We start from the raw sequence: 111,062 nt of genomic DNA, 5'->3' as shown, positions 1-111,062 counted from the left end.
CCTCCTTTCAGTTTCAGGAGGCAAGGGTAATGCCAAGTTGCTTGGTAAGGGTAATGGTAGTAGACTTACGAATTGGGTTAATTGTTGGTTTGTTCAGAAAATTGTCTAATTTGATAAACCGGGGCCAATAAGTTCATGTAAGGTTTGTCTGAGCTCAATTCACAACTAAAGTATATTATAAGTTTGAATAAGATTAGATAAGTTGATATCGTGACATGACCAGATCCTTTTCTTTTGAAACAAAGTATTGATCACCAAAAGTCTCAAAAAGTTTGTGGTATGCTGACTAAGAAAATACAGTAGTTTGAAATGGTCTGGTGAAGCATCAGTTGTTTTGAAGATGAGGTCAAGTATTGACATCATGTTGTTGCTGAAGTAAGCGAACACTTTGATTGTCAATGACTTCAAAAAGATGAGTGTAGTATAGGGATAGATAGAGATGAAAGCAAAAGGACTGAAACTATAGAAAAGGAAGAAAAAGGACATGTTCCATAAGAGATGAGATTCCCTGATGAAGATGACATATTGTGGAAGTAGAAAGTTGTTTTGGAGTTAAAGGTAGGGAAATTGAGATGGAATACAACTCACTCTTGAATATTATCCGCCCGTGTAGTAGGAGAGAGAAAAAAGAAAAAGGAATTCCCTCTTTTCGATATTATCTGACCACTTAACTAATTTTTTTTCTATTCTAATCATCGGTGGATTTTAATATGAATGAATGCATTTTAATAACTGATTTCATATCAATGCATTATTATCTGTTCATTCTCTTGAATATCAATGCAATAACTAAGAACTCTTTAACGTGTGTGCATAATTTGGGAAAGACGCACACATGGAGATGAAAAGGGTTTAAAAATCTCTTTAAGTAGTGTTCTTTTCCTTAACACAGCAAGGCTGCAAGTGACCTAAATACTTTCTAAAAGATCACACTACAACACACTTTGGTACTGTATGCTCTAAAGTTACACCCTTTACAAACAGCAGAGTCTAAGGGTTATCCCACAGTTTTGTTACTGGCTTCTTTGTTGTCACATGTATGCATGTCCTTGTTTCTAGTACTCCTTGAGCCTGTATATATGTCCTACAATAACTGTGTTATGCCGTGTTTCCGACGCGATAGAACAGTGTATGTGGTCTCTGAAGTCTGAAGTACCTGTGTGAATGGATTAGTGTTGAATTTGATGTCGGTTGCTGGTGTCACCGGTGTGCTTACAGTGTTGAAGATATCTTATCTAAGTGTAGGAAACACCAGATCACATGAAAATGGTACCAGGACTCTGGGACTTAATGTGGGGAGACTAAATTAGTACTCTTTCAATCAATGTTCACACTTCCAGATAGTAGTGGACTTAGTTTGTTAAGCCGTTTGGAGTTTTGGACAAGCTCTCTGAAGTTCGTATGTCAACTAGGTCCACTATTAGTCTATCTGTCTATATCAGACAGTGGATTTTTACCCTTTTTTTTTCTTTTTTTTTTTCTTTTTTTTTTTTTTCCCTACAAATAACTTTCTTATGTTTATTTTTAATTTTATGGGGTGTTAAGAATACCTTGTCTTATCCCTTTAATTTATTGTCAAAGATATGTGTATTAGCCCTATTTGAGTCACGGGTACGGATTAACAACCTTTGGGTTTAATGGGGGTGGTTTACTTGATTAAGTACAATGAGTTGAGTTGGTCTTGAGTTTTATTTAGGTCTACTTTTACTTATCAACTCATGGACAAATTCAACACAAGTTACTACTTCTACTCTGACGGCGTGATTTTGAGAATGTTCTGTAGAATTTTGTATTAGTTAAGTTAGTTAGTCCATACCTTTAGTTATGAGGGATAAATGAAATATGATAACTATCCCAATACACAAGGAGTAGTGAATTAGTAATACATGAATACATCTTTGAGCCACTTTGATGCTCAACTTATCTAGTTAAAAACTCAAATTTAGTCAAGTTTTGACCGGATTTAATTCAATAAACTGAAGATACTCTCATAAGTCATGACTCTCATCTATTAGACTACCCTCAACCTTTGGTAACTAAGGAGTAGTATTAGTACTACAGTATTGTAAATCAAACCAATTATTATAGAGTTTATGGTATTGTATTTAGCTTATGATTGTGAATAGTTGATTCAGCTTTTCTGCACGCAAAAATCGAAAAGACCCGTGAACATAATTGAATGAATGGCTATGATTTGATTGATATGAACTTATAATGAAGATTGATGGACCATGTCACCTGAATTTTTTTACCAGTAATCATGGAAGGGGTCAAGGGGGTCATCTAAGAGCAAAGGCTTTGTTGTTTGTTGTTGGATTTTACACAGAATTTGAGAAAATAGAGTCACATTAATTTTTAAGGGTAACTACATTTTTAAGGATTCAAGACTCCCAAAGTCCCAAGCTAAGGTTTCTTTAGCATCTTTTCAACAACCTTTGACATTTTTATTTTTAGGGTTTTCATATTTATTTTAGGAGTAGTTCTTACTTCATCTCCCGGTCAACTTATTAGCTATTCACCACCCACCATGTCCCGGACCACTAAGAATGACACATGCTTGGTTGAAATGTCGTTTAAGTTAGAGGATTGAACTAATTCTATTTCACTCTTTTTAACATTCTACAAAAGTTGGTCAATCCTTTATATTCTTAGAATTTATGATTTTGATAGCATAGAAAAGTTTCATTTTGATTCGTTTGGACATTGGAGGAGTTTTGTTTATATCTCTAACCATTAAATTTGTTGTTTTACTAAAAACCAAAAAAAAAAAAAAAAAAATTTGTTGTTTTAATATGCATCCTAGTATGAACATTAATAGGATTCAGTACTTCTATTGATTTACAATTTTTACATTACTAGTTTAGATTACATAGCTACACTATTATACCATGCTATTATAGTATTATGTACACATTTCTTATTTGTATGATCTCGGTTTATGTAACTTTAATTTTATCTCTTATACGGAGTATATAAGTATGAGTACTTTAATCTGATATTTATTGGAAAATTAGTGCTAGTTAAAATCTTTTTTTACTTAAAAGTGAGGTAGGTGGCTTATACATAACTGAATTTCTACAAATGACTTCTAAGGATAAAAGTATGTAGTAAATCTGTCTATAGGAGGGACCTTATAAATAAACTATTATTACTCTTTTCATATTGAACATTGACTTTCACCAAAAAAAAAAAGAAGTGAAAGCAACTAGTGTTTTAAGTTTTGGTTAATTCAAGTGTATATGGAGGAGGAAGAGGTTCGAACCCGCGTCTGCGGTGTGGAAGGCAGTAGTAAACAACTTAAAATTCAACCCAGGTTTTCTGGAAAATTATTTGCTTTTATTTTTTATTTTTTGATTGGTTGGTTACTAATTTGTTTGATAAAAAAGGGGTCAAAATCTTAAAAAAGAACAATTTTTTTCATAGTAGTTGTTTCCCAAGACAATGAAATATATCCTTCCTTGACTGCTTAAAAGAAGCAAAATTTTCCTTGTCACCTTTTTTCTTCTTGCTATTAGAAAATTCTCTGATCTTCCTGATTTTTGGGTAGAAAGCCTAGACTAGAAAGCCACCAATTTGATTTCCTCCTTGACTTCTATAAAATTTATTGACCATTACCTTTATTTGAATGCTGATGTTAGCAACTAGCAATTTCTACTAGTTAGTCAAAGAAAACCCTAGATGTATTTATCATAGAAAGAATTTTAATGTATAATTTTCGACTTCTTTAATTATGAGAGGTAGAAATTATCTCTTGTTATGCACACTACGCAAACGAGAAAAACATGTTTGTTATGTACTCTCCCGTCCTTGAATAATAAACCACATTAATTTGTAGGTCTCACTAACTATTACTCCATATTCTTCACTATCTAGCTTGTTACATTTTCCACTAATTTATATAATTAAAATTCATTTTGTGTTAGTTAGATGCAACATTGAAGGTGATATAGGAAAGGTTTAAAGTTTAACTTACTAAATTAAGAAAGTGACCTATATTATTTTAAGAAAATCAAAATTAAATTGTAAATGTAGCATATTATTAAATTCATAAATGTAGGTAGAATTATTATATAAATACGACAAAGGCGGCTATTCAGTGTTTACTAATCGTAAGGTTCGTGTTTACTTTTAACAAAAGTCTATTTTACTAAGTAGCATTGGAATTCTAGTTAATTTTAGTAATAATATTCAATATTTTTAAAAATCATATATGACCTTTAATTATTATGTGCTTGTGGTAGTACTTGTAGTAAGTAATCTAATAAACATGTGAACCTTTTGGCATTATTATGGATTACTCCTTGTTTATTGGTCCAGTGGTCCTAATACCTATCACATACATTATCAAACCAATAATTATTGTCTTATTAAGTGTCTTTTATCCACATCTTCCTAACTGAAAGAGGAATCACTAGTTTCGTCATGCCTTAGTTTTTTTTTCTAGATCTACAAAACTTTACAATTACATTTTTTACATAAATATATTTATGGACCATGAGCTGTGTTACTTGTGCCATGCCATATCATTATCATATATTCATATTATATGGTATGATTATTATATTTATGCACTCATGCATCATCACCATATTTTAGCTTAGATTATGACCTGCCACTAGCTTTACCATGCATGTATAATGCTACTTTACCTGAGATTTGATATGAGTGTATTATTTGCATGCAGTAGTTTGTACTTGCTAATCTTTCTCGTTATACTCCTTCTGTTTCTGAAAACTCGTAACAGTTTGATTTAGATACATACATATATATGACAACTAAACAAATGTTAACATTAGATTGTTCTTAGATGTATATGCATGTAATAGTGAACCTGGTCTTTATAACAGCCAATAAATTGTATCAATTTTAAAAACAATCTTAAATAATCAACCACAATAATCCTTAATACATTATTATGTTCTTCAATAATTTATAAAGGGAATTCGAGGTTAGGAATATTCCCTTTTGACCCATGTCTTTCTTCATCAATATTTGCAGGAAAGCATATGGATGGAATGCTGTTAATTATTGTTTCTAAAAATAGGGTGAGAATACTTATACATGTTTTAGCTTGTTATTTTTTTATTTTTATTATTTTTTTTTTTGAAAGAAGTTTGTTATTTTTACATATTGGAAAAATGAATAAATAAATAAAAAATAAAAATGGCATTGGCATCACATATACACTTGTTAGTTGTTACTACTCCGGACTTACTAGTCGTAGCATATGTCCTAACCCGACACGTGAAAGACCTTTCTAAGGGCACCTTGCACATGATACAAAATCACGTGTTTGTATAATTTCGAATTTGTATATTATTTTTAAGCTTTATCGACATATTAACTTAATAATGGTCCTATTATAGTGATGGCCTGATGGAAGAAGTTTAATTACAAGATACACAACATTTCGACGGTTCATGTGAAACTAGCTATTTTAATAACAATTGTTCAAAAATATTACAACATTTTGATGATATAGCATACTATTTAACTTAAATAAAACTACTACAACGTACAATTGCATGATCCTCACCTCTAATTACTCCCTTGAAAAGCTTAAATTCAAAAAAAATTAAAATAAAAAAGAGCTAAACTTTTACTCGTACTAACTTTGCATGTTGTGAGGGGTAAACAAGTAATTTCATAACGAGTGACAAAAAAATATTTCATGATGAGGCCATTGCCTAGCTAGCTAGCTAAATTTACCCCCACCTTGATCCCGGCGCAGCGGCAGCAGCAGCGGTTGTAGGAGGCTCAGCCGCCGTAACGAAACCGAACCCGTCAACTTGCTGCTGATGATGATGATGTTGTTGATGAATATCAAGAGGCTGCTGCTGATGATGCTTTAACAATACAGATGATGATGAGTTGTCACGATCATACGGAGCTGTCATCCCGTACTGTAACCCACCCGTGAACTTTAGCATATTCCCGACCACCTCGTCGCCATCGAATCCTCCTCCTCCACCGGCATTTGTGTTGTAATCCCCCGCGGTTAGTCCTAGGAAGTCCCTAGTCATGCCATCATTGTTCTTTCGCCACGTGTTAAGCATGGCGGTGAAATGATCAGCATTGTTAGGGTGATGATCGGAAGGGGTGGTTGTGGTTGCTGCATTAGTCGAATTCGTGTTTGTCGATGAGGATGAGTGTGGTGGCAATGCAGATGACATGTCATCAGTGGTAGGGGGTCCCATGTGGCGGGACATTGCTCCTAGCTCATCAAAACCGTTCATCATTGCTGACATGGTGTTGTTTCCGACTGCCCCTACCGTGGTGGCCTTCTGTAGGAGGGCCGTGGCGGAGAGGAAGTGAGCCGATGACATGGCGGATGTGTCCGAGGTTGTGAAGGGGAGGGAGGTTAGTAGACTCTTGGATTGGTTGGTGAAGATTGAGGGTGGTTGGAAGAAAGGTGGTGGTGTTGAGAAGTGGGGGTTTTCGGTTTTGATGTGGATGAGAGGGTTAGGGTTTTGAGGGGTCGGGTCCCACGGGGATGAGGAGAGGGACATAGACGACGAGGTGGTGAAAGGGAAGAGAGACGAATTAGGGTTTTGGGTGGAGAAAGGCGGTGGTTGTGGTGGTGGGAGGATGGGGTTGGAAAAAGGGTTTGTTGAGAGTCTTGCACTTTCTTCAGCTAGTGCATCACAAAATGCTCTATGTGTGATGAAGCTATCTTTCCTGCATTACATAAATGTTGCATACAAATGCCTAATGGTTAGAATGTTAGATAAAGACGAGACATCTAAAATTCTACTCCGATTTTTTAGAAAAACACTATATGAGAATAAAACGTGAAAGGAATGAAAGCTTCAGTGTAACAACATGCATGTGATCCCCTTGTTTGAAAATTGAAATTATTGACATAATGATAGCGCAATTTGAACTAATAGTCTGATACTCTAAAAACAATGTGAATGTAACAATGCAAATATTTGGAGCTTATCATTAAAAACGTGATCATAGAACTCATTTCATTTCTTGAAAAATCTAACTATTCTTATAATGAAGGTTGTTTGTGCACAAAATATTTTATGCCAGTGGAGTTTAACGGTAGAGTATAGCAGCTTGATGTATGTTCAAAAAAGGATAATAACAATTGAAAAAGATGAAAGAACAATTAGAAGTCCTTAATTAATAATTTAATACGTAGTAATAATAGAGATAAAACTCAACACACTCAGCAAAAAAAAAAAAAAAAAAAAAAAAAAAAAAGGAAATTAAATAGAAGCTGATATAATACTCTCATAGTTTTACAGCCATCTCTTCCTTTAATCCTTTCCCTCCATTTTAGTGAAGGTTATTGTATGTAAAGTCTTGATAGATTCAATGCTCCCGCCTTATTGGTACCAAACCATACAATATTTTCTCCTTCTTGACTACTATCTATCTTACATGAAATACTAAATATAGTAATATTTGAATTCATTCTTTCAACTTAGGCTCTGTTAGTTTTGACGGAAATCATTTTATTAGAAATTCATATTTCTGTAAGTTACTTTCCATATTAGACCTTTTCTTTGCAAGAAGTTAGAAAGAAAAAAAAATGGAACTGAAAGAGAGATGAGAAGAGGAAGGTAAGGACTAAGGAATAGTTTAAGGGGAAAATGTGGTTTCTCTACCTTATTACCAAGAACATTGTAGATACTAGTAAAACAAAAAAGGAATTAAGAATCTATAACATTTTTAATCTTCTAGGATCCCATATTCCCATTGACCTATTTTTGAACATAGTTTGACTACAAATTGTATGATTTGTACCAAGAACATGTGCTTATATTTCTATTAGTGCTTGAATATACATGTGATTCTTGTACCAAATAATAGTCAAAAAAAAAAAAGTTAACACATTGAAATTAGAGCCTAAACAAAGTGTACTCTTAATCCAAACATAGAGCAACGACCTAGCATGCAAAATTCAGCATATAGGGGGTCCAAAAAATAAAGCAAAAAGGCAGACCAAATCAGATATTTTTGCAGGTTATATCAGTTTTTCCTCTATTATGAAGAAATTCTGAGTTTACTCAGAAGTGTTCTGCTACTATTACAACTGATAAAGAAAATCTTGAAAAAGATTATTACTTTGAAATTAAAAAATGTTGTAATTTATCACTCGTTTAGCATTACTTTTTCCTCATATACACGAGCATAGCAGTGACCTATCATTGTTATTTTTGGGACTAACATCCTGCATTACAAAAAGAAAAACCAAAAGCCTGCCTTTTTTCTATTCAAAGATCTTCTTTAGAAAGATAAATAATCAATTACAACTCCTAAAAGTCTTATATACTTAGATAAAATCTTATTGAGCCACCTAGGGACGACAATTTATACGCATTTTAAACCCGTCTCTAAACATGATTTAAGATGGGTATTGACTAATTGGAAACGGATAATATGTTTGATACTTATCCGGCTCGCTCAAGATAACTTGCATTACTTTGCTCATTAAATATGTTTTATCTAAATTTGATAGACTGTAAAGATTGCAAACTGTGAAAATTGATTTGCATATTTTGGAAAATTGAAGGGATGTTATATAATGTTGATGCATTAATCAGTAGTGAGAAATTGAGGACAAAAATAGACAGCAATTGAATCACTGGACAGAACATTAAATAAAACAAAAGACAGCCTGTTTTTGATTGTTCTTTGTTTGTATAATATACAGTGTTTGTGTGTGTGCTACATAGAACTTGGAAAAAGGTACAGATTTCAACAGATAAATTCTCTTACCAATTGCATTTTATTTATTATTATTCTCATCATATATTATTTCATGCAAAACTTACCATTCTTATGTAACAATATTTTCACCAGAAAACAAAAGGCATATATCAGAATCCAAGAAAAAAAACCAGTACTATACTACATACCTTTGTTAATCAATATTATGCTCATTTAATTCAAAAACATAATCAAACAAAAAAAAATCAATCCCACATAAAATCAATCAAAAAAATGCAAATTATATCGGAAAATATAATAAATTCTTGTAAAAGACGATCTAACAGGTTTCATCCCGCAAATAAGAATAATAATTTTACCTGGAGAAAAGGGTGCCACAATCACATCTATACTCTCTAGTGCCACATGTTTTAGAGTGAGCTTTCCAATCAGATTGAACAGCATAAATTTTGGAGCATTTTTCACACTTATATTTCTTTTCACCATGTTTTCTGCAAAAATGTTTCTTAATTCCAGTAAGATCTCCAAGTGCCCTTGAAGGGTGATGATGAACACAACTAGGTTCTGGACAAACATAAGCTTTCTTTCTTATAACTTCTGTTTTACTCCTTTGTTTAAGCTTCCATGGTAAATTATGCCCTCTTCTATGAAGCTGAAGATTCTGATCTCTTTGAAACCCTTTGTTGCAGATCTCACATATAAACCTATTTGTTGCTAGTAGTGTTTTTGGTGACAGTGCAATCACCTCAGCATCTGGGTCTGCATAAATCAAATCCACAACCATTAGGGCATACTTTTTGCAAATTCGGCCGGGTTTTCAACTACATACATACCCGACCTACATATGTTACTCGGACTCTTCATTTCAACAACACAACACCCAAATAATCTATAACCACATATGTTACTTAAACTCTTTATATCATCAACAATATCAAAGTAATAATCTAGCTATGGATCAATATAATAAGGGTTGTTTTGACTAATTACATAGATACCGACCTATATATGTTACTCGGACTCTTCATTTTGACAGTATCGAGATACAATTGATGGATGAATATAATAAAGATTGAAACTTTTTGAAAAATTACCTGGATTTCCGGGAAGACTTCTCTTTTTCTTGACCTTTTTAAGAGGAGGAGGTTGTTGCTGTTGCTGTTGTTGGTGGGAAGTGATGATATTAGTAGTGTTTTGTAGTAACAAAGGGTTAAAGCTAGAAAGACTATTAGCTTCTTCAGACAAAGTTGAATTGGACATAGCTCCTTGGAACATTGTCTTTCTTCTACAAACCTCCAAGCAAAATAAAACAAAAAAATGTGAAATTTTTTTAATTTTACAAAGTTTTGTTTGTTTGATTATCAAATCTTAAATAAGTTAAACACCACCCACTATGCTAACTAAAAAAATTGTAAAAATCCCATCTTTTTTGGGTATGTACCCTTTGGAAGAAGGGATAGTTTTAGAGAGAGAAGTAGAAAGAACAACCCCAATTGTAGAGAGAGAAAGATAGTAGCAAAGCAAAGGAGGGATTTTTTTTTCAATAAAAACAGGGCCACAGGTGGCAGTGACATATATATAGAAAGCAAAAAAATAAAATTAGAGGAAAATTCAAAGAGAATCAGACAAAATTCACTAACTTTTTTAAAACAAAAAATAATTAAATTAATTTTTGAAAAAATAAATAAATAAAAATTAAAACTAAGAATTTCCCGTGAAGAGGTGATGATGATGATGATGATGATGATGAAAGTTACAATCTTTAACAGTTTAACACCCCATGGATTACTTGTCTGAGCTTACTCTGCTGCAAAATTTGCAGAATTCAGAATATTTTCTTATTTTTTTATATTTTATTTTCTTAAAATGGGTTTTTAATCTTGTAAAATAATGTGTAAAAATAGGGAAAATAAATTTTAAAAAAAGGGGAAGAAAATTGTAGAAAAAGATTCAATTAATTTTAAGAAATTTCTTTTAGAATAAGTTAAAAACTCTGAAAGAGATGTGTGGATGAGGCCAAAGCAGGAAAAGACCAGGAAAAATCCTATCCCTACCCTCTATTTTCAAAAATAAAATGTTAAATAAAAATAATTAAAATAGTGACATTATTAATTATTTAACAATATTTTCTTGTAATTTTGTGTTTTCTGAGTTTGATGTTGGCATTTTCCTGTCTTTTCCAAATCCTGTTACATAATACTACCCAAACCCTAGAGATGACCTTTGATATGAACGGAATGTTATGTTATGCATTTTGTTTTATAATTTTATGTAATTACTCGTATTTATTCACTTATTCCGTCCCTATAAAAATTCTTTCAGTTTTGACTTTACTGTGACACAATCACTGTCTATTCAGATGAAATTTATAAAGACGAAAAAAATCCTATTTTACGGTAATCTTTATTTTAAAAAAACTTAGCTTTTAGCTTAGGAAAATGAGACCCTTATAATTGGTAAAGGTTTTAAAAATTGAAAATTTGGAGAACATAAAAAGAACTTTGTGAGACCAGAGAGTTACTTTATTTAGTCACTGTCATGGGAAAAATAATACTCAATTATTGACTCTTTTTAGTTCGAAGTCTTACTGCCTTCTCCTTTATAACAGTCAAAAGTCAATTAATTACATCTTGATTTTTTAATCTTTGGCAATGATATTTGCATGTTAATGCAAGAATGATGCATTAAAGATACTGCACGAATGGGGCTGAAAACTTCAATCACACTCCTAATAAATCTTTTTGTGTAAAAACATGCTGGAAACTTGTACGGAGTAGTAGAAGAAATTGACATAATGTAAAACCATCTCATAGAAATATTGCTCGTATCTAACTAAGGTTAATTCACTTCGTTAAAATTATTTAACTAAACATTAAAACGTTACTCATGTTAGGGTCTGTTCACATTTACTGAACTGAGCTGAACTGAACTGAAATGAAATGAACTGAGCTGAACTGATTTGAACTGAACTGAACTGAACTTATTGAAGCTGAACTAAACTGAACTGAATAGAGCTTAAATGAATATTTCATGAGAGAAGGAAATTAGGAGCTGAAATGAACTGATTGGAGCTGAATTGAACTGAACTGATTAAAACTGAATTGAACGTATGAACTGATTGGAGTTGAACTGAACTAAACTGAAATTAAGCTGAAGTGAACAAGCCCTTAACCTCGATCCCCCAACTCCCTTAGCTAATGGGATCGAAATAAGCAAAATTATAATCTTAGTTGTACGATACATTTGTCAGCTAATTATACAGCAGATGACATGATTCATTATTAATCACTTATAACTTATAACTTTCTTCAAAAACATAAAGTTTTTTTTTTTTTATTTTTTTTTTAAAATATACTCCGTACTATTTATTGCGTGGTTTGATTATGATAGTGTTTGTTATAGTATGAAATCTGATGCATACTACGCACCAAAGTCCAACTTTGCGAATCCACTAATATCTTAGGCTTCAATTTATACTTATATAAGGAGCTTTTTAGTCTATTCAGATTCACTATTGAGAATATTGTTGCTTTTTCATTTTCGTACGTAGAGTATATCATTATCATTGTGTTGCATATATATGAATTTCACCCCTACAAGATTCTCAATTCAATTTGAATTTGAACAGTTTTCATTTATTTTTTGAAAAATTTTAAAATACCAAAATTCTATTATATTAGTAACTAACAATAATCTTCTAAATGTTGTGCTTACCAACTAGCTAATAGTTGGTTAAAACTTGTTGGGTGACACTAAGAATTAAATCTCGTTTACATTCTACATCATTTGTTCTTTATTACTTTCTTTACATCAGAAACAAAATTCTAAAATGGAGTAACGAAATTGTGTGAGTAAGAGTAATTTAATAGCTAGTCAACCATATTCTATCATCCCCCACTAGCGTGGAAGGAAAGTGCCTAAAGTTGATAAAAACCCCCACCAAGATCCATGGTGGGATTTTGAAAAGCTTTGATCTTCTTCTTTACCCATACTTCCCCACATTATGTGGAGCTAAAAATGTTGCTAACCTTTTTAAGGAATCAGTATATAATACTGTATTACAATTGAAAATCGATCTAGCTACTCGTTATATATCGGGGCCATTTCACCTTACAAATACTTTAACATTTAGCAAAATTAAGTGCATACACGTTTTAATAAGGGCTAATAAATCCTTGTATAAAGGAAGTTTGAGTTTGTGTTAGTACATAATTATCTAATTGTACAAAGTTTATTTGTTCATACTAATAAGGGCAACTTAATAGTGAGGGATAGCTCAAATGGTTAGAGTTTAGCTCCCGATTTAAAGAGATCATGGGATCGATTCTCATCATCCGTCCTTATACCTCTCTAAACACCAAAAATCATATAAGAGCGATTTGGGAAGATTTGCCTTGCCCCGCAAGGTAGCAGTGCCAAGCCAGCTAGCTATAGTTTTTCTTAAAACATGCATCATAGTATTCAAATGCAAAAAAGTTGTGTGGAGGACTTTGAACAGCGATCTATGAGCTAGCTGGCTGAAAGGCTCTTTACAAAAATGCAATATACTTCGATACTTCCCCCGTTCACTTATAGTTGCGTCATTTCTTGTTTTATAATTGTCATCAATACAATTGTTTAACCATGAACATCTCCATTTGTACATGAGTTATACATACTCTGAGTTGAAATTAAACTGACAATATATCATGTCAACATGTTTTTCTTTTATATTCCCTCCGTTTTTAAAAAAAAAAATGCTACATTTTAAATTTTGCACTATTAATTTGAACTTTAAAAGAGAAATAGTGCAACTAATAGTAAACCGAAGTTACTTCACATTAGTTATTGCTCAATTAGTATAAACACACTTTCATTTTCTTCAAGATATTATAAAAGTTGACAGATAATAATATTGAATTTTGAAAGATGAAATTTCCGGAATCATGTCATACGCGTATCAAGTTATCATAACTGGGTTACAATGTACAAATGAAAACACGTTCAAACAAAATTAAACTAAATAATTTATGCTGCGCTAAAGGGTAACAATATATTGACAACATTATTCGGCCCTACAATATTATTTTTTGGCAGCAAAAATCAAGCATGAACAGATGAATATTACAAATTTCATTCAATTTTATTCTCTACTCAAAGCTGTTTTATTGCTTAATTGATCAATTTTACTTTATTTCGACATTTATATCTCTAGGACAAATTAATGGAATTTCATCCAATTTGGTTCATAGATTAGTGGTAATTGTTAAGGCCGTAAGGGTAAATAATCTGATTTATATTGTATTTAAACACAATACAAAAAGGGTTGTCACAACTTAAAATAATACTTCGTATGTGATTTGAAGTATTACTTTTAGTGAAACGAACTTTGCTCTTTTGATTATTACTCCTCTATCTCACATTACTTCGAACACTTGGCACATACCAAATTACCAAGTATAAAGCTTATTATGTGCAATCAATCTGACTTAAATGGTAATAATAAGCAAAAATAACACTAATGATAGGATTATAGGGCAAAAGCGACTTATTATTCAATCTACGAAGTTACAAATGAATATAGAAGAACACTTCAACTTTGTCACTTCACACCCAAAAGAACCTAGATAAATTAATAAACCTCTATAAATATATAAATTAATCATAGAAAAGAAAAAAGTACCTACCATATATTCTAATTTAATAAGAATGTTACAAAATTAATATAATTGCATGCCGACTACCACTTAGTACTTACTTGGTACAACAATTCAAAAGAACATGATTGATATATATTATCTTTTTTAATTAATTAAGAGAGACAAATTATTAGGCTACAATCCGTTATGCTTTTAAAATAGAATACTCCCACATTCTTATATAACCGATCACATATCTTTTTGAGATTTCTTTAAATAATTGGTCACTTTCAAAATCATTATAAATTTTATATAACGTACTCTTAATGATATGTAGTTATGTCTCATTAACTAACAATAACGAAGATTATCAATAACATATGGCATGATAGGGCGTGTCCTAAATTTTGTTTACTAACTACAAGTACGTACTACAAGTCTACAACACATTGATTTTAGAGAATGTGTAACTTATTAATTGATCTCTTAGAACATGTCATAGAACGATAGAGCCAAAAGAAAATGGAGGTAACAAACAAGATAAGAACTGAATCTTACAGGAGGATGTTTCTTGTCTAAAATAATAGTATACATTATTATTTTTACTATCTTTCCTAAATTGTCATATTGTTGATTTGTTGACAAGTAGTAGGACATGAAATATTATAAATTTGAAGACTATAACTAGGGAGAATAGGAAATAACATAACGTTACCTTATTTTCCTAGGGTGAACTAACAATAATGCCTACCAAAATTCCAACAGTGAGATCGAAGTGTGAAACTTCTAGGAAATTTTGAAAAGTAGTAATTTTTGCATTTTCATTTCCTTTTGAAGTTTCCTTCTTATCGACATGACTTGCAAATAATTGGTGGGAGAACATGTTATTGTGGGGTTGGGGAGAGTGTAGCCTTCAATTTAAGTGAAATATTTGAATATGTACAAATTATCATGATTTATTTTGATATTGTTGAGGGTTTTGAAGCAATATATGCACAATAAAATAACTAATTGACTAGGTGATGACGTGGATGAGGATATGTTTTTAAAGTAAAAAACTTTTATGTCGACTAATTTAGCTAGCTATAACGCGTTATCATGAACTGATAGGATTGAATTGAAATCAATTTTAGTTATGTTGATCGGCATCTTATATTGAAAAATATTCAACCTATGATAAAATTTGCGCTTTGACATGCATAATTAATTTAAGGTTTTAATCTTTTAGCTACAATTTGGTCAAGTAAAATGGGAAAAAAAAAAAGAAAAAAAAAATGAAAGTGCAATGTTGTGCTAAATTTAAACAATTCCAGCACGTCGACGATGCTTCTTTTTTTTTCCCTTTTGTCGACTGAGGTCAATATTATACGAAGTAACAAATATGTATAAAAGTCGAAGTATGAATATATTTTGATGTATGACTTTTTGCAATTGTTGAAGGTCTTTCCTTAATACTCCAAGTCTCCAACACCACTCCTCTCTTTTTCATCACCCACCTTCCCCGATCACTATCCTACCTATCACACTTTACGAATTGAAATAAATCAAATAAATATTTTTTCCCGTAAAAAGAATTGGTGCCACAATTGTATTGATCACCCATTTATTAACACACGCTACGTAAGTGATACAGAATAATAAATGAGGATGGAAGTGATAGAGAAATGGTAGCAAGACAATATCTTGTAAAGGACGATGAGGGTGATTGATTGGAAGCAAAATAGACTTGAATAACTAACATACACACACATTGACACCTATAAGGTATTTTCGTGATATTTTTTCTTCTCAAAATACAAAACGCAATTACCACCTTAATGTGAGTAATGTCTATGATATACTAAGAGCCTGTTCTCATTGACTGAATTCAGCTGAACCGAACTGAGCTGAGCTGAATACTTTATAAGAGAAGGAAATTAGGAGCTGAACTGAACTGAACTAAGCTGAGCTGAACTGAATTTCAACGTAGGAGAACAGGCCCTAAGGTTCGGTTAACTCTACTTAAAACTACATTAGACAAGATAAAGAGGGATTAGATAAGATTTGAACTTGTGATGACCTACTTGTCACGCATTCACCCCAGCTCATGATAATTGATATACAACGTTAGATAATCAATTCAACAAGTTTAAGCTCATGGATGAAGTAAAGTTTCTTTCATGCATGATTGATTTTAATTTATACTCTATCAAAAATAAATCCATATTCTGTTTGAATTATGACACGTACATGAGGTGAGCAAGCTCGATATATAGATGTTGTTGAATTTGACAAAGTGAGGGGGGGATGATGATGGCTCCTATATAAAAAATTCTTGGGGTTGCATCATTAATATTCCTTAGCTTACATTAGATGCATCAATGTAATCGTGAAAAATGCAGAAACTATAGGAAGCAAAGGAAGGATTACATCGCCAGCAACATTATATTGAGGGGCCACCACCAATTACACACACCAGCTAATTAGCTTCTTCAGGTTCACGGGTTTCTCTATTTCTAGATTCTCTCATGCAGTCATCTTCTGTCCCTCTCTAAATTAAAACATTTTTTTTTTATTGGTTAGTTTTATTTTCACCCCCATTGGTTAGTTTTATCTTCACCCCTTTACATTTTTGTCTTTCAGATGTGAAAAAAAAGATATTGTGTAGTTGTGTGATGTATGTTGAAAAAAAAAAAGAAGGTATATTGCAATAATTGTATGTATGAGAGTGAGGGATAGCTCAAGTGGTTAGAGCTTCCTCCCGATTTCAAGAGATTTTAGGATCGATTCTCATCACCTGCCCTTGTAGCTCTCTAAACATCAAATAATTGTATGTATGATACCGGAATCAAGAAATAAATTGTAGTGCATTGATAACATTTTGGAACGAACCATGCATGCAGAGTTGCAAACTAATGTTAATAAAATTAAGAATGAATTTTCTTTGGTTGCCATTCGATGTATATTAACAAGTCTACATGTTGACCCTTGCAAGAGTTGTAGTTAATTACTAATAGTATTACATGTACCTCTAATCAAATAGGTTTTCATAACATCATTAGTTAAACATAAGATAATTATTGATTATAGTTTTATTGTTCATTTTTTCGGAACAAGCACTAGTTACAACTAAAAAAGGCAGAGAATATACACTAAGAAACTAACCCGGTTACCCGGTAAATAGTTGAACACAGTACAACATTTAACTACGCCTTGCAGAATATGCTTCTTCAATGTTACAATTTTACTACATACCTAGGCTAAAATGTAGCGAGAATAATTGATAACTTAACAAACTATATTGACCTTATAAAGCCTAAAAACGAGTCCTTTTTACATCATGATAAAGAAAAGAACACACTACCTATAGTAAAATGATATACGAAGTAAGTACAATGTCTGTTATATGATGAACTAAAATGATCATACCATTAACCGTATGTGGTCGAGTGAATCGAGTGGATCAGTGATCGATATGCTTATTATTAGCTAGACGATGAGGCTTAAGCACCTGAACTGTACTCAATAATCATCTCTAGAGCATGATGATAAGTAGCAAACTCAATGTCAATTTGAAAGTTCGACACCGCTGCAAATTAGCTCTAGAGTGTCTTCAAGGCATTTCATCACACACTAAATCTACATTATGAGAAATATTCAGCAACTGCAAGGCTTGCAACCAACATCACAATGCAAGAAATCATTGGAACAAGATCTTTATTGTGTATCAGTGTATTTATGTAGACAATGTGCTCATAACATATAACATGTTCATGAGTTAGTCTTAAAAAAATATTTCCTAACTTCTTGTATACTTTTCCTTTTAAGATGTTCAAATTATGTAACGTGTTACGTGTACATGAGTTATAATTCCCATGTAAAACTGCAGTTGAAAAAGAATGAGCAAGCAAAGCACATGCAATAGACAAAGGTATCAATCAAAATTATGGATTAACTTGACATATGGTCATAATATTATCGAAAGAGAGTCAAAAACATAGGCCACAATGTCTCCTCTAATTATTTGAACGAGTTAGTAACGGGATGACAATTTAATCCGAATATGAAACCAAAATGATCATATCCGAATCCGGAATTAATAAAGGACAAGTAGTAAATCTGTAAATGTGAACGTGTCCAGCATTTTCTAAGTTGCTAGGCCGGACCCAATTCAGTTTACAGATCATGGGCTTAATGGGTGACCCAAAAGAGATTATCTTTTTTGGATTTGGTCCAAGTACAAGGCCCAATTATATTTGTTGGTTTTACCAGCCTGTTTGGACCAGTTTTTTTTTTTTTTTTTTTTTTTTTTCACCTGCTAAAATTTTGATTTTATCCTTTTTTTTTTTCAAATGGTTGTGAATTTGCGATGTACCTCTGTGAAGTTAAAATTTGGTTACTCTTCCTTGACTTTGCTAGGTTATGTAGTAAGGACTACGGTGTAACATTTCTTTTTAATTGACTGTAGAATTATACTCCATACTTTAACTAAATTTGGCATAACAATATAAATTGGCTGGATGATAATTTCTAATGAATTTAAATCAATATTCTAGTGATGAATTGCTCACTATGACAATGACAAGTGAAATTACAATAAAAAGAGACCATATAATTAACTTGCGTTTCTAGTTAACAACTCGATTTATTTCATAAGAGTGTTGTACACAACCAAATCAGTAATCAGCCATCTTCCAAAGAATTTGACAAAGATCTTGAAAGGAGTTGAAACCGAATTGATTAATGATTACAAATAGCTAGTAAACTCTCCATCTCTAGTAAGTCAAACGAAATCTTATTTTTAGTACGTATACTTAATACAGTGTGTAGCAGTGTACTTTTTTTTTTTTTTAAAGGATGTAGCAGTGTACTTAAACAATACAACTATTAGTTCAGAAATTTTAAATTCATTGAACAGTAAGAAATAGTCTTTACTAATTACCATTGACTAAATTGAATTCTAAAATTTAGGAAGATTTGGTCTTCCTTGATAATAACACACCTGTTATTATGTAGTACTTGCAGTGTTAGCAGCTAATGTAATCCACTATTTTGATTATTGGATTTAGTCTCTACTCAGGAGAGCAACAAGGAATCCTGTCTCCTCCAGCCCCCACAAATTGTATAAAAAGTTGGGGTAAATTTGCTTGCTTTGTTATCCCTAATTTTCTCACATTTTTGGTGCATTTGTAAGCAAAATGTATCGAATATAGCATGTTTAGTCACCCCAAATCATATAAAAGTCAACTTTACAGATAATTGGCTTTAATGTAATTTGGGAATACCGAACAAGTTATATACCATACACTCATTTACTTTCTAGTTTCACCACTATAGCATTGACATTTGATACATCTTCTAATCTTGGCTACTAGAGTTATCTTTTTCTCTCAATGTGGTAATGTAGAGTTTGTGCACAAGTAAAACTCAACAGCTAATTATCATCTTACATCCTCCTCCCCCTCTCCAAAATTCTCCCCACCACAATTCCCCTCTCCCTTGCAAACCACCCTCTCACAGACTCACATCCAAGCCCCCTTACCTCCCCCCCCCCCCCCCCCCCACCCCAAGGCCCCAACCCCCTAGCCAAGTTCTTGATGTAGTGAGCACTTGGCATCCTCACTGCAACCATCTCTCGACAACTTTTCTTAAAAAGTAAATACAAGGGGATCGACAAAAGTTCTTTCTCCAACAAACCCATGGGGAAACAAATAGACCCATGGCCACAACATAGGTCTTATTCATATAACAATATGCCCCATAAGCTAGGGTGCTAGACGAACAAGTCCATGCCCAAAGGGTAACACGTGGATTTTGTTCGTCCCCTCATGGGCTTATGAAAAACTTCCATCAAACTGTTTTCGTATATTTTCTTTTTAAGAAAAAAAACACGTCAAAAACAGCAGCAGCAGTGGGGATGTGGTGTAGGGGGCAGGGGTGGGAGGAGAGAAAGTGTTAGGGGGTCTAATCACTAATGGGGTGATAGGGACATTGTGGAAAAAGAAATGACTGGTGTGTGATATTTGCAATTTACAAGGCAGTGAATAAACCAGGATTCCCCAGCTGAACCCTGACCAAAAGCCACAAAACTTTAAAAATTTTCAACCAGAAATTAAACTACCATGTTCTCAATCTTGTTGATTTGTTGGCACAGCAAGCTCTTTTCGATTTGAACTTCATCCAATCAATCTACATGTTAATAAAGCAAAACCGAATTATTGGAAAATCTTATGTAACCAACTGTTGAGACAGAAAATATTACTGAAAGAAATTAATTTAAAGTAGCAACCTTTGCACAATTTTGGTGCAAATAACTTCACTTCTACATTCTGAAATATTCCTGCATTCCTACAATATGTAAACACAAATGAGAAGGAACATTCGACAAGTCAAGAGACTTGAACCGAAAAACAAAGAGAGGAATCATTAGAAAAAGACTTGAAATTTAAGCAGTTTAAATCTTCCTCTAAATAGTTATTGTTGGCTGCAGATTGGTTCTTCCCCCTCTCCTGTAAATGAAACAAACACATTAAGCTACACAAAAACATGGCAAATTTTTAATTAAGCGAGCATCAACTGATTAGGATCCTACCATAGAAATGAACCATCTACTTGGGGCTTGAACCTAAGTACCCCAATCTATCAGCTAGCACATTCACATCCTCCTGCTCTTCGCCTCCTTGATCACTAGAGGCGGCAGCCTTAAACCTTTCATTTAGTAACTCCTCCCAAAATTCCTCATCGAGTTCTTTATCATCGCCTTCAAATTGCTCCAAACCACCACGCTGTTCCTCCCCCAACTCGGTCCCTCCCCTACTATACCCTTGCATCTCAAGGGCTAATGCCTCGAGCTCAGAAACCGGACCAAGAGGGTCATATTGATCATAACCATGAGAACCCCCAAAGTCTAATGGCTCAGCCTTAACATGTCCCATTCCTAAAGGTACACTACTACCACTTGTTACACTTGCATACCTACTTGACTCCCCAGTGTCTAAATGACCCTTTTGCCCTTGATCAATAGGCCTCCTCCTTTTCTTGCTTAATGCTTCCTCAAGTTCTTTCCTTTTCTCCTTTTGTTGGACTAACTGTTGGAGAAATGCAGGATTTTGCATTGCCCTTGCTAAAAAGTTCATCATTTGTTGTTGCTTCATCTCGGTTGCTTGTAATCTTTGTTCCATTGCTTGTAAGAATGATCTTGTGTTCTGTTGTTGTTGTCTTAGCTTCACTAATTCCATCATTAACACTTGTTTATCGCGTCGCAATCGATCCACTTCACCATCAACCCCAAATCTTCCTAGCTCTACACAAGGGTCTATCACTCCCTGTTGAGAAAACATAGGATTAGATGAGTGTTTCCTTCTCCTTATGTTCTTCAGTTGATGCTTTTGCCCCTTTAAAAACCCTTCATTTGCAAATTCCCATCTATCAGGATCAATCTTCCTAAAACCCTGCAAAGTTTTCAAACAATAATTTTGTAAGTACCAAGTTAAGCAAACCACTAGAAATAAATACCGGTTTATAGTGACATTCCCAAGTAATTTGAGACGGATGGATTATTAACCAAAATGCCCATAATACAAACATCAGTTTCCATCAAGAGAAGTCGGCAGCAGTAACACAAATCAAAATTATTAAATTACATCAAGCAAAGTTGCAAAATATTTTATTAAAATCTAAGGACCCACATCTAGAATTTTTGCTATTTCAAATTCAGTCATGAGATTAAATAAGATAATAGGACAAACTCAAAAAGAATCATTGGGTAGATTTCACATGATCAAGAAAGGAAAGTTGTATTAAAATATTCAACCACATTATTAAAGTTAATTGACAAGTTGCCGACTCATTTCACTAAAATCCCATTAACATTTTAATTAAAACTTTTTTTATTGCTAACAAATCCAATTCTAATTCCAGCACATCAAAATCTAACACATGGATATCACAACAAATCAAGAAAGAGAAAGACAATGAGCCAGGTGGCTTCTGTCAAGAGGTGAATTTTAATCAACTTTTGTATTTTATAATACTCCCTATTAATTAACTTCTGCTCCTTGCTAATTGTGTCATTGACTCCATAAAATTAGATATTTAATAAGATTATAATATTTTCTTTGAAAATGAACGGTCATGATATATGCAATCCTTAACGTGTTAAGTCGCAAACTAAATGGTAAAAGGAATGAGATAAGAGTACTTACATAAGTATTAAGCTGCCTGACAAAACTAGAGAAATTATTATGCTTGAAATTTCTAGGAAGTAAACCAGAAGCAAATGCATGAGGATCCCAAACCACAAAGCTTTGACCTCCTCTGTTCCAAGACACTATACTATCAGTACTTGGATCATCAACTAATTCATAAGTTTTCGTTAAAAATGGAGGTGGGCCCACTTCATGTAATCCTTCTCTAGGCTGAGGTGCCGGAAAATTTCTTGAAATCTCGCCGGAAAAGGTCAAAGTCGTCGAGCTCGATTCTGGGAACTCTTTTTTAACTGGATATAAAGGATTCATAATTGAAATTTTATAATTCAAAGGTTGAATTTTTCTGGGTATGCTTTACTTTTTATGATTAGTGAAAGAAAAAAGCAAAAAAAAAAAAAAAATCAAAGATTGAGTCACAATGTGACTTAAATTGAAGTGAAATTATTGAAATTGAAGCAAACCCAGATGAAATTCAAATCTTCAATTTGAAAGAGAATTTAGCAAAAACCAAAATGAAATTTGATCAAATTTGTACAGAAAATATCAAAATCAATAACTTAAAAGGCAGGGGAAGAAGAGAGATTACAAATTAGAGAAAACCAAAAGGAAGCTTTGGTTGGTATATATATAGAAGGAGAAATTGAGGGAAAGAAGAAGAAATTTAAAGAAAAAAGTTGTATAATTTTTGGAAGACAGTAAGACATGCTCTGTTTTAGCTCTGCTTGGAAAGAAGAAGGTAGGTTTTGGCAGTTATTGTTGATTTGTTGGGGGAGATTATTATGTGATTAATAAGGTTTGAGGGGCTATAAAAAGTGTGACATTTGGACCCTTAAATAGAAACTTATATAACCTATGATAATAATTAAAATATAATTTTGAGGAGAAAGTTCTAGAGTTTAGAAGGGATGGAGGAAGGAACCATCTAAAATAGCAAAGGCTTAATATTTTATTTGTGGATTTGGGTAGGCGTCCTTTTTTAATTTGTTGATTTTTTTTTATTTTTTGGTTTATATATTGGGATGAGGAGCCTTGGAAAGTTCTGGAATTTATTCAGGAAGGGGAGCAAAAATAAAAAATAAAAAATAAAAAATAAATACTTGTTTTGCTGAGTCATGCTGACCATGCTAATGTGGAGTGGGTTTGATTATCCAACAGAAAAAAATAAAAAAATTAAAATACGAGGAATAAAGAATTGTTATTTTGAGCAATTTGATTGGTGTAGATAGGAGAAAATGCCCCACCTGTTATTGGGGGTCATATAAAATAAGGTACTCACTACTGAATAGTGAATACTGATCACAAGGTTCTAGGTTTTTTTAGAGTAATTATTTTTTATTTATTTTTTTGAGTTTTATTTGGGTTACCCCCAAAAAAGGGAACTTTGAAAAGGAAAAAAAATAATTAAAAAAAGGGTGGGAAGCAAAAAAATAAAAGGTAATCCATGTTAATGAGAGACAGATATTAATGAAAGCTGATTTGCAGACTTGACATTTTTGAAGAATGGGAAGTTATGGGCAATTTCAGGATTGAATTGATTGTTTCTAGTCCATGTTTATTTTTTATAAATAAAAAGAGCAAAAAAAATAAAAAAACAAAACAAAAAAAAATTTCTCCTCTTTGCCAAACCATAAAAAAAAAAAAAAAAAAAAACATTTCTTAATAGTTTCATCATTTTGATTAGACCCTATCAATTAGACCATTGTTATCTTTAATTACTATTTTATAAAATTCATAAAAAAAAATTAAAAAAAAACATTGTATTTTGAAAATATATGCTTTGAGGTTTAATACAACAATAATTAATATTCCTTATAAAATACATTTTCAAATAATAGTAAACAAATGTGTACTTTAATCTAGAAATAGAGTAAAATGTAAAAAAAAAAAAAATGATGCAACTATTTAGAAACGGACAATAATAAATAAATAATGTACCCTCTATCTTGTTTTTTTTAATTTACATTTCACCAAAAAAACCCTTACAAAAATTGGTCAATTTAGAAAATAACACGATTTTAAAAAAATAACCTCGTCCGTTTTATATTGACTTTTCACTTTGACCACCTTTGTTAAAAATAAGGAAATATAAAATTGTGATTTAAGTTTAAACATTGTAAATTTGAAATGGCTACAAATATTTTATGGCCATTAAAATTGTCCTTACATACTAGTCTTTGCTAAAAGAATAAAAAATTATGAGCAATTTCAAGATTGTATTGATGTATTGATTGTTTCACCTTCTTATTTGTAATTACTAGCACCAAGCCACCAACCAGCATATAAATACTATAATCAACATTGTAAATAGGCAAGGACAATAGCTACAACTAATGGCACACAAAAGTAAGTACAGAAGTACTCTATAGACAACTCCCATAAACAATAGTAACATACTCATGTATACTACGAGTATTAATCAATCAATCAAAGACTTAATTCTATAAATGGGGACGACTACATGAACCAAAAGTGATTATTTTGTATAGTCATCGATAAAAATCTTCCTCCTCCTTCCCGTACGATCAAATGTCTCATTCTCGCGTATACTAGAATGTCACATATCTATAAAACCATTACTATACGAGCAATCTATCCAAATCATGTCATACCATTAATTATGGGGTTAAGCTTAAGCATCATAAAGTCATGTTTAGTTCATCTTAATTTTACTTATTTTAAGTAAAAATAATCATAATTTCTTAGAAAACCAAAAAATTGAGCAAAAGAAAAATACCCTTTGAAGATTGTACTCAAAATGAGGCCTTTGAGTTTAATCAGCTTCTCTCTCCTACGCCCCAATTCGCTCTTCATACTCCGCCCTTTCGCCGTCGATATCCACCATCGTTAATCATTGAATCCCAAATTTAAATTTCAGGGAGAAGACGAAGAATTTGAGGGAAATGTATTGGAAATTGATGAGCCATTTTGTTGAATTTCAGCCTTTGAAGAATAAAAAATCGAATTTTTTTTGTTGAGAAGAGAAATTAGGGTTTTGAGGGAACTGTTTTTGGACATTTCTGGAGCAGATACTGTAATTGATTAAATCCTATTTTGCTCTCCATTGAAGAACATTCTGGGGTTAGCAAGGGTTTTGGCTTGACATGTTCACACGAAATTCCCAAAAATAAAATATTTCTCCAATATTTATTTATTTTCCTTTTTTTTTTTGGGTGAAATTATTTTCTTTGTTCTTAAATTACAATTTAACGGTACGGAGTAATTTTTTTTGGTTGCTCACTTGCTTTAACTACTTCAATTATCCATCACTCTTATTTAATAGTGAAAATGCATGAAACATATTACGAGTCTATTCTTTTCGGCTTCAGTTAGGTCAGTTCAGTAAATCTAAATAGGCTCTACATCACATTTACTCTCAAAATAGTTACTTAGAAATACTATTGATAACAAAAATTTGAGAAGTAAAGGTTTCAATGTTTGCGGTGAATATTTTATTTTTACAACAAAAAAAATAAATAATAAATAAATAAATAAATTTGGCTTTGTGTTGTGTTTACACTTTATAATCTAAGGAATGGTTTTGGGAATACTTTATTATAGTGCGGAGTAGTATAAATTTGAACCGTTATTTCGAAAAACTTTCACATAAATTGGTCAAACAGAGTGAGTGAAAATAGAACATGTGATTAGCATAAATTACCCATATTGACTTCATGTCAAGAAGGTCCTCCCTTTTACTCTAGTACTCCCTAGTCCCTATGTCAATGTGAACTCACACCTAAAGTGTTTCTTAACAAATCTCAAATTCGTCGCATTAAGGTGAGGATAATGTATTATTTGTGTACTACGGTGTACTATAATGTACTTTTAGTGGACTTAGGTGTTTCACACTATTTTTAATCATATGTGAGATCAATGGATCATACAATATTCTATTTTTAAAATCTGTCTTGGTTGATTCTATACATGAGCTAAATCAAACACTTGCTTCAATAGCGCAAGAGATGAATTAACATCGTTAGGTCCTATACCTTACACAATCATTTCGGTGCTCCAAGTATAAACACCTATATATACTATATAAATGATAACCTCATGTCTGTGCGTCAGTTGTACCTCAAAAACTCGAAGAAAAAAAAAAAAAAAAAAAAAAAACTCTAATTGCATATCCATTGGTCTCATTTTATCTCAAAACTTTTATATTGACTTAAATGTCACAAGGGGAAATATGCTATCATCAAATCATATTTATACAGTGATCTTTGTTTGATATAATGACCTCAAGATTTTTAATATGCGTGTAATTTTAACCTGGTCATGTAAAACATACTGCACATACTGTTAGTTGATGCTGTGACATATTCTGAACTACATTAAATTCTTTATGTCATACAGCGACACGCCACATTATTAGTTGATGTTGTGACATTTAAGTACGGAATACGAAATAATGTACGGAATACTACGTATGATTTATATAAATGCTTTTAATTTTTATTTTAACACAATTTTATTCATTGTAATATGAGAAAAATAGGAATGCATGTGATGAGGAGAGACAGAGAGAAATAACAACCTAAAAAGGAAAGAAAACATTAATTACAAATAACACATAATATCCATTTTAAGCAAAAGTTGTTAAAAATGTGAAATGGAAGTAGTAAAAAACATACGCTAAAAACGAAAGTGTGTTAAATTAATGTATTAACATGAAAAACGAAAGTCTCTAACTAAGGGCCTGTTCTCATACGTTGAAATTTAGTTTAGTTTAGTTCAGTTCAGTTCAGCTCCTAATTTCTTTTTCTTATAAAATATTCATTTCAATTCAATTCTGTTCCGTTCAGTTCAGCAGAGTTGAGTCAATGAGAACATGCCTAAATAACGAAAGTTGTAATAACTATAAATACCCTAAAATTTGATTTTATTTGTCGTAATTTTCCTGTGTGCTCAAACTCACAGAATTCACATTTCATATCTTCTACCTCTTCTTCCCCAATTTCGATACAGAATCGAAATTCTAAAACCCTGCAATCAAAGAATTCAATTATGGTGGAAAACCCCTAGAATTTCGCGCCAAAATTACATAAAAAAATGCATAATTTTTGCAAAAATGGATAAAACCCTAGAAATCCATGTATTGGGGTTAAGCTTATTCTTGCTAGTAATCACTTGTTTATCAGCTGAATCATCGACATGTTTGACAGTATACAAGGAAGGAGGAGCTCCGGCAGTATTCAAATCCCCAAAATGCCCTAGCTGGAAGCTCTCCCATCACCAATTTCCGCCAGGAAGCTCCAAATGCCATGTCGCCGCTTTTCAAGGTCGCCGGAGTTCGATGGAGGATCGTATTTTATGTGCCCTCGATGTTCGAATTCCGTTTCCGGGTTCGTAATCTGAAATTAATTTTTATTCTGTAGTGATTTCCTTTGATTAAGCTGGGTATTGATTCTTACGTTTGTTATGTGATTATTGCTTGTGTTTTGTGTGTTGGATCTAATATTGGCTTATTTGAAATGGGGTTAACAGAAAATTGGAATTGAATAGTTGTATGATAGTGAACATTTGATGTGAAGGAATGGTTTTTTGTCAACAGTGATGCTACCCAACTCCCAGGATAAGAATTGTTTAATCACTTTAATGTATATAACAAGACATTTAAAGAATACTTGATTGTCGAATAAAGACTAGCCTTACGCCGCTTAGTATAAGGGTGCTCATCAGTATCATCCAGAGGGAACAAAAAGCCTAACTTTTTATATGAATATTGCTAATATTTGCCTTTAAATTTGATTATTTTCTTTCAAGATTGCCAATTGAAGTACTAGTAGTAAAAGTACATATATAGTTGGGTCATTGGGTGTCATGAGGTTCCTTTGCCAATGTGGACTTGCTTTGTGGTTGGCTGGTTGTATACATGAGCGTGTATTGGAGATTTCTTCTGCGAACGTGTACTGTTTTGCTTCATGTCAGCAGGAGAATAATTAGTAATGGCAGCATTATTCTAATTGGTTAGAATGTAAATTTATCAGCTGGGCTTAAGCCTGTCCTTAATTTCTAGAAGTTTGAACAAGATTTAATTAAAACATGTGGACTATGCATCATGAGTCTATCTGTTCATAGACTGTGGGATGAAAACTTAGGCATTCTGGGTTAGCAGGTCACATTTGTCTCACAATTGATGCTAGTTAATTGTATTATGAGTGGCCAAGTGGGTGGATTGATTGGTTTATAGGTTGAGTGCTCTATTATTGACTACACCTTGCATGAGTGACAAAACTTTTCCCCCTGTATGATTTGAGGGTTGGCTTACCACAATGTTCTGATAAAAAAAAAAAAAAAAATCAATTCAGGGTGGGTAGGGGGCTGTTAAATGTTCATTACAGCCTGTACAATCTCGTGCATGCTGCTGTATTGGTTTTGGTTCCTTTACTGATTTACGAGCTATGTTGTAGGATATTTTTTGAATCTGTTATGTTGGGGTGTCAGTTCGTTTTGGTTTTAGTGGCTTAAGCTTTTGTCCTCTTCAACTTTATCATTTAGAAGAGATCATTTTCAACCAGTAAATCAATTCTAGGGGCTTGTGTTGGTGACTGATGTAGAGATGAGATGGTCAAATGGAATGAATGATAGGTTGGACCTGGGAGGGCGGAAGGACTTAAAAATGTGACATTGACACAACCACAGGATATGGGGATGATTTCCTTTCTCATTTTTCTATGCATAGCCTCCCTCCACTCTCACTCTCTCTTTACAATATACAAAGATAAGGATGCCTTGGTATTATTATGTAATCAAATTAACTGGGTGTGAAAGAGAAATCAGAGATAGAAGACTGAAAAAGGAAGAATTTATTGGATGGAATCTTAACAACCATTTCTTTACATTATATCAACATAAAAAGAGGAAGGGTGCACTTTTGTAATTTGGTGTGTTCATTCATATGGAGTGTTATCAATTAATATCTGTCTGAAAACTGGTAGTATGTACTTTGAGCATTGGGAATTTTTCCAACTGTTAAATTTAGTAATTAGTGTACAATCTGTACATGATTCGTCCTAGTGTAAGTAATTTTCATCGTGTTTTGTTCTATTTAGACTTGTTTCAGCCTATCTTTTACCCCTTGTCAAAAAAAAAAAAAAAAAATTCCTCCTAAGTTTTTTTTATCCCTCTGCATAGATGACTGGAGAATTCTAGTTAGTTCAGGTTTTTATTTTATTTTTTAATTTTTTTTTTCTTTTTTATGATTTATAATGAGTACCTTTGGATTCCTAATTTACATTAATTTTAGAGCAGGTCCAAATGGATTTACAGAGGTGGATGTGAGCATTGTGGCAGTTTTTGATGGACATAATGGCTCTGAAGCTAGTGATATGGCTTCAAAACTTTTGTTGGAGTATCTTATTCTGCACACTTATTTTCTTCTTGATGCAACATTTCCTTCCTTTTTAAAGAAATCCATGGGAAGATTGTCAAACAAGGAAGTTGTGACATTTTCTTCTCAATTCTTTAAGGATAGAGAATGGATTTTGCATTTTAATGATCAGCAAAGGTATTAAGTTGACTTGTTCAAAATGTTCTTTATTTCGTTATTTATTGTTTTTATAGGTCCCTCACCCCTACATCTTTTACCTCAGTAGTATGTTCCGGGATCTTTTTGTTCAATATGAATGGCCCATTGCCACATCTGACTAATTTGAGGATAACATGTATGAGCACCACCAAAATTCATGTACCTAATAATCCAATATAGACAATATCGTGCTTTGATGTTAGCTAGGAAGATACTGCATGCTATAGATTTTTAGGCATTGTTCTTCCTTCGAGGTTCCTTGCACTTGGGTCAAGTTTTGAGAGATTTTATTTTATTTTTTTTTAATTCTCCCTTATGCTAGACCAGGTTTTTCACTATTTGAAGTGTGACTTAAAAGATAAAGGATATTATGATTCTTGATCTTTCAATTTGGGTACCACATAATTTTAGATGATTGTCTTCTATTAACAACCGACTATAGTTATGTTCTCAACAAAAAAAGGTTATCTCAGGATTCAGCAAGTCTATTTCTGCAAGTTGAACTTTCATGGAAACGGTTTTTGTAGATAGATTGTTGCCTTGTTGGTTCGCAAACAATTGTAAGAAGACTATATTATTCCTACCAATGTATGAAAATGTTTGATTTAATAATAAATGATTACTCCATGGATTTCGGAAGTTGTACTTGCCAAATTTCTTGTTTAGCAACTTCCCATGTCACATGGAAAAGTAGCTCTTGGGAAATTTGGAGTTCTATGCACATTAGCAAAAAAATGAGTGCAATATTATTTACTCAAACAACATTCCTCAAAATGAACAATTATAGTCCTTTTATTTAATTTTTACTTATTTATTTAAAAAATTGTCAGTTTTGTAACATTTTTTAAGATCAAACTGAAAATGTAATAACCTTGGATGAATCATTAAGATGTTCAAAGACTATTCTTTCATAAAAAAAAAATTCATTAAAAAGTTGAAAGAGTATTCTTTTTCTAGTTAGTGATTGAAATATACTCCACATAAACTAAAATCTGAAATTCATAGTTGATAAAGAATAGAGAGGGTATCATCTTTTTCTCATTTAATGTGTTGGTAATCTTTTGACATTGTGATAGATGCAAATTGTGTTGCCTAGCTTTAATAAAGATGCATAGTAGCAAAAATCTATGCCTGTCCAAAGAACATAGTTGTAGCTAGTAGGTTTAAATCTTGGTCGTGTAGGTATCATTGGTTAAAATTTTAAAAAGGTAGAAAAAGAGGTGTTTGTGAGATTGTTAATGTTTGTATTGCTATCTGATTTTAGGCATATGTCTCAAGAAATTTTTGGAGAATCATTTCATTTGGAAATATTGAAGGAAGCATTGCTGAGAACTATCTCGGACATTGATACCACTTTTTCCAAGGCAAGTTTCAAAATGTTTTGGTGTTGAATTGCCTTCCTAGTGTTAGATTACGTTTATGGTTGACAATCATTGAATTGAGCCGTGAAGGAAGCCATCAGATTACATCTTGATTCGGGTTCTACAGCCACAGTTGTTTTGATCGTAGATGGTCAGATATTGGTTGCAAATTTAGGAGACTCGAAGGCTTTTTTGTGCTCTGAGCATTATCAGCCCCCTGCTGATGCTAAAGGTAACAGTATCTTTCCTGAGAGCACCCTTTTTCTTTGGAAATGTTCACAAAAAGAATTTACTATCTCGTTTAACCCATTGGTCTATTGTTGTATATAACGTGCAAGGGGTAGTCTCCTTGCAGGCTATTATGTTTTGCATTGACCATGTGCTAAAGTTCTAGTTTGCTGGAAACATTGCAGCCACTGCTTTAAGGATATATAGGCAGAAACAACGTGACGGTGCTGTACTGCGATTTAAGGATTGTGAAATTTGTAAAATGGTGGCTTCCAAGGGACTGAAACTTCTGGTTGTGAAAGAATTGACTAGTGATCATCGGCCAGACAGGGATGATGAGAAGTCCCGAGTTGAAAATGCTGGTGGTTATGTTATTGAGTGGAGTGGAGTTCCTCGAATTAATGGGCGTCTTGCTGTGTCGAGGGCTATTGGTGATGTGCCTTTCAAAAGGTAAAAAAAAAAAAAAAAAAAAAAACTGTGCTCTGTAGCACAATTTTGTCTCATTGATGTATTCCGTGTGTGTGTGTGGGGGGTGGATGGGTGGGTGGGGTGTGTTCACACTACTTCACTGTGACATTCAGAAGTGTGATAATTTTCGGTTCAGTGCGTGTTTATTTTAAATGTTCAATAATTAAAAAGGTTATTTGGTCTGTGCGAGCGTGCATTGTTTTATTTTAAAGTAATTTTCTATAAATTTGTTGAGAGGATCGTGTATTTTATTTCATTGGTTGCAGGTATGGTGTTATAGCTGCTCCAGAGATTACAGATTGGCAAGTCCTGAATGACAATGACAGCTATCTCATAGCTGCATCTGATGGTGTTTTTGAGGGGTTGGACTCAAAGGATGTTTGTGATCTTTTGTGGGAAGTGCAAAATGATGACCTATTAGGATCACAGGTTTCTCCGGCTTGTTCAGATTCTTTAGCTGACTGCATAATAAGCACTGCTTTTGAGCGAGGAAGTGCAGATAATATGGCTACTGCTGTTGTTCCATTAAGATTGATGAGTTTATCTAAAACCTCTCTAAATAGTAAGTATGCTATTTATTAAGGAATTTGAATTAAATCTTGAAAATGGTAGTGGTAGTGTGATAGAAAGATAATCCATGGAGATGCAAATTTATAATCTGCATAACTTTTTATCTCCTTTGATCCTGCAATGAGTGCAATCTATCTCTATCTCTGTTTGAATTTGTCCGGGATTTGATGTAAAGCATAACTAGATAATTAACATGATTAAATGTTAATTGTTAGTTCATTTAGAAGGTATGGCCAAGGTATTGATTTATTGAGTTCGCTTCTCTATATCAAAATCATTAAAGGTCCTCTTGTAGATTTTTTAAGCCTTGTAATTGGAAATAAGTGGGTTGAAATGTTTGGGCTTACATTTCTTGGTTCTGGAACTTTCATTATAGTTAAATTTGTATCATTTTTTTATTTTTTATTTTTAACTTTTAAAATATAGGTTTTGCATGGTTACATTTAGGAAAAATTGCGGAAAATAATACAACCTTTGACCGGTTTTTTTATAATAATACAACCTTTGGATTATTTTAGAATAATATAACCTTTAAGGGGTGTCAATTTTAAATAAGACATAACCTGTTGGTAACTTGTTTTTGTAGGTTGCCGTGACACGTGTCATTGTTTTATTGGTTTTGAAAATTTAATTAATTAATTAATAATCTATTATTATAATTAACAAAATTATATTTTTAAAAAAAAAAAACCACCCACCCCCTCCCCCACTTTGCAGCCACCTCCTCCATAGTCCCACACCCAGCCCTCCCAACGCCGGTAGGTCGGCGCCCAGCTTCCCCACCGCCGCCGGCCGACCTACCTTCTCCCTTTCCCTTTAACCCCATCACGCCACCCTGCCAGACCACTTCATTACTGCAGCCACCGCAACAACCAACTCCCCTGCTCTTCCCCTGCCATCACTGCCGAGCCACACACATCAAACCATATAAATCACCGCCCACATCAAACACTACTCGAAATCGAACATCCACACACATCAAACGCTCCAATTCGAACAACCAAACACATCAAACGCTCCAAATCGAACAGCAGCCGCGAGACGCTCCAATTCGATTGATTCAATTCGAGCCGTGATTTCTTGATGTTGGTGTTGATTGAACGACGATGATGCGGTGGGGGCGAGTTGGGCGCCGGCCGTACTGTTGCCGAGGAGGGTTACGTGTGGGGAAGGGGGAGAGGAGGTGGCTGCGTGGTGGGGAAGTGGTGGTTGCGTGGGTTTTTTTTAATAAAAAAAAATTTGTTAAAAATTTAAATCTGATAACATTAAAAGAAACAATTTTTATCATAAATTAAAATTCTGAAATTCATTATATTCATTTTAAAAGAAAAATAATATTTAGACCAATTACATTACGACACGTGTCTTGGGTAACCGGTTTTAAAGGTTACAAGTTTTTTGTCTTGTTTAAAATTGACACCCTTTAAAGGTTATATTATTCTAAAATAATCTAAAGGTTGTATTATTATAAAAAAACCGGTCAAAGGTTGTATTATTTTCCGCAATTTTTCCTTACATTTATTGTCCATTGTGCTGCACTTTCTTTGGCCAACATTTTTATCGATCCATTTGTAGCATCGATTGTCTTTACCATGCCGTCTGTGAAAGTATCATGATTGTTCTTCTTTGCTTTTGTCAATGTTTCAGCTGCAGAAATTCCCATCAGTCTTGTTCAATTGAAACATGCTTACCCTGTTGTGGCAAAGTTTGACAGGCTATTGGTAAGTAATAAAAACCATTTGTCTTTGAACTAAGTAGTAGCGGGTTCATGAGTGCATTTTCTAAGGGAATATGTTTGGCATTTAGTTAATTATCCTAAAAGGAATGTATAAATTTTCTTCGAGTTATGGGGGCTTATGCTGACTTTGTATATTACTTTGCTGTTGTGAGTTTTGCTTTTTTCATTTTTCCTTTCTCATTCTGGTCATAATTTCCCTTCTCAACTAGAGCTGTCAATTCAGGTATTCAAGTCGGGTTTGGGTCGGGTCAAATTAGGTCTCGGGTTGAATCTGGATCAGGTTATGTGAGGTCAATCTAGCTTCAGTTAGGTTCATGTTTAGGTCGGGTCAATTTCAGTTCAAGTTACAATGGGTCGTTCACCTTTTTGGATATAGGTTGGGTTCAATTCGAGTTAAAATCAAATTGGGTTCATTTTCAGGTTCCGGTTGCGTTGAGTCGGGTTTGGATGGGTTAACAAGATGGTAAATTCGGGTTCGGGTTAGTGTTGAGTCGGGTTTTGGTTCAAGTTCAATTCTAATAAATATCGATGTGGCCAAGTTGAACTATATAATTACGCATTCCATAATTTGATCAAGCATCATCAAGATTTTATTAAACCTATATATGAGTAATAGAGAACAAAAGGTATATATGAACAAAAAATTTTATGAAATCGGATTGTGGGTTTATAGAATTATACCAGTATATAAACTAAATAAAAGGTATATTTAAATTTATTAAACCTTCCATGACTCGGGTTTATGATTTAATTGGGTCGGGTACTAGTTCGGGTTCGGATTGTTTACGGGTCAGATTAAATCGGTTGACGGTTACTATCAGGTCGGGTGCAGGTTCGGGTTCATGTCATAAAATATAGGATCAAATCGGTTTTCGGATAAGATCAAGTCGGGTTCAGGTCACTAGTTTAACCCCATTGTTCGAGTATAGGCTGGATTTAGATCATTGTCGGTTAAATCGGGTTTTCGGGTCGAGTCACTTTTTAACAGCTCTAATAATCCACAGTTTTTGAGGAAATTTTGAGGTTTCAGGGCCAGTGGCAAAAAGTAAAAGTGTTGAGAGCTTAGGGGATATATCTCGGGATAATATAATGTCGTTTAAACCATATATGATCATTGTATGTTGTCATAAACGTATGTGGTAGGCTTGAGTTTACGAAATCATTCCAAGTTGTGAACGGGTAAAATGACCATTTAAGGGATTATTGGATGGTTCCACCGACCCAATTGGACTCCGGAGGGTATTAGGGACCATGGTAAACATCTTGACAATTTTTATTTTCAGTCGGAAAAAGGTCAAAAAATTACAAAATTAAAGGCTATAATCCACGCTTTTTGAGGAAATTTTAAGGTTTTGGGGCCAGTGGCGGAAAGTGTTCAGACCCTAGGGGATATATTTCGGTGTCATACAACGCCGTTTGAAACTATATATAATCATTATATGTTATCATAAACGTACGTGGTAGGCTTGAGTTTACGAAATCAATGCAAGTTATGAACGGGGAAAATGACCGTTTAAGGGCATATTGGATGGTTTCACCGGCCCAATTGGACTCCCGGATGGTATTAGGGACCGCGGTAAACATCTAGGCAATTTTTATTTTTGGGCGAAAAAAAGTTAAAAAATTACAAAATTGAAGACTATGAATCAACGCTTTTTGAGGAAATTTTTAGGTTACAGGGACCGATGGAGAAAAGTGTTGAGACCCTTGGGGATATATCTCGCGGTCATATATTTCCGTTTGAAACCATATATGTTGTCCTAAACGTACGTCATAGACTTAAGTTTATGAAATCACTACAAGTTGTGAACGGGTAAAATGACTGTTTAAGGGCATATTGGATGGTTCCATCGACCCAATTGGACTCTCTGAGGGTATTAAGGACCATGGTTAATATCTCGGCAATTTTTATTTTCGGACGAAAAAAGGTCAAAAAATTACAAAATTAAAGGCTATAATCCATGTTTTTTGAGGAAATTTTGAGGTTTCGTGGCCCAGTGACGCCTTGAGACCCTAAGGGTTACACCTCAAGGTCATATAATGCCATTTGTAACCATATATGATCATTATATGTTGTCATAAACGTCCGTGGTAGGCTTGAGTTCACGAGATTATTACAAGTTGTGAACTGGTAAATTAATCTTGTAAGGGCATATTGGGTGGTTGCACCGACCAAATTAGACTCCCGGAGGGTATTAGGGACCATAGTAATCATTTCGACAAGTTTTATAGTCTGGCGAAAAAGGGTCAAAAAAATTTTAAAATTGAAGGTTAATCCACGCTTTTTGAGAAAATTTGAGGTTTCGGGGTTTGGTGGCGTAAAATGTTGAAACTCTAATGGATACATCTTAGAGTCATATAATGTCGTTTTAAACCATATATAATCATTATATGTTGTCATAAACGTCCGTGGTAGGCTTGAGTTTACGAAATCCCTGCAAGTTAGGAACGCGTAAAATGACCGTTTAAGGGCATATTGGATGGTTCCACCGACCCAATTAGACTTCACACGGTATCATAGTCCAGGGTAAACATCTCAACAATTTTATTTTCGGGTGAAAAAAGGTCAAAAAAATTACAATATTGAAGGTATAATCCACGCTTTTTTGGGAAAAATTGAGGTTTTGGGCCTTGTGGCGAAAAGTGTTGAGACCCTAGGGAATATATCTCGGTATCTTATAATGACGTTTGAAACCATATATCATCATTATATGTTGTCATAAACGTACGTGGTACACTAGAGTTTACGATATCACTTCAAGTTGTGAACGTGTAAAGTGACCGTTTAAGGGCATATTGAACGGTTCCACCAACCCTATTTGACTCCCGGAGGATATTAGGGAACATAGTAAACATCTCGGCAATTTTTATTTCCAGGCGATAAAAGGTCAATAAATTATAAAATTGAAGTCTATAATCCACGCTTTTTGACGATATTTTGAGGTTTCAGGCCAGTGGCGAAAAACCTTAAGACCCTAAGGGATACATCTCGGGGTCATATAATGCCATTTGAAACTGACGACCCGATTCCGATTTCATATGCTGAGGTTATGCTTTTGCATTTTTAGGGTTAAAGGTTGTTGACGGCTCAAAGCTCGTGTTGAAGCTTAAAAAATGGTGGAGAATAAAGGTTGAAGACAAACATAGGAGAGAGGAGAGAAAAATCAGAACATTGTATACTATTTTTTTTATTAATAAATTAAGTGAAAAGTAGGAGAGACAAGTCAGTTTTCTGAATGGCTTTTTAAATATAACAATTGGACCCCACACTCTATTAGTTTCCTCTTTAATTTTATGACACCCACCCTTTTACAGTTTTACACTTTTACTTTCCCTTGGTTGTTAAAAAAATCAGATACGATTGACCCAAGGGCAAGGCAGTATTTTTATTTTTTCAAAATACAGAGTATATACTTCTTCGTACTTCATTATATATATATATATATATATATATATATATATATATATATATATATATATATATATATATATATATATATATATATGTATATGTATTCGTACCCATCGTACCGGAATCACCAAAGGGCAGCGTTCCGCGTATTCGTTTCCGTACCACGTTTCGAATCGTACCACGTACCTTGTAGCATTGATCAATGCTTTTTGAGGAAATTTTAAGGTTTTGGGGCCTGGTGACGAAAAGATTTGAGACCATAGGGGATATATTTTAGGGTCTTATAATGCCGTTTGAAACCATATATGATCATTATATGTTGTCATAAACGTCCGTGGTAGGTTTGAATTTACGAAATCACTACAAGTTGTGAACGGGTATTATGACTGTTTAAGGGCATATTGAATGGTTCCACCGACCCAATATGACTCCCGGAGGGTATTATAGACCATGGTAAACATCTCGGCAATTTTTATTTCTGACGAAAAAAGTTCAAAAAATTAAAAAATTGAAGGCTATAAACCATGCTTTTTGAGGAAATTTTGAGGTTTTGGGGCTCGGTTGCGATCATCCTTGAGACCCTAATGGATATATCTTGGTGTCATATAATGCCGTTTGAAACCATATATAATCATTATATGTTGTCATAAATGTCCGTGGTAGGCTTGAGTTTGCGAAATCACTACAAGTTGTGAACGGGTAAAATGACTGTTTAAGGACATATTGGATGGTTCCACCAACCCAATTGGACTATCGGAAGGTATTATGGACCATGGTAAACATCTCGTAAATTTTTATTTTCGGGTGAAAAAAGGTAAAAAAATTGCAAATTTGAAGGCTATAATCCACGCTTTTTGAGGAAATTTTTGAGGTTTCAGAGCATGGTGGCAAAAAGCCTTGAGATACTAAGGTATACATCTCGAGGTTATATAATGTCATTTGAAACTATATATAATCATTATATGTTGTTATAAACGTCCTTGGTAGGCTTGAGTTTATGATATCAATGCAAGTTGTGAACGGGTAAAATGACCGTTTAAGGGAATATTGGATGGTTCAACCGACCCAATTGGTTTCCCGGAGGGTATTAGGGACCATGGTAAACATCTTGGTAATTTTTATATTAGGGCAAAAAAGGTCAAAAAATTACAAAATTGAAGGCTATAATCAACCTTTTTTGAGGAAATTTTGAGGTTTTGGGCCTTAATGGCGAAAAGATTTGAGATCCTAGGGGATATATCACGGGGTCTTATAATGCCGTTTGAAACCATATATGATCATTATATGTTGTTATAAACGTCCGTGGTAGGCTTGAGTTTATAAAATCAATGCAAGTTGTGAACGGATAAAGTGACCATTTAAGGGAATATTGCATGGTTCAACTGACCTAATTGGACTCCCGGAGGGTATTAAGGACCATGGTAAACATTTTGGTAATTTTTATTTCTTGGTAAAAAAGGTCAAAAAATTACAAAGTTGAAGGCTATAATCCACGTTTTATTGAGGAAATCTGAGGTTTTGGGCCTGTTGGCGAAAAGATTTGAGATCCTCGGGAATATATTACAGGTTCTTATAATGCCGTTTGAATCCATATACGATCATTATATGTTGTCATAAACGTCCGTGGTAGGCTTGAATTTACGAAATCACTGCAAGTTGTGAACGGGTAAAATGACTATTTAAGGGTATATTGGGTGGTTCCACCGACCCTATTGGACACCCGGAGGATATAAGGTACCATGGTAAACATCTCCAAAATTTTTATTTTCGGGCGAAAAAAAAGTCGATAAATTACAAAATTGAAGGCTATAATCCACGTTTTTTGACGAAATTTTGAGGTTTTGGGCCCGATTGCGAAAAGTGTTGAAACCTTAGGGGATACATCTCGGGGTTATATTTTGCTGTTTGAAATCATATATGATCATTATATGATGTCATAAAGATACGTGGTAGGATTGAATTTATGAAATCACTACAAGTTGTGATCGAGTAAAATGACCGCTTAAGGGTATATTGGATGATTCCACCGATTCAATTGGATTCCCGGAGGATATTATGGACCATTGTAAACATCTGGGCAATTTTTATTCCGGTCGAATAAAGGTAAAAAAATTACAAAATTGAAGGCTATATCCACGGTTTTTGAGGAAATTTTGAGGTTTCAGGGGCCGGTGGCGAAAAGTTTTGAGACCTTAAGAGTCATATAATGTTGTTTGAAACCACAAATGATCATTACATGTTGTCATAAACGTCCGTGGTAGGATTGAGTTTACGAAATCACTGCAAGTTGTGAACGGGTATAATGATCGTTTAAGGGTATATTGGGTGGTTCCACCGTCCCAATTGAACTCCCAGAGGGTATTAGGACCATGGTAAACATCTCGACAATTTTTATTTTCGGGCGAAAAAATGTTAAAAAATTACAAAATTGATGGTTATAATCTACGTTTTTTTGAGGATATTTTGAGGTTTAGGGACCCGGTTGCGAAAAGCCTTGAGACTCTAAGGGATACATCTCGGGGTCATATAATGCTGTTTGAAATCATATATGATCATTATATGTTGTCATAAACGTCCGTGGTAGGCTTGAGTTTACAAAATCGGTGCAAGTTGCGAACGGGTAAAATGATCGTTTAAGGGCATATTGGATGGTTTCACCGACCCAATTGGACTTCTGGAGGGTATTAGAGACTATGGTAAACATCTCGGCAATTTTTATTTTCGGGCGAAAATAGGTCAAAAAGTTGCAAGATTGAATGCTATAATCCACGCTTTTTTAAGTAAATTTTGAGGTTTTTGGGCCCGGTGGCGAAAAGTGGCAAAATTGAAGGCTATAATCCACCCCATTGTTTCTGTCGGGTCCTTGGGTTCAATTCGAGCCAAATTCAGATCGGATTGAATTTCAAGTTCGAGTTGTGTGTGAGTCAGGTTTGAGTGGGTCAATAGATGGTACATTCGGGTCGAGTTAGTGTTGAGTTGGGTTTTGGTTCAAGTTCAATTCCAATAATTTTCTCAAGTTGATGTGCTCAAGTTGAACCTATATAATTACGCCTTCCATAATTTGATTAGTATTATCAAGATTTTATTAAACCTATATATGAGCAATAGAGAACAAAAGGTATACAAGCCGAACCGTATTGTGGGTTTATTGATTTGTACCAGTATATAAGTTGAACAAAAGGCATATAAATTTTATTAAACCTACCATGACTCGGGTACAGGTTCTAATTGGGTCGGGTACTAGTTCGGGTTCAGAATGTTGTTGGGTCGGATTAAATCGGTTGACGGTTACTCTCAGGTCGGGTGCAGGTTCGGGTTCGGATCAAATCGGTTGTCGGTTAACATCAGGTCAGGTTACAGGTCACTAGTTTCACCCTATTGTCCGTGCACAGGTTGGGTTCAGATCATTGCCGATTCGGGTCGGGTTCTCGGGTCGGGTCAGTTTTTTATAGCTCTATTCTTAACTCTTGCAAACTAGTCTTGAACTGATGTCCCTGTCGGGTCCTTTTGAAAAAACTTGAATTATTACAATTGACTATGCTCATAAATTTCTTTAATTGCTGCACTTAAGTTGCTTTGTTTTCTTTTGTCTGTTGTGCATTAGTGCCATGGTTATACTTATAACCTCTTGTTCACTGCAAACTGGAAATTTCATTGCCATTAGCTACCTTTCAGCTTATTGTGTACAAAGTACATATGAGTATGTTTAGAATGTGTGTAAATTGATGTGTGTTGTATTTTCTTTCTATTTTACTGTATTTGTACATAACATGATTTGTTAATAGGTGAATTCCAGAAATCTTCCCCAGTGACATGCTTTGACTATTTTACAGAACAATAATAGAGTTAGTAATCCTTTGATCATCTTACCATTTATATCTCAGGATGTAGGGATGGCAGCAAAGATTTCTCATTTTCTTTTTGATGTCTGGTCCTGAGATATAAATGGTAAGATGAACCTACCTCTTTTTTCTATTGTGACTTTGACTAGGAGAAACCTTAATGCCGTAGCCTGTATGCATAAATGTTCTAGGTACTAAGTAATCCTTTTAATTCTACCATCCCCCAGAAAGATAAAAGCAGTATTTGGCTATGTGCTTTATTAAGTATTTGTTTTTATTTTTAATTTAATTAATTAATTAATTTATTTATTTTTTTCTGAAGCCCGTTCTTTTATGTCATCAAATTAATAGAGGCCATTAAAATTATAGCTTTAAGTAATGCTGGGTTCCCATGTGACCATGTCTACGGGCCAAAATTTTCTTGAAAAGTTTTGATAGTCATTTTTGCTTCAGGTGGAAAGCAAGCAAGGTAATTTTGGCTGTTACTATTTGTATGAGAACCTTAAGGAATATGAGGAGGATACTTTTAGTCATCCAGAGGACGAAATATCTGAAGATCTTTATGACATCCCTCATGCTCTCCCTGGGCGCCTTGATCATACCTGTGGTGAGTGGAGCTGTCCCCTGGTCTTGAGTTTGTATAATTTATATCTTTTTATTGAACAAAATATGCTCTCTTTCCTCCCAATATTTTTTTCTTTTATCATTATTAAGGTAGGAGGGCAGAATGGTGATTGGTGTGGAAAGTTTATCCTTTTTACATTTTATTTCTGCTACGGATTGTAGTGTCTTTTTCAAGTTTTACACAATGTGCAGTATGCGAAGTATGATTATAAGACTGTTAACCTTTGGAATTAGGAGAATCTGCGAACATAAATTTGGAGAACGGCTTTTGCTTTCACTCTGGGATGATCTCTGACGGTAGTAATGATGATAGCCGATATCCTGAAGATCTTTCCAGTTTCCTTTCCCTGCTTGAGTCAATCCCTTTACAGCATGCTGAATCTAGTTTTGGTTCATTTGAGGAAGCTAAACCTGAAATGAGGTATAAACTCTTTTTTCTTTGCCCCAACTCTTTGCAGTACAATAGTATTTAGGAATCTATGTATCTTTTGATATTTGAGGCTTGTTTTAAATATCCCTTTAAGCTTACAGATTCTTAAAATGAAATCAAAGACGAAGAAGGTTTACTAGTTTTTCTTCTTCAATTTTCTTTTTATAGTTCCTGTTTTTCTAATTATGAGTTCATGATGCTGATCTCTGGTTCTTCCTCACATGGCATTAAACATTTTCAATGAATAGGTATATCCTTAGGAAAAGGTTTGGCCAGGGAGCATATGGTGAGGTTTGGTTGGCTTTTCAGTGGAATTGTTCTCAAGGAGAAAATGCCCGGAATTGGAATCAGAATAACGGAACTTTTTCCAGACACCATCTTAATATGGAGTCATGCAATGAAAATTCAGAAAACTCCTCATCACGTTATGATTGTCCTAGTGGTTCCTCTGATAGTAACTTGTTCATTTTGAAGCGCATAATGGTAGGTCTGATTAGTGAGTACTTATGATTTATTTCTATATCCTCCATTTGGTGGTATTTTCTCCTGCATGTTGCTAAGTTACCATTATCATTCTGCTCTTTTGACTTCAGCTTATTAATCATGCTGTTATTTTCTGTTGTTATCATTGAAAAATTTTCTTCTATGCGATATGCCTGGTAAGCTGCATTGAAGTACATTTGTCTGTAATTAGGGATTATATTTTTGCTTTTTGTGTGGAAGCCCATATTATGTGTGCATTTGAATTAAGCAAAGAGTTATCGTCATGTACCTTAAATGAATTGTCAGCTATCATTTTGATTAGTGCTGTGTAGTTGCGACATTTGAAAGATGTGGAGATTTATCAACTTAAAAGCAAGTATTTAGTTTCTTTTTATTATGAACAGGTGGAGAGAGGATCTTCTGTTTACCTAAGTGGGTTGCGGGAGAAGTATTTTGGTGAAATATTCTTAAATGCTTCAACAACTCTTGGAGGGTTTTTATCATCTACAATGTCAAACTTATTATTTAGAAAATCTGGAGCCAATTCTTATGGTCCTTTTGGAACAGATGAAAATCATAGAATTGTTATTCAGGAGAGTGAGGACTTTGAGAATCCTGGAGATAGGTTTATGCATGGAAATGGAACTTGGACAGTGGTTTATGAAGAAGGCCTTGATCATATTGCAAGATATGTGGAATCTTTCGAGTCTCGTTCGAATGAAATATGGCTTGTTTTTAGGCATGAAGGCGTTTCTTTGTCAAAGCTTATGTACACAACCGGAGATGTCGATGAAATCCTGTCAGAAAGAACTGGACATGCTCAAGTATTGCGGCCATCAAAATGGTGGCATTGGCTTAAGACAACAAAAGCAGGACATGAGGAAATGCGAAGTGTTATCAAGCAATTGGTGTGTGCTTGTAAAGGTTTTGAATGCAATATCGTTATTTGAGCTGTTTTATTCAGTTATCTTGTCAGGTGCAACTTACGGCTTGTGTTTCTAATGTTAAATGTTAAAATGAAGAGTGAATAGGAACATGCTTATGCTAGAAAGTTGTTTTATATATTCAGAATGCTTATCTTCGCCAATATGTGAGTCCGTCCCTGCAATTTGAGTTTCATGTTTTGATATAGCTCCATGCATATGTAGAAATCCTTTATTATTGGTTTATTTTGGATCTTAAAAAAAAATTTCCTTCTGTATGCTTTTCATTGTTACCTGCATTTGAGTTCTTACTTGGATTTCCTGAGATTATTTCTTTTCCTTGTCTCAGTTGGTGGCACTTAAGTCTTGTCATGATCGTAATATTACCCACAGAGATATTAAACCTGGTGAGGATCTTGATACCCTGTCTGTAACTATTCATCCTGAAATGGTGATGCATAACTCTCCTTCATGTTATTTCTGCATAATTAAATAATAAGAATGTTAGAAGGATTTGTAAAACATATCAATAGTTGTTTTTAGGCTATACATCATTTAAGAGATATATGTGGTATGTTAGGGTATCACGGATTCTATTCAGGTGGGTTATCCCTGCAATAATATGGAAGAGAACTTGGATCTCTTTCTATGGACCTTATGAGTAAACTATGTGATCGGTCACTAATCAATCATCCTTGTCAAAGCTTTATCTTATAATTGTGGATTACAATAAAGTCAGGGCTTTTAAGTTTAATTGTCTGGTTCTAATCAAATTAGCAAGTTCAGAGAATGGAATACAGGCTGAAATCAAGAAGATTTAATGTGTGGAATTATATGACTGGCCTCTCTTTATTTTGCCTGTTATTTCTTTCTATTTTCAAATTGATGCACTGTGAGAATTGTTTCCTTTTTTTGGTACATTATATATATATATATATATATTATTATTATTTTCTTAATACTTATATTGTGGGTCTTGCCTCTAAAATCTTCTATTGCTTCCATATTTCATTAGTTATTTAAAATTTAGGATCAAGAGAAAGCAACCTTGCATATTAAATTTTTCTTTTGGCTCCATTAAGCTCACACATTGGGGGATCTCTTTTTGATTTCTGACCATACAATTGATTTTGACTCTTGAATTTAAGTTGGATTCCTGGTTCTTGGATAATGATTTGAGAATTTGTTTCTGCAGAGAACATGGTAATATGCGTTGAAGATCAGGATACAGGGGAATGCGTTAAGGGAAAATCAAGTGGAGATCTAAAAGTCGCAGGAAAAATGTGTGCACCTCTCTTACAGTATTTTTTTAAAAATTTAATTTTTATTAATGGTTTCTATACTTGAAAATGGATATTTTTGACTTTTTCCTCAACTGTGCCGCCTTTGGTGAATGTTGGTTTGTCAGGCGTATTATTGACTTCGGTAGTGCAATCGATGACTTCACCATGAGGCGTTTATATGGATTTAAAGGCCCATCTAGGTACTTTCCAAACTAGAGACCTTTGCATTTCCTTTAAATGACTTTCATTTATTATAATCAGAACTGTTGTTCACAGCTACAGTTCATATCTGGTTTATTCATACTGTTATTAGATCATGTATGATGTGATGACGTGTTAAAGTTCATAGGTTATATGAAATTCTGTTGATGCTTTCTCCCCTTCCTAGTTAGGATCATATATTAAGATTTCTTTGAGACTAGATAAAATTTGTTTCTCAGCCTGAATATAGTTGTTTTTGTTGGTGCTACTAAGCTTAATTGGTAGTCTTTGGAGGATGGTCCCCAAGACCTGTGATTAGATATTGTTTACATTTCTGCCCTTTATGAAACCTTTTAAACCAAAAGGCAAAAAATAAGGTTGCTAGAGCTAGAGCATATAGAAAAATTTCCTGAATCCAGATAGGGCTGTTAAGATGGTCATATGAAAACATGTTACTACATCATTTGAGTTGCTTTTAAGTGAATTTGATTTTTTTTTTTTTTTTTTTAAAAAAAAAAATATCTCAGAGGCAGGTTCTACCCTTGCTGACTGCATTTATATCACATGTGGACTGCAAATCTTCATTTGTCCTTTATCTAATTCTGCTGTAATTATTACAAATTATTATTTTGTTTTTGATCCCTCAACCACTAGTCATTGTGAAAGGAGAAAGACAGAAAGAAGACACAAGTCTAATCATGATCTGTCATTTCAAACTAAGATTAAAAGTGTTGAACTATGTATTATCTTCAAAGAGGGAAATTAAAATAAAACTTTTATTTTCATCCGTATTCTGTCAATCCTTTTTTTTTTTTTTTTTTTTGAAAGGCCGTATTCTGTCAATCCTATATTTGAAGGCTTTTGTGACAGAATTTGTAGTCATAAATTTACTGTTCTATTGTAGTTTCTACTGGTAAGGGTTACATATTTCCCTTTATTTATTATTACAGAGCTGAACAGACATTTGAGTACACTCCCCCAGAGGCTTTATTGAATACAAGTTGGTTTCAGGGACCTAAAAGCAGAACTCTCAAGTATGCAATTTCAATTAGCTGAAAAGTTTATCTTCTTGAAGCATTTTTTTTAATTATTTATTTATACTTACATGTCCATGTCTTTATATTAGCTACAACACTCAATATTGGAACAATCCAATAATGAAGCACATAAATGCACTACCTTGTTTTCCAGATACATCTGTTTAAGTTCCTTTTTTGGTAGGTATGATATGTGGAGTGTTGGAGTTGTATTCTTGGAGATGGTATTGGGATCAACAGATGTTTTCCAGATTAGCTCTTTATCCCATGCCCTTCTAGATAAGCTTCTTGAAGGTTGGAATGAAGACTTGAAGGAGCTTGCTTATAGGTGAGATCTGTTGTAATTTTCTTATGGTTGTATGTTCACAAATAATCTACCTACTTCACTGAATTAATTCTTTGCTGTTGACACTACAAGTGACTGAAGTGACGAATATTTAGCATTGTTGCATGGAAGGAGTTCATGCTGTCCTACTAGCCTTGCTTTAAAAGATGTTTGGCTTTTTCTTGCTTACCTATAACTGTGTCAGATGCTTCAGGGGTGTTTTGCTCAGTGAAAAGCTAAAACATTTTCAAATGTGAATAATTTATGCAGGAGATAGTTATATCTTCTATGGTCAGCTGTTGTTCATGGAAATTCTGGGAATATTCTTTTTGATTGAAGTGCTGCATGCTACCGTGTTATCAACTTATCATTATGATGTCAAAGATTGTTTTAACATACACTTGATAAACTGGGGTTAAGTTTGAAATTGTAGTTTGAGCATCTTACTATTATGACATCTTTGCCTTAGTTGAATGATCGTCGGCAATGAAGCATTTGAAATTCTGCTTCAGTATCTATCTCCTCAATTGAGAACCCTGTAGCTACACAAATATGGCTTATGGACTCATGGTGTTGAATGATGCTAATATGTTGTTAAATAAATAATCATGTACATGACAATACTTTTGAAAACTAAAGCTTTTATTGCTGATAAGATGCTACTTTTTTTCTCACTTGGTCAGGCTTAGGTCCTTCATGGAAATGTGCATATTAGTCCCTGGCCATTCCACTACACGCCATCCTGGCAAGGGTCCACAAGACCAGGTGAAAATCTTATATGTAGAATCAGTTTTGGGTTAATCTTGTGCTTTATTCTAACTTTCCCTTATTCTGTATTGATCAAGATAGTCACGTCACATATTAAATGTCTGTTTGCTCTGAGTTTACACCATATTGCCCCTGCTTTTTGATTGATTTTATTTGATCCCGCTAATTATTTAATGTTTTACTTTATATAACAATTTGGGTAGGTCTTGATTTTTTATTTTTATTTTTTTTGTGACTACTTGTACTCACATAGTGGTTGTGATTATCACAGTCAGTGATTGTGCATCCATCTGCCATCTCCAAAGTCCCAACTCCCAACCATAATGTTTGTTGTTTGGCTCTCATTTCCCCAACTTACATATTGGGTGGGATTCATTGTCACCCTGCTGGGTTTGCTTTCTGAACACCCCACCACCACCCCCCCCCCCCCCCCCAACCCCACCCCCCTCTCTCTTTTTTTTTCCCCACAAAAGAGATCTCTGGGGCTGGTCCTCTAGAAGGAAAAAAAAAAAGTAGTGCTTGTGCTTGGCATATAGAGATGACATGATCTACAGAAACAGTGCTATTTGCGTTACTGTTAATACTATACTATGGTTGACTGTATACCAATTCATTCAAATGTGCTGGTTAATATACTAAATGTATATCTGCAGGCTAAAGCTTCACCAGCTTCATGGAAATGCTCTGAAGAATTCTTCTCAAATCTTATAAAAAGTAGAGACCCTCTTAATATAGGGTTAGTTACCATTATTCATAATCATTTGGTAGAAAGATTTTACACTATTACATAATATTGGTCAGGTTATAGATACTCTTGAATGTAATTCCGTTGCTATCAGGTTTCCAAATGTCTGGGCCATGCGTCTAGTACGACAGCTTTTACGTTGGGACCCGGTAAGGTTTCTGTAATTTTTTTTTTCTTCTAAAGTTCTATTTATTATCTGGTGAAGTGATTTCATCTGCTCAACTGCTGGGTATCTCACTTGACTTTGTGGACACCCATTTTCTAACAAATATATTGTCTATTCTCTCCAACTAATGCTTCATTTTCACCTTCAAAATGTCGAAAAAATTATCTTCTATTATTATATGAAGTAATTACTTATGTTCAGTAACCAAATTAGCTTTAGATGGCTATCATGGGTTGTGTGAATATTTTTTATACTAGTAGCTAAAAAGAGTGCATGAAAAAGGCAGCATTGACACACGTTTCTGCAACTAGGTTGAATGGTGTAACTTCATAGACATCTGGTGATATAGATCGTATATTCTGCATATTACTTTAAGCTTGACTTCTGCTTTGAATTTTATAGAGTTTTTATTCTCGTGTTATGTGTACAGGATGATCGATTGTCTGTGGATGATGCTCTGCAGCATCCTTATTTCCAATCACCTCCCAGCTGATCACTGGAAGTTTGGAATTATAAGTGCATTCTTTCGTGAAAAAAGAATAGTTAATGAGGAGTCAGCATATAACAATTAATGAGGGGGAGAGGAAAGGAGTGCATGTTGTCGCAGATGCTTATTCATGGTTAATATAAACCATGCCCTTCAGGATGAACTGAATGTGACAAGAGACAGAAATGCCTGGTGTTGTTTCTGAGGGAGTTTCTAGTACATTGTACTTTGAGACCAAGAATTAGAATAGTTAATTCTCTGCCCAAGTTGCAAAAACATGATGAAACCCAGAAGATATAATCTTCCTAATGTCCGTCACTAATCTATCCATCAGGACGATCCCAACAAGGAAGTGGCAAGGAAAGACTTGCCTACAGGCCCTACACCTATTTTGTGTCGTTTTTCACCTTTGTACGCAAGTCATATGCGAATATGCTGAAGTATCGAAACAAAAGTATCCAATTTCATTATTGAGAAGCAGGGTTGTAAATATGTAGCAGGATTAGAATTTTGGCAGATTTTAGTGCTATGAGCCCATGGCTGCTATCATACAGTTATTGATTTGGTGTAAACTTATACTCTTTAGTGTATATTGTAACTCAGAATTTACGGATCAAACTAGCTGATGTATTTGGAGATTTCACCTTTTAATTTATGTATATTTCCATCACTAATTTTTCTTGAAAATCCTAACCCAAATTAGAATGCAGAGAAGAAAATTCAGTGAAGGAATAGCATCAAAATTCTTGAAACAGGAGGCTTGAGTAATCATGCAGACAACCAGACAGGAGATCTAAGAAAGAAAGAAAGACAAGGTGTAACAAATCTACTTGTTTCTGATCTGTCTACTACTATTGCCAAAACTGTGCTCTACTTGGGTCTGTCTTTGATACTGATGTCAGTTTTCAGTTATTGGTTAAATATTTCAAAGAATGCACAATAATAAATACTGAAGATTAGAATCTACATTATTTGGTCACTGTTTTAAAAAAATGGCTAAGATACTGAACAAGCCTGTATTGATGTATGATTTCTTAAACTGACTCGGTAGACTGAATTTTTCAGTTAATTTCAAGCAACCACATTATTTCTTAGGGGAATTAGAACAGACAAGTTATCTGTGCTGCCTTTCTCATATGCCTTATTCACAATGCACTCAGCCCATGATGAGGATTGACAGTTGGATGATCTCGAATACATTTGGTTTCCATCCTGAGAATATGCTTCGTGCAAAAGTCTGCAAACCTCTTGTGTGTTCAATCCCTCGAAGATCCCATCAGATGCAACCAACAGAAAGACTTCACTTGCATCCAAATGGTGCCATTTAACCTCTGGTTCTGCTATCACCCCATACCTGAATAGGAGTACAGTAAAAAATAATCATTTTTATTATGTTACCGGTATGAGGAATATAATGTAACCATTCATGCAACTCACAATTAGATAACAAGCCATAAGATACAGCAATTAAATCTATCATACACTTGAAGAAGTGGATATCAGCTTGCTAGTTAAAGTTTTTTAAGGGGTTGTACCGGAAACTGGGGTTCCTAACTTGTCTACGTTTACTTCCCTTTTGTGCATAGTCACGATGTTCACTTACAGAAACAAAAGAGCATATTTGCATTGGAGTACTGAAACTCTGAAAGCAAGTTTTTTCTTAGTGACAAGGACACAATGAATCTAAGGTTACCTTCACTCAAGGCATAACTACTGAAAGCAAAGTGTGTCGGGCATAATTACCTTTTTAAGTACACATCACCAATGGCTCGTGATACAGCAAGGATACCATTGACTCTAGGCACTCCCAATAGAGAAACAAACCCGCCAGCAGCTGTAACACGGGCATTTTCATCATCTCTATCAGGATGATGATCTTCTGTTAGTTCTATGACTTCAAGGCTGGTCATGGAAGTACCTATAATAGTCCACATACATAAACCATAATCCAAAATTTCTGAACCAGATGCAATATAAATAATGCAGTCCATCAATGTCAAAATCTTTGAAACCAAATAGCCAACATACTTTTGTTGATCGTATCATCACAGATTCACAGGTTTGTATCATCTCTGAGCATAAGAATGCCTTTGAATCACCAGCATTTGCAATCAGCAGTTCATTATCCACGAGAATAGCTACTGTGGCTGTTGTTCCTGATAGCAAATGTTTTCTTAAGGCCACCTGCATTTTGGATGAACAATGAAATCAATTTCACACACAGAATTTTTCATAAAGTTTAATCTGGTTTTAGATAAAGATAGCAGAACAAACTTCAGAAAATGTTAAATCAATGTCGTGAACTGCCAGGAGAACTGCTTCCTGTATAATTTCCATTGTCTTTGATTCATTCATGCGCCTGAAATGTAATACAAATTGATCACTTGAATCTGATGTACAAAGTCATTATGTACCATGAGTCAAAGTTACAATGCAACAGAGTTCCAGATTTCAGCATAAAAGTGCTATTGAGCACCTTTAATTTACAGTGAAATCATGAGAACAGACATAAAAGGTTAAGATATTATGGACAGCCACATCCACAACAAAACAACAGTAAAAAAATTAGGAATAACTTCAGATAAGGTCAATAATATCAACTAGTTCAGACTAGAGTCAGTGTTCATAAGAACGAAGCCTATATATTTTGTAAAAAATAGAAAAGACAGATAAAAAATGCAATCAGTAAACAAATAAAACAAGCCAACAAGTTAAATCCAAAGCGTCCCCTGATCTGACATCCTATATATATTGATATGAACCTTCTAAGATGTGTCTCCAAGGAGTTGAACTCCGTTTCCAATGGGAAAGCCATATGGTGCCCGTCTTCAAAGAGCTCCATTTCTTTCTGACTTAAAAAACTAATGTGAAGTTGAATATAGTAAGGAAGGAGTTGAACAGCTAATTCACTGGCTTCTTTTCCACCATGACCATCAAACACTGCCGCTACACCAATCTTCATGTTTTCTTGACCTAAGTTACCTGCGTCAAAGTTGAATCTTATGATTTCTCCTTTATTTGCTTTCTTCTGTTTTTAGTCCCATTACCAACAGAAACTTTGTACGGAGTATAATTTTTTAGGTTCAAGGTGATCAAATTGAGCATCATCATAAATAATCATGCTGATGTCCATATCATAATAGGAAGCAAAATGGTAACATCTTTTAGTGCATCAGCTCACACTCATCAGCCCCATGATAATTCCCCGTGACAACAAAGAAGGAAAGTAAAACATTCTGTCTCGAGCAAAAGAAGCAAGTTGGAAGGCATCACATGGATGGTTATGCATAGCTTTATACGAAGTATATATTTCACAATTGGTATCCTGTTGAAAATTTATAACTAAATCATGCATCATTTGGTATTGTTTATTAAAGCAGAAATAATAACTTGTAGGTATCTATGACATATAGTTTTGACTAAAATATACTTCGTAGTAACTATGCACTGTATTCACAAGACATTTTAGAGTATCAATAAAAAGAAATACAAATGCAAGGGAGGTCAACTATGAAGAGGCAAACAATGAGCAATTACCAAGAAGATCAATCTGCATATCGAGATCACAAAAAACACGATCCTCTTGGTACTTCCTTCTCCCCTTTAGTGAAGCAAACTGGCATTTAGTTATATGATTCGGGTTCTTAGGATGAATATACTCAAAGGAACATTCTGGAGATTGAAGAACAGCTGGAGCACCGCCTTCTTTGTAAAGTTTCATACAAAAGTCAGACCTTCCATAGCATCCTACTATAATGTTAAAGAGAACTCCAACCAAAATGCACTCAATCTTGAACTTCTCCATCAACAAAAACACAGTGAAGCTATCTGCAAATTATCAGGTCTGCTATTATGATTACAAAGAACAGCATGGGACACATCTAGTTTTGATCTATTGGGACATTCATTTAAAAAAAAAACAAAAAAAACAAAAAAAAAACAAACAAAAAACAAAAAACTGATTAAACCCCGATATATATGTAATTGAACAAGAAATCAGAAATACCAAAGGTGGCGAAAAACACACACGAATTCTAACACCAAGGACTGAATTCATCGGTACACAATACTTCTTGAATTCAAGTAATATACCACATAAGTCAGAAGTTCTCAAAATTGGCTATGCAGACATACACCACATACAGAGAACAAATAAACTCCTAATTTATATCTGTCAATTCTATTTGACTTATTTTGTTTGAACTTATGTATGAATTAAGTGAAAATAAGTCGAACAGAACAAGACCTAAGCCTATATCCTACCGAAACCCTATACCAACCAATCATGAAACTCTAAAAACCTTCTAAGAACCATCCACTAGATATTCAATGAAGTAAAATACTAGTAGTAAATTTAAGGCCCTGTTCTTTTGAGCTTTTGGGCAGAGCAGAGCAGATTGAAGCAGAGCAAGTAGAGCCGAGCAGAGCAGAGCAGATTTCATTATTATTATTATTACTACTACTACTAATACTATAATAATAATTGTAATGCTTTATTATTGTTATTAAATATTAAATATTATTATTATTATTTTGATTATTATTATTATTATTATTATTATTATTATTATTATTATTACTACTACTACTACTACAACTACTACTACTACTACTAATATTATTACTATTATTATAATCATTAAATTTTATTATTAAAAATTAATTATTATTAATAATATTAATATTATTAAATATTAATTATATTATTATTAATATATTATTATTAAATATTAATTATGTTATTATTAATATTATTATTATTAATATTATTATTATTAAATATTAATTATATTATTATTAATATTATTATTATTAAATATTAATTATTATTATTATTAAATATTAATTATTATTATTAAATATTAATTATTATTATTATTAAATATTAATTATTATTATTAAATATTAATTATATTATTATTATTATTAAATATTAATTATATTATTATTATTATTAAATATTAATTATATACTTCCTCCGTTTTCTTTTACTTGCAACACACTTTTTAAGCACGCAGTTTTAGGAGATGATTAGTGAGGGTAAACGAGCGATTTTATCAATATAATTTTTACACGAAAATTAGAATAGAGTTAAGTATCATTTGTAAAAATTATAATGAAAAATTTGTCCATTTACATTACATAAACCAGAGCTCAAAACACGTGCCACAAGGCTGTGTTGCAAGTAAAAGAAAACGGAGGAAGTATTATTATTAATAAATATTAATTATTATTAATAAATATTATTTATTTATTTATTATTATTAAATATTAATTATTATTATCATTAAGTATTAATTATTTATTATTATTTTTATTAAATATACATTATTATTATAATAATTCAATATTAAGTATTAATTTTAAGCAGAGCAGGGCAGAGCAGAGCAGATTGAAGCAGAGCAGAGCAAATTTCAGCAGAGCAAAGCAGAGCAGAGCAGAGCAAGGCCTAAGTCCCCTACATGAACTCCCACACAAAAAAAAATAAAAAATAAAAAATAAAAAACCCTGAATTTTCCAAGATTCAACCTTAATAACAATGAATAGTGCCAAAGTTTAGCTGATCAATCCAACTTTCTCAATGAATTTCATATAGAAATACTCTGTGTCAACAAGATAACTTATACATGAAAAGTTATATGAATGAATTCAGGATTCCACAGTTCATAGAAAATTGAAGATCAAATGAGCAAGAAATCATAATTAGATAGGAAAGGAGTTAGCTTTTGAAGACTTACCCCAATTTCACACTTTTTTTTCATGATAAAATCCTCCAGAACCTTGAAGAGACGAACTTGAGAGGTGAAAAATAAAACTTTCCCTACTCCAAATTCTGGAAAATTGGTTGTGTACTTGTGTTTGTATTCATATTCGTATGTGTACAATAATACAGTCTTTTAGTATGTCGTGTCATGTTCATGTTTCTTAAAAAGTAGCTTCTTGTTAATTCATGTATCGTGTAAGTAGTCTTCCTACTCAAAAATGTTTTACTTAATTACCCGTATCATAGCTAGTGATGAAAAATCACTATAGTGATTTACGAATTAGTGATTGCACGTTTTGATTGTCACCTTAATCATCATTTATCAAAATGTGTATTAAAAATATTGCGAATTTCATACAATACTAATTTTATTGGTTTCAGGGGAAAACGTGATCCAATTCCATTGTCAACTAGACATGCATATGTGTAACAAAGTCCACTCCTATGTTAAGGCAGCTATGATCAACATTAATGCACATGAGTTGTCCCTAACAAAGCTGGTTAAATGCAAAGGCTAAATAATTTTTTAAACAATTTTTTTCTAAGGGGAGCATTTATGTAAACTTTGCAGTCTCATTGGATCTCTAAATAACTCCTATGGAAATTGTAAACATTAAATTCGAGAAATGATTTTGTATGAAAAAGGTGTTAACCTTTGCTTAGGTACATTATTGTAGTGAATCGATTTTGAAGAGTACATAATTTGTATTCAAAATATATTTCTTATTGGAAAATCACATAGTTTTTTTATGAATTGTGTGATACTTGTAATTAGAGTAATTAAGAATTAGTGTTGATTAAAATGTTGGGTTTTAACACTTTTTAGGATGCGGCGAATGCATCAATGGTAACAGCCCTTCCAGAAGCTATAAGAATTTCTTCATTTCCTGTTTACTGTAATTAAATACACTACACTGAACATAAAGGTTACAAAACTTGAGGCATAAAAAATAATGACACCTCATTCGAATACATATGCTTGGGAATTTACAAGAAATGAACATGCAAATTTCTGTAGAATGGTCAGGGCTCATGGGTGTTCACCCTACTATGAAGCTCCAACATCTCTTGATGGTTCGGATCAACAGAAAGAGCAGCTCTGCAATCCCGGAGGGCGCCCATGACATCACCAATGTGCTCATGGAATGCTGCTCGTAAATGCAGCAGGTGGACATCAGCTTTGAATGCTATCGCCCTTGAGAGCTCTTCTATGGCTTCTTTCTCTTTGTGGCTGTCCATCAACACTGTCCCAAAATAACAAAGAAATCAGTATTGCATGTTTTAAGGAGCGATCTATATGACTAGTTATAGCATCTGATCACCACAGAATGTCTTCAATCCATTATCATCAATTCAGTGCTTCAAAACAGAAATTAGAGGTACCTTGAGCAACTACTTTAATATGATTTTTTGGTAAAGGATATCAGATCATAGTGTCTTACTCCACACTATTGTTGGTTGGAACTTATAAACTACTACTGTAAGACAAATCTGAAGGTCAACCAGGGAAACTACTTTCAAGTTTCAAACACTGAACCACAACATAGGAAAAGGCAAACCGGAATCAAATAAGCCACAAGCCCCCAACACCACCTTACATAATCCTTTATTGAGAGTTTAAGACACAATCAGAGATTTCCAATAGCTATCTTGTCTTTGCCCTGGGACTTTTTTTTCTTTAAAGACAGACGACTTGTAACCTATCACGTCATTCCATTCCCTTAGGTCCCTACAGTTCTATTATGCAGAAGTTCAAGCAAAATGTATTACCTGCAGCTCGATAACGGTATGGATATACTCGTAGTGGATCTAATCGGGTAACCATTTCCAGGTCTGCCTTGGTCAAGTCACGATCACAGTACTCTGACCTCTTTTCGTATGCAGATGCATTGTTCTGCGCCTTTTCAATTAGCTTAGTCATTTCTTCATATGCAGCATTCTTGTCATTCTTGAGAAAATGAACTCGAGCAAGGCCTTGATGAGCTCTGGTATGACGGATCTTAAGGGCATTAACGTAGCAGTCAGCTGCCAAGTCGTATTTTCCACAGTCAACATAGACGCTCCCAAGATTGTTCAGAGCCTGTCATGTTTGCATTTATTATAATGTACTAAACATGGAAAATAATGACTCCGTGTACTCAAGCAGTTTAAATGTCCTGTTTAGCCAGAAATGAGAGAACCTAGGAGTATTTAGCTTATGTTCAATTCTGGAAGGACCATCAAATAAAACACACTAGCAACTGTGGCTAATTCATAGTACACTCAATCGCATTAATACTATAAAGAATAAATCCAGTTGTTAGCTCAATCTTATGTAATATTTCTGGCAAAGATAAAAAGACAAAGATTAGGTATTAGTGCCAGAAGAAAGATAAAATTATGTTGAAGAAATTACAGCTACAACCACAATGTCCACAAGCCATGGAGAGGGCCAGATATAGAAAGCTTAACCACATTTGATGAACAGAATGACAATTTTAAATACCTCTAAGAACACATTTTAGATGAAACCATGGTATCAAAGCAGTATAAGAAACGGATTTTGAATTTATATCTATGCAAAGATCAATTTCGATTACAGAAGTAATGTGTACAGGCCTTCCCAGTCAAATTGAACATTGACCAAAAAAGAAGGGTGATGCCAAGAAAACCATACCTGACCTTTTCGCAGCCTATCTGAAGGGCACTTCAAAGCATCTTCAAGAAGTGTAATAACAGCTGAAGAACATGATGGATCCTGACTAGAGTCAGCCAATGCATAAGCTTTCAAGAAGAAAGCCTCAAATGATCTCTTGAGTTTTATCGACTCTTCTGCCTTGCGAAGCCCTTCCTCGCAGTGTCCAGTGTCATACAATATCCAGCCTTCATAAACCAGACGCTCATCTTCACTTGAAGCATGTTGACGAGCCAACTGCAAACTTCTCATGGCTGCTTCAGGACAATTCAACCTGGTTGAGAACAGAATTAGATGCCTATAAAACCAAGCCAGCATTCACGTATGTCCCAAAATGTAAAACTTCACCGTGTTCTAGTTTCCAAGTTTTAAAGTAAGGCAAGGCCATGTTTTTCCTAGTTTCCGTATCATAAAGCACGCAATCTACAAATTTTAACATTTCAATGCTTCAAAACTAGTGCAAAAAATGCCGCTTTAAAAAATCCTACAGCACTGTAAACACGATTATATAAACCGACCAAGACAAAACTAGTGCAAAAAATGCCCCTTTAATGCTGGTCCATGAGATTTAAAGTCAGAATATGATAGAGCATACCTTAGGAGAAGTAATGACTGTCTGAAGTACAGGACACCTTTTGCTGCATCGGATTCAAGCATCTGATAAATTACAGATAAGGATCCAATATCATCTACTGAAGACCACCTGTCATATAACTTCAACCAGCAGTCTGCAGTCGTCCACTTCTCGACGTGCTCACGCACCAACATACGAAGTTTGGTAGCTGCAACACGGCCTTCAAACATTCGATAGCCAGGAGAAAGAGTGAGAATGGCCTGAACATCACAAAAGGCTGCTTCGTAATTCTCTAGGGCTAGATAGAAGCAAAATCTGAGTTCCAAGCATTCTAAAGCTAGTTTAAAACCAAGAACACGATTTATTTCTCCAATTGCAGCTTCAGCCTCTTGTCTCCTCATAAAGGTAGCAGCCCGATACATGTATGGATAAGTAAGTGTTGGGTCTAATTCTGTTGCTCTCTCAAGGTCATCCCACCTCTTATCTCCTTCATAATAGAGGGCCCTCTCCTGGTACATCCATCCTAAGGGAGTTGATGATAAAACTAAAGAATTGAGCTTCTCAAACGCCCAACTTTTCTTGCCCTTATTGTAACTTATTCTAGCCAGACCAGCAATTGAGTATGTGTGGCCTTCTTTAACAGCTCTCTGGAAAAGCTGTTCAGCTTCATCATATTCTTTCCGAAGAAGCCTCACGCAACCTAGCTGATGAAAAGCTATCATTTTCTGTCGATTATCCTTTGCAGATTGCACCAATCGTTCCAAGAATAACACAGATGTGTCAGACTTAGCATCAAGGCTCATGGAAACTTCACTTAATAAACAGAAGAGTGAGAATGAGGCTTGTCCGACCACAATAGACAACTGTTCCCTGTTAGCATTGCCTAAAATTTCCACAACCCTATCATCGTTTAAACAGTCAGGAAGGTCATGTAAAAAAGTTTGCAAACATGAGGCTGCAAGTATTGGAGAATTCTCCTCAATTGCACATTCCAGAAGATCCACTGCATCTTGCCTGGAGGAAACAAGTGATGCAAGTTTTCGATCACATGTATCTTTCAAGCCCTCACAGCAGAATTTGTTAGCAAAAATCAATATTTCTACAAGTAGTTCTGGAGAGACTTCATCTAAATTCCCAGCCTTGCTAAATGCACTGATTGCTTCCATACCCTTAGCTGATATATCATTCTCAGAGAAATCAATTTCCTGACAGTATGATTCAGTAAAGCAACCATTCAACATAGCACGAAATGGAGCTGAAAGACGAGCCATTTTTTGTCTGTCACAGTGTACTCTCTCATTCCCAATCCGAAAAACAACAGTCTCAGCACTTTCACTCCCACTGATGGACGCATCCTCAGAGGACCGTGAACTACAATCAACATGAAGTTCAGAAGCCACATCAATCGGCCCAGTCTCTCTAGCACATTTACTACAAGAGCCAAGTAGATCAAAGATAATCTCCTCCCCTTTCTTCTCATACTTCAACCATGACCCAAATATAATCTTCTCATGAACACTACTAGCCTTAAGCCAGGCAGTCCTAAGACTCCTACGCATCAATTTAACCTCTCCTAGTCCCCTAAACACCTGAAACTGTAGTAAATACAAATTTGATCTCTCATTCTTCGGACACGATTCGAGTTCTTCATGAATTTGAGCTAAAACTTGTACATAATCAAGAGGCTTAAAGTGCGCGACAATAGGTGGTTCAGGAACCTTGATAAGAGATCCACTACAAATACCAAATTACAACTACCAATCAACAAAACAACCAAAAATCATCTAAAATAAATTCTAAAAATTCTTACAAAAATAAAACAAAACTTAGAAATTGCAACTTACACTGAGGTAGATGCTTGAGCAGCTGCTACCTTAGAAAATTTTCCTCTCTCAACTTGGAGCCATGACTGTGGATTTAGAACATTGAGATAATGTGTTTCTTTACAAGATTCAGAATTAAATAATGTCCTCATAGGACATAGAGCACGGAACAATTCCCAGATCTCCACAATGTTAAACCTTCCTCTTAGCTCTTCAGCTAGAGGAAGAATCTAGACTTTAGGGTTCTTATAAATCACAAATTATGACTACCAAAAAAACGTGAAATTTTTACTGAAAATTCACCAAATTTTGAACTAATTTACTCATAAATAGTGAAAAAATAAAAAGGGGGACTTTTTTTTTACAGAGTTTTACATACACTTTGCAATGAAAATTTACACTTTTATAAGCCCAGAAAATACCAAAAGAATCTCTACCAGAAACCTAAATAAGAACAAATTAAACTAAACCCACTTCAAATAAATTAAAGCCAACCAATTTTTTTTTACCTAATCCACAAAATGGAGGAGATAAACCCAGAAATCTCTTGATTTGTTGCTGCATAAACAACCCAGAAAATTAAAAATTGGAGCTTAAACAAGAAAAGAGAAGTAACCCCAGAAATTAATTAGCTTGAATTAAGAGAACCCAGTACGAAAAATGGGGAAATGAGCTTGTAGGCGTGAGATCAAAGTGAGAGAGAGAGAAAATAGAATGAGAATCCAAAGGAAGAAATTTCTCACTTTTTTTATCTTCCCCTTTTTGTTTGTTGGTTGAATTGAAAAAAGTTTTTAGCTTTATTAATTACAGTATAATATGTTTGTTTTTCCCTCCTTTATTTATTTCATTTTTTTCTATTGCTAATTTGCTCACTTTACCTTACAAATTTGATTTCTTCCGTTGGGGAAACCCAGAAAAGATTTGCAGTTTACTGTTGCGTTTGGTCAGACCTTAGACTACAGAAATTATGTCACTAAATAAAATAAAATAGATTTTTTTTTTTTTTTAAAGGTAAGGAGAAAGACCCTGATCAAATTTGAATCTTTAGATTTTTTTGGTCCGCTATTTGCGGTTTAGATACTTTGAGAATGAGGGAGAAGGGTAAAGGATCCCCACTCTCAAAGTGTCTCTAGTGGGGATTGAACTTCCAACCTCAATATTGGAAGGTGACAATCTTACTGCAGAAAAAGACAACACATTAGAGGTATTCGTATTCGTATTTGTCTACTCGACAGGACAGAATACAGGACAATAATGTATGTGAGATTTATTTTTGAGTATTTTGTTTTAATCCGACTGATTAAAATTAGTGACATGTGATAGAGTGATATATAAAGAGTTCCATGTCAAGGGCTTTATTTAATTATCTAAATTAGTTGGCATCAAAAACATCTACAAGATACCAAAAAAAATACGTAATTCGTAAAATTTAAGAAAAAGAAGTTCATGCAATTATTAAAACTATGATTAATTAATGCGATTATTATATACGTTGGGTGAGAAATGCAACGAGCAATAAACGTTAGAGATGTGATGCCGTGGTGTTTGATTAGTGTGTGAGGTGGGTAAGGGTAAAACGACGACGTTTTTGCATGTGGAACAGCAAGGATTGTGGACCCCACTCACATAACAATATGAAATGGTGTTAGTGGGCCACCTTGACTTCGATGATTGTTGGATTAACACATAATAATGGCATATAAAAGAAAATAAATAAATAAAATTAATAAAGTAAATTATTTTAATAATTATATTGATATTACAGAGTGGAAATTATTCTCACATGTGTATGATTCCCATAGATGAACAAGAAAAGATGGTGATGGGAGTTAGCCGACTGTCATCTTCAATCAATTTCTTATACTCTACATTTTTGTGATGCAATATGGTAATGTGAAAATGTTCATTTTTTTTCAGGAAAAATACAAATAGTAGGAACTTTGTTTTGTATGTTCTTGCCTTTGGTGCAACTAATCTTAATTTTCTTGTATATCTTTGATTTAAGTAAGTTATTGATATACTTATATTAACATAGGATAAGGTTACTCTCAATTTGCATAGTTTTATTTGAGTAGGTTGATTGGATTGGAATAAGTTTTACTTTAGTGAGTGGGTTTTTTCTCTTATTGATGTGATTATTGTATTTAGCTTGACATTATTAAAGTAGCTTGAATTATACTACGTATAACTTGTGTGAATGTATGATGTAAAAAAGGATATGTTTTTTTGTTATAGCTATTAAAAAACAAAAAACTAAACAAACAATAAAAACCTCCCTTCATTTGTGGATCATTGTTTCATTTGCGAGAATCCTTAATGGCTAATTCTCAAATTCCGTCTTATTTTCTCATTCTAAAACATGTTAAATAAAGGTATAAGTTACATTCAATAGGAGATGTTGTCCAATTCATAAGAGCAAATATATTGTCATCTCAAAATCATATGATAAAAGATTAATAGGAGAACTTATACGTAACTTTTTTTTTTTCGATTCCACTAATTGTCTGATTGTTATTACTTATTAGGAGAACTAATATCTTAGCCTTAACTAATTATCTCTATTTTCTTTTATTAATTTGAGACACTTACATGTATTGTTTTAGACAGAAGAAGTTCAGATAATGTTTGATACCAATCTAAAATAGATTCGGTAGTTTGATATGTACTTATTTGTTAAATTTTGTATTCATACTGTAAACTTCTATGGTTATCTATTCGTAAAATACTCCATTGCAAATTGAAGTATATTATTCAATTATTAAAGTATCTTTAGCCGAATAAAGGGTCATAAGTAGAGCTGTCAAAAGCTGATCCGACCCAAAATACCGACCCTAACCCGACCTATTAACTGACCCGTCTGAACCCGAGACCTAATCCGACATAAAACCGTCCCTAGACCCGAGTTGACCCGAGTATTTGAGACCCGAACCCGAACATAAACCGACCTAGAGACGACCCAACCCGAATGTAACCCGTAAATTATTGACCTGAATCGAAATTGACCTAAACCCATTTTAACCCGTCAAAACCCGAATTCAACTCGACCTGTTCCGAATTCAACCCGACCCGAATAAACTCGGCCTGGTACAACCCGACTCGAATTTCAACCCGACCTATTACAAAACTGACCCGAATCAACCCGACTGGTTATTGAATCAATATGTATAGGTCGTTATCTCATGTTATAATTGGAACGGAAATTGAATCCTAACTCTATTCCTTCAATATTTCACTTTGAATTTTAAAAGGTTAGTTTCACAACATGTTTTTAGGGATGAAACATGTTTTCCGCAAATTATTGACTTGAACCGAGAACCCGACTCGAACTCGAGAATGACCCGACTTGGAAATGACCCGACTTGATTATAACCCGCAAATTATTGACTTGAACCGAACCCGACTCAAACCCGAGAATGACCCGACCTGATTATAACCCCTAAATAATTGACTTAAACCGAACCCGACTCGAACCCGAGAACGACCCTAACTCGTTTAAACCCGTAAAGACCCGAATTTAACCCGACCTATTTTTCACCGACCCGAATGTAACCCGACCTAAACCCGATAAGATGTAAGATCCGACGTGACCCGACTCAAGCATGATCCAACCCGAACCCGACCCACATATGTTATGACATTAACCCGACCCGATATGACTCGATTCACATTAACCCGACTCAAACCTGACCCGTTTACACGAATTGACAACTCTAGTTGTAAGTAGTGAAAAATATGTTGGAGTAATATTTATTTAAAATAAAATTGGGCTCGTCTCTTATAAAGGGCTAAGCTGGGCCCATGGACTGGCCAGCATAGCGCACAAAACTCAACAAAATCATTTCTTGCATGTACAAAAAGCCCAACGATTATTATAGCCGTTGGAGACGCCGAGACGATACTTTTCAAATGGTGGTTTTTGTGCCGTTGGAGTAAGTTTGACTAAATACAAGTATATACCCCCCCCCCCCCCAAAAAAAAAGTTTATACAGGGGACCTCAACCTCAAGCTCCATTCTATATGGACAAATTTTGAATTAATTAAGAGAAAGGAGTAAGTTTGACTAAATACAAGTATATATTGATTGACCTAAACCTCAAGGCAATAAATGTGTAGTACATTTGTGCGCATTTTATACTCATACTCTGTAGTGTGAGTTTTTCAAATTAAGTGACCAAGTAGAGGTGTAAAGATGACATTGAGTGGTATCGAGTTGTGCCACGTGCATAAGAGAGTAGACCTAATTACTAGTCACATACTCACATGCGGTGTCTTGAATTAAAATTGGTGGTCAAGTCAAGTAAAGTTTGGATGTGTTGTGTCAGGACATTCTTTCTAACATAAGTAGCTCATGGCTTGACGCACGCAATATTGTGTCAACAGTATTCAATTGTACATTTTCTATATTGGGTTTGGATGCCAAGGAATCAGATTACCTGCAAAGCATGTCATTTATGTAATACTTCATACCCGTAATATTTACGAATTGAACCACTGAAGTATCTGTCTATAAATGTACCTAGTGCTGTCAAATTTCAAATCGAAACCGTTTAATTGTCCGAAACCGACCGACCCAAATGAGAACCGAACCGATTAAAAACCGATTTTTTTGAAACCGAAAACCGACCCGAACCGTATTTTAGTAAACCCGAAACCGAATCAACCCGAATAATGTTAAACCGAATAAAAACCGAACCCGTTAACAAACCGAACCAAATATAAACCGAACTGAAAGAAAACCGAACCGAAAAAGAACCGAACCGTATCTAACCCGAAACCGGTTCCAACCCGAAACCGTTTAAACTGGCAAAAAAACCGCTTACACCGAACTGTTAGCAAACTGCTACCTGTTTGCACCGAACCATTTAAAAACCGTACTGATTGTAAACCGAACTGGTTATAAACCGAACCGTTTATGAACCAAACCGCTTCTAAATCGAACCATTTACAAACTTTTTTATATAATTAAATGGATTTTTTTTTTTTGACGGGAATATAATTAAATCGAACTGTTTACAAACTTTTTTTTTGACGGGAATATAACTAGTAAGATCAGTATGACTAAACTTGAAACAGAACATAATATGTATTTATAAAATCAATGAGAATTTGTTTATAATATGATGCCTAAATATGAAATGATTCGCGACTTTATATAAAACTTTTGAACGCAAAAGGTTAGCAAGTACTATCAAATTTCAAACCAAAACCATTTAACTGCCCGAATCCAAACAACTCGATAAACAATTTATTTTTTGAAACCGAAAACCGACCCGAACCGTAATTTAGTAAACTTGAAATGGAACCGATATGAATAACGTTAAAGTGGTTAAACACTTAAACCATCGAAGAACCGAACCAGTTATAAACTGAACCGAACCAGTTAAAAACTGAACCGAAAAAGAACCGAACCAGTTATAAACTAAACCAAAAAAGAACCGAACTGTTTCTAACCCGAAACCGTTTCCAACCCGAAACTGTTTGAAGCTGGATAAAAACCGTTTACACCGCACCGTTAACAAACCGCAACCCGTCTGCACCGAACCATTTACTACCCGGACTGTTTACAACCCGAACCGAATTAAAACCGTTTAAGAATAAACCGAAACCGAATCGAACCGATAACTATTTAAACCGAACCAAAACCGACCCGTGAGACAATTAAACCGATTCCAAACCGACCCGATTAAATACCGAACCGATTTCAAACCGAACCGAAACCGAACTGTCAAACTGTTTTGACAGTACTAAATGTACCTAAACAAATGTACACACCATTACCACAGGTCTTCAGGTAAGTCATAACATGCATTGGAATTTTTTTTATACACTCGGGTATACCATACATCCATAAATATTTTGTTCTCATTTGATGCTTGTTTTTCATTTAATCATCAAATGAAGAGCAAAAACTAACTTCGAATTAGTTGAATGTGCAGTACACCCGAGAATATATAACAATCTCTCTAAGGTTTAAGGTTTGTACATCTAGTTGTTTAAGTGCATCATAGATTCATAGCTCATCAGCGAACTAGCCACAAATTACAGTCCGGCCAAGCTTCTTATCTCCGACCTCTATGGATTACGGGTATATGGTATACGTTGATATCATCCAATTGTGTGTGTTGCACATAAATAAGGTTTGACCTAAGTGGTATGGATGGGTATAAAAATATAAGTGTATGTATGTATGATTTACAAGTATTACGTTAACACTCCATCCCAGCAATTCAGCAAAGTAAGTTGAAAATTAAAAATTCAATAATGTAGAGGCTGCATAAAGATTGATCATGTAAACTAGCTAGTTGTGTATTGTTTATGACATTTGATGACCAGCTACTTGGTTTGGGATCGACGACTCGTGTACTCATGTGCACACTTCTCATCTACTCGTACATAATTGAATATTAACACCCGGATTTGAAGTCTTAATTTATGAGTATTTTTCAGATATTTACAATTATTTGTTTTAATTTAATATTCTCACGATATTTATTCTTTTATTGCTAAAAGACTCATAGTTGCTAAGTGACTTCTTGTTCTTTTATGCTCTATTTAATTACTTTTTCAATTGCGATTACTTGCTCTAAAGGTTAAGTTGTTTAGCTTTGATGAAGAAGAACGAAGTAGTAAGCACCAATTTGAAGGTGATGATTCTCTTATCATTAACCCACACGCACTCCCAATGAATTTGTTTTGCAACAAAACTCGATGAAATTTATGATTCTAATAAAGTTATGTTTCTTTTATCTTATTATTTAACCTAATTACAATTTAATCACCAGCATACAAAATGTATTTAGACTTTATTGAACTAAATTTAGACTTTATTAAACTACTGTCAAAAATATATATTTTGCGCCTTTTGGCCAACTAATCAATATATATATCAAAACTCAATGGTATGGATTGCAATCTTGCCACGTGTCGACAATCTCGCCATGTGTTGCCATGTCACATATTATTATCTATAATAATATTATTAAAACTCAGTGGTATAACATGGTATTGCCATGTGTCATCTCTCCCTTGATGTATTTGACGCCACATAAGCAATATAATGACATGTCAAGACCTATTCATCTATATATACTAAGGGCCTGTTCACATTTACTGAACTGAGCTGAACTGAACTGAACTGATTAGAGCTGAACTGAACTGAAATTAAGTAAATGTGAACAGGCCCTAAATGTCAAAATTCAAATCAAATTTATGATTGAGTTATAATTTGAATCCTTAATAAACTTAAGACGAATTTAACATCAAACAATCAATGCCTCTTAATAATTATTGTTCTCAATAGAGTGATTTAAACTACGTGTTGTAACTTTCTAATTTGATTGTAACACTTCTTATATTGCAACTTTGTATTATTTACTTAATATATATTGTTTTATAATTTTGTATTCAATTAATAAGCAAGCCTTAAATTCATTTTATAATTTTAACTTCAATTCACCGCTGAAATTTTGTAATATTTGATGGGCATCAAATATTCCCAATATGAAATTTTTAGTTTCCTCCCTTTAATGTCTAATCAAATTGACAAATTAAACATTCAATATTGATTTTTTTTTTTTTTTGAAAAAAATAAGTATATTAACCGATTTATTTAAAAGTTTGTCTGAAAAGACAAGCAATAACCCGGGACATCGTCCGGGCCAAAAACTAGTTTGTATTTAATCTCAAAGCTATATATTAAACCAATTTACCCTTATTTTAGGTGAAGGAAAAAGAATCTAAGTAGTTCTTTTAAAACATGGCGATAATTGTATTGAATTATCTTACTAGTATTTTATTTTCTTTTAAGGTAAGGAGAAGAGTTATATCAAGTTGGATCCTCTCACAAGTTCACCTGACCCAGGTTTTGCGCGCTAGGTTCTTTGAGAGTGGGGGGAAAGGGTACGTAAATAAATCACGTATCTCTATCCCAAGTGCTTATAGCCTTATATTGAGGTTTGGTTCCACAATCTCAAAGTTGTGAGATGCAAATTGCAAACCTTACAAATAGACTTAAGTTTTGTTTGGTGATTATTTTATATTGAATACTTTTTATAATTTGCATTGAAAATCACATATCTAATTAAGCCCATATGATTGCGTTGTTTTTGACATGCAACGATGCAAGTTTTCTTTATAATGTTCAATAATGGTGTAACTAAAGAGCCAAAACCAAGAAACACCAAGACCTTAAACTAAGATCAAATTTAACCTCAACCTCCCTTTGGTTTCGACTTCTCCTCCTTCCTTTATTTAGTTCGCGAGTACTATTGGTACTGTCTTCTCCCAACTTCTAAGACATTCTACAGCTGAATAAACTTTTCAAGCTAAGTTGAAGAAATTCTATTTGATTCTTTAATTACAAAATAAAGGTGTTTCTCCTTTTTTTTAAAAAAAAAAATAAAAAATAAAGCAAGGAATGTATAAACATTAAATTAAATAAAAAAAATGTTTTAGTGAAATATTTCTTCCAATCCTCTTTATTCTTTTAATTTGAAAATTTGACACTATTATAAGCTATTAGAATTTCATAATTACTTCAACATTTAAAGATAACACTAGTATTTAGGCCCGGGCAATGCCCCGGATCATTACATGGTATTGCGCTAAAGTACGTTTTAATTTATGAGTAAAGTTTCTGTAAGTGTGATGTAGCTTGATGGTAAGACACTTAGTTTATGAGTAAAGTTTCTTCATATTAGCATTCAATATTAACATGTTGCATTCAAAAAATAACATAGATGTAATGTAGCTTGATGGTAAGACACTTAGGCCTTGTTTGGCAAATGGCTGTTGGCGGTTGGCTGGTTCACTGGGCTTGTTTGACCAGCTGGAATGTTTGGTTGTTTATAATGGCTTTTGAAATTGGTTGTTTAAGGTGGCTGTTTATAAAAGTGTGTGGTAAATTAATTGTTAGTTGTTGGCTGTTGGCTGTTTATTAGATAGTTTGTGGGCCAACAAGCCAAAAGCCAACAAAAAAGCTACTCAGAGCAGCTTTTTCATTTTGGCTTAAAAGCTAGCTTTTTCGCTGACTAAAAAGCCAATTACCAAACACATTTTTTGGCTGTTTGACCACCTAAAAAAGCCAAAAGCCAAAAGCCAACCAAAAAGCCATTAAAAAGCCAATTACCAAACGTGGCCTTAGTTTTACCATTAGAGGTTGTATGTTGGAATCTCGTGGGTAACGTTTTTTTTATCATCCATTGAAGACATTTGACATGTAATGAAAACATATGGAGGAGAGCGCCACATGGCACGTACACTTTGTTTTATACGCCTTTTAATATATAGTATAGATAGATAATTACGAGTTGGTAACATTCGGATAACATTAAACATATTACGTAGTAATTACAATTTCAAAGGTATCAACTAGTCGGCCAAGTACATGTAATGTTTGTTAAAATTATACTCATACCTCGTACTCCTTATATATACTTCATATTACCTTTAAAAACATATGCGGAGTAAATGACTTTAATTATATTTTTCCAACAACCATTTTCGTAGAACACGAAAACTATCAACAACTAATATGACAGCTAACTTTTACCCGCTAACAATTTACTCGTACAACCACACACGGCTCAACCCGTGAGTCCGTGAGACCGTGACCACCAATTTGTTAGTTCTCTATACTACGGGCCTGTTCTCTTCCGTTGAAATTCAGTTCAGTTCAGTTCAGTTCAGTTCAGTTCAGTTCAGTTCAGCTCTTATGTCTAATGATATTGCTAATGATATAAAGCCAAATTTCATTCTTTTAAGCTCTTATTACAACGACGCAACAAATAATAATAATAATAATAATAATAATAATTATTATTATTATTATCAATAAATAATAATAATAATCATGAATAAATAATAATAATAATAATAATAACAATAATACCAATAATAATAATCAATAATTAATAATAATAATAATAATAACAATAATTAATATTAATATTAATATTATTAATAATAATAATAATAATATCGATACAATTCATTGTTCAAATGGTTCTATTTTTTTGATACACATTTCTATTGTTAATCTTATTGAGAAAATTAGAGTACTACACAACTTAAACTAATTTTCATAGTCAGTTAGTTCTTCGTCTTCTTCTTGTCCACCAAGCTCCTCCATTACCTCGGCATTCCTCTGAACTGACTCCCATATCTGATCAGTTATTTCTTGTCGGACAATATCCATAGCTGCTTTTCTGCTACATGTAAGTGTTTTGTGTTCTTTTGTCATAATACTATTTTATTTTAAAATTAAATAGTATATGTGTTTAAAATATTTAGAGGTTTCAAGTTTTTAATATATTTTCCATAAATTTATAATTATATTATAAATTTTATAATTATGTCATATGAAATAGTACATTTGTATATACACATAGGTATAGTAATATATAATCAAAGACCACTAATCCGTAGTTAAAAATCACTAATTAATAAGTTCAGTTCAGTTCAGCTCAGCTCAGCTCAGTTCAGTTCAGTTCAGTCAATCAGAACAGGCCCTACATGTGTCCAATATACGAAGCGATTGGGATATCCTAGTATTCTTGTATTTCTGTTATAGTAGTACCTTAAAAAAAGAAAATACATGTCCAATCTCAATCAATGATGTACGACGTCGTATACATACAACAATCCAATTTTGCAATATTGCAATAATATATAGATAATGGATTTAGCTTTTAGCCATCTTACAAGTTCTAACCTTTGAAAGAAAATCCTAGAATTTCATCTTTAATAATTCCATTTTATCTTGACTTTAATTTTTAATTTCATTTTTAACGCACATTTCCAGAATCTTCCACCTCATGATCCTCTCCCTAACACCGCCTTCACAAGAACGGTAGAAGTAGAAGACTTCTCAAGAACTTTCGTTTCGCTTTCTCTCTCAATAAAACCCACCAAATTCTCTCATTTTACAAGAAAACCCAAACCCAAATACCCAGGAAAACCCAATTAAAACCCCTGATTTTCTCTCTCATCTAAAATCAAGTAAGAAGTTACAGTAGAAATCATGTGGCAATCTGGGAAAAATGATATTGAAGGAGGATCATCACAACTTTACCCTGTGATGCTTGAAGACCCAAGACTTCGATGGAGTTTTATTCGAAAAGTTTACTCAATCATCGCAGTACAATTGCTTGCTACCATTGTTGTTGGTGCTATTGTTGTTTCGTATAAACCAATTGCTCATTTCTTTACTTCTAGTAGTGGTGGTCTCGCTTGTTATATCATTCTCATCATTACCCCTTTTATTGGTAATTTTTGTCTAACCCCTTTTATTGGTTTTCTGAGTTGTTTGTGATTTTTATTTTTGTTGGAATTTGATTGTATTGTTGGTGGATTGAACTGGGTATTTGTTTAATTTTTCTGGGGTTCTTTTGTTTTTTTTTGTTGGGGGATTGAATTGGGTTGATTGCTGTTAATTTTTCATATGGTTTTGGTTGAATCATTAAAAGAATTAAATGGAATTGGCATCATTTTTTATGTTTTGTTGGAAACTTGGAATGTTAGACTAGTTGTTGGATGATAATTCGTGGGTTGATTAGCATTTTTAGTAATGTTGTTGCAGATGAATTGGGTAGGCATTGTATGACAATTAATGAATTTTATTTTGATGATTTTGCTAAATGATGAATGTGATTATTATAATGATCTTATTAATTAATTGCTCATTTTATTGTGAATTTTTTGTTGAAGAACTGTTTAGAATGGTAGGCTTTCATGGTGTGGCTAATTTGGTGTGATTATTGTGTTGTAGTGCTATGTCCATTGTACTACTATCATCAAAGTCATCCGGTGAATTATCTGCTGCTTGGGATCTTCACTATCTCGCTTGCCTTTTCCATTGGGTTGACATGTGCATTCACTAGCGGTAAGTTCTCCTTGCTCGTTTCGTATCGTTTCATTGATAATAGTTTTCGTTCTGCCATGGATGATAAATGAAATTTGATTGAAGCAAGATTGACAAATTTTTCCTTTGATGTTATGTGGGTTTTTTTTGATCAAGTAGTTGCCTTTGTTTGAGTATCTTTAGTAGGTTAAATATGTGGTAATGATGGATTACTTTCTTGCAAGCAACCATTATCAATTATTCTTTGATGTCTTAATGATATAATGCACTCCTTGCAATTACTTGCTTAGTTTTGAGAATCTGATACTGGGATTTTGGGACAGTAAAAGTGAAATTTTCATTTAGTATTATGAATTGTAGACGAACATATATACACTCACATTGCTTTGTATTACTGTCCAAGTGAATCTATTCATATCTCGGTAGCTAACTGTACAAACTTAATTTGGCGGTAATATAACATGTTAACCGATGTTTTGTGTGCATTAAAAGAAGTGATGACATAAAAAACTAGGAGGTTTCCATGGGACATAGTTCAATGCTGGAGACTGATTGAATGTATTAGCTGCCTACCTATTTACCAGACTTATTTTTGTTGCCGTTTTGTCTAAGTTATTGTCATTCTTATCTAATTTCTGTTTGGCAATCTGTTCTGGTTTTATTAAACTTACCTTCTGAATAGGTTATTGCATGTGATGCAAGAAACTAGCTTAATTTGGTGTGCTTAAACTCACTAAAACTTTTTAATGGACAGGGAAAGTTATTTTGGAGTCTGTGATTTTGACGACTGCAGTGGTTCTAAGTCTCACTGCGTACACATTCTGGGCAGCAAAGAGAGGCCATGACTTCAATTTTCTTGGTCCCTTCTTGTTCGGAGCTTTGATTGTGCTAATCATATTCTCTTTGATTCAGGTAGAGTGCTCTTCAGCTGTTTAGTTTTATTTTTTTTCCTTTCCAAGTTTGTTCAACATTCTGAAAATGCTAAATTCTATCATTACAGATATTCTTTCCATTGGGCAAAATTGGTGTGATGATCTATGGTTGTGTGGCATCCATCATCTTCTGTGGCTACATCGTTTATGACACAGATAACCTCATCAAGCGATACACCTATGACGAGTATATATGGGCTGCTGTGGCATTGTATCTCGACATTATCAACCTCTTCCTTTCTCTGCTATCAGTTTTCAGAGCTGCTGACAGTTAGGCGAGAGAAACTTAAAACTTTTGCCTTTGTGCCCATTAAAAAAAAAAATGTTCCCACTTTGTAAGTACATAGTTATTTTGTTATTCTAGCAGGAGAAAAATTGATACTATGGGCAAAATTGTACACTAATTTCTTTTCCAATTTATACTGTTTTCATTTTATTTAGCCCGTGTTGTATAAAATGCATTCAATTGTGAAGCAAGTTCATCTTGTCTCTTTGATGCATTGTGTTAACTTTTAGGCCTTTACAAAGGAAAGGGCCTTAATAAAGGATGGATGTATTTTGTCGATGTCGGTAATGCCAGATTTGGTAGATGGTGCCACTGAAAGGGAAAGGATGTAGTTTACTCAAACAAATGAACTGCGGAAGTTTCCTTCCAGCTGACCAAGATTTCTGTTGAAAATTCTTAATTATTGTATGAATCTGTCCATGTGAATTAGAAATGCTAGTAGATTGTGAAATATAGGAGAGGAACAGCAAGTTACAGAAACATTATGCCTAGTTCAAGGCAAGTAATCAATGAGTGTAAGCAAGGTTTTCGAGATAGCTTGATTGGTAGTAGAAGTATCAAGATATGCTTATTAATTGTAATTACTTGGGTGTTACTTCAGGAAGAGGATTTCATCATTTACAGGCTTACAGCACGAATCATCCTAAGGTTATTGGTACATTATAACAAGGAATGACATTGAACCTAGAAGTCTTATCTGCTGAACATGAGAGGATTGCAAACAAAGTCAACAAACCCATTACTTTTTTCTTAGCTTTTTACACATTAGACTTATGGTGTTATAAATGAGGATTACTACAATACATACTTCACATAAGTATTTTATAATGTGAGCAAACCTAATTACTCATACAGTCAGGTATGATAAATACAAGTAGTATCTTACTTTATTATAAAATCTCTTGAAGTTGAACTTTAAGCTAAATTAAACTTGAGAATTTTGAGCTTAAAAAAAAGCAACACTCAAGTCAAGCAGTCAAGCTCATATGTGAGTGGTATGCGTATGAACAACACTAAGCTCAAAGACCACCCTTTTCTCATGGTGCTGCGTAACTAGAGACAAATATCAAAATATGGACAGAGAGACTATATTTGAAGCTTTAGCTACATAGGATTTATAAAGAGCTAAGGGTACCTCAAAATTCATCCTTGCCTTCCCATAAACTTAAGCCTTTGGTACATTTATAAACACCCTATCAACAAAATGAAGCAAAAAAGATCTCACCAAAATAGCTTACTCTATATCTGTATTAGCTCTCACACTTTTAAGTCCATTCGTCTAATTCCAGTAAATATTGTTTCTTGGACACGCGTTGGTTTTCTTCTTCTCATTGACCAAGGAGAGCAGCCTTGAGACACCCTGAGTCCATACATCGTACTCCTGCTGACTCTTGCACTCAAACTCGATTACTCTATGTGTGGCTGTCTTTAGCCCAAAGTAACGTCGTTTTTCTCCTCCAGTTTCAATGGCCCGCCTCTCTGGCCATACTGGCAAGTCTTTACAAACTTCCATCAGTATCTCTGTAACAAAACACACAATAAATCTCATCATTAATTAGTGATTTACCAGACACCATATTCAGAAGACATCATTTGCCAGTACTATAAAGATTCATAGTTTTGACTTCTGCATTAAATTTTAATAATAGAGGAATATGCAGAGCACTAGTAGGGAGAAAGAGGATGGTGAAGTACTTTTTTTCTTCTTGGTAATTCCTGTTACATGTCTACTCTTCATTTTGAGCACAACCTGCATGACAAGAGAAAAATGGTTAGGAAAATGACAAACAAGTGGAAGAAAATGGTTATACAAGTGAGTGGGTTATGAAAGAATTTAACCTGGCCTGTTTTGTCGATGTATACTGAGACGACTTTCCAGTGAAGATCACCTGGTAAAACAAATGAAATAATTCAATCAATAATCAAAATTACTGAAATGCTTTGAATAAATCTAGTCAGAGAAGCTGAAATTACCAGTTCGAGTGCGTTTAAGAAGCTCGGAGCCCCTGGCAAGGAGTTCTTCATTACATAAACCAAGAAAGTTTTCACCTTGCAGATCAGGCTCATCATTGTAGCTACCATTTCGACTGTGCCTATTCTCACCTTTTATACCTTTCTCGACGGGTAAGACAGCAGCTATATTACATACTTCTTTCATTGTCCTTGCCTTCAGAGTTGCTGCCCCTCTTAAAGCTGCATTATGCATATAGGATGTAATGATTTGTAAAAAGCAATCTCCTCATATAATTTGCACTTCTACACACACACACCATGTATAATGTTATTTCAAAAATTATCGTTGCTACAAGGTAATACTGCCTTGATCCTAACTTCCTAAAGTGACAATACATTCCGTTGTTTTTTTTTTAGGCCATCCCAAAAAATAGGCCTTGGATGACAAATTGACTTCATAAAGTGATTATACATAACATTATTTTTCCATGGCATTGATTTTAGCAAATTCGATATTGCAATCCACTGTAATTTTTTCAATTTGATAATAGTTAGAATCATGACATGATCACATCAATTTCCCACGCATTATATCTCTTTTTTTCAAGCTGTACACCATTGCAGAGAATGGGTTAAACAGAATTTGTAGGAATAAAGAACAGAAACACTCTAACCTGTTGCAGCAGCAGCAGTGAGAGTCATGATATCGCCATGGGATTGAACATTAACAGCAGAACTAATTACAGTAGCTAACTGTTCTCTCTCTGCTCCCATTGCCTCAGCAGCCTCCACACACCGTGCAGCCACCAAGGTAGCAGCAGAAGCCATTGCCATGTCAGTCTGCTCTGCCTGTTCATCCTTCCCAGATGACCCAGATGTTGCAGCTGTTGCAGCTGCAGTTGCTGCCACAGCTGCAGCAACTGCAGCCACGGAAATTGCTGCATGGAGCTGTGCATTGTGCACTCGCAGCACCTCTTTCTTTTTCTCACGCCTCTCTTTCAGCCACCTTCCTACTGTCTTACCCCCAACGGAACCACCAGCACAAGGAGTAGGAGTGGTACCGCCACTTCTAGGACCAACATGGATGGGAGGTAAAAGAGGTTGTGGGGTACTGCTGGTATTCAGGTACTGCAAACATTGATTGTATACAAGTAGTGACAAGGTTAAATAAACTAAACAGTTTTCAGTACATAATTCTTTTTCTCAAATTTTAAGGTGTATAGGGAGTAGAAATGAGCCAAAGTGGATTGTCCTACACTTGCACTTCCTAGTGGATCGCAGCCCTTAATTTCATTTTCAAAATATTTCCAAAAACAAAATGAAATGATCTAGTTTATAGCATTTGTTCTTTTCTAATATGAAGTACTCCAGACATAACTTATGGCATCAAGCATAAATTACAAATACTCAAAATGTACATGGCATGTAATGGAACGAATACTAATCAAGCTCATTTATGATGCTAGTAGAGTCTAGTACATCTCTATATTAGGCTAAGTGCTTTTTTATTGGCCTTTAGGGGAAGGGAGGGAGGGAGTAGGGGAGGAGGCATCACATGCTAGTCACATGACAAATTTCCTTTAAAGCAAGCTTTGTTAAAGAAGGTATTGTAAAAGCTCTTTGGATGAGTCTATAACAACAAAAATTAAAGGGTAACACTTTCTTTTACTTTTTTCTTGGTTAAGAATGGTCACTTTCTATTTACCATAGAAAAAAAGAGTCCTTTTGTAGCAAAGATAGCAGAAATTGTTCAAATGAAGATTGGACTTTAGATTGTTCAAATTTGCACATTACCCAAAAGCCAAGACAAATGAGAGAAGCAATACTAAACTACACTGCCAAGATCCCAAAAGAGACAAAAGGAAATGGCCTATATTAAATAACACAATAAATAGATAGTTTCCAGTTGGGCACTTGGGGTGATTTTCTAGCTTAATCATGTCAAAATCATTTCTCAACTACTCAGATAATATAATTACATGAAAGGGGGGTGTTTGTTTTGGGAAGTACAAATCAATTGCGTCCGTTTAACCAAAAACCTATGCAAATCTTACGCTCAAAGTTTTAAAATTGTTGCACACATTCCGTCCCACTAAAATTGTCACAGATTCGATAATTTGCTTATTTTAGAGTTGATTAATTTGAAATCATACAAAACATAGGGTATTAAACACTTTACACTTCAAAAAATCAAAACCATTCATACACGAAGTACAATTTTCATTATACACCGAACCCATCTGAATTTCACCTTGTGAAAGGGTAAAACTTGGGGACATGGTAACTTCCAAAATTCAATTATCAGAAAACCAGTCAGTGATATGCTACAAGTACCTTGCACAGACTCCCTACAATTAGTGCATCCAGGAAAGAGTAAAAAAGCTGACAGTAAAATATGGACTGTAAAAATAACGAGCATTCAGAACATGCTAAAATTTTCATCTATAGATCTAGTAAGAAAGAGAAACAATAACAATACGAGTAGTACAATACATTTCAGCTAAAAATAAAAATAAAAACCTAAGTAAAGAAAAAAAAAAAAAAACAACAACAATATTTCCCCAACTACTTTGGTTGGTTGATCTTATTAAGACTTTTTATTGGCACCATTAAACTGTTTCTTTTTTCAATTTTTTTTTTTACATTTTTATCAATCATCATTATAAATAAATTAAAACAGGCAAAAATCCTTTCAGAAAAATAAAAAAAAGGATAACAAAAAAAAATGGTACACCCAATCGCAGAGGCGAACGAGAAGAGCCCTTTCGGCTCACTTTCACCGGACGAATTCTACGCAAAGCACTCAGTGAGCCACTCATCGGAGTACATCACCAACTCGCGAGGTATGAAGCTTTTTACCCAATGGTGGACCCCACTTCACGGTGAAAAACTCGGATTAATCTGCGTCGTCCATGGCTACACTGGCGAGTCAAGCTGGACCGTCCAACTCACCTCCATCCATTTCGCAAAAGCCGGTTTTATCGTTTGTGCGATTGACCACCAAGGCCATGGGTATTCCGACGCGCTTGATGGGTACGTGGCTCACATCCCCGATATCGAACCTGTGGTTGATGATTGCATTGCGTTCTTTGATGGGTTTCGTGAGAAACACGCGCCAGGGTTGAGGGCGTTTATGTATGCGGAGTCGCTTGGTGGGGCGATCGCGTTGTTGATTGCGTTGAGGAAGAAGCGCGTGGGGGAGAGTGGTGGGGCGTTTGATGGGTTAGTGTTGAATGGGGCTATGTGTGGGATTAGTCAGAAGTTTAAGCCACCTTGGCCTTTGGAACATCTTCTTGGGTTGGCTGCTACGGTTTTGCCTACTTGGCGCGTGGTTCCTACTCGCGGTTCGATTCCTGATGTGTCCTTTAAGGTTTGGTGCTTCTCATTCACCCTCTTTCTAAATTTCCAATTTTGTTCTTAGATAAATTCTTGTAAAATTTTGTTTGGGTGTTTGTTATAGTATTAATTAGTTATAACACTTGTAGGAGTACATATTATAGTTTAAAATCCAATCATAATCATCATGAAATATGATACTACAAAAAGTTTACAATTTAAAATTGATAAACAAATAAATATATCTCTCAATCTCTCATTTTAACTTTAAAGTTGTTAGTCTATAATCATGTTTTGTTCACCTTATTTGAGTTATTTCCAAATATTATAGGAGAAATAAGTTCTATAAGTTCATAAAATTAAGGACTGACTAGTTTCAGTTTAGTTGAGATGAGTGTAAGCCAAGTGTAAAAGACTTGAAGGCTTAAAGCTATAAGCTAGAGTATTGCTTGGTTTAAAAAAAAAAATGGACGGATGATCTAGAAGGAGTACCCACATTCATTAATGTGTAGGTCATCTCTATTGACTTAGTACAAAAGGCTCTTATTAAGTAGTCAATAAAGATAATTAAACCTGCTTATTCAATTTTATTTACTACAGTAGAAAACTCTAATAGTCCTTATATGGTTCGTGCTCCCCACACATTGGTCTAATATCTAATGTATTATCCTTAAGGTGGAATGGAAGCGTAAGCTAGCAATCGCGAGCCCAAAGAGGTACATGGGGAAGCCACGCGCTGCCACAGCATATGAGCTAATGAGGATATGCAAAGAGGTTCAAGGGAGATTTGAAGAAGTAGATATTCCACTACTGATCATTCACGGTGGCGACGACGTTGTATGTGACCCAGCCTGCGTAGAGGAGTTGTATCAACGTGCCTCTAGCAAGGACAAGACACTGAAGATCTACCCGGGTATGTGGCATCAGCTAGTTGGTGAGCCTGAGGAGAATGTTGAGCTTGTCTTTGGTGATGCTTTGGAATGGCTCAAGTCTAGAGCTCTAGGTTGCAAGTGATCAAGAATTCACTTTTATAGCATTCAAGGCTAATTGGTGTATTAGTAATTTAGCTCTATCCTAAATGGTGTGTTTGAACTTCGACTTCTTATGTGTATAAGTTTTCGAAACTAATAAAATGGACTCTTAATTATAATGAAGGCGTATAATTATTTATTTGCGAGTCTAATTCTTCACAGTTCACACTATTTGATAAAATTGGACACTTAATCCGAAAAAAGGTGTTAACAATTAAGGAAGGGTGATCAATCTATGTAATCGGGATTTTGGTTCTAATGATTAGTAAGATTCAAAACTCGAGGTGATATTCAAAACCTACAAATCCCAAAAACCGCTTAGACCACAAGACCACCTCATGAAACATGTTAGAACACTTTATAAAGAAAAAGAAAGGCTGGTACAGTACTATTTATTGTCTTATTATTGGCCTTTTTCCCTTTGTAAAATTTTTAAAAGCAAAAATTAGTCAAAAAAGGGAGGGAATTCCTTTTACCGCATAAAAAATGAGCCAAACAAGGAAAAAGATTGGTCACTCTACTTTTCCAGTTTTCCTTCTCTGTCTCCTTTTTTCCCTTTTGAGAATCCTTTTCCTCGTATTCAGTTTGAATGCAGCAATAATAAACAATAGTCCAAAGTAAAAGCAAGTTAAACAAAGAATTTAACCCTAATTAAGTACCAGTAGTAAAAAAGAGCACTTAATTATTTAGAGTAATAAGAATAATGATGTGCCAATTTGTCCACACTCTGCCCCCCTTTAGAAAAGATTGTCTAGTAACTCCGGTTTAATAGAGAACATCTACAATAAAAAGTGATTTTTTTCAAGGAGAGTTTTCTTAGAAAAAACATGATTGCAAACTAATTCTCCATTCACTTGGTTTTTGAAAAGTATAGTAGAGAAAACAAAAACGAAAAACGAAAGCGAAAGGTTGAGATGGATGGAAGGAGGCAAAAGGGGAGTAAAGATGAGATGAAAACAAGCCTTCTTCCCTACAAAAGGAGAAAAAAATCAACTACCTTTTCCTTTACAAACCAAACAACGGAAAATATAATCATTTCTCCGAAAGATAATTTAAACCCAAACTAAATACTCTCTTTACACGAGTTACTATTTCAAAGTGACCTATCTTTTCTAGGGAGAGAATCAATTTAGTGAATTTAATCAATGCAACTCATGGGTGAGTAGCTAACAGTACAGTAATTTCTTGGAGCTACATTGCACGGAATGAGTATACAAGGCCATGCAATACAGAACCAAGTTAAGGGTTCAGAATCTAAGAAATGATTTTATCCAAACCAATCAGAGGGGCCTATTGGTAAAGAAGGAAAAGGATAAAAAATTTACAATCACTAATAAACAATGCCATGGAAAGACCTACTATAATAGTGGGAAAAAAATAAAGTTAGCATTGAAAGAAACAAAAGCAATATCTCCATTTTACTGTGAAAAAAGTGTACTAACAATAACAACAATCATAATTGATAGACCCATTGAATGGAGGACAACCTAAAAAGTAAGCGTCAAATTTGGGAGAATGGAGAAGCCTCAGGAAACAAAGCTGACATCTCTCTACTCTCTGCAGCTTATTGCTGTCTTCTCTGTTTCTCTCTAGCCTAAATCTGTTTTTAGCTAGAACTAACTATAATTAATAACATTGGTTTTTAGTTTTGAGTGAAATTTAAGGCAAAGATGAACTTTAAACTGGTTTTCTCCTGACATATGTTTATTGTAAACAATGTTTATCCTACACCCCCATACATTTGATACATATACTGTAATAAAATTTGGATAAAGGTCGAGTTGAGTCATTAGTTTCAAGTCGGGAAAATTGTAAAAGTCTCTTTAAATAACATGAGGTTGGGAGAAAAATTACTAATCATTTTGTATTCCGACCCTATTTGATTGCCCCATTTTATCATTCATGGTGTTTAAAATACGTCTTTTAACACATAAGTATCTCCAATTCACGGAGTAGTATTTACTAAATACTTTAACATGCTTTGTTACTCAAGAGTTTGAAATTAGAAAACACCATCAACTTTTAAGAGTATTTCTTTTGAATTTTCTTTCTAGTGGCAATCTTATCTAAAAAGCTAAATGACTCTTGAGGGTGAAGTATTCATACTCTTTCATTAGATACCAACTTTAGAAGTTTAAGATGTCCCACCATATCAATTTTCAACAAAATCTCATAATAAGTTCAAATCAAGCAATAAGTGTGAAATGTTTCTTTAAGTACAACTTAAGCATGTTTAATGTTTAGACAATGGTACTTGGAAGCAAAACAGAAAAAGTTCACATCACACAAATATTTTAACAAGTCAAAAATCTAATTCTTATCAAGGCAAAAAGGTCACATAGTATTGTAAGATTGGCATGGCTTTTATTTTATATGATTTATTTTCTACGAGTTGTCGTATTTTTAATGTCTCACAATAAATCAAAACACTACTCGACTCATCCATGAGGTGTATATTTAATGTCTTGCAATAAATTAAAACAATACTAGACTCATCCAAGACTGAGGAAACAATACCTTGTCAAAATCTACAGGAGGAGAAATAGGATCAGTAGGGCTGTCAAACATTTCAGGAGTAAGAGAAGAAGCAGAGAAACTTTGACCTCCAATTCCATTTGGTGGCTCACTACATGAAGGCCTTCCTGATGTCATTGGTGACACTTCCTGCAACACACACAAACATAAAACATTCAAAATTATTACCATAGGCATAAAAGCATATGTACTCTAAAAATTTAAATGTATTAAAGTGAAGAAAAAAAAAAAGTGAAATATATTTTCAAGTGTGTGAGCAAAATCAATTAAAGCCATGAAAAAAAGTCTTTTTCTGAATTATTTCATGAAAAAATCCAAAATAATGTAAACTTTGCATGAAAAATAATCTTTTATATGCATAAGTTTGTTTGTTAAGCATTCTTAGAAAAATCCAACAAAAACAAATTAATTCTAAAAAAGAACCCAAAACTGCAATTTTGGGTAATTTTAACAGAAAAAAACTTACAGATTGAGACATGATGCGCTCAAGAACAAGCTGAGAAGTAGCAGAAGAAGCAAAAGAGAAAGAATTCCCAGAAATAAGCCTCTTTTGATCATCTTGTTCAGCAGGAAAAACTAGAGAATGATGTTCTTCTTCAAAGATAGGAGGGGTATTACAGGGAGCAACAGTTTTGGAGACTAAAGAAGGAAGAGAGAGAGAAAGAGCTTTTGAGAGTTGAAGAGCAGGTAAACTCCATGATCTTGACAGAAATTCCATTGGTAACCTTGGACTTTCTGGTAGCTTGTTGTTATCATTGTTGTTGTAATTGGATTCTTTGGTCATTAGCATTGGGTTTGTATCCTCCATTTTTTCAGGGGACGCTTTTCTTAGGTTTCTCTCTGTTTTGTTGTTCTTTCTTGGTGACTTGAATTAAATATGGCTTTGTTTACTCTTTTATACTACTGTGGCCTTACCAGGGACTAGGGTGGTTACTTTTACTCTTTTTTCTTTTTTCTTTTCTCTTTTTTTTCTTTTAAATTTGTGCTGCTTATTTCCTTTTGGGAGAATTTCAGAATTTGCAATGGTCTTGGCTTTATGAGAGTGTTAGAGGGACAAAACATATAAGAAGTGGGATAATATTAAAGGGGTGGAAGAAAAAGTATTACGTAGTATTTGCATCAAGTGAATTCAGTTTGGGTTATATTCAATTAATGAGACCAATGAGTTTCTGGCCTATTAGATGAGACTAGAGGATATTTATACAACAGGTTACATGTTCAAATCTCCCACCCCTATTTGTAATTTGTATTGTCCTTGTGACTCATTCGACTTTACTTTTATGATAAATAAATCAATAGTAGTAATGTGAACTATCATGCTACATCAATTTGGATAAGAAATCTTCATTCAATCAAAATCAGTATTTCTTATTTCAAGTACAATTCAAATCTATTCAAGTAGCTTGGTGCGAGCCACTTTTCATAAATCTACAATTTACCTTAACTTTTTTACCTTACTCAAAAACTAACTTTCTTATACTATTCCAATAACCTTAGGAGAAAGGGAGGGTAAAAAAGAAAATACTTCGTACTTTCCTGTAAAGAGTATCCTTTGTGAATGAATGTATCCTAATGATAACGGGGCTAGATATGGGGATGGGGTATTTCGACACAATTGAGTTGGGGTTACAGTCAAAGGTGCATTAAGCTGATTACTGATGCCTTTGTTCAGCTCACTTTAGCAGGAAGCTTATGTCCTATGGTGGTCCTCTTGTACTGCAAGTGCAAGTCTAGACAAAATCCAATGTTCCTTAAGTATACTACACAATTATCCTCACTACCAAATTCTTGGATCTTTAAATACTGATTACTTGGGTCAAGTCATAATCAACCATCATGAACCCAATAAAGTACAGAATGTGCGCACATTTGCATTTCATAGATGTAGAATTCCTTTCAATTAGAGTGCTAGCTAAGTGGTAATGTAAGAAATTGTTGGGGTGATAATGTGATATGTATGGTACATTTGGTGTTGGACTAAGGAATGTAAGGATATTTTAATTTTAGTTCTAAGCAAGTCGTGGATCTTTGGATTTCTCCCCTATAGCTAACGATAAAGAATCTGTTCACCACGATGGTATTATCGAATAATTTTGAAAGTTCTTTAAAAACCTCTTGAAAAAAGAAAAAAAAAAAAAAGAGGTGTGATAAAGAAAATATATGCTAATTCTATGCAAATGATTGGTTGATAATTTTAAGTTTAAACCTTTCCTAGAAGGTAGGTTATGATTTAAGCTAACAATACACTATAGTATTGATTTCTACACCCAAAATCTGCAATTGGTATCATACAAGCAGATTCTCCTTAATTCTCAACCTTATTGATAGGGTAAGTCTTGGAAGTGATACACCTTCATGCCTCACATCAATGAAAAAAATAAAAATCCCATCACTGATTCTAGTCTCTAGTCAACGTCATACTTGAATTTCAAATCCAGATGACATTACAGTGATGAACCAAGAAAGAATACAAACATAACAATCCACACTTAAACTGAATGGAATCAAAACTTAGAATGATCTTAAAAATGAATTGATGGGTGTCGCAACATCTACAGGAATTGGCAACATCGTAGTCTGACAAAAGGACCTTTCCTTTTTAAAGGTCAGACCAAGCTAACATTGTCCCTTAAACTAAAACCATTTTGGGGTACTTCTTCAATTATAAAATAAAGGCTGAAATAACTGAGAAGATGAACTTCAGCACAGAAGCGTGCCCTTTTGATGCCTTTGCAGTTTGCAACTGTAAAACGTCATCATCTCCTACTCCACACAAAGTTAAGCCTCACTCGATGACAACCAGTATCAACAAAAATAGTTACGGAGTACTACACTACTACTACTTGTAACACATCATATGGACACACAATTTAAAATAGAGATTATAAGGGGAAAGCTAATGAATTATTTAAAATAACTTCACCATCGATCACCCTCTCTAATCTCCTTAACTAGCTACTCATCTATGTTACTCGGATTCTTCATTTCACATCAAGTATCACTGTCATATATTCGACACTTGGACATGGATGAGACACTTGGACGCTTCATTTTCATTTTAGGCCAAAAATATGGAAAAACTTCACAAAATAGCCTAGTTAGACACTTACCCGTGTTGTACTGCTTGTACTTAAGCACCTAAGCCCGAATACATAGATCCCATGTAATGAGTTGTAAGAAAAAAACAAATAAATAAAGTATATTTTAATGCCAAAAAATACTTCTCTTTTATACATAAAATATGTTGTTGAAAAAATATCAAAGAGGGGGACCTTAATAAGTTGGGACTCCTGCAACAGTTCAGAGGAAGAAAACCCTTTATTCCCTTTGCCTATACTGAGGAAAAGTTTAAATCATATTTCATTTTCATGCATGCGGTTGATCTCTTCAACAAGCCATCAGCCATGCAAATAGCTAGCCAACCAATAATTTCTCTACTTACCCCCCTTCCCCTGTTGTTTTCTCCCATTTACTTTGTAAAAACTTGGACTGGAGAAGATTCCCACTTTGTTTGGGGGGAAAACAGATTGTTATTAGCTAAATTAACACAGATCGATATTACTCAAGTGGATACAAGGATCAGGCCTAATCTAGAGTGTAGTGTCATACTTGATTGTCTGAAAACAAGGATCGGGAGAGCGATATTCTGGGTTGAATTTTGAAGTGAACACCATACTGTAGGATCATAATGGAGCATTCAAGTGTAACCCAGAAGGAAGGGCAGAGTAATGAATATAATCCACATTCATGATAAAACAACTAAGTGAAAAACAATGATCCACTAATTACCAATGATAAAACTACTAGTCCTACATAAAGTTGTGGCTGCAAAAGGTGAAGAGAAAAATCCTAGCAAAGGTGGACAACAAACAGTCCACCTTAGAAAGTAAGATTTTAAAAGCTTGAGTTTGATCTTAAGTTTTAAAGATGGAACTCCCAGATGTCATCCGTGATACGTACTTTTCTTAAAGTGTTTGAGGGGGTGAAGCTGCCACATATAACCCCCCAACCACCCCCCCCCCCCCCCCTCTTCTCTTTATGGGTCAATTAATTGGTGTACCTATAATAGCTATACTTCAGAAATGAGTCTTATTAAGAAGGGCAATAACTAAAAGTGCAAAGTAATAAAACACGGATTTTGTTCACCTTATCATTATAAATTTTCCTGATCTAATCATATCCTCCTCCATCTTCCACTGTGATTTAGATCCGTACTCTTAAATGATGCTATCAAAACAAGTACTAAGAGATGTTATAGGTCAAACTAATGAGAATATCTTTAAAGGGTAACTGCTTAAACTTTGAATTTTGAACATACATAATTAGATTCAGCTAAACAAGAATTTTGTTACTATTTCAACAAACTACTGAATAAAATCTAATGAAAACTCCAGATCCCAGGGATTGCTATTTAGTACTATTTTTACAAGTTTATCCCACAATACACCATAGTAAACCAAAACATTCTAAATCACTCTTCAACCATTGAATTCACTGAAATGATGAAACCAAAGGGATTAAATCAAAGCTTTAAGTCGCATGCGAGAAAGATTCCATTACCTTGTCAGGATATCATTGAGAAATGATCATGTTGTGGTTGTTGGCAAAGCATGCGTCAAAATTATTCACCCTGCCAAAGATAAGAAAATTAAGAGCCTCAATGCTAAAATTACATCTGAGGTGGTCTGAAATCATTTCATACATTGCAGAAATTCTAACGTCTACTTCACAATTACTAACAAGAATTTCAAGTTCCATAACACTTTACAACAACAAATGCAAGATGTTTTGGTCATTCAATAATCATCAGAATGAATGGACAAGGGAATAAATTATGACATAGACAGATGCCAGTAAAGTTGCTTCAAAGAGAATAATCCTTCTGCAGGAAAAAAATTTACAACCCCAAATCATCCTACGGGAAAATAGATAGCTACCTTTCTACGAAGCTTCATATGGTTTGGTAGAGAGTAGATGTACAGTCTAATGGTAACATTCTACAATAAAGAATTTTGTCAAATTGAAATATATACTTGGATCGCAGCATCCTCAAATAAGATAAGTTGTTCCTCTGCAGATGCTTCCTCAACACCAGAGCGAGTAGACCAACCACAACAAGAATTCAATGCATATGGCAGAGTAAATTGCAACCTCACTGCTTCACGACCCTCATCTGTTTGATTGTAAGCCACTACCACCATAGTATTGCTTGGTTGTTTCCCGGGAGAATTCAGCAAAAGTCATCCCATCCTTTAGCCGTGCAAAGAGTGGGGGGATGATTCTGTGAATCTCTTGTGTAAGTTTCTCGATCTCAAGCTCCTCATCACCTTGTGGTCTCTCCCCATGATTCCCCTTCTGATCATTTAATGTTAGCTGCTCCATTGGATAATCTGAAATATCAAAAACCTTATTCCAAGCAGGATGCAAAAAAACAACAAAAGTTTCCCTGCTCAGATTTTCTAGCTCTACTGGTCGTGATACTGAGTGAAGTGTTGCCTGGAGCTTATGTCTTGACAGAATATCAGCTGATTCTCCCACCTGAAGAATGAAACTCTCAGGAGGAGCCTTTATAGCACAAATACTGTTCTTTTTTGGATGAAAAATCTGCATATAAGTATTCCCACTGGGTGATGAGCATTCTAACCCACTGAATTTCATGCAATCATCATCCCCTTTCTCTGTGTGGCAACATCTTAGTTTGATGAACATTGGACTAGTAAGAACAGTGAAGGTACCATAGTCATAGTGCCACTGTTGCCAAAGATCGGAATGTTTCTGGCATGCCCTTCCATCAACATCCCTATGCATTTCCTCACTCCTGCACAACCTCTTTTCATCCTTGAAATGACAGCTCTTTGGTACAGATTTTTGTTGTCCTTTCTTAGACCCCTGTCTTCTCCCAGATTCTTTGATTATACAAGTATCAAGAAAAGAATGATAGTGAATGAGACGACCCTTTGCTGTCCCTGACTCTAACAAGCTATTCTCCAATTCCTTCCCACCAATTGCCCTATCACAAATCCGTGCTACACGAAGTCCCAGGTCCATCATACATAACCCAAGTTCCCTAAAGCTACAACCAAGATCCTTGAAGTGATCATTCATTGATTTGACAGACTCATCAGAATCAATATTTTCTTCAGCTGCATTGTGCTTCTCAAGGCCCTCGGAACATACATGGCTCAACTTACTCATATCCAATTCGTGCCCATATTTCAGCTGCATTGCAAATGATGAGACACATCTATCCAAATTCTTCAATGGAACATCGCTCCCTAAGCAATGATCCTGCCATTTCTCTTTAACTACAAGTCAGCAGTACATTATGGGAGACAGGGATGAAAAACATCTAGAAGAGTGGACTAAATAATTATTAAGTACATGTTATAGTGTTGTATACAAGGGTCAGTAAATCCTCTCAGAGACTGGACTAAAGAATACATTCTAATGGGTTTACATATATCCAAAAAATTAAATCTCCTTATTAGTCAATAAAATTCTACTATCACCCTGATTAGTTAGATAATTCTCCAAAATACCCCCAGTATATGGGATGTGCCTATCATAACTCAAGGCTCAAGTTTACAAGACATTCCTAAGTATGTTTCGCATGTCATTGCGAGGAGCTCCCATGTATCCCAAATTCTGAACCAAAGTTAGTTTAACAATGCATCATAGCACACCATTTCCAAAGTCCCAATAAGATTGATATAGATATCTCATATCATTTGGCCTTTTGGGCACCACCCGACCACCGAGCCATTTCCTTAGACATTGTCCAACACTAGACAAACATCTTTAACACCTACCAGCATTTCTCCATATATATCAATGTTAACAATCAAAATTCCTAAAGAAATAAACCAATCAACAGCTCAAAATCCAATGACATAACATAACTATCAATAATTTCAATCAAATATATCCTATATTTCCAGATTAAATCAATTAACATCTTGAACTTCAATGCCATAACTATCAATGTTACCAATCAACATTTCCCCAATCCCCATAACATCAATGTCACCTATCAACATTTCTCTATATGAAGTTATCCAAGGTCAACGTTTGCTTAGTTCCTGGCATTTCTAAGTTCTAACATCTTAATTTTATAATTTCATCAATCATTCTCAATAATTCTGAACCACACGATTCGAAAAAATTCATCATTTTGTCTTTAACAAACTAAATACCTATACAATTAAATACAATCATGACATTGTAAACACTCCAAAAAAGAAACATTATGCTCTTCCAAATCAAAACCCTTTTTACCAATTATATGATTGAAAGCATTCAATATTTACAATTAATCACAAATTCACAATCAATCAAAACAAGTCTCAACATTCACAATTCCCAATAATTTCAGCAAAACTGCAATTAATTGAAAACAACTTTTGAAAATTAAATTCATAAATAAGACCTTGAGAATGCGATTGCGATGATGATGATGAAGAAGGGAGAGATCCCGAGCGCGAGGGAGCAGGTAATTGCGGAGTTCCGCAACATTAGGAACTCCAGTAATGGTGAGAAGGCCTGGACCAGTAGGCCCTAGGGCTTCCATTACTGCACTTGTGACTGATTTCAATTGTTCGATTTCAATCGATGATGAAAGTTTGAGAAGATCAGAGTAATGGAGTTGGTAGGGTTCTACAACTTCTATCTTCTTATCCTCCTCCATTGAAATCTCTGCAAATTCTTCTTTCTCTCTCCTAAAATTGACGTTTTGGGTTCTAAATTTGAATTTTAGGGTTCTTAAGAAAATTTGAAGTCAATTAAGCATTTCCCGCTATAAATAAAAGCTTTCCCGTCAAAAAAAATAAAAAAGGGATTTTAGGGTTCTTTTAAGAATTTTGAGTGTTGGGATTATTTGCAATTTAATCCCTAGAGAAGGAATGGAGGCACGCGTGTTGTTAAATGTAGTCTAATTGTTAAATCAATGTTATGTCGTGGTAATTAAATTGTTCACTAACTTACTCAATGATTGTTACGGATGATTCATAATTAATAAGGAGTATAGAGTAGAAAGTGATTATAGAGTTCTCTGTCCTGTATGTAGTTGTAGACGTGTACGAGCGCAAAGTCACTATTTCAGTACTCGTACTAGTATCTTTAACCAACCTAACAGTCTTTACAACTTAGATGAAACGGTGCCCTATTTTAGTATTTTTGTGCGTTGTCAAGTTTATGCAAAAAATCTACATACAAAATCCAAACAAATTGTATTACATGAGAGATTGAGAGACATGTAAAACTCACATCATCTTCATTCCAGAAACCTCTTTTCCATTCCAGAAACATTTTGTTCCCAGGAGACGGGGAAGAAACACTGATACTATTACTCTCCGAAAATTCACATCTTAGAACCCATATCCTTAAGAGAAATAACTTGTTAGAATCACATTACTACATTATACAAGTGCATGTAGCACCGTTTGCTTGCACCTGTAATGGTTATCGCGAGGATTAACAAAATTAGAAACGGCTGCAACTCTAAACTACAGCTTCAACTTAAAGCCTCCTTAACAAATCAAAATCCCATCCAAGGATTTTGATCCTAGGGCCTAGATTCACTAAGTTCACACAATTTTAAACTAACATAGCTAGCCAATATACAAGGGACTAGTTGTGGAAGAAAGTTAGTACCATAGCTAGGTTCCAGTCTCTTTGATGCTTTTAGCCAACCAAATAGCAGTTTCTCTTGGAGACACTTTTTCAGGGCCGAACGGCTTCAAGAGTACACTAAGCTCATCATGTCTCCCCTGCTGTAAAAGTCGGGCACTGAACTCAAGCAAACCTTCTAATGCTTCAGCACGTTGTTGATATGAGGTGGTATCAAAACGCCGTTGCCTAGAGTCTGATGATGATTTGCTGGATAAACCACTGACTTGATTATGCTCTGAAATTTCAGTGACCATATTTGGCTTGTCCAAGGCTCTGTCTACTGTCTGGACTGTACACTTGTCCTTCATCATTGAACGATCAGCAGCCTTTGGGGAGGTGGAAGAGCACTGAGCAGAAGTTGACGAGGTTCTATTTACAGGGTAAAGGGGGCTCTCAGAAGATGCTAATGGGAATTCGGCCATCTTGTCAATACGTGGGGCATTGACAGATACATCAGGAGACTCAACACCGTGAAGAAATCCTGTCTTGGATTTATATTGAGTATCATAGTCAGCTGCCTTGTTGCTTGAGACTGAAAGCGGCAGGGAAACTCTACGTGTTGACCTCGAATATTTGGTCGTCGGAGTATGCGACATGGGAAGCTGCACATTTAAGCAATTCATAGCTTAGAGTTTAGTGGTGCCATATAGGCAAATACTTGTAAATACTAGCAAGATAAACATGTATTAACACAGTTCGTTAGAAAGGTTTCATCAGGGGAAATGATATCAATGTACAATCCCCTAGTTTCTTCATCCCAATTCAATTGGACAACCTTTGATCGGTTTAAATTTTCAGTTTATCAGTTCCTACCATGCCATACGTCATGAATAGCCTTATATCAAAGGTTTAATTAAGGGTTGTAGGGGTAACTTAAAGGTTTCACTTAAGAAATTTTACGTAAGTGGTCTATTGTTATGGCATGTCCCAAAACAAAGATGTGGCCTATTATTAGCACCCAATATAAAATCCAGCACATAAACTGAAAATAATGGCTTAAATGAACTTACAGAGGTACGACTGGAAGCATTAGTGGACATCTTAGAGGGTGTTGACAACCTCCTAAAGGCGGAAGAACCTTTTGAAGGTGTTGAGAACCTAGGGGTTTTTGCCACAGTAGAAGCTTTGCCGACTATTGGCTTATCAACACCTATCTCCTTATGTGAGCTACTAATAGACATTTCCTCCAGCTTTCGATTCATATAAGTAGAAAATTCCTGTTGCTGTCTGATAGAATACGGGGAGTCTGGTTCAGCTCCAGAGATGCTGGGATTCTGGGTTCGGTCATTACTGTATGACAATCTTCTGTTCTGTCTGTCAATACGCTTTGGAATCTCTTCCGCCTCGAGAAATCTGGTTTTCCTTGGATTATCATAATAGGATGTTGGTAAGGTGTTTCTTCTGAGGCTCCCAAACTTTAGACTTATTTTGAAAACATATGGTTGAAGATGAGGATGCCTGAGCAGTTCAGAAGCCTGAAACAGAGAAGCCAAAAACATATCCACATCAAATAATCATTGCCAATGTGCTGATAGAAAAAAAAGGGAAAAAAAAAAAACTGTAATCAGAGCTTATATGAAATTCAGATGCAAGGACACAAATCGTTTCAACTTGTAAATGATTGCAAGACTTAGCTAAATTATTTCACAGTTGTACATGTAAAAATACATTTTTGCTGATAAAGTGATAATTATTGAATAAAGTACATAATCTGATTTTTTTTTTTTTTTTCTGTTCAATTCACTAATATATTCTGAAATGAAGGTACTGATTTTAATCAAAGTTATTTTCACCTAAAGCTTACAGAGCCATAGTGACAAGTATAATATCAGAGCAAAGTGGCATGCAGCATTGAAAGTATGAAGCTAAGAAAGAAGAGAATTCATACACTGGGCCGAAGTTCAGGATTTTTCCTCAGCATGGTTTTAACAAGACCCCTACTGCAAAATGAGATGATACAGTGAAATGAGAAAAACCATAGCTAAATGTACCTTACACAGCAGGAAAAACAAAAAAAACAAAAAACAAAAACAAAAAAAACTAAGAAAATATATCCTGAAGTGCAAATGTGCAACTCATAACACACAAGAAAGTGTTCACATACTGCAAAGAAAGCACTTACAATCGACCAGAATACATTGTCGGAAGCGGGGAAACAATCGACCTATTTATTTTGTTGATTAGTGCCTGCATGTCCTGCACAATATGAAGATAACAATTTACTCAAAAACTTAAAGTGCAGAACCACAGATGCAGGGGAACAAAATACACAAATGGAAACTTCATAAAAATGTCTAGGTAATAAAACCTAAAGAAGGTTATGTATATTTACATAACATAGACTCTAGGAATATTTCAGAGGCGCAATGATCATATGATGCCATCCAAAACTACATAAATCAGTGCTTGAGAATGGATACAAGCAACTTACAAAGGCCTTAAATGCGGGTCTCAAAGCAGCCATTTCATAGATACAGCAGCCTGAAAATGACACATGATGGCAGATTGAAATCACCCAACATATAGGAGGGAATAGAAACATCGAAGTGTCAGGTAGGCTTTAACAGATTAACAGACCTAATGACCAGATGTCAGACTTTGAGCCATAAGGTATATCAGCAAGAAGCTCAGGACACATATAGCTAGGAGTTCCAACCACCTTCAATTAAAAAAGGTAAACAAAGGATTAAGACAAATTTAAAAACATTAAATTGTCGAATTAACCAATAAAAAAATTTAAACTACTTACAGATGAAGCAAGATCATCTGAAGTTAACAGTTTAGCTAGACCAAAATCACCTGCGTGCATCAATTAAACTATTAGTATGTATAATATTAAAACATGTCATAATACAAGAGTTGCATTAGGCACAATCTTACCGAGACGTATGTCTTGCTCTTTCGTCAAAAATATATTTGACAACTGTGGAAAGAAAAGAACAAGGACAGTGTGAGAAGACCTATAATTATGACAGACACATGGCTAAGATCTAGGCAAAAAAAGCCAGCGTCACCTTAACATCTCGATGCAGAATATGGTGCATATGCAAGTAATCAAGTGCCATTAGAAGCTGAACCAGCCACTTGCAAAGTTTCTACAAGAGGTCAATAAGCGGCCACATATATAAGATCAGGTCTGGAAAATTTAAGTGATAATTAAAGCAGAAGAAACAAAAACTGTTGCTAGCTACTTAGTACTTACCTCTTCAGAGAAATGAGTGCAGTTAGCTTTCTTAAGGGCACCTGCCCTACAAGCACATTAAGGCAAAAACACAGATTACAAACCGAAGGCCAACAGGAATTTAACAGCAGTGCAGCACATGCACGTATTAAAGTAAAGCAGGGTAACTTACATGTCACCTCCTTCACAATAACCAATAATAATGCAGACATAGCAACCCTGTGATCAAGCATAGAAAATTTATCAGAATTACTACGAGTATACACACCATGAACAACTATAGCACATAACCAAAGGAATAGACAATTTTTGTCTTTTAGAATGTAAGGAAGAAGCATCTAGATATGTGTAAGGAAATGAAGTTATTTGATGAAGAATCATCTCCAGATAAGAAAGACAGAGCTAGCTTTCTCTCACATTATACAGTAAGGTGGCAGTTTTGCACTAAATGAACTTATCATGCCACGTTAGTACTTTAACAACAATTAACTTTTCAATGCCAAAATGCAGATGATAGTTACAAGTTACAATCCCAAAATCAGATTAGAATAGAATATCAAGAAATAGTTTGATAATGCTCTTGCCAATTCATCAGCCTTATTGCCCAATAAATACCATAGATAATTGAGAAAATTACCTTCTTTTTTTTTTTGACAGGAGAAAATTATAATTAAAAAATATGGTTTAGACATCAAAATGATTGATAAACTTAAGAGACCTTTTATAAAGCTATCAAAAAGGGAACTACTTACCCTCTCCACCCATGAATCTTTATACTCCACGATGAATGGATTCCTTATTTTAGAAATCAGCTCCATCTGCAAATCATAGGACAGGAAAAACGGGGATTATGAAATACTCCAAATTTTATTGAAAAAGAAGCCACTTGTCCCCCTCACTCAATGAAGCCATGGTTTACAGTCTGTAGTCCACACTTCATAATCCATATATACCAATGAAAATAGACTAAATCTAGTGCAGTAACATCTTTATACTGCACCCATTCAACATATTTTAACTCTGGCATGAAAGCTTTAAATTATGCCTGAATAATATATCTGGTTCGTATGTCTGAAAAATGCACATCTAGAACTGACCTCTTGATGGGCAGACCTGCGTGTTCTGTCAGTCTGACGAGCAAGTCGGATCTTCTTCAGGACATACCTAGGAAGAGTATGGCCGTTAGATTAAGATAATAGCTAAAATAGGCCATAGACCTAGCATCACTAGAAACTTAAAACTGAATTTCAAAGCAAATGGTAGGACCTAGGAAGGAATGCACTCACTTCTTTTTCTCAAGTTTGTGCCGCACAAGAAGGGCTGAACCAAAGGCACCCTTGCCGATTTGTTCTAGTACCTCATACTGATCCATTTCTACAACCGCTAACTCTTAAGTTCTGGCAACTTCAGGAACAAGTTCTACCCCTACAATTTAAAACAAGCCAACATATATTACATTTCCAGAAAGCATAAAGATGAAAAGAAAAGGGTAAGGCGGCAAGAATTCAAAAGGCAGTTGCACAGCTTGGGATTTGGCTGTTATCAACAGCCTTTAAATCAAATAATCCATAACATTAGCATTATATAAATTGCATCTAAGCTTAGACCAGCAGCAAATATCACATACATGACACCATTTTACTAACACATTACTAGTAACAAAGAGGCCAGAACACTCCCAAACTTAATTACTAGAATTCTTAACAGCAACAGTCAGCCACGAACTCGTTTGACAAGCAGGTGCATGGATATAATAAATAAATTGTAGCATCCGTTGTCACAAGAGTCTTTAGCAGGTACTGTAGAAAGCTAAGTGAAATCTTTCATACCAATTACCAACAAAGTGAAGTAAAAGAGAAACAATTTCTTAATTTCAGGCTCTTTAATAAGCTTCCCAGTAGTACTAAAGTTAAAAAAAAAAAAAAAAAAAGGATATGAAAGTGACTAATCCTCTTAATATACCACATTAATGCATAATACAAAGTTTCAATTAGTCATAAATCATAACATATGCTAAAACCCTAGCACAAAATTAGTTAACAAAAAAACTCAGTAAAATCAGTAAAATGTGCTTTCAACAATTGGGTTTCTACATCACATGGTAAACAAGCATTATTGAGTAAATCACCCACATAAAGATAAATTAAAAAAAATCACCCTTTTCCATCTTACTAAGCAACTTAAACCCATCTTCTTCAATTTTAAGAAAGTAACAAATACAATTTTTCCTCAAATTTTGGGTTTCTGTTACCAGTAATATACACAAAGCCAAAACTAATAAAGTACCCATTAAACATTCAAACACAAGAAACAAAACCCAGACCCAAAAACCCCAAAAAAATAAGTTAAAAATTTCACTTAAACCCCAAAACTTCATAAACCCAGAAATTAACCTATAAAACCCAGAAAAACTAAACTACATTGCATACAATTTTAGCAATAAAGCCAAAAAAATCAAAACTTAAGAAAAAACAAAAAAATAGGTACAGAAGAATACCTGAAAATGGAGCATTCTTGGGTAAAACAGATCTCTTAGTACTCTTCTTTTTCCCGCTCTTCAACAAGTATAAATGAGAAAGAGATAAAATCAGGCCCGTTTCTGAGATTTTGGTGGCCTAGGGCGAACATATAAATTGAGGCCCTAACTAACAAGTACTCCATATTATTTAAAATAATTAAACTTCAAGGGGCAAAAAAACAAAAACCTCTACAAATGGTACTTTTTCTTATGATTAACAAACAATCTCATAATTTCTCAAAAAAAGAAAAAAAAATAAATAAATAAAATAAACAATCACATAAAACATTTCATATACATATATTGAAGTAAAAGTCTAAATGTTCATACTAAACAATTTCTACTAGCATTTTTAGAAGTAAAGTCAATAATAGTTAACTAAAACAACCAATGTTCTTACTGCTTACTCCGTATAATATACTTAAAGCTGAAGCATTAAAAAAAAAATGCTCTTAATTTGTTACCTATTCTTTCACCAACTAATAACTTTACAAAAGTATGTCTTCACACAAGTGCATCCCATCAACTGAAAACGGTCTTTACAATTTCATATGAAACCAATTGAAATCTAAGGATTATCTAACAATCTAACACAAAGGAACTGAAAAACTTTTACCCAAGATTATTGAACGAAACCAATCAAACAAATCCAAATTCAGAAAACATATGTATGAAAATATAAGAAGAATTTTTTTTTGGGTGAATTATGGAAATAAAAGGAGGATTATACATAATCGAAAAATGCTCGTTTTCAAAAAAAAAAAATGGCTCATTGAAATTGAAGTGATATATGATCGTTTATGATAATTTTCATCATTAGTTAAGTAATTTGAGTTAATTAAGATTTTATTTTGAAAGGATTTAATGCAGGTTTGGAAAGACTAGAAGATGTATTGAATGTTTGAAACAGAACTAGCAAAAAAGGGGATCGATTGAATGATTTTTTTTTTTTTTTTTTTTTGAGGTGTAAATTAAATATAGTTTGGCAACTGAATAATTGGTGCGAAAAATTAGGGGGAAGAAAACCATAACCGTTTGACTTCTCTTGATAACAGACATCTTATAGTTTTTTGGTTTTTTTAGGGGCCTTAAGTATAACTAAATTTGGGCTTTTTAACATTGGGCCCAGGGCGGTTGCCCCACCTGCCCTGCCCTAGATACGGGCCTGGATAAAATTGAACCAGAATATATTTTAAAATTAAAAAAAAAGACAAAAAAAAAAAGTTATAGAAATAAGAAATTCAAAACTTCAAAAAAAAGAAAAAGAGAAGAAGTGAAAAAATGGGGGAGTCAAAAGGGGAAGAAGAGAAGAAGAGAATCCTGAAAAAGACAGGAGAAGAAGTAAAGCAATTTATAAATAAATTAAATTAAAAATACTGTTGGAAAATGGGAAGATCCCCGTGCTTTGGAGGTTAACTAATCAATTTATGCCACGTGATTTGATTAATTGCTAAATCAAATTTATTACTAATAGTAGTTAGTGTTAATTGCAAATTAATTAATGTTTAAAATAATTGGGAATTAATTAATGAGCACTTTCAAGGAGGTTAGAGGATAATATTAAACTTAGGATAAAATTCCATGCTTTGTCGGTAGCTTAGCACTTGGAATGGTGGTGGGTAATGAGGAAATTTTAAGGTTTTTTAAGTTAAAAAGATACTTTTGTGTTGAGAAGTTTAGGAGGATGGTATCTTTATGTTGTTATTTTGTATATTTGAGTGATGGTTGTATACTTGTATGTAGTTGGCTTAATTTGACTAAGGTTAGATGTTTACACCTTAGAAAGTTGATTAATGAATTTTGTTTTGTTGGCCTGTGACGGTTTGGGATCGATTCGCCTATCAGGTTGCTACTGTACTACGTACGTTCGATTGATTATTGATTAATAATCATTGTTTCGATGATAATTGATCTTGGGTCTCAACCGTCTCGTCCATAAATAGTACTCGTAGTTTAAAAAAAAAAAAAAAAAGTCAACTATTATCCTTGTGCATGGAAAAATGAGTAATTGTTAAAGGTTTACCGATAGAAAGTATTTTAATCAGTGAAGTAAAGAAGGAGTGAAATGAGATCATAGAAAATAGTTATATTGTAGTATTGCACCGGCAACATGGCTTATATAGCCAAGAGCTTTACATATAATGCCATACAAGTTCACAAGTCTTTGGACTTATGTGAACATTGTGAAATTAAATCAAATAATAGGCATTCACATTTACTTCTAACAGTAATGATGAATTTTGTTAAATGAAAAATTGTATATATGTAGTATTTGTTCTAAGATAAGAGTAATAACACATAAATGAAGATTTTACAACTATGGATATTCACCAGCCAAAATCTAAATTGTACAAACTTTTTGTAATAGTGTGCATGGAGTTCGTTAGGGTCCAGGGAAAACTAGATTGAATTGAGCTAAGGTAATAAGGTTTAAGGTGTTATTTGTCTTCTTGAATCAAACATTTCCTAACAAACACGTACTTGCTTGCTCTTTTTTGAAGAGTAATTTAGAGAGCAAATTAAAGTCAACAAACGATGATATGAGAAAAATAAGCACGGGTGTACCATATTTATGAAACGCTTTGAGTATGTCTTTTTCATTTGTAAACCATTGTAATTTTTTCATAAACACTATACACTATTAAGGTGGTTGGACACTTTTTCGTAAGCTTTATGTATTTTATTTGTCCAAGTATGAAAAATGATTGAGGTGCATCACATATATAATAAATGTGAGGAAAAGACATTAAGCACTCGTGCACTGTATTATTGTTTGTTTGTAATGACTAATTAAGAACTAAAAATTTTGTTGAATTTTATAAGATGTGGACACAACTCATGCAAGTAGTAGGTAACCAAATATTAAAACCCTAATAAGGCATTTGGTGTCCTTTTAACTTTGAAGTAGACACTTAAGCTACTCAGACAATATCAGATTTGATTATGACAAATTAAGGATGATCCAATTTGTAATACAATATTTTCAAACAATTAATTAATATGAAGTAGTTAATCAGAATATTTAGTCCTTTATTATTGTACATATAGTTTATAAGACAATTTTATTTAAGAAAACTCATAATATTTTAATCCACATTCTAGTCATTAGGGGGTGTTTTGTTTTGATAACCCATTTAATAGGTGAGTGTTAAATAGCAAGCTAAGAGAATAAGGGTTTGTTCGCATTGACTGAACTCAGCTGAACTGAACTGAACTTATTAGAGCTTAACTGAACTGAAAATAATCGTATGAGAACAGGCCCGAAATCCTACCTTCAAAGTGCTCCTTAATTACCATGATATGATTTCAAGCACCTTTAATTTCTACCAATTTAAGTATGGTCTCGTAGCTAGTAAGCTTCAATTCAATTTTCATTGACATTTTACAGTTAAAGTTAGTTTGACGAGATAGTTCTTAGTATGATTTTTAGAATAGCCAAATTTATACGTACCGCTTGATGATAATGCATTTTATGTATACAAAAATTAAATAAAAATAAATAACAAAAAAAAAAAAAATCTTCCATATTGGAATAATAATCAAGTTAACGATATTGAATGTCATATACACAAAGTACAAGTACTTAATCTTAATTAATTAAGGTCCCAATAATATATCCTCCACAACTACTCACAATATTCGAATTAGTACATGCTTAATTATGATATTATGTCAACCTCATACCAAAGCTAGGGCAACTTCTACTAGTGTCCACTATTTTCTTCAAACACCAAAATCCCATGAACAGATGAACAAAATCATGGTAATAAATGATCAACAAAGAAATATCATGCAAATTAATAAATGGGGTAAGATGTCTTTATCCAATTTGAGACATAATAATAGTACGTAAATATATTCAACCATATAGATTCTTGTGTACCAAAATTTAGTAAACTAGCTATTCTAGGTGCCCAAAATCATTTGAAAAACAAACATCTCTTATTATATTGTAATTCTAAGATATAAGGTGAGTTACATTATTAGATCGTTCATATGTCTGATCCTATCTACTAGTAATAGAAGTGAAATCCAATTTATGCCCTCGAGATATACATGACTGAAGGCTCGATCTCCTTAGAGGACCGAGGGATTGACCGTGGAGGCATATTGCCATATATCGGCATGCTCTATCCAAAAATACAAAGTAGCTATCATTTAGTTATCCCTTTGCCATGCACAAATTTCTCCCATTGACGGCAGATGAACATACAAAGGAAAATGCATGGAAAATTAGACTAGTCCCTTAAAGATGGGACATTGGAAACATAATAAAAGGAAGGTTATTTGGGTATGGTACGTCTCAATTTATAGGGTTGGTGCCACACGGTTGAATGTTTAATTAATTATTATTTGAAGAATTAATTTTTAGCTACTAATATTAATAGTACTATAATAATCTAATATTTATGGTTGGTATATTGTCATATATTGTGAAAGGAATTTCCAATCTTTTCAACATGCTTTTCCCCTTGATTATGGATATAGGCACACCGCACACCATACACTTGAGAGTCACCATCCGTCGATTACGCCAACTTATTAATCAAATCTAATGATAATATTTGGAAGGTAGGAAGATTAGATTTTTGAAATGATATATTGCTTGTCAATAATTTTAGGGAAAATAGAGTTTTTGATTGACAATCGATCAATTAAATATGGGTTAGACTTTTCACTAATCACTAATGTTGATGTGGCAAAAGAGTTTTCGTTTAATTACAAAGTATTATGTTTTTATCTTTGCTTTGATGTGTTGTTATTTGTTCTATTTTTATGTGTTAAATTTAAATGAAATGTTGTCTCGATAATAAAAAAATAAAAAAAAAAAAGACAAATTTCCGTAATTTTCACCATTATCAATATTCGTCCATATATAAGATAAAGAATACTCCGTATTATTAAATTAAAATTTTATTTTTTTCATTTTAGTGTAATTTCGTCCACATAGTTTTAGTCTAAAGAGTATGAACTTTTTATAATTTTTATGTAGCTAAAGTCTAAAGAAAGAGGATTGGGCTTTGGGATACTTGGAGTCTTGGACAAGCGGTCCAGGTAATTCCGATATTTGGGCCGCTAATACCTTGGGTAAAGCTTATTGCCCAGACTCAAAAGGCCCAATGTTTTTCTTTAAGTAAATGTTGATCAAGTCGCCTAGAATGATATCCATACAAAATCAATCCTAAAAAACACAAGGTTGTGGTTGGTCTTTAAGGCAATGATCATTCCAAAATACTCTTTTCAATATATTTTTAATCTTCTCATTTGTTAAAAAAAAAAAAAAACATATATTTTCCTATATAATAATCGAATTAGTTGTCTATATAAGAATATTTGGCAATTAATTTATACTCCGTAGTTTCTAGTTAATTTATTGCGTAGAATAACATAATAATTAAGAAATATACGATTAGAAAAAATATTTTAAAAAAACCCTCCTTTAATCAATGTTTTCAAAACTAGTCTTTTAGGTTCAATGTTCAAACCATGATATATTTTCAATCCTCTAACGTTCTAGGGGTGTTTCTATTCACTTGATCATTACTTATTTGAACTTATTAAAACTTATTTTAGTTGTAATTTGAATTTGAGTAACCCTTATCAAAATTAAGGGCTTGTTCTGATTGATAAAATGAGTTGAACTGAAGTGGACTGAACTTATTAGAGCTGAACTGAACTGAAAATAATCTGAAGAGAACATGCCCTAATTTTCTTAAATTGAATTTATCTTGATTTGACTGAACTTATATAAATTTATTAGAACTAAAATAAGTGAAAATAAGGTAAACAGAATACCCTAAAAAGAATTTTAATCAAACAGTCCTCTCTTTTTGGCTCAAACCTCTTTCAACTAGCAATGATCAGAGCAACCGACCACGGACCACCTATGAGCTATATCATGCCTATATATGGTCATGCACATCTTTTTCCTATTTGGATTTCACGATTTATGCATATAAGTGACTTAAGATGTGACTTTTCGTCTTCCAAATTGTATTAGATCGCTACTACCTCACTACCACTTCTTCTTTTCCTTGGCATCTTTTTTTTTTTTTTTTTTCTTTTGTCAAAACATAGCAACCATTACTTTAGAAATGTACAACAATACGAGTATTAATTATAAATATAAAATCATCACATTTTTTTTTTTTTTGGATAAAATATAAAATCATCACATAATATTACAATAAAGTGATGAATGGACTGTCAGGGTCGTACGCTGCAACATACCACAATTTCGACATGAAATATTAAGGCCGAAATTGTTTTGAATGTGTGTTTGTGGTCACCCAAACACCACTATACCTTGCTAAGGGGTTGAGAATTTGAGAAGAAAAGTACAAATTACTTAAGGTTTTGTAGTGGAAAGCTTTTCAAAAGTGAGTTTTTTTTTTTTGTATGAAAATTTGTAATGTAGGAAACGTAAACAAATAATTGTTTCTAGTTTTATTAGTTTGGTATGAGCTACAAGTAACAAATACCATTTCTAAAGGGTAATAAAATCTCCCAAATTGTTACCCTTATCCAACTAGTGGAAACAAAATGTGTTTCCCTCCTCAATTATAAACTCCTCAATTTGTTTCCATTTCATAAAGATACCAAACACATATCAAAGGTAATGTTTATTATTACCCTTTCCCTTATAAAAATCTTTTCCATTCCGTTTACGAAATTTATACCAAACGCCCTCTTAAAGTGATTGTTATTATATTGTTAAGTAAGATTAATTAAATTAGGGTTGACTTCCTCCTTTTTGATTTTAAGCTGTAACAAGTTGAGTTTTACACTTTTACGTTAGCCATACAACATAAAACTTTGATCACAATGAGAAGTACGAAGTATTAATTAACTATTCCTTAGAGGATGATTGATGTTTCAAATTTGTACGCACATTGAATTGAGTCCAATAACAACGAAATTTTACATAATATATAAGTAACATATTTTTTTTTTATATAGTGACAGCTCATGTGGTCAAATTATTGTAATTTTAAAGCAACAGATAGAAGGTGATGTTTATATATCTTTGATGTTTGAAAATTTAAGTATATTCGATTATTTTGTTTCATGCTCCTTTATAACAAAATTGAAATGAATGGACTAGCTTAGCTATGTAGTGGGTTTAAAGAGCTAAAGGAAACGAATTGATAAGGAAGCTTCAAAACATGGGTTTCATTTTCATTTCATTCTTTGGCGTTTTTTGGAAAAGAGATTTGGGTAATTGACCTAACAACACCATGGTGAGGGAAAGGTTGAAAGCTTTTCCCCCCCTTTTGCCATGTGATGTTTTCGTGGTCCTCAACTCATTGTGTGGCAATAAAACAATAACAATTTGCGTATTTATTGTCCTACCAAAAAAAAAAAAAAAAAAAAAAAAAAAAAAAAAAAGAAAGAAAGAAAAGAAAAGAGACAATTAGCATATTGTTTGTATTTATTAGAGTAATAGGTAATTAAATGTACAAAGAAGTACAAAATGGAACGTATGTTTCATTCATTAGGTCTTTGTATTAATGTCATTGTATCATGCTTGCTAGTATAGTTGCTACTAGGTGGTTTTGTGGATTTGACATAATCCTACTAGGTCAATGCAAGTTATTAGTTGCCAATATTTTTAGGAAAGACCTCACAAATGAATTGTTTTCTTGGCATAAGTCAAATTTGTCTTCATTTAACCTAATTTAGATTGAGGGGGTGTGTATTAGCCTATTAGGGTAACATGTACGGAGTATGTAAATATGTAAAGGACTAATTGAACAAACTAATTATTATTCAGTTATTAGGTTATTGAAATCAATATATAGAAATAGCAAATTAAATAGATCGAAACACAAATTTAAAGACGACATTTATTATTAGGAATCAATCATTGTAATTAAGCAGACAAAAACAAGAGTAGACAATTAGTTGACAAAAAAGATAGTCATTTGTAAAATTACTTAGAGCTTGAAGCCATTTTTGATTCGCTTTAAGCATTAATGTTGTCATCATTGTGATACGAGTATATCATTCAAAATTGTTTAGTAGACAACTTTGGTGTTGGGCTTTTATAAACTGATAAAAACTAAAGGATAATTCAAATTACACCGACCTGGCCAAGTATTCGTTCGCCTTATATTATTGATGGTTTTTATATATTATAATTATTATAATAATTATTATTATTATTATTAATGGTTGTCTACGTCCTTAAAGCTACTCGGTAATCTATTTAATTGTTTCTTAGTACTCTATAAAACCATCACATAATGTTATTATTATTTGATAATTAACAAGCTAAGTCAATTAATTCGAGTAAGGTGGACTATAACACAAATAATTGAAATTGTGATGTGTATCAGTTCAAGAGCCTCTTTGATAAGCATGACTGCATGATTGCATGAAAGACCATAAGCTAACTTACAGCCCAAATTACAAATACGACGTTATTTTATACGTCCACATGTTACTATACGTGGGCCGTGAGAAAGATGACCATATCCGTACGTGTATGCATGCGCGGATTGCATCTTATTCATCATAAGCGCACCCGCAGCAGTCAGCACCATACTACGACTTATCTTAGGCGTCGACCTTTATAAAGTAACGAGTCCTTTATCCATGGTAGGGTCGTCCATTTACAAGGTCCTTTTATTATGCCAAGATAAATAATGACTTGGTTCGAGACAATAAGATAGGGTTGTACACAGGATCAAAGCCACACCAAACTGCAACTAGATTGATCCACTATTAGTCTGAACAATCTATTTCATGTTCAAACTAGATTGGATTGGCTAGGTTAAGGTCGAGTTTGTAAACTTTGTTTTAATTACAACCTTACAAGGAAAAGACATCCATCACAATCACAATTTACAACATCACAATTAGGCCGAATACATGCATGTTATGTACATTACTCCTTAAGAGCAAAGCACTAGTAAAAGCAACCGTCAAATAATGGAAAGCTAGGTAGCAAAGAATTTAGGTATGTAATATGATTTGACTTTGATTATACGTTGATTAGGGAACTTAATTATGTTTTAAATTCTTGATATGGTAAAGGGAAATTGGACTATTGGAGGTACGTATACAAATATAGTAACGCCATGTGAACCTGTTATATGATGGCCAAGAAGGTGGTAGTTGCTTTCAGTTAGGGATGGGGAATTTTTTATTTTCTTTCTCAAAATTTTGATTTAACGGTTGGCACTTAGTGAGATGATGAGATCCATTTTTCCTCGAAAGAAGTAGAAGCCAAATTTTGGACGAACTTTGAGTTTAGGAGTAAAGCAAGGAACAACTTCGTTCTATTCTATTGGTTATAATTTATTTCGAAAAATTAAATTACTAAATTATAATAATTATTCAGCTAAACTTAATGACATTCAACACCGATGAGGCGATGACTCACGCTAGAAGGATTCTATAATTCATTAACTAAACTCTTTTTAAACATGACAACAGTACAACAGATGCTTATTAGTATAATAAGACCTCACTTTGGTACGAATATTGTATCAACATGAGCTTTAAATTAAAAGAACCAATAGTCTTCATTATTAGTACAATGCTTTGCTTGTATCAAGGCAAAGCCTAAAAAGTAGCAATAACGCTTGTTATTGTCTTGTTTGACAAAAATAGTTATTGGTAGAGAGTTTCTTCTCATGTCATTAATGTTTATATATTGACACGACTTAATTAACGTTCAGTGGATGAGTGACGCATGACTAAAAATTGACACTCACTTGTGACTTGCCTAGCTACCTAGATCCTAATAAAAAAAAAAAAAAAAAAACTTCAATTTGTCCGTGGATGCCATCTGATTGCCCCATGGGCCAAGGACGAGATTAACCCATGTATGTTGCAAGACAAAGACTTTTGTTCAAGCATAGTTCCTTACTAAAAATTTTAAGCAATTTCCTACTTGGCATTGCCTAACCCTAACAATTCAATTTCAAACCAACACTATTCAATTATTAAGGTCACTTAAGAATATTCACTAAATGTGGGTGTGTGGGCACACCCATGTTTTGGGATGAAAGAGTTGAACAATTAAAGATACACCCCAATATGATATAGACACGTTTTATAAAACTAATGTTATTTAAAATAATAAAAAATAGATCGTTATAATGTGGTTGGTCGTCCAAATAGTGTAATTTATTTGTGTAACCAACAACTTATGTAGTACGAATATTATTCTCAGATTGCAAAGTTTATAATTAAGGGTAATAAAATCTGTGCTTTAACTTCTTTTATTCCTTTGTAGTTGACAATATTTTATCTCATTTGTCATATCAATAAAAATTACTATCTCTATTTCATATTAGATGTACCTTTATTTGGAGTATTATTTGTTAGACATGCATAAAAAAAATTTCCAAAGTTGCATCTAATTAATATGAAACAGAGGTACATAGTTGATAATAAATTTAATAAAATTTTAAATGACTATATTCTTTTTTAAATGTAAATCACAAATCATAGTCAAAACTCAAAATGAACAAAATAAATAGTGTCAAAAATCAAGACGTGACAAAAAGAGTCCAGTAGGTATAAACATGATTGGATAATGCCGCAAAGTATTTAGTTACTGTAGCCACCCAAAATGCTTGCGCAATCGGCAATAGTATTGACTATTGTGCATGTATCATCCATCATCTGTGTTTGCTCCTTTCTGTATACATTGACTTGATGCATTATTTATACCACTCCTAATTTCCTAATTAGTCCTTTATATGCATCAATACATACATGTGAAATCCCATTATTTTTAATGGATATCAAACAAACAACGCAAAAAGAACATTTATCAATTATCATTGATCTCTCTAAAAAGTGTGTGGACAATAAGCTGTTACATTCTTTTTATTCCATCCCTGATTATCTATCACAATGTCAACCCTAGCCGTTGAAGATTTTCTTCCACAAAATTTGTAAATTGTAACTATAAATAATTTCCTACCAACATTCTTCAAAAATTGTGTGATCGTTAATAGTTTGAATCACATCCACATTTATAAAATTAAAAAAGAGCAACTTAATTATCTATCATTATCACAGTGTCATGATAAACGTAAAGTGGAATCTAACTTGAATTGGAGAAAATATTAGTTAACCTCAATTTAGCTCACTATTCCAAGGTTATTCGTTTATTCACTCGTATCTTCTTAAAAAATAAATCACAAAGAATCAAGAATTATATGACTTGATTAATTTACTTGGACTTATTATATGGTAATTTGAATTAGAAGAACAATATGGAATAGAGGGATTATATTAAAATAGTCGTTTATGCTTTTCTCATGAGAAATTGTCATTCAATTACCAATTAGTTTTGAGATGAAACCTCTTTAGCTAGATTTTTGCGTCATACCAATTTCAAGGATCGATTATACGCTAGTAATAATGGAGACTACTGTACAACTGTAATAGGTTAATTTGATAATGACGAGCTTTGATGATATTGTTGGGCTATACACTTTTTTGGAGAATTATCTCTATTCTCTAGTCTCTATATACATAGCATAGCCCGTAACTGCTTTGGATGGAATACATCAGTAGCGACTAACCGAGTTTATTCCTGCACACACACACCACCACCACCAAAAAAAAAAAAAAAAAAGAAAAAAGAAAAAAAAAGAAAAAAAAGAAAACTGAACACTATGATAAGTTGATAACTTTTGTAACTAACTTGACTTTAGCTGGTTGATATTGTTAAAGATCAACCAAAAACATAAGCTTATAGTTGAGGAATAGGAATATGTTTTATACTCTATCACGCCCCCTTACATAAGAGCCCTTTGGGCTTGAAATATACGTGGATACATCATGGACCCTCTGCATACCTTACGCAAAATATTCCACTTGAAAGTAGCTAGGGTGGATGAGATTTGAACCCGTGACCTTTGTTTCACGTTGGCTATGATACTATGTTAAAGGACCAACTCAACTCAGGAATATATTTTATACTCTATGCGATATAGATTACTCTATATGGACAATGATGTTTTGACTATAAGCAATTCTTTCATAGTGATTTGTGAATATGTGAATGGTTGGATGGAGTTGACTCTAAAGGATCTAGTATGTTAAATTGGGTCGAGTTGATTTGTGTGCCTTTCTAAGTTATTCCAATAAGGCTTTATAACAAGTTTATTTTTTATGATGCGTGCCCCCCAAAAAAAAAAAAAAAGGTGTATGTATACTTGTATAGTATCTTATAAACATGATTTGATTTGGTTGCTTGTAAAGTTCTACCCGTTTCTAATTACTTGGATCGAGACTTCACATGTTCCCATCTCATATCCATTACAATGTTTCTTATACAAGCTCTCTATTTGCTACCAAAATTTCTATTTAAATCTAAGAATTATCCTTAAAAATTATGGATGTAAAAGTTATCTTCAGAAAAACATAAATTATCTCATAATGATTTTTTTTTTTTTTTTTGATATAATCTGAAAGGAAAAAAATTTCTTCATATAATAATTAATAAATTATTTATTGCTTCGTTTATCTTAAAGCAATGTGTTGAGATGAATTCAAAATCATCTCATATAGTTTATACTCCGTATTACATTTAATGAAATATTCTAAACAAAACAAAATAAAAGGAGCATAAATTATACTACCAGTACTTTTTAAGTTTTAATTATGTATGTGGACATACCTTTATTTTTATGGGCTACAGGCCCACAACCTTCCTGCCAGTGACCTTTAAAAGGGCAATAATAAATCAATAGTTACAAACTAAGAAAAACCTTATCTTTGTAAAGTAGAATGATGATGTGCAAATTTTTGCTACAACCATGTTAAATAAATCACAGAGAAAATAATTGTAGAATTACACAATTATACTTTGCAACATTTGCCTTCTTCTAATCAATTATTAGCTGGCCTGGATGAGTCCATATATAGTTGGTAGATTATTGTCGGTCTTTTTAATTGATAATAAGTAAATGATTAATTAAGGTATAATTTATATGTGGGTGGCCAACATTAGTTAGGATTCGAGATAAAATTTGTTGTTTTTATTAATTACTATTAATAAAGTAATAAGTTATTAGACTTAATTACAACTCCAAAGTAAATCATACTTAGAGACAAATTTGATCAAGTGAAATATCACATGTTCACATCAGTTTTTGTCCATTATTACAAGTTTACAACTTCAATTGATGTTCAAAAAAAAAAAAAAAAAAAAAAAAACTTCAATTGAATTGTAAAGAATACAATAGTTAATAAGAAGGTTTTATTAAGGTCAAAGTACCCGTCAAAAAAAAAAAAAAGTTAAAGTTTTGTTCTTATTGTTTTCACATATTTTTCAAAAATATAAATGTTATAAGTTTATTAATTAAGTTTACATAATTTGGACAAGTTTTATTTAGTACACAAGTTTGATACTCGTATATTACGTACAATAAAAATAAATTCAAATAGATTTAGTACGTGTAGTTCCAATATGTTCACTAAAAAACTGTTTTCAAAAAAAAAAAAAAAAAAATAATAATAATAATAATAATAATAATAATATTCACTAATAACTCATATTTAAAAGTTGTGATAAGTGAAAACCTAATGAATAGAGTATACATCGTAACTAATCAAATCGATTTTTAACGACTCATCAAGAACTCAATTTTCAAGTATAGCACGACCTTGGTCTACTATATCATTCCACAATTTTTAAACCTAAACTTCTCTTTCAGTAACCTTTTAGCCAGGTCATAGATAGCCAATAATTTTTGTACCACGTGCTATGTTTATAATGAATCAGGTTAAGCACCTAAGCCAATCACAGTCCAACACCTAACTAGAATCTACCACTTTTAGGATATTCATTCATGAATTATGAAACCATGCATGAACCTATGCAATATGCAACCAAGAACCTTCCATGTCCCTGCACCATAATCCTACTCGTATTAATAAATAAGAAACATAACTACCTCAGTCCCTCCTTTCCATATACGTGATACACTTCACTAATTCTTCACATAATCACTTCATATGCTAGTAAACAAACTAATAACAACGAATCACTACATACTTTGCAATTACTTATTAAGGGCCTGTTCTCTTACGTTGAAATTCAGTTCATTTCATTTCATTTCAGTTCAGTTCGGCTCAGTTTAGTTCTTCAGCTCAGTTAAGCTAAGCTCAGTTCAGTTCAGTTCAGTTCAGCTCCTAATTTCCTTCTCTTATAAAATATTCATTTCAGTTCACTTCAGTTCAGTTCAGTTCAGTTCAGCTGAGTTCAGTCAATGAGAACAGGCCCTAAGTGCTTGTTTGGTTGATGTTAAAGTAAACTAAGAACACTAAAAATTTAAACCTGATCCATTTTTGTAACTTATGAGCAACCGTATCATAACCCTTGATAAGATGGCTGGTATAATATTGTTTTACTACCACAACCTCAATCGTCTCTCGATACTTACCATTTAGAATCTGTAAAATTATACTTATTTATAATCATTACTACTACAATTCTATTAAAATAAAACTCATGTACCACACAAGTTTCACAAATTAGCTCTTTTAAATTACAAGTATATATATATAAAGCCTCCCTTGAAACTTAAAAAGAATAATCAATACATGTAGACATCGGATAACAACACTAAAATATGTTGCAAGTAGCAAATTAGCAATACCATACCTACCTATAATAAAATTAAAAAAAAAAAAAAAAAAAAAGAAAAAAAGTAAGATAGCCTTTATGATAAGAAGATCTAACTCCATTCTCTAGGTAAAAAAAAGACCAATACCAAAGGATATTGTGATCTCAATATTGAAAAAGGCAAAAAAGAGGTTAACAATCAGAAAAGCGCTTCTTCTCCA

General features: G+C 33.7%; 11 protein-coding genes across 13 annotated transcripts; 3 read left to right on the top strand and 8 right to left on the bottom strand.

Annotated features, from left to right (window-relative positions):
- Positions 1-5,408: 5,408 nt before the first annotated feature.
- LOC145597831 (protein indeterminate-domain 12-like) lies at positions 5,409-10,233 on the bottom strand. Its single transcript, XM_081654077.1, has 3 exons — positions 9,780-10,233; positions 9,045-9,444; positions 5,409-6,678 (listed from the first exon to the last, which is right to left on the bottom strand). The coding sequence occupies exons 1-3, from the start codon at positions 9,958-9,960 to the stop codon at positions 5,706-5,708; spliced, it is 1,554 nt and encodes a 517-aa protein (XP_081510203.1). The 5' UTR covers positions 9,961-10,233; the 3' UTR covers positions 5,409-5,705.
- Positions 10,234-17,466: 7,233 nt separating this feature from the next.
- Positions 17,467-23,460, bottom strand: LOC145597825 (heat stress transcription factor A-7a-like). Its single transcript, XM_081654071.1, has 5 exons — positions 22,487-23,460; positions 20,875-21,733; positions 20,572-20,791; positions 20,404-20,471; positions 17,467-17,921 (listed from the first exon to the last, which is right to left on the bottom strand). Exons 1-2 carry the CDS (start codon positions 22,796-22,798, stop codon positions 20,891-20,893), a joined length of 1,155 nt encoding a protein of 384 aa, XP_081510197.1. The 5' UTR covers positions 22,799-23,460; the 3' UTR covers positions 17,467-17,921; positions 20,404-20,471; positions 20,572-20,791; positions 20,875-20,890.
- Positions 23,461-27,401: 3,941 nt separating this feature from the next.
- Positions 27,402-49,772, top strand: LOC145597855 (uncharacterized). Its single transcript, XM_081654109.1, has 20 exons — positions 27,402-27,831; positions 29,741-29,996; positions 31,282-31,381; positions 31,469-31,610; positions 31,792-32,056; positions 32,341-32,636; positions 34,292-34,365; positions 42,090-42,243; positions 42,495-42,681; positions 42,939-43,173; positions 43,578-44,081; positions 44,446-44,503; positions 45,292-45,379; positions 45,505-45,579; positions 46,531-46,614; positions 46,802-46,945; positions 47,626-47,707; positions 48,364-48,446; positions 48,550-48,604; positions 49,052-49,772. The coding sequence occupies exons 1-20, from the start codon at positions 27,558-27,560 to the stop codon at positions 49,112-49,114; spliced, it is 3,219 nt and encodes a 1,072-aa protein (XP_081510235.1). The 5' UTR covers positions 27,402-27,557; the 3' UTR covers positions 49,115-49,772.
- A 232-nt stretch (positions 49,773-50,004) lies between these two features.
- On the bottom strand, positions 50,005-53,281 carry LOC145599338 (putative protein phosphatase 2C 51). 2 transcript variants are annotated; one of them, XM_081655733.1, is made up of 5 exons: positions 52,646-53,281; positions 51,383-51,467; positions 51,137-51,292; positions 50,852-51,026; positions 50,005-50,462 (listed from the first exon to the last, which is right to left on the bottom strand). In XM_081655733.1, exons 4-5 carry the CDS (start codon positions 51,016-51,018, stop codon positions 50,180-50,182), a joined length of 450 nt encoding a protein of 149 aa, XP_081511859.1. In that variant the 5' UTR covers positions 51,019-51,026; positions 51,137-51,292; positions 51,383-51,467; positions 52,646-53,281; the 3' UTR covers positions 50,005-50,179. The 2 variants fall into 2 exon arrangements, with proteins under 2 accessions (XP_081511859.1, XP_081511860.1); XM_081655734.1 differs by lacking the exon at positions 52,646-53,281 and having other exon boundaries at positions 51,383-51,623.
- Positions 51,027-52,913, bottom strand: LOC145597224 (putative protein phosphatase 2C 51). The gene is made up of 5 exons (XM_081653373.1): positions 52,646-52,913; positions 51,871-52,090; positions 51,383-51,467; positions 51,137-51,292; positions 51,027-51,065 (listed from the first exon to the last, which is right to left on the bottom strand). Exons 1-5 carry the CDS (start codon positions 52,911-52,913, stop codon positions 51,027-51,029), a joined length of 768 nt encoding a protein of 255 aa, XP_081509499.1.
- A 2,448-nt stretch (positions 53,282-55,729) lies between the features above and the next one.
- LOC145598804 (ETO1-like protein 1) lies at positions 55,730-60,894 on the bottom strand. 2 transcript variants are annotated; one of them, XM_081655192.1, is made up of 6 exons: positions 60,453-60,894; positions 59,965-60,029; positions 58,142-59,854; positions 57,529-57,820; positions 56,643-56,952; positions 55,730-56,116 (listed from the first exon to the last, which is right to left on the bottom strand). In XM_081655192.1, the coding sequence occupies exons 3-6, from the start codon at positions 59,677-59,679 to the stop codon at positions 55,896-55,898; spliced, it is 2,361 nt and encodes a 786-aa protein (XP_081511318.1). In that variant the 5' UTR covers positions 59,680-59,854; positions 59,965-60,029; positions 60,453-60,894; the 3' UTR covers positions 55,730-55,895. The 2 variants fall into 2 exon arrangements, with proteins under 2 accessions (XP_081511318.1, XP_081511317.1); XM_081655191.1 differs by having other exon boundaries at positions 59,965-60,894.
- Positions 60,895-70,676: 9,782 nt separating this feature from the next.
- On the top strand, positions 70,677-73,300 carry LOC145597815 (protein LIFEGUARD 2-like). Its single transcript, XM_081654061.1, has 4 exons — positions 70,677-71,207; positions 71,711-71,824; positions 72,558-72,715; positions 72,804-73,300. The coding sequence occupies exons 1-4, from the start codon at positions 70,964-70,966 to the stop codon at positions 73,008-73,010; spliced, it is 723 nt and encodes a 240-aa protein (XP_081510187.1). The 5' UTR covers positions 70,677-70,963; the 3' UTR covers positions 73,011-73,300.
- Positions 73,301-74,024: 724 nt separating this feature from the next.
- Positions 74,025-83,082, bottom strand: LOC145597812 (VAN3-binding protein-like). The gene is made up of 7 exons (XM_081654059.1): positions 82,343-83,082; positions 81,859-82,005; positions 75,649-76,102; positions 74,996-75,214; positions 74,861-74,910; positions 74,717-74,771; positions 74,025-74,542 (listed from the first exon to the last, which is right to left on the bottom strand). The coding sequence occupies exons 1-7, from the start codon at positions 82,682-82,684 to the stop codon at positions 74,301-74,303; spliced, it is 1,509 nt and encodes a 502-aa protein (XP_081510185.1). The 5' UTR covers positions 82,685-83,082; the 3' UTR covers positions 74,025-74,300.
- Positions 77,685-79,460, top strand: LOC145597813 (caffeoylshikimate esterase-like). The gene is made up of 2 exons (XM_081654060.1): positions 77,685-78,344; positions 78,986-79,460. Exons 1-2 carry the CDS (start codon positions 77,700-77,702, stop codon positions 79,322-79,324), a joined length of 984 nt encoding a protein of 327 aa, XP_081510186.1. The 5' UTR covers positions 77,685-77,699; the 3' UTR covers positions 79,325-79,460.
- A 3,963-nt stretch (positions 83,083-87,045) lies between the features above and the next one.
- On the bottom strand, positions 87,046-89,560 carry LOC145597223 (uncharacterized). Its single transcript, XM_081653372.1, has 5 exons — positions 89,275-89,560; positions 88,847-88,903; positions 88,671-88,726; positions 88,468-88,521; positions 87,046-88,164 (listed from the first exon to the last, which is right to left on the bottom strand). The coding sequence occupies exons 1-5, from the start codon at positions 89,558-89,560 to the stop codon at positions 87,046-87,048; spliced, it is 1,572 nt and encodes a 523-aa protein (XP_081509498.1).
- Positions 89,561-90,166: 606 nt separating this feature from the next.
- LOC145596645 (serine/threonine-protein kinase Nek2-like) lies at positions 90,167-96,312 on the bottom strand. The gene is made up of 15 exons (XM_081652857.1): positions 96,222-96,312; positions 95,011-95,149; positions 94,822-94,888; positions 94,477-94,542; positions 93,897-93,943; positions 93,746-93,791; positions 93,558-93,638; positions 93,424-93,466; positions 93,293-93,342; positions 93,121-93,202; positions 92,975-93,024; positions 92,666-92,739; positions 92,432-92,483; positions 91,554-92,018; positions 90,167-91,145 (listed from the first exon to the last, which is right to left on the bottom strand). Exons 2-15 carry the CDS (start codon positions 95,094-95,096, stop codon positions 90,531-90,533), a joined length of 1,824 nt encoding a protein of 607 aa, XP_081508983.1. The 5' UTR covers positions 95,097-95,149; positions 96,222-96,312; the 3' UTR covers positions 90,167-90,530.
- Between the last annotated feature and the right edge of the window lie 14,750 nt (positions 96,313-111,062).

Source organism: Chenopodium album, chromosome 20, assembly GCF_948465745.1.
Source record: "Chenopodium album chromosome 20, dcCheAlbu1.1, whole genome shotgun sequence".
Lineage (NCBI taxonomy): Eukaryota > Viridiplantae > Streptophyta > Magnoliopsida > Caryophyllales > Amaranthaceae > Chenopodium > Chenopodium album.
This window is presented reverse-complemented; position numbering and strand designations above follow the sequence as displayed.

What these genes read in the sequence shown, in the direction of transcription:
- LOC145597831 (XM_081654077.1), bottom strand. Translation starts at nt 9,960, where the DNA reads ATGTTCCAAGGAGCTATGTCCAATTCAACTTTGTCTGAAGAAGCTAAT. An exon ending in AAGTCTTCCCGGAAATCCAG is followed by an intron (nt 9,445 to 9,779) that starts GTAATTTTTCAA and finishes TGATTTATGCAG; the next exon opens with ACCCAGATGCTGAGGTGATT. An exon ending in TGTGGCACCCTTTTCTCCAG is followed by an intron (nt 6,679 to 9,044) that starts GTAAAATTATTA and finishes TATGTAATGCAG; the next exon opens with GAAAGATAGCTTCATCACAC.
- LOC145597825 (XM_081654071.1), bottom strand. Translation starts at nt 22,798, where the DNA reads ATGAATCCTTTATATCCAGTTAAAAAAGAGTTCCCAGAATCGAGCTCG. An exon ending in TCAGGCAGCTTAATACTTAT is followed by an intron (nt 21,734 to 22,486) that starts GTAAGTACTCTT and finishes AAAACTTTGCAG; the next exon opens with GGTTTTAGGAAGATTGATCC.
- LOC145597855 (XM_081654109.1), top strand. Translation starts at nt 27,558, where the DNA reads ATGGATAAAACCCTAGAAATCCATGTATTGGGGTTAAGCTTATTCTTG. An exon ending in TGTTCGAATTCCGTTTCCGG is followed by an intron (nt 27,832 to 29,740) that starts GTTCGTAATCTG and finishes ATTTTAGAGCAG; the next exon opens with GTCCAAATGGATTTACAGAG. An exon ending in ATCTAAAACCTCTCTAAATA is followed by an intron (nt 32,637 to 34,291) that starts GTAAGTATGCTA and finishes TCAATGTTTCAG; the next exon opens with CTGCAGAAATTCCCATCAGT.
- LOC145599338 (XM_081655733.1), bottom strand. Translation starts at nt 51,018, where the DNA reads ATGACCAGCCTTGAAGTCATAGAACTAACAGAAGATCATCATCCTGAT. An exon ending in GGTGATGTGTACTTAAAAAG is followed by an intron (nt 50,463 to 50,851) that starts GTAATTATGCCC and finishes ACTCCTATTCAG; the next exon opens with GTATGGGGTGATAGCAGAAC.
- LOC145597224 (XM_081653373.1), bottom strand. Translation starts at nt 52,913, where the DNA reads ATGGAGAAGTTCAAGATTGAGTGCATTTTGGTTGGAGTTCTCTTTAAC. An exon ending in TATGCAGATTGATCTTCTTG is followed by an intron (nt 52,091 to 52,645) that starts GTAATTGCTCAT and finishes ACTTTGACGCAG; the next exon opens with GTAACTTAGGTCAAGAAAAC. An exon ending in TTGATTTAACATTTTCTGAA is followed by an intron (nt 51,293 to 51,382) that starts GTTTGTTCTGCT and finishes TCCAAAATGCAG; the next exon opens with GTGGCCTTAAGAAAACATTT.
- LOC145598804 (XM_081655191.1), bottom strand. Translation starts at nt 60,095, where the DNA reads ATGAGGACATTATTTAATTCTGAATCTTGTAAAGAAACACATTATCTC. An exon ending in GCTCAAGCATCTACCTCAGT is followed by an intron (nt 59,855 to 59,964) that starts GTAAGTTGCAAT and finishes TGGTATTTGTAG; the next exon opens with TGGATCTCTTATCAAGGTTC. An exon ending in ATAGGCTGCGAAAAGGTCAG is followed by an intron (nt 56,953 to 57,528) that starts GTATGGTTTTCT and finishes CAAACATGACAG; the next exon opens with GCTCTGAACAATCTTGGGAG.
- LOC145597815 (XM_081654061.1), top strand. Translation starts at nt 70,964, where the DNA reads ATGTGGCAATCTGGGAAAAATGATATTGAAGGAGGATCATCACAACTT. An exon ending in GACATGTGCATTCACTAGCG is followed by an intron (nt 71,825 to 72,557) that starts GTAAGTTCTCCT and finishes TTTAATGGACAG; the next exon opens with GGAAAGTTATTTTGGAGTCT. An exon ending in TCATATTCTCTTTGATTCAG is followed by an intron (nt 72,716 to 72,803) that starts GTAGAGTGCTCT and finishes CTATCATTACAG; the next exon opens with ATATTCTTTCCATTGGGCAA.
- LOC145597813 (XM_081654060.1), top strand. Translation starts at nt 77,700, where the DNA reads ATGGTACACCCAATCGCAGAGGCGAACGAGAAGAGCCCTTTCGGCTCA. An exon ending in TTCCTGATGTGTCCTTTAAG is followed by an intron (nt 78,345 to 78,985) that starts GTTTGGTGCTTC and finishes ATTATCCTTAAG; the next exon opens with GTGGAATGGAAGCGTAAGCT.
- LOC145597812 (XM_081654059.1), bottom strand. Translation starts at nt 82,684, where the DNA reads ATGGAGGATACAAACCCAATGCTAATGACCAAAGAATCCAATTACAAC. An exon ending in ACATCGACAAAACAGGCCAG is followed by an intron (nt 74,772 to 74,860) that starts GTTAAATTCTTT and finishes CTTGTCATGCAG; the next exon opens with GTTGTGCTCAAAATGAAGAG. An exon ending in AATTACCAAGAAGAAAAAAA is followed by an intron (nt 74,543 to 74,716) that starts GTACTTCACCAT and finishes GTTTTGTTACAG; the next exon opens with AGATACTGATGGAAGTTTGT.
- LOC145597223 (XM_081653372.1), bottom strand. Translation starts at nt 89,560, where the DNA reads ATGGAGGAGGATAAGAAGATAGAAGTTGTAGAACCCTACCAACTCCAT. An exon ending in TATGAATTTAATTTTCAAAA is followed by an intron (nt 88,904 to 89,274) that starts GTTGTTTTCAAT and finishes AAATGTTGATAG; the next exon opens with GTGACATTGATGTTATGGGG. An exon ending in TGCGAAACATACTTAGGAAT is followed by an intron (nt 88,165 to 88,467) that starts GTCTTGTAAACT and finishes GAGAAATGGCAG; the next exon opens with GATCATTGCTTAGGGAGCGA.
- LOC145596645 (XM_081652857.1), bottom strand. Translation starts at nt 95,096, where the DNA reads ATGGATCAGTATGAGGTACTAGAACAAATCGGCAAGGGTGCCTTTGGT. An exon ending in CAGATGATCTTGCTTCATCT is followed by an intron (nt 93,203 to 93,292) that starts GTAAGTAGTTTA and finishes TTTTAATTGAAG; the next exon opens with GTGGTTGGAACTCCTAGCTA. An exon ending in ACAATGTATTCTGGTCGATT is followed by an intron (nt 92,484 to 92,665) that starts GTAAGTGCTTTC and finishes CTCATTTTGCAG; the next exon opens with TAGGGGTCTTGTTAAAACCA.